At 56.1% G+C, this 113355-nt stretch overlaps 10 protein-coding genes, 2 long non-coding RNA genes and 1 other non-coding gene across 28 annotated transcripts; 6 read left to right on the top strand and 7 right to left on the bottom strand.

Annotated features, from left to right (window-relative positions):
* The first annotated feature begins 8028 nt into the window (after positions 1 to 8028).
* On the top strand, positions 8029 to 16629 carry RAB26 (RAB26, member RAS oncogene family). 2 transcript variants are annotated; one of them, XM_006174029.3, is made up of 10 exons: positions 8031 to 8157; positions 9488 to 10554; positions 11575 to 11685; positions 14134 to 14175; positions 14263 to 14329; positions 14530 to 14582; positions 14957 to 15022; positions 15123 to 15179; positions 15270 to 15346; positions 15458 to 16629. In XM_006174029.3, the coding sequence occupies exons 2-10, from the start codon at positions 10360 to 10362 to the stop codon at positions 15558 to 15560; spliced, it is 771 nt and encodes a 256-aa protein (XP_006174091.2). In that variant the 5' UTR covers positions 8031 to 8157; positions 9488 to 10359; the 3' UTR covers positions 15561 to 16629. The 2 variants fall into 2 exon arrangements, with proteins under 2 accessions (XP_032316078.1, XP_006174091.2); XM_032460187.1 differs by having other exon boundaries at positions 8029 to 8157; positions 15123 to 15346.
* On the bottom strand, positions 16627 to 24052 carry LOC116657534. The gene is made up of 3 exons (XR_004312655.1): positions 23815 to 24052; positions 21816 to 22153; positions 16627 to 18417 (listed from the first exon to the last, which is right to left on the bottom strand). It is a non-coding gene; the product is annotated as an uncharacterized LOC116657534 (long non-coding RNA).
* On the bottom strand, positions 23683 to 23765 carry LOC116657694. The gene has a single exon (XR_004312890.1). It is a non-coding gene; the product is annotated as a small nucleolar RNA SNORD60 (small nucleolar RNA).
* Positions 24053 to 24407: 355 nt separating the features above from the next.
* TRAF7 (TNF receptor associated factor 7) lies at positions 24408 to 42805 on the top strand. 5 transcript variants are annotated; one of them, XM_032460195.1, is made up of 22 exons: positions 24491 to 24561; positions 29728 to 29944; positions 32096 to 32232; positions 32471 to 32528; positions 34105 to 34196; positions 36685 to 36801; positions 37209 to 37301; positions 37488 to 37521; positions 38157 to 38340; positions 38444 to 38572; positions 39227 to 39444; positions 39520 to 39593; positions 39781 to 39829; positions 39913 to 40040; positions 40199 to 40281; positions 41013 to 41052; positions 41179 to 41295; positions 41390 to 41512; positions 41713 to 41832; positions 41923 to 42054; positions 42137 to 42256; positions 42427 to 42805. In XM_032460195.1, the coding sequence occupies exons 3-22, from the start codon at positions 32134 to 32136 to the stop codon at positions 42439 to 42441; spliced, it is 2025 nt and encodes a 674-aa protein (XP_032316086.1). In that variant the 5' UTR covers positions 24491 to 24561; positions 29728 to 29944; positions 32096 to 32133; the 3' UTR covers positions 42442 to 42805. The 5 variants fall into 5 exon arrangements, with proteins under 5 accessions (XP_032316084.1, XP_032316088.1, XP_032316086.1 ...); XM_032460192.1 differs by having other exon boundaries at positions 24494 to 24561; positions 38444 to 38578; XM_032460196.1 differs by having other exon boundaries at positions 24498 to 24561; positions 32096 to 32214; positions 38444 to 38578.
* A 441-nt stretch (positions 42806 to 43246) lies between these two features.
* CASKIN1 (CASK interacting protein 1) lies at positions 43247 to 61083 on the bottom strand. Of its 4 annotated transcripts, XM_032460189.1 has the most exons (20): positions 60476 to 60569; positions 54681 to 54732; positions 54476 to 54573; positions 54148 to 54293; positions 53970 to 54065; positions 53713 to 53843; positions 53119 to 53227; positions 52927 to 53035; positions 52742 to 52836; positions 52456 to 52573; positions 51365 to 51466; positions 51189 to 51277; positions 51028 to 51112; positions 50851 to 50942; positions 49946 to 50056; positions 49771 to 49872; positions 48282 to 48420; positions 46140 to 48203; positions 45088 to 45505; positions 43247 to 44722 (listed from the first exon to the last, which is right to left on the bottom strand). In XM_032460189.1, exons 1-20 carry the CDS (start codon positions 60567 to 60569, stop codon positions 44626 to 44628), a joined length of 4347 nt encoding a protein of 1448 aa, XP_032316080.1. In that variant the 3' UTR covers positions 43247 to 44625. The 4 variants fall into 4 exon arrangements, with proteins under 4 accessions (XP_032316080.1, XP_032316079.1, XP_032316082.1 ...); XM_032460188.1 differs by having other exon boundaries at positions 52742 to 53035; positions 60476 to 61083; XM_032460191.1 differs by lacking the exons at positions 49771 to 49872; positions 49946 to 50056.
* A 5969-nt stretch (positions 61084 to 67052) lies between these two features.
* On the top strand, positions 67053 to 71206 carry MLST8 (MTOR associated protein, LST8 homolog). Its single transcript, XM_014562999.2, has 9 exons — positions 67053 to 67161; positions 67649 to 67851; positions 68021 to 68072; positions 68157 to 68319; positions 68765 to 68840; positions 68923 to 69075; positions 70001 to 70125; positions 70295 to 70458; positions 70576 to 71206. The coding sequence occupies exons 2-9, from the start codon at positions 67723 to 67725 to the stop codon at positions 70692 to 70694; spliced, it is 981 nt and encodes a 326-aa protein (XP_014418485.1). The 5' UTR covers positions 67053 to 67161; positions 67649 to 67722; the 3' UTR covers positions 70695 to 71206.
* Positions 71126 to 72628, bottom strand: BRICD5 (BRICHOS domain containing 5). The gene is made up of 6 exons (XM_006174032.3): positions 72578 to 72628; positions 72274 to 72402; positions 71908 to 72063; positions 71718 to 71819; positions 71367 to 71520; positions 71126 to 71265 (listed from the first exon to the last, which is right to left on the bottom strand). Exons 1-6 carry the CDS (start codon positions 72626 to 72628, stop codon positions 71171 to 71173), a joined length of 687 nt encoding a protein of 228 aa, XP_006174094.1. The 3' UTR covers positions 71126 to 71170.
* Positions 72629 to 73667: 1039 nt separating this feature from the next.
* PGP (phosphoglycolate phosphatase) lies at positions 73668 to 76585 on the bottom strand. The gene is made up of 2 exons (XM_032460198.1): positions 75849 to 76585; positions 73668 to 75749 (listed from the first exon to the last, which is right to left on the bottom strand). The coding sequence occupies exons 1-2, from the start codon at positions 76486 to 76488 to the stop codon at positions 75424 to 75426; spliced, it is 966 nt and encodes a 321-aa protein (XP_032316089.1). The 5' UTR covers positions 76489 to 76585; the 3' UTR covers positions 73668 to 75423.
* Positions 76586 to 81370: 4785 nt separating this feature from the next.
* On the top strand, positions 81371 to 91483 carry E4F1 (E4F transcription factor 1). Of its 6 annotated transcripts, none has more exons than XM_032460199.1 (14): positions 81371 to 81562; positions 84025 to 84176; positions 85236 to 85341; positions 87674 to 87867; positions 87997 to 88117; positions 88272 to 88424; positions 88501 to 88694; positions 89060 to 89269; positions 89546 to 89654; positions 89814 to 90031; positions 90299 to 90497; positions 90586 to 90728; positions 90801 to 90863; positions 90945 to 91483. In XM_032460199.1, the coding sequence occupies exons 1-14, from the start codon at positions 81406 to 81408 to the stop codon at positions 91299 to 91301; spliced, it is 2376 nt and encodes a 791-aa protein (XP_032316090.1). In that variant the 5' UTR covers positions 81371 to 81405; the 3' UTR covers positions 91302 to 91483. The 6 variants fall into 6 exon arrangements, with proteins under 6 accessions (XP_032316090.1, XP_032316095.1, XP_032316091.1 ...); XM_032460204.1 differs by having other exon boundaries at positions 90299 to 90467; XM_032460200.1 differs by having other exon boundaries at positions 89549 to 89654.
* Positions 91484 to 91866: 383 nt separating this feature from the next.
* Positions 91867 to 94654, top strand: DNASE1L2 (deoxyribonuclease 1 like 2). Its single transcript, XM_032460206.1, is given in 8 exon segments — positions 91867 to 92366; positions 92686 to 92824; positions 92914 to 93002; positions 93097 to 93180; positions 93260 to 93416; positions 93419 to 93550; positions 93672 to 93923; positions 94334 to 94654. Coding segments are annotated over 8 exon segments (1125 nt in total). The 5' UTR covers positions 91867 to 92148; the 3' UTR covers positions 94388 to 94654.
* A 1747-nt stretch (positions 94655 to 96401) lies between these two features.
* On the bottom strand, positions 96402 to 102660 carry ECI1 (enoyl-CoA delta isomerase 1). The gene is given in 8 exon segments (XM_032460208.1): positions 96402 to 96556; positions 98529 to 98594; positions 98597 to 98706; positions 98806 to 98902; positions 98905 to 98926; positions 99774 to 99920; positions 100318 to 100445; positions 102394 to 102660. Coding segments are annotated over 8 exon segments (978 nt in total). The 5' UTR covers positions 102647 to 102660.
* LOC116657536 lies at positions 98457 to 102489 on the top strand. The gene is made up of 4 exons (XR_004312656.1): positions 98457 to 98588; positions 99693 to 99806; positions 100895 to 101740; positions 102207 to 102489. It is a non-coding gene; the product is annotated as an uncharacterized LOC116657536 (long non-coding RNA).
* Positions 102661 to 103948: 1288 nt separating the features above from the next.
* On the bottom strand, positions 103949 to 113014 carry RNPS1 (RNA binding protein with serine rich domain 1). 3 transcript variants are annotated; one of them, XM_014563005.2, is made up of 8 exons: positions 112860 to 113014; positions 109719 to 109906; positions 109325 to 109480; positions 108500 to 108691; positions 108092 to 108194; positions 107636 to 107789; positions 105404 to 105545; positions 103949 to 104869 (listed from the first exon to the last, which is right to left on the bottom strand). In XM_014563005.2, the coding sequence occupies exons 2-8, from the start codon at positions 109787 to 109789 to the stop codon at positions 104770 to 104772; spliced, it is 918 nt and encodes a 305-aa protein (XP_014418491.2). In that variant the 5' UTR covers positions 109790 to 109906; positions 112860 to 113014; the 3' UTR covers positions 103949 to 104769. The 3 variants fall into 3 exon arrangements, with proteins under 3 accessions (XP_014418491.2, XP_014418495.2, XP_006174095.2); XM_014563009.2 differs by having other exon boundaries at positions 112468 to 112889; XM_006174033.3 differs by lacking the exon at positions 109719 to 109906.
* Positions 113015 to 113355: the final 341 nt, after the last annotated feature.

Here is a 113355-nt window from a genome sequence, read left to right on the forward strand (position 1 = left end):
TGCCAAGGCCATTTAAGAAGGTGCCCAGAATACAGCTGGAGGCGAGGTGTAAAGCTGGAAGGGGGGATGAGCACACCTGGGGGAGGTGGAAGACTCCATAGGCAGGGGACCCCAACCTAGAGTTGGGGAGGAGAGAGATCTTGGGGGAGTCTAAGTGAGAGAGCCAGAGAAGTAGAAGGAAACAGGCACAGTGTGTGGAAGTTGAGGGAAGAGCTACAGGAGAGATGTCAGCAGGGGCTTGGACTACAGGAACAGAGCAAGGGCTGGGGATGATGCCCCTGTGAGTCCCTCCATGATGCCCCCACACACACTGCACAGGCCCACATGTACCTCCACTTGGGGCTTCCAGAACACTCTGCTGCCTCCCATTTCCTGGCCTTTCCCCATGTTATTCCCTTTGCTTCGAATGCTTTTCCATCCCACCCTCATGCAGACTCAGCTGTGGTGCCTCCTCCTCCAGGAAGCCTCCCCAGCCCCCATCTCATTCACATCACACAGACATTCAGGGGACGCGTATTTATGAGCTATCTACTGCAAGCCCCAGGCTTGTCCCCCAGGCTGTCAGTGCCCCTGCTGGACAGCAATCCTCAGGGTCATCCTGTGCCTCAGTCCTGCCATGTTGCTGCATGAAGCTGAAGACATAGTGTTCACCAGTGACCTTTACTGAGGACACCCTAAGTGGAGGAGTTGGTGGGAAGCCAGATGCCAGCGGATTGGTAGCAAATGAGGGGGTGTAAACATGACATGTTTCACTCTTTCTAGAAGCTTAGATATGAAAGGAAAGAGTCAAGAGACAAGAGAAGGGCACAGGGTGAAAGCAAAGGTTTTTTTCTTAATGTGGAAGAGACTTGAACCAGTTTCCAGGCTAAGGGAAGACTGACAACAGAGACAGAGAAGTGAACCACAGAGGATGAGAAAGAGAATGTGCACAGGGAGTGAAAAGATTAGTGGCGAGAGCTTCCTAAGAGACAGGAGGAAGGAAACCCACATCCTTCATTTGTCCACCCATTCATTCACTGTCTTATTCCATTGAGTCTCCCCGTGGAAGGTGGGTTCTATTATTATTTCCTTTGAGGTAATTAAGGCACAGAGAGGTTAAGAAATTTGACAGGTAAGAACAATAGGTAAGTGGCAGGACTGAGATTACCTTCCAAATCCAAGCTTTTGACTCCAGACAAGTGACAGACTGGTAAGATTCAAGGACTCAAGATGAAGGAAGACACACCCATAAGAAGCAGTGGTACAAAATGAGCAAAACAGATTAATCAAGTCTAAATGATGATTTGAAGGTGGTTGTGAAGTAAATGCAATTGTTTGGAAAGGATTTCTGGAATAGAAAAGACACATGGTTAAGGAAGAAAATTAATTATCTGGAAATGAAATTCTAGACTATTTCAACAAACTTCGTGGTGAGTCAGAGGAAATAAAATGTGCCAAAGATCTTGTTTGATTCAGGGAGGGGGACGTTGGAGAAATGTTTAGTTCTTGATAAGATGTAGATTTAAAGGTTTTTATCACTAGTTAATGATAACTATTAGTATAAAATAAAGGGGGAAACTAGAAATGGAGAGAAGAAAGAAGAAAACCTAATTGGCCCAGAAAAGAATTTAAAAAGGAAACAATAAATCAGTGTATTAATCAGAACACAAAATAAGACTAAGCACATGGGTCATCACAATAAATGTAAACAAGTTAAGTTCCCCTGTTAAAGAACAAGGACTCTCATAATCAGAAAACACATTAAATCTAGGTAAATGTTGTTTACAGGGACACAGCTAAGACAAATAGCCCAGAAGGCTGAGAGTAAAGAGACAGGAAAATGAAAACAAAAAGAGTGCTGGGTGGCAGTTTTTTTTTTTTTGTAACTAATCTCTTTTTCTATTAAAAATCTGGCATCACTCAAACACGAATCTGATTAATTCCAAGATGTTCCAGGGCACAAGGGAGCCAGTAGTGTCCAATCAGGAGGACGCCTAGTGGTGGCAGCAGACTGGATTCCCAAGGGCGGGCCCCTCCCCGCTCCTGGAGACCCGAGCTGTCTGCTGCTGTAATCCTGGACTTGCCAGGCTCAGGTATTAGCTTGGTTGACCGCTTTGGAGCAGAAGGTGTGGCATTATTAATACCGCAAAAATAGAACCTAAAACAAAAGATAGTAAATGGGAAGAGTCCCAATTTCTTTTTACACTAATTAAAGTTATATTCTGTGTAGAACATATAATGTACCATTGTGTTCTCAAAAGTAAAACATCTGCACACACTGCTAAAAAGAAACAAAATTCTTGTGGAAGACTTTATTACACCTTTCCTTGAATTTTACAAATCAAGTAGACAATTTTTTTTTTAATTCAGTAAAGATACAGAGAATTTGAACAGTTCACAAGCTCTACTTTATGTAACAGTATTTTGGCAAGATCCGGGAAATGATTAGGCAATAAAGTGGTTTTAGGAAACACTGCCCCCTAGAGGTGCTCTGGGTCCTTTCACCGGCTAACCCAAGGCATCTTGAGTCCAGCCGACAGCTGAGGTTTCCCCAAATCCTCCCTAACCCAGGGATGTTCACCTGAATAGAAGCCTGAAGAGCCATTCCCAGAGGATCTTCAGACAAGGCTGAACATCCTGACAATCCATAAAATTGAAAGATAAATGTGGAAGTGAGGGATATCTTCATTATCTTGATTGCAGTGATGGTTTCATGGGGGTATATATATGTTAAAAATTATCAAATTGTACACTTTATTTTTTTTAATTCTTTTTATGATGGAGGTACTGGGGATTGAGCCCAGGACCCCGTGCATGCTAAGCACGTGCTGTACCGATGAGCTATACCCACTCCTCCCAAATTGTACTCTTTGAGTATGTGCAGTCATTGGACGTCAGTTAGACTATAATAAACTTGTTTCTTTAATATCTAATCATGCACAGTGACAAAAAGCAGGTCAGTGGTAGCCAAGAGCTAGGGACAGGGGAAGGAATTACTGCAAAGAGGCATGGGGAAATCTGGGGAGTGATAAAAATGTTTTATATCATAAGTATGGTGATGGTTAAATAACTATATTTGTCAAAACTGACCAAATTGTTTAGTTAAAACTGGTGAATATTATTGTACATAAATTATGCCCCCCAAAAGCTGATTTTAAAAAATCTAACTATGTAGAAATTAAAACACTTTATTTTAAATAACTTTTAACTTTAATTAAATTTTAATAATTTCAAGTAAAAATTAAAATCACATTATGCAGACATGACTAGTAATGAGCATACATTTTACCAAATCTGTGGGATGCAAAGTTATACATGGAGAGAAACTGATAACATCACTTTTTTTATTGTTGAGCGTGAAAAATCCAATCTAGTATAAAAGCTAAGCATTCATGTCAACATTCTAGAAAAACAGCTCTAAAATAAACCAAGCAAAGTTGAAGGAAGGAAGTTAGAAAGCTAAGAGTATAAATTACTTATTCTGAAAAGAAGAGTAGAATTGATTAATAAAATCAAGAGCTATTTTTAATATGCAAGGTTAAGATTTTTTTAAAAACCTGTAGTTGAAAGATTGATAAAAATAAAATACATTGTATTAAGATTAAGAGTGAAAGTTTATTCACAGAAATAAAGAGTCAAAAATTACAAGAGAAGATTATGTGCAATTTTTTGCCTAAAATTTTTGTCTAAAAGTGTTAGAATAATACAAACTATAAAAACTGACTCCAGAAGAAATAAAAAACCCAAATAGACCAACAATAAAGGAAGAAATTGAAAATATATCAGAGCCAGGCCAGAAAGATACTTAGTCCAGATCTTTTTATGAAAATATCCTATCAGATGTGGAAAGATCAGATAGTCCTGATTTTATTTATATTCTTAGAGAAAAAGGATCACATCTCAATGTAATTTATGCATGCATAGGTATACAATGTGTTTAGTAGCATAATATGAATATGTAAACCAACTTGGACAAAGACAAGATAGACAAAGAAATCTACAGTCCAGTGATTCTTAGGTCTGTCTCAGCCACAGAACCCTTGTTTCAAACAAAGTCCCCAAATGGAAAACTTAAATGGAGCTCTATCAGCTGAACAATGGATCCCACAGATATCCAGGTTCTAATTCCCAGAACCTGCGAATGTTACCTTATATGGCAAAAGGGGCCATGTAGAAGTGATTAAATTAAAGATCTTGACAGGGGAGGGTATAGCTCAGTAGTAGCATGCTTGCTTAGCACACATGAGGTACTGGGTTCAATCCCCAGTACTGCCATTAAAATAAATAAATAAATAAATGAACCCAATTACCTCCCCCTAAAACATTAAAAAAATAAATTTAAAAAATTAGTTAAAGATCTTGAGATGGGGGATGACCCTGGACTATCCAGGTGGACCCCAAGTGTACTCCCAAACGTTCTTAGAAGACGGCAATTTGATAGCAGAAGATGATCCTTAGAAGATGGAGATTTGATAGCAGAAGATGAGAAGGTCAGGTGTCCATAGAAATGGAAATTGGAGTGATGTAGCCATGATCCAAGGAAAGCTGGAGGCCACTAGAAGCTGAAGAGGCAAGGATTCTGCCCTGGAGCCCCGAGAAGGAACCAGTCTTGCTGACACTTTGTCTTTAGCCCCCTTTATGTCTCATCTCACATTTCTGGTCTCCCGAGTATAAGATGATAAATTTGAATTGTTTTGTGCTACTGTACTTGTGGAAATTTGTCACAGTAGCAATAGGAAACTCATTCAGAAGCCACTGCCAACCTATTAGTAGTTACCCTGCAGGACAGGATCTAGGAGAATGAAGACTTTTATTCTTGCCTTGCTCTTTTGTGTTGTTGACATGCCCACAAAACTGATATTATTTTTATAATTAAGGAAAAAAGAGGGAGGAGGATATAGCTCAGTGGCAGGGTATATGCCTAGCATGCGTGAGGTCCCGGGTTGAATCTCCAGTACCTCCATTAAATAAATAAATAAACCTAATTACCTCCCCCCAATAACAACAGCAAGATAAGAAAGGAAGGAAGGAAGGAAGGAAGGAAGGAAGGAAGAGAGAGAAAGGAAGGAAGGAAGAAGAGAGACAGTGCAAAGGAAGAACTTGGCCCACTCCAGGGGCAGCCAGTGCTCAGACTTCAGTGGTTGTCATGGTTACTCGAATGCCTCCCCCGCTAGAGGCCACATGTTGCACTCAGGAGATTTGAGGCAGCTGGGAGAGCTCTGTGCCACCTGAGCTTGCCCACATGAGGCCTCAGTATAGGGTCTGGATCACAGTGAGGCCTCCCTCTGACCCTCTCCTCTGCAGTTGGAGCATTTTGCGTCCTGAGACTGCTAAGAGTACTCAGGTGTGAGTACCAGAGCAGCTGTGGGAGGCAAGGACAGAGAGCAAACCTTGCATCCACACCTGAAAGGAAACAGCCCTCTGCTCCAGCCCTCCTACCAAATGGTCCTTTTCCCCTCAAGCAGGGATGGACACCCACCCCTTACTGCCTACTGGGCCTCAGTGTGACAAGGCAGAATGTGGGGCAGGTGGGTATGTCCTCTTGGGAGCAGGACACTCAATGTGGCGCCTGTGCACCCAGGCATCTGGAGGTGGTGAGGGGTGTTACTTTGACATGAGCCGTTTCCTCAGGTGACTTGGTTCTCCTCTTTCGGGTGGAAGTCACATTCAGCGCTGCTGCAGTTCCTCTCTGACATCTCCATGGCAACGTTCACGCAGATTTCATAGAACATAAGGTGTTTGAGCTGGAAGGGACCTTGGAGATCAGCTCCTCCCGCCCCCTCATTTCACAGAGAGGGGAGCAGGCTCAGAGAAGATATGCCACATGCACGGGGTCACCCAGCAAGCCAGGGACCCAGCCAGGGCCTCTGCTTTCTGGCACATTCCCAGCCAGTGTCCCTTTCCCTAAGATTGCATATAGCTGAATTCCTTAGGAGACTGTCTTCTTAGGAGGCACTCTGGGGGCACAAGTTTGGGGGCGTTGCCACTCCTCCATTGCTAAAGGACCCTGAAGTGCAGTGTAGCTCTGTCCTGCTCACAGTTCTCCATTCAGTGTTTGGTGAGGGCAGGAGCTGGCAGACTGGTACAGAGGCAGCGCAGTCCCCCAGGAACCACTGGAGAGCAAATGTGAGTCCACATGAGTGTTCATGGAGGAAGAGTAGGGGGTGGAAGGAGCCAGGGGGAAGGGAAGTGGGGAGGGGACTCCAAGCAGAGACTGAAAGGTCATCAAGAAGGACTCTCATTCCTGCCCAAGTTCTCCTGGCTTGAGGGTCATACCCTGTGGGTAAGTGGAATGTAAGTATGAAACTGAAGGGCTTAAAAATTCGGAGTCCAGAGGGACTTTCCCAGGCCATAGGTCCCAGAGGGTGCTTGTGTCTGGGGACTCATGGCACACACCACTCCAGGATGGGAGGGTCAGACACACAGAAGGGCAAATCAGAAGGCACTGTTCAGGAGCTGAGAGCCCTAGATGTGAGGGGACCAGGAATCCGGGCCATCAGAGGGTGCTGATGGGGTGAAGGTCCAGAAGTGAGGCTTGGGGTTGTTCCATCCCTTTGCTGGGACATGGAGCCATGTAGACCCTCCCCTGACCAGCAGAGCCAGCCCTATGCCAGAAGGGTTGAGGGCTGTGGTACCCTCCCCAGGGGGATACAGTCCTCAAGCCTCACCTCTACCTCAGCCCCAGGGCTCGCTTCAACTCCAAACCCTGCCTCAGGGACCCACCCTGGCCCGTAAGGGGTCTTCTCTCTAGATCTGAAGACCCGAGAATCTGGACATCACCTGGTCCAGCCGGAGCCACCCTCCTGACCATTCCCATCAAATTGGCCCCTTTTCCCCCTTGTGTCTCTATTCTAGGTATCTCTTGCTGTATAAAAGACATCCCCAAATGCTTGAGTCTGCACTGTGGGCAAGGCTCAGTGGAGATGGCTTACCTCTGTTCTGCATGGAATCTGCCAAGTTGTCCTCTTTACTCACGTGGCTGACAAATGGGGTCCTTCCCACCTGGGCTTCTCCATGGGGTGACTTGGGCTTTCTTACAGTATGGCAGCTGGGTTCCAAGAATGAGTGCTCCCGGAGACAGGAAGGGAGAGCTGCCAAAGTGTAAGGTTTGGGTCCTGAAACAGGCATAGGTTCACTTCTGCCGTATCTATTGCTCAAAGCGATCACAGCCCCTACCCTGACCCCAGGGCAAGAGATACAGATTGTCCCCATCTTGGGAGAAGTAGCAAAGAATTTTCCCTTTTTAATTCATCTCAGCACCCCGCTGTCTCTGCCACATGGGCTCTAACTCTTCCTTGCCTCACCTCTAGGCCTGCAGATTCTGCCTCTCCTGGAGGTTCCCTCTGTCCCCATTATTTCCCCATGGATTACTGCAATCCTCCTCAAACTCATTTCCCCATCCCCAGGCTGCACCATCCACCGCCTCCTGGCCACTCCCTATATTCCTAAAGCAGTGCCCTCTCTCTGTTGCCCTGCTCAGAAACCACGCATGTCTCCCTACTTCTCACTGAACACTTTCCAAGCTCCTAGGCAAAACATTCAAATTCACCTTACGATCTAGTCCCGTCCTATGTTACCAAATGGAATACCTCCCATTTCCTCCAAGCACCTGGACCACACTTTGGCCTCTTCTGCTCAAAGTTCCTACCTACTGGCACTCCAAGCCTGCACATATTCACTCTCGCCACCTGGCAAGTTTCTGTATCTCCACTCCTGTTGGACTCCTGCTCAATCTTCAAAGCCCACTGCAAATGCCCCTGCTCCACAAAGCCTTACTCTCATTACTTATCACATTAGTCTTATTTTCATTGCATGTTGAGGCATGTTCTGCCTTAAATCCTCATTAGCAATGACGTGTTCCCTTGAAGTTGGGCCCGTGTTTCTAACTCATATTTCTTTCACCAATTTAATTGTTTATTGAGGCCTGGAGCCAGCTGCTAGGGATATGACAGTAACCAAGACAAGCTGCTTCCTGTGTCCAGAGAGCTTACATTCCAGAGGGTGAGACAGATGGCAAATAGAAGAACCAAGAGACATAATGATCAAAGATTAGGAGATCTGCTGGAAGGCAAGAAAGGCAGGCGGGGTGCTGTGACCCAGGGACCCAGAATTCCCTCTTTTCAAGAGCAACCAGAGACCTGGATTTCTACATACTCTCCTAATTTTAAAGGTTGCAAGGTAAATTTTTTCTCCTCTGCTGCTCTCAGCTTCCCTCCTTTCCTAGCTTCTCACTCTCTCTAGAATGCCTGCTTCTCTTCTTCCTAGTTACCCCACCAGCACTCCTCCCCCAACTTAGGGTGCCCTACCTGCAGCACCACCCCTAAGACACTCAAACTCCTCTGTGGCTCCAAGGCCCTGGGCATGCTCTGGCAGCAGCTGGCAGGAGGATATCCGCAGGGAACCCACTGCCTAGGATGCTGGGGTCAGTGAGTATTGGCTAGCTGAGATCCTGAGCCAGCCACCCTGAAGTTGGCCTCCTGGAGGTGAGACACCTGGAGTCCCCAGGGCCACAGCATTGGGAACCCAGCATCCCGAGGCCTCTGTAGACTAACTATACATCTAAACATCGGCCTGGAAGAAGTGGGGAGCCAGAGGAGTGAGACAGGAAAGGAGGTGGAGGGCCCTCAGAGGACTTCCTCAAATTGGCCCCCCTGCTCTGATATGGCCATGAGGGATAGGTCTCCACCTTTAGGGAACCCCTGGGCAAACCCTGCCAGGGGACATTTTATGCTCTCCGGAGCCAGTTCCCAGGTACAAATCCTGGCTCTGCCACTTCCTGGCTGGGACCTTGGACAGCTCCCTCCCCCTCTCCAGGCCTCAGTTTCCCATCTGAAGATGGGGAATCATAGCAGCACCCACCTCACAGAATAGTTTTAAAGATGACATGTACCTATCACACAATGGTGCTTGGTAAAGGGCAGCTTTCCACAGCCTCTCCTGTGCAGGGCCCTGCCAGGCCCTCTCGAGGAATTGCTTTGCTGAGCAACATCCTTCCATCTATGTTTTCCCAGACCTCTGAATCTGAGAGGTAGCTTCTGCCCATTGTAATTATTTTGGCTCTGGGCATTGCCAGCTGAGAGAGCTCAGGCCTCTGAAGGGCCCAGGATCCTGGTGACAGCTGTCATGTCTCAGGCCGGAGGAGTACAGAGCAGGGGTGCTGCCCTTCGTCTGCACCTGATACTCCCAAGCCCTAGGAGAGGGGCATCTTGGCTTACCACTCCCAGGATTGCAAGACCAACTCAGCCTCATTCTCAAAACCCAGAGCATCTTGGGTGGGAGTCCTGGTACAGAGCCCCAGGCAGCCCAGGTAGGGAGCTGGTGTCAGGCCCTGGAGAGGGGTTTGGATGATCAGCAATTGGAAGCACTAGAAAGTTAAGGGGCCAGCCACAGCCCAGCCCAGGGGCCTCCGATCTCCTTCACCTCCCAGACCCCCGAGGGCAGAGCCCCAGGGGAGGGGACCCTCAGAGGGCAGGCTGCTAGCTGTGACACTGACTTCCCTTTCCCCAAGGATCCTGAAGCTTCAGCCCCGCGAGCAGAATCTGCGGGGGAGAACGCCCTTCAGGCTCATCCCTGCCGCTCAGCCTGGCCGCTGTGTCCTGTCCGTGATAACCAGCTGTCAGCAGAGCCCTAAGTGGTGGGGCGCACCCGGGTTTGTTTGCCAGGCTCGAGTGTTGGAGCTTCGTGGACCCGCCTGCCCTGGAAGAGAGTGGGGCGGTGCCTCAGCAGGCCAGGTGGCATCTCTGGTTGAGAAGGGACAGAACGCCAGGGTGCCCACCCCATGCAGGCCCACTGCCTCACTGCCTCACTGCCCCCACCTCAGGGCACTTTCCTCGTCCCAGGCCAGGAGGGGATCCAGTGGAGGTCACTAGGCAAGGGGCAGCGCGGGGCAGAGTGGCGCACAAAAAGCAGAGAAGCTACAGAATGCCGGGTGCTCCGTCACCCAGGTCCACCGCCCCACACCCGCACCCAAGCATAGACTCAGCTATGGAGCTGCGTCGCGGCGCCTAGGGCGGGGCGGGAACTGCCCCCAACCCGGCAGAGGCGCTGAGATCCCGCGCACCCAGCGCAGAGCCTGAGCCTCCTGACCCCGCCCCAGGGGCGGCCAACTTATTAGCATGGCCCCGCCTCAGGCTGGCCATTGGTGGCGGCGGCGAGAGGCCTGTCCTGAGTGGCTGTGGGGTTGTGGGGCGGCGGGGGCGGGGCGGCGCTGAGCGGGGCGCCCGGGATGCCGCCGCCGCCGCCGCCGCCGCTGACCCCGCCGGACGGCTTCAGCTTCGGGACCAGGTCTGACTCTGAGGGCGCGGGGAGCAGGGCGGCCCGGGGGGCGGCGGCTGCAGCAGGAGCGCACTGAGCGCCCGCCAGCCCGCCAGCCCGCCAGCCATGTCCAGGAAAAAGACCCCCAAGAGCAAAGGAGGCAGCGCGCCGGCTACCTCCGCACTGCCCGCAGCCAACGGGCCCCGGCTGGTGCGCCCCGGGACTGCGTGCCCCGGCTCCAAGACGTCGCCCAACGGGCTCCTGCAGCAGGGCCAGTCTCCGCTTGGCAGCGGCGGCGACTTCTACGACGTCGCCTTCAAGGTGAGCCGAGTACCCCTAGCCCCATGCGAGAGCAGCAGGTGGCGTCCGGCCCGAGCCGAGCGGGGAGGGGGGTCGCGGGAAAGGGAGCGGGGCCCTGCGGACCTTCAGCGCGGAGCTGGCTCCAGCAGCACCCCGCAGCTGGCACGGCTGGTGCGGTGCATCGCACGCACACACATACACAGCTGTCAAACCTGGTCTTGGGATACCCAACATCTGGCAAGGCCTGCCCCCTACCCAGCTGGCTGGGCGGGACAAGAGGTCTTGCGGAAGTCAGAGCCTGGCAGGTGTCCTACTCCTTAATACTCCTGCCCCCACCCAGGCCCGTCTCATCATTTCCCATATGCTGTGTTCTGTTACCTCCCAGGGTCTTTGGGTCTCCTCTTTTTAGTGGGAGAGACTAAGAACAGCTTTGCCAGCTGGGTGGGGAGTGCTAGGGCCTCTTTCAGGCCAAGGCAGAAGCTATTATGAATTGTGGGGGACTGGGGTGGCAGGACCATCTTTGGGTTTTGGAGATTTTGGCAACAGGCCAGGGGATGGGGCGGGGGGGAGGCCTGACTGCTCCTCCTTGTCCACAGACATGGCCTCGGCCCCTCCTCACACCAAGATTTGACCCTCATTTGGCAAATTCCTCTAGAGTCTTACTGGGATTGGAAGAAGCCTCCTGGCACAGAGGCCTCTCAGGAGGTCCCCAAGTTCTGCTCCCCACTAAGCCCTAAATGCTCCCCTTCTAGATCACGCAAGGTGTCCAGGTAGCGCCCTGGATGTAGGCAGCTGCTCCCACACCCCACTGATTGAGATGGGCCATTTTTCAGTACAGAGGGGATAGAACCTTCTAGAGGTGGAAACTGGAGGCCCAGGCCCTGTGTCTCCCCCAGGCCCTGCTGAACCTGCCAACCTAGGATACCTCCCTCTACTCCTGCCCCTCACCCACAGCCCCTCTATGATCAGGCCAGCTTTGGGAAGACTAGATACCTTTTGGGCCAGTCCCCAAGTCCTGTCTGCCCCTCCTTCGTGCCCCAGGTGATGCTGGTTGGGGACTCGGGCGTGGGGAAGACCTGCCTACTGGTGCGCTTCAAGGATGGGGCTTTCCTGGCAGGAACCTTCATCTCCACCGTGGGCATCGACTTCCGGGTAAGAGTGGAGGCTGATGTCTCAAGCACTGACTGGGCCCATCCATGCCCTGGGCCCTAACACCAGCTCACTGGGTTTTCACAACACCCCTGGGCATTTGGTTCTCCATTATCCCTGTGGCACAGACAGGCTCAAGAGATGGAGCTGGCTCCCACGGTCAGTGTGGTTGAGGTGGGACACCTTAACCACCAAGCTGCCTGCCTCCTGACACCCCAAGTGTCTTGGAGACAGGTGGTGGCTGTATCTGACTGAAGCAGAGATGATACCCCTGTGCCCAGGACTGGCATGACCTTGGGGGCTGTATCTTGTGCCTTGTGGGGAATGGGTGCTGGTGCCCCTACGGTGGTGGCTATCAGTGGGAACTCAAGATCCATATCCACTCAGGAGGACAGCATCACTGTCACATTGTATAGGGGGCCCTCAGGTGCTGGGTGGCCTGCCCAGGACCTAGAAGACAGGTGGCTCTGGCACTCAAGCACACACCCTGTCCCAGAGCTGGGGAGAAGTCCCTGCTCTTGGTTGGGTGAGGAGACTCATGGGAAATGCTCCCACCTGGCTGCTCTCCCCTGCCAAAGCCAATCACCACCTTATCCCCTGCCAAAGAGCCATGTCCTGGGGTCCTTCTGAGGGGTGACCCTGGACTCTTCGCTCCCCAAGAGCCACTCCAGCACCCCAAGCAGCCTGTGGAGTCACGGGGGAACGATGGTGGCCACAGCCCTAGGCCTGTGGGGCTCTGGCATCAGTCTTAATTCCGCGTGCCAAGGTGCTGGTGTGTTCTCAGCAAATCCCAAATTTGCATTTTTCTCACCCTTTAATTAGACCCAGTCAGCAGAAGGCTGGGAGGGAGGCCCATTGGGGGACTGGGAAGGGGGGTTCCCTCCAGTCTGGGGAGCTGCTCTCTGCCCTGTGTGGGGAGGAAGAGCCCCTCAAGTCCTCTCAGGTGAAGTAAGGGTTGAAATACCAGAAGGGGGAGGTGTAGGCCTGGCCCTTTGCCTGTTCTGGCCTCACCTCCCCGCTTCTCACTTCCCTCTTGGCTCTGGGGGCAGGTGGTGAGGGAGGTGAGGCTGTGTGGTTCACACCCCTACTCAGGGTGCCGGGGAAGGCGGGGTGTCCTCCCCAGCCTTCCTGCAGCTGGGCAGATGGCTGCTCTTGGTTCCCAGGAGACCCAGAAGCACCCTGACAGCAGGAGCTCAGCAAAGAGGGAGGTGGTGAGGATCCTGCCACCTGGGGCCTCTGCTGGTGGTTAGCAGCCCCCTGCCCCCACCCTGGCAGATAGGAACTGGGGTTGGGCCCCTCCCTGTCTCTAGTCTTGAACTGGGAGAGCCCAGTTAGGGAGCATCGCCAGCCAGCAAGCACATATCAAACATCCACTGGGTACCAGGCCAAGTTCTGGACTCTGCTAACTGCCTTGGGCCCCGTCCTCAGGGAGCTGCCTGCTGTCTGAGCTGGGAGAGGGGCTATTAAATCACAACAAACCCTTCAGCCCTACTCTGGGCCAGACTCAGTTCTCAGTGCTTTGCATATAGTAGATCTGAAAGTAACTGGAGCAGTCATACAATGGGCACCCTGTTTCTCTCCATTTGTGGGTGGGGAAACTGAGGCAGAGTGTTAGTAATGGGCCTGGGGTCACACACTGGTCAAGCACGTGGCTCTAAGCAAAAGGAGCAGCGCGTGCAGGGCTGTGAGAGGTGCCTGTGGCCTGTGAGAGGGGCTGGGGCAGGGCCTTGAGGCCTATGAGCGCAGGGGTCTGCATTCTGCACTGAGCACAGGGGAGAGGAGAGGTGTGTAGGGTGCAGCTGAAATGGGAAGTAGGCACAGGGAAGCTGGGCACCAAGGAGAGGAGGGCAGCTGGGGTGAAGGAGAGCAGGGGGAGGGGGCTGGGCTTCAGAGGCGCTGTGGGAGGTGGCACAGAGCAGCAGGACTCAGTGACTGATGGATGGATGGCGACAAGGGGCCCACAAGGGCAGTGGAGCTGGTGGGGCTGTGTGCCAGGCCTCCAGGATGGGCAGAGGAAGAAACACTTGGCTCAGAATTGGACACAGCAGGCCAGGGAGGGTGGCAACCTTCAAGTCCATCAGGATGACCATCTGAGCTGGAGTGGCTTGGGCACCCTCCATGCACAGGTCACCAGCAGGAGGTGTAGCCGGTATAGGGGGAAATCTAGGTGGACTCTTGGACTTAGATCCAAGTGGAAGCATTATTTGCAGGTAGAGTGCAGCGAACCAGGAGGTGGGCATTGGAGGCAGAGCCCAGCCAACTGAGGGACCCACAGGATAATGAATTCAGGGGCACACCAGGGGCCCCCTGGCATTGCCTGCCTCCCCACCCTATCCTTGGCCCTCCCGTTGCTCCCCCCTCCTCTGATGGAGGGTGGCATGGGTCTAGCTGCTGCCTAGGATGGTGCATTTGGCCCTGGGCCCTCACTGAAGCTGGCTGGTTGTGTTTCAGAACAAAGTGCTGAATGTGGATGGCACGAAGGTGAAGCTGCAGGTGAGGGGTGACTGGGGGGAGTTGAGGGTAGGGGGCACCTGGAGGGACTGAGCAGCCCTGACCGCTGGACCATACCCCTTGCCGCAGATCTGGGACACAGCCGGCCAGGAACGGTTCCGCAGTGTCACGCACGCCTACTACCGTGACGCTCATGGTGAGCTCGTGGGCATGCAGCCCCAGGGAATTGGGGCCATGCTCTGTGGGTGTTCTGCTCCCTAGGCTTCTGCTTGGAGGAGGGTGCCCAGGGTGTGAAGGAGGCAGAAGCGCCAAGGGTGTGACATGTGAGGGTGTGGGTGATGGATGGGGAGCCGCCATGGGCTCCAGGGGGTATCCTCATTTGCCCTCTGCCCCCAGCACTGCTGTTGCTCTATGATGTCACCAACAAGGCCTCCTTTGACAGCATCCAGGTCAGTGGCTTCCTTCCTGGTTGGGGTGACAGGTCATAATGGAGCTTGACCATAGATGGCATCAGGGTTCCAGAGTTCTGAGGGCCCTACTGATAGTGGGGAGGAGGAAAGAACCCTTCTTCATGGCCCAAGTATGGTGGCTCAGGTTGACCGTGAGCTGCAGGGGGCCTGAGTGACTTTCCAGTTCAGCAGCCCAACACCTGAGATAAGGTACCTGTTGGATTCCCTCCGGAACAGCACACAAGGAGCACTGGTTCTGACCCTCTTAGCCAAACACTGAGAGGCACCCTGTGGCACCCTGTGAGGTGTCCTGGAGGGGCCAGGGGTTGCTGGGAGCACTAGCTTCCAGCCTGGCCTCAGCTCTTCCCGAACAGGCCTGGCTGGCAGAGATCCAAGAGTACGCCCAGCACGACGTGGTGCTCATGCTGCTGGGGAACAAGGTGGGCACCCCAGCCTGTCTTCTCTCCCCTGGCTCTGCAGGGGGGAAGGGTGGTAGGGAAGTGAACCCGGGGCCAGCTCTTACCCAGACTCTTGTACCAGGTGGACTCTGCTCAGGAGCGTGTGGTGAAGAGGGAGGATGGGGAGAAACTGGCTAAGGTGAGTTGGGGTTTGCAGCATGGCCAGGGGGTGCCCTTGAGGCTTCAGGGCTGGGGCTGTCCCCATCAGTCTGCAGCTGGCTGTTTGCAGGAGTACGGGCTACCATTCATGGAGACCAGCGCCAAGACGGGCCTTAACGTGGACTTGGCCTTCACGGCCATAGCAAAGTAAGTCCTGCCAGTCACCAGGAAGAATCGCCCCCCCCCGCAGACCTAGGGTCTGAATCCCTTTGTTGGAGGCATAGGCCACCCTGTTCCATGGTCATCCCTGCCCCACAGGGAGCTGAAGCAGCGCTCCACGAAGGCCCCCAGCGAGCATCGCTTTCTGCTGCACGACTATGTCAGGAGGGAGGGCCGGGGGGCCTTCTGCTGCAGACCCTGAACCTGGCTGGGCACAGCCACTGGGGTATCCTTCTGGAAGGCTGGACAGAGTCTACATGTCCCTGATGTCATCACCCAGCAGTCAACCCCAGGGTATCTGTTTCTAACAAGCCCACATCTGGGCAGCCATCTAGACCCTTGGTCCCAATAAATGGGCCTCAGGAAGCCAAAAGGTCCACAGGCCTCCTTCACCTTCTCCTGCCTGAAGGCCTTGCCATCAAGGCCCTCACAGAAAAGCAACCATCTTCTGCACCAGATGGGCCCCCACAGTGTATAGACTGCCGGGTGCCTCCCACCATGGCACTCTGCTGCCCCCTCCTGGGCACGCCCAGCTCTGAGGAGCATGCATCCAGTGCCTAATTGCCTAGAAAGCCATGTCTTCTGTTGCATATGCTGCCCAGGAAGGAAAAAGCCTAATTCCTGTCCATGCCTGGGGCAGCGGGCCTCACTGCAAATAACATCATGCATCTGTGCTCCAAGGACCAGAGCGGCCTGCTCATGGCCCACCCACTCGGAGGCCCCGGCTGCCAACAGGGTCTTTCACGTTACCTTGGAGGATGCCAAGGCTGTGGCTTTGTAATGCAGTGAATTGCATGTGGGAAGTCACAGAAATGTCAGGGAAACTAGGACTGCCAGCCTTCACCTGCTGCCCAGGGTACCGTACTGGGCCCGGCCCACAGCTGAGGCCAGTGCTTGCTGCGGTCAAGCCAGGGGTGGGCAAGGAGCTCCACCTTGTACTAAAATCTTCAAGTCAAGTCTTCTGAGAGCTTTTGTTTCTGGTCCTAGTGAATAAAGTTGTGTCCAGTGGAGTGCCTGCCTTGTCCATTGAAATAAAGCGACTGTTCAGGTCCTGTTACTTCATGGCCCACCCCCAGGGCAAAGGCACAAAAACTTATTTTTTGGCCTCAGGCAAAAATAAAGAAGGCACTCCAAATAGGTGGGAAGTCACTGGTATGAACTTCCATCTTCATGCCTCTACCCCTTACTGAGGACTGCCCAGAGATAAGCCAGTCATCCCAAGGAGCCCTCTGGGATGCAAACAGGTGTGAAAATAAAGACACATGTGCTCTGATCAACTCACTGCCTTTGCTTTATTAAGCTCTTCAGATATGGACTCCCACCTGACCCCCAGGCCCCTGGAAAGATGTAGACTTACCTCAAGGTCTTCAGCCAGGTCACTGATGGCTCTGACATTAGTGGGCCATGTAGAGACCTTACAGGGCCCAAAACTTAGATGGGATCTTGCCTACCACCCAAGAATTCTCAGTGGAGGCAGGAAAGGGAAAGTGCTCCAGAGGGAAAACGTCAGCTAAGGCCAGTCAAGACACCTCCAGCTCCCGGCTGGACCACAGGGGCTTTTACTGGAGGGTTCTGCCGTCATGTCTTCATTCCAGGTGTGCTGGAGACAAGTTTTCCTGAGCCCTTTTAACGCTTCTCCTTCCACTGAGTCCAGCCCTGTAACAAAAAACTTTGTGGGGAAAGAAGGAAGAAAAAATGCTGGGCTTTCTATCATGTTTAGAATCAAGGCGCCAGCTGCAGAACAGAAAATATTCTCAAGGGTCTAGGGAGGGGTGATCAGGCAGGCTTACTGACCCTGGCTGATTAGCAAATGCCAGGCTGTTTTCAAAAAAAGTTGTTTCTCTTACCCTGCAGCTGGCTCCTTGGTTTCAAGGACATAACCCCTCAACAGAATGTTTCTATCCAAGGACATAGCCATACAAGATATTTTATGTTCCACAATGGCTGCATCAATTCCAAGGATACTCCAGTATCTTTTTGTTCTCTTTCCCACCAAAGTTTTAGGGCTGAGCTCCACAGGAGGCAAGAGTCCACAATAGAGGCTGACTAGCACCACTGAATTAATGACAAGTCTTCCAGTAACAGTCTGACCAGGGGCTGGCGCTGTCTTGACCTGGAGAAGGGCTCCCTGCTTTATAGTGTTTTCCCTTGTCTGAATATAAGAGTTCCTTTTCACTGTCCCTCTGCCTCTAGTGAAGATTTAAACTGGCAGACAAGGACCCACACACTTGATGGGCTTTCCAATTTGGTCTCTGTCCGCTGACTAACTGGTACTTCTGTTAATAAGCCAAGGTGAGTCCGCCTAACCACTCACCTTCCCAAGACTCCATACTTGGGGAAGTGAGCTGAGATGTCTATTTTCTGTAGGTTTTTCCTGCTGTATGGGGGCACTGGCCAGTCTAGCCAGAGTAGAGGTCTCTATCTGTTCTGTTCAAAATCTAGATAATCTGACCCCAAGGTGGGCTTCCAACCACACAGCAACAGATTTTATTTTGAAGTTGTTGGAGATGATTTGAAATGAAGTATTTTAAGTAAGCATGGTCCAAAAAGTAGGGCTAAAAGGGTAGTCACAGTGGGGCCAAGAAAAGGCAAGAGCCAAGGCAGGCATGGGGTCATCACCAGCCAAGTTCCTCACCCGTTTGTTTGCTGCCTGTTCCAGCAGGCCTTTCATCTCTTCCGGCACCCGCTTGTAGTAAAATGTTCCCTCCTGGCTTGCAGTGAGATCTAAGGCACCATGGTTTTGTAAGACCATGGCCACCAGGGCACTGGGATTGGCTAAAGGTCTGGGCAGTATAGCTAGCTGAGAAAAGCATGCAATCCAAGTCCTCCTGTGGCCAGTCCTGCTAGACCAGGAGACCCAAGAACAGTGGAGTGAGGGGCTGGCTCTATTACCTGGCAAGTGTAGACTAGAAGAAAAGTACTGTTGTCCCAAATTGTCTGTGTAGTAACATATCCTTAATGAGGTCTTCATCTATCCTACTGGAAGAGGCCCCCAGCTGTGGGTCTAATTTAACTGTCACGTCGGGTGTGCCAGAGACCAGGTCCCCATCCATCTAGCACTGCGGACAGAGCAAGGGCAATGTTTAAGCTTTTAAAAGTGGTCCCTTGTGCAGCCAGGAGGAAATGGATGTAAGTGTTGCATGGCATTCAGGGCCTTATCCCGATAGAATACTGCGCTTGGACTCCCCCAACGGGGTGAACTTGGGAGGGGTCTGGACATTTGATAAGTTAACACTCACTGGAGCTTTTGTTTTTTGATTCAGGAACCAGGAAACCAGTATGTTAGGCCACAAAAGAAAAAACTGAGTAGTTAATGTGGCCCATGAGTTTTTTTTCCGGTCCCTGCCTCCTGAGTTTCAGCAACTTACAAGTCCCCAGGCCGTCATGTTTTCACATCCGTGAGACCTGGAAAGTGGCATGGCAGTTGGCGTTGGTCAGTTCCCCAACAAGCATTCCCCTTGCATGAGGGCTGTAGATATAGTGGGAAGACAGACTGGGGGGTGAGGACAAAGTCACCCTTACTAGCAGGGAGGTGGCCACTGTAGGACAAGCAGGCCATCCTCTAGCTACGTCTAGTTGTTTGGCGACAGGCTGGCCCAGTTTACAGGGCCTATCTAGTTTGGGTAGCCCCAAAGCTGGGGCCGTGATCACGGCTTTTCATTGTTCAAAAGCTCGGGTGCATGCATGCTAAGTCCCAGTCGAACCGTCCCTCTTAATTTCTCAGAGGTTTGGCTAGTTGGCCACAGGATGGGACCCAAATTCGGCAGAAGCCAGTCATACCAAGGAACCCTTGCAGCTGTTTTCAGGTTTGGCGGGATTCAACATTTTCTTTCCCTCACTGATGATGAACCCAAGTATTTTACTTGAGTACGGCTGATCTGGGCCTTTCCTGGAGACCCAGTATCCTCTTTTAATAGTGTCTTCCCTAGAGGCCTTGAGGGTGAGGCCGGCTATAAATAAATCATCCACATATTGTATCAAGGTGCTCTGGGTGTGAGCTCCTTCAGGTCCTGTCCCAAAGGGTTTCCAAAGATGTGAGGGCTGTCCTGAAACCCTACAGGGAGCCAGGCCCAGCAAAGTTAGGTGGATTATGGCAGTTAGAAATTCGGAAGAGGAATGTAGAGAAAGGCACCCCTTAGGTGCATTGAGAAATACAGCCCCCGCCGGGAACCTAGGCAAGGAAGGTCTACGGGTTTGGTACAACAGGGTGTTTTGGTATGACTGCCTCACTGAGCCCCCGGAGGTCCTGTACAAAAAGGTAGGAGCCACCTGGCTTTTTGACAGGTAGTATAGGGGTATTACAGGGGGACTTACAAGGTATGATTATTCCTAGTTGCTGGAACTTGGTAACTTAAGGGCCTAAGTCCCCAGAGGGCCTCAGGTTTTAGGTGGTTTCACTTCTTCCAGGCTTAAGATTAAGAATTTCTACAGGTGTGGTGTTTTGGGCAAACCTGGGCTACAAGTGTACCAGACTCGGGGGTCCCCTAGGAAGGAGGGTCAGAGTCTACCTGCAGGCAATCAGCCAGCCACTGGACAGAGGTCTCTTCCCAATAGGGGACCCGGACACTCCAGAATGTAGAGGAAGGAATGGGTTCCTTGCCAACTTCCCAACTTGCAGAGGGGTTTAGTGAGTTGGCAGGGTAGAGCTTCCCTTTCTACTTCTATTAACCGACCTGCTACCATCAAAAGGTCTCGAAGGGGAGTACAGAGAAGGCAGACCCCATACCCTAAAGGAAACTAACCTCCTTACCTTCTACACCCATGGGGGCTTCTCAAGCCAATAGGCGTCATTTCTGGTCAGCCATGACAGAGGGCCTGGGCTCAGGAATTGGCTGCCTTCCCTCAGGGTGACTGGGACATTCCCCTTCCCAGTCTCTGTCTCCCTTGCCACATGCACACTGAGTGTGCGGTAGCTACAGTGGTGTGTGGGGCTTAATGCCAGGTGGGAAGACCACAGCCCCAGTCTTGGCCTGCTAGTTTGCCAAGAGGCTTCTCTATCCTATCTTTCCGGGCTTCTCTTCCCTCCTTCCTTCTTCCTCTTGGTCGTGGTTCAGGAAGACCTTATTTGCTTCCTCCACCATCTCAGCAATGGGCGTCTCAGGTCCTTTATCGAGCTTTTGTAACTTTCTTCTAATGCCAGCTGTGGCCTGAGGAGAGAGCTAACAGGCCTTTACCCTCCAGGCTTTCTAGGTCAGTTAGGGTTTAAATTTTAAAAGCCTCCATGAATCTGCATATGGAGAGGGCTGGGTTTAGATGTGACCCTGGGTAATTTATCTTGTTATAGTTCATAGCCTTTGTGATCCCACGGGTCATGCCCTGGAGAGAGCAGGAAACAAAATAGCTAAGGGCCTTGTTGCCTGCCCCAGTGTTGAGGTTCCAATCAGGCTCAGATAAGGGTATGGTTTCTCCAGGGCCCAAATGAGCGTCGGCCTGTAGTCTCTCATCTGCCACCTTGAGCCTGGTCTAGGATTCTCCCCCTTTCCTCTTCATTGCAGACACAACTGAGTCAAAATGAACATAATGTCCCTCCAGGTAAGGAGGAAACTAAGTGTCAGGCACTCAAATTCATCATGGGACTTCTGGGGGTTTTCTAAATACGAGCCCGGCTCTTCTCTGCACTGGGCAAAGTCTTGCACTGACAAGGGCATGTTAACTCCCATGGTTCCCCTCACCCTCGGGCACTTCCCTTAGACAAATTTTTGCTTAGTTCAGCCGCTGTGGTGTTTTGGGACACAGCTGATTTTCCAATCTGAGCCCATGGGAGAGGGGGCACATGGCAGGGTGGCCTGTCCTGAAGTACTCTCCCCTGCCGTTTCTGACGGGGTGGAGGGCTCTGGGGAACTTTGGCATCGCCAAGGGGGGATTAGCCTCTGCTTTTGCCAGGACTCTAAAAGAACATTTATGAGGATCTGGGAGTGGACATTTCCACCTTGATCAGTCCTGATAGCCCCGAAATCATGGATATAGGGGACCTTGCCATCTTTGTTTTCATGTCTGCATTATAAACTGAACAGTATTGATGGCCAGGCTGCCAGAAGGGGGCCATCTTTCTCCTTCCTCTAGTGGGCAGGCAGGGCAGTCCTATGTGCAGCACTGAATTAATTTCTTTCTCTTTAGCCTGTCCAATTGACAGATTTCCCAGAGAGGTACGGTTTATGTCCCAATTATCGAGGGGCCTATGGCAGGAGGAATGCCTTGGTTCCAGGAACAGAAGGACCTTTCCTGATCCCAGGCCACCTGGTTGTAACTGTGCTGGAGGGTCTTTACTGGCAAGGACAGTTAAGGGAGCCAAGGAGGGGTTCTGATGGGGGAGTTAATCCCCATACAGCCCTCTAAGGTTAGAAGTCTTCAATTCTGGGCTCACCCCGAGAAGGTGTTATAAACCCAACTCTCCAGCACTTTAGACAGATACAGACTCCAGCCTAACCACCAGGCCCCTGGGCTGACGTTGACTTACCTAGAGGTCTCCAGCAGAGTCACTGACAGTCCTGATGTTAGCAGGCTGGGTAGAGACCTGTTATAGGGCCCAAAGCTTAGGAGGGATCTTGCCTACTACCTAGGAAAGAGTTCTCAGCGGAAGCCAGTGCAGGGGCAGTGCATACAGTTGCCTGATCCCTTAAGAGGGAAGGAAACTGACAGGAAGCCAAGATGGCTGATCAAGACAGCTCCAGCTCCCTGTGGGGCCACGGGGGCTGTTACTGGAGGATTCTGCCGTCATGTCCTCATTCTGGGTGTGCTGGAGCCAATCACCCTTCTTGAGTCCTTTTAATGCTTCTCCTTCTGTTGAGCCCAGCCCTGAAACAAAAATTCAGCAGGAAAATAGGAGAAAAAAATTAGAAAAAAATGCTAGGTTTTCTATCGTGCTTAGGTCGCTAGAATTGTAACCTAGAACGACCCTAAAAAGGTTCTCCTGGAACAGAACCAACCCCCTCCATGTTCTCTGCCTGCCTCTTGTCTGCAGGAAAACTTTAGTTTCCTAGGCTTCTCAGAGTTCTAAAGAGTACATTTAATCAGAGAAGTGAGAATAGAAAGGAAAACAGTCAAGCAAGACAATAGTAGTTTAGCCATTAAACAAAGTCAAGGAACTTTAGTTCCACCCCGATGTGCTATATATCCTTGGAGCTGTCTGGCAGACACTGAAACCCTCACCAGGCGAATTAACTACATGCTGCCCACAAACACGTAGACCCCAGACCGGTTGGTGATGTTAACTCCTGATTACCTCACCACCAGCCAATCAATAGAATGTCCATGGGCTGATCACATACCCCACAACACTCCTCTCTCACCTTATCTTTAAAACCTTTCCTTGAAAGACTCTGGGAGTTTGGGCCTTTTAAGCACTAGCTTCTTTGTACTACTTGCTCAGTGCCCTGCAATAAACACTGCACTTTCCTTAACCACAACCCGGTACCAGTAGATTGGCTTTACTGCATACCGGCAAGTTTGGTTCAGTAACAGAACTGAGGCAGGCAGGGAACTAGCAAACTGAAACTTGGACCCATCAACTAGAGACTTCTTGAAAAGTTTAAAAGTAAAGAGTCACCTAGAAGGAACAGAAAGTCTTTACTAGATCTAATCCTCATGACCACATTTTTTAAGGGTCTTGCTCAGTCTAGCCTGACCACATTGTTTTAGCTTGACTACAGTCTTTGAGGGTCCCTCGTTACCGGATTTTGTTTGTCCAGTGTTTGTTCCAGGGAGCAGAAGCAGCAGGAACAAGCAGTCAGTGGAAAGAGGGCAAGAAACACCAAAGACAGATAAAAGGACCGCATTTGTAATGGGAGAATTCAGCTGGCGGGGAGAAACAGACAGCACGCACTTGTAGGATCAGAAAAAACTGGCTTATTCCACACCGGTGCTGGCCCAGCAGAGTCACCTCCAAAGGCCGAGCCCCCAGCTCGGGCTTACATTAAGACCCCAAGAGGGGGAGTTCTTGCACTAGGTCACCCTGGCCTGCAGCTCCCCCACCCCGCCTTTCTCTTGGGTAATAAAGAGCAGCTTTTTCACTATATCCTATGTCTCCACTGTTAATCCTTTCACCGTACAAAGGCAAGAGCCTGCGCTTTGGGGTTTTTTTCCCCTCTTACGGGAGGCCCCTGTCCGCTAACAGAATCAAGGCACCAGCTGCAGAACATAACGTTTTTAAACGGCCTGGTCCTTCTCCATTGTTAATGATAAGCCACGGTCGGCAAAGCTGCCTCATCACCCCCGTCACTGAAAGTCAAGACAGCGTCCAAACGTAGACAGAAGCCCAACCCTGCCATTTCCGGCAAGACCTGTTTTCACCCCACAAGCCCTTCCAACAGGGGGAGGGAACCCCGAAGCCTCAGTCTTGCAAAATAATCAGACTGCATGTGCAGTTTTCATACGAGGTGTCAGAAATTAAAGGAATTCATCATAGGCTCGGAGAGGAATGGGGAAACCAGGCCTGGCCCAGTCCAGTTCGGCCTTACCTGTAGGAAGAAGTATATCTAGAAATTCAGGCTTCCCCGACGAAACTGGCAGGAGCGTGGGGAAGAAACGCACAGAACGTTGAGGACCAAAGAGGAGTTCAGGCGGAGGCTGGACCAGCGAGCTCGAGCTGACTGTGGGTTTGGGACACCTCCCTAGCCTCACTCGGCGAACACTTTCGCCCCAGATCGTGGGGCATGCAACCAGCAAAAACCCACATTCCCAGGTACCACCTGATCCCAAAAGACTAATGAAGCGTGAGGCTCGAGCTTTTATACAAACTGCCCACCTCTGCGATTGGGCGATCCCCGCGTAAGGATCTGCCTTCGCTTACTGCTGATATGCTCCGCTCTCTACTCCTCCTGCCTCCGCCAATCGCGCCTTGGCATTTCTTCTTGGGGCGGTCTCTCGAACCGGACACCCAAAGCTCCACCCTTTTGCAGAGGCCATTGAATCTAACTGTGAGCGACGGATACACATAGCCCATCAGGCTCCGATCTGCAACATAGAGTGATTCTGAAGCCACCAATCCCACCCCGCTACGTCGGAGCCGCCGGAAGTCGTAGTTTCTGAAGAGTCTCGCGTAAGGCGGCCGCCGGGGGCTGGGAGAGCCTGGCAACTACAAGTCCCGGCGGACACAGCGCCTGAGTGCTTCCGGCTCGAGCGTCCTGTCCCTTTCCCGGCCAGGGGCCGAGGGGGCACGATGAAACGGGGGGGTGGCGCTGCCGTTCCCGAGCGGCCACGGGCGGGTGAGTGTCCGCGCGGCGTGCAGGCCTGGGGCTTACGCCTCGGTGCCGCGTGGTGGGACGGGGGGGCGCGTGTTGGGATCTGGGGAGGGGGTCGGGCCTAGGGGGCGGGGCTGAGGCAATCCAGGGTCTGTCTTGTAGGTACGTCTGTTTATCAGCTGGTCCATCGCTCGCTCGCTTCCTTCATTCTCTCCTTTATTCAGTCCTTTTTCCTGCGTTTACTGATCGCCGCCAGGTGCCCAGCACGGTTGGAGGCTCTGGGAGACTGTGGTCCCAGTTCTCCTTGGCTTGTCTCGTGCAGGGTTTCTCAACCTCGCCACTCTTGACACTTCGTGCCCATCATTCCATGCTGTGCTTTTTAGGGTGTTGAGAAGCATCCCTGGTTTCCACCCACTAGATACCAGTAGCCTCCTCACCCTCAATATGACAACTAAAAATGTCTCCAGACATTTCCAAGCGTCCCCACTTTAAGAACCGGTGATTTAGATTTGGGGGAGGGATTGACAATACACAGACATGATCACGAGAAATTGTGATAGGTGCTATGAAAAAAGAAACAGGGCATTGAGAAAAAGAGTCCTCAGTAGGGGACTCCTGAATGGCTTGGGGAGGGAACACCTACAGCAAGCAGCCTGTCTTGAGAAGAGCAGTGTGTCTTGCTGGAAGAGCTTGTCGGGCAGAGGTAGAAAGATACGCAAAGGCCCAGAGTGAGAAAGCTTGGTGTACACCAGCGAGTACTGTTAAAGTGGTGAGAGGTGAATTGGATGAGGCCAGACTAGGGTGCAGGACGTGGATAGTCTTGTGCTTACAAAGGAGGCAGTTGGAGGACTCAAGCACAGGAGAGCGGCATCAGATCTGAGTCTAATAAAAACCTCTGGTTATATGTGGAGGATGGACTGCTGGCTTCAGTGGGGAAACAGGAGAGAGTGAGGCTAGCTTGTGTGCAGTGGAGATTGGGGTGGGGCCCTCATCTCCGAGTCCTCACTGGGTCTGGCTGTCTGGGCCTGGTTGTCTTGAGCCAGGTCAGGGCGGTGAGCTGGAGCTGAGTATGGTGTCCCGCTGGATCACACCCTGCGCTAGGGGGAAGGGTTCCACCCTGCTTTGCTGCATCCCTTGCTTAGAGCTCTGTGCTGCCCAGCCTGTCTGCCCACCCTTCTCCTATCCCGCAGACCCCTACCCCCCAACACAGGCCACCTCTCCTGGGGGCTGCCTGCCCCTTGGCCTTGGCCAAGCATGTGGCCTCCCTCTCATTCCTTCTCTTTGGGCCTCTTCCTTCCCACACCTCTTCTCTCTGTCATAAATCCCCACTTCCACTTCTCTGGGCATTCAAATTTCTCCATGGAAACCCCAGTCCCTGTGTCTCAGGGTGCCTGAATCCTATAGCAGCACTATCTCCAGAAAACCATAACCTCCTTCTGGGGGAAAGCAGAGAATGGACAGCCTGGCTGAAAGAGACGACTGACCAGGAAGGAGGGACTCGAACTTAGGGTCCCTATGGAGTTAATCCACTATGGTTGTGTGTCACAATCTTCCAGGAAATGAATGAAAAAGATCGGGGTCTTCAGAACTGACTTAGGAGGAACAGGCCCCCACAGAAAAGTGCCTTTGTCATGTTGAACAGAGCGTAGTAGTACTTCTGACCCTTGGCCTCCCCCACCAGGCTCCCAGCTTCTCTAGGGTCAGACTCATGATTAGTTGTCACCACGTCCCCTCTCTCTAGGATAGGGCCTGGCAGGCAGTGGGTATGACCCTTGGCCAGTTGGCAGGACAAAGGAATGGACAGTTTGGGAAATGGAAGAAGATGCAGTTGAAGAGCCGAGGTTGGGAGGCTTGGGCAGCCCAGACACTGTGATTCAGTTGCTGGCTAGCATGCTGAGTGAGGGGCTGGCTTAAGTGCACAGTGGGGCCTCGTGGTTTGCTGGCAGCAATGGAGTGACCTCTCACTGGCTGTATGTCCCTGGCATGGGCTCTCAGCCTCCATCTTCAGTTCTCCAAGAGAAGCTGCTGTCAGCGGAGCCTTCACTATTGACTCACGTGGCGTCTCTCACAGTTCCTTCCAGACCTGGTACATCCACTCCATTTTTATGGATGAGAACTCTGAGGACCACACAGGCAAGCAGCTGGCCCAAAGTCACATAGCCGTTAAGTGGCAGAGGTGGGATTTGAACTCAGGTCTGTCCATGGGTGCGCACCTAGGCCTTCAGGCCTCAGGCCAGCTTATGCAGGAGGCACCCTTGAAGACAGGCCCACCAGTCCCTATAGACAGATGCCCCCAGTGTCCCTCATGCACTGGCTCTGGAGCAGAAGAGATATGGTCACTCCCTGGAGGAGCACGGAGTCAGGTGGGGCAGATGAAGCAGAAAATGGGCCCTGGGGGCTGGGGCTAAAGTCATGGTGCACACCTGGCACTTGGCCACCCTGGGCAGGAGGAAGCAGGCTGTTTGGAAGCCTTTTAGGGGGTGAATAATCCCAAGAGCACCTTGGGAGGGCATCCAGGTGGCAGGAGCCGGAGGAATGTGCCAGCTGGAGTGGTGATGGGGCAGCAAGGGCTAGATGACGTGGGCTGGACAGAGGAGTGGGCAGGCCAGATTGTTGTCCTCTGAGCTCCTGGGGCACCTCCAGACCTGGATCTGGCCCAGGGACTGGGGCTGCATTCCCTGACTTCTCCAGAGAAGCAAGTAGGAAGACACACAAGCGACAAGCCACGCAGGAAGCAATGAGAAAATGGCCAGGGGGGCTTGTAGGTATAGACCAGGCCTAGCCACTGCCCGCTACTTGGCTCTTGGGCAAAGGCCCAGGACCTGTTTTTATGAGTTTAGACCCCTGATTTAGGACAGCCAGGGACATGCTTCCCAGTTCTGCCCCTGCAGTCAGGGCTAGGCTGGGCACTGAGTTGGAGGGAGAGTGTGGGCAGAAAAAGCAGCCCTGCAGCCAGGCACTGAGATAGGAGGATGAATGCCATCTCTTCCCAGAACATTCCCTGCTCTGGATCTGGCCAACCCCTTCCTCCAGGAAGCCTTCTGGATGTCCCCCAAGCTGGGCCAGGTCTCCACCCTGTACATGGGGAAAAAAGGACAGGGAGATGAGGCTGGCCCCAAGGGGCAGATGGGGAAGCGAAGGCATTCCAAGTAGGGATTAAGGCCAGGCCACAGAGCAGGAGAGACCCCCTCCGTCTAGCAGAGGTGGCCCTGGGTGCTGCAGAGGCTGGACCTGGACAGGAAAGGCCAGGAGGCTGGGGGAGGGTACAAGGGGGCAGAGCCCTGGGGAGGGGAGGCCATAGCAGTGTCTGGTCAGGCGCTTTGAAGCCTCCATGGAGTCTGGGCTGTGGGTCCCGAGGGAAGGATGCAGAGGTGAGGGCAAAGGCCTGTCCTGAGTGCTGGGAGGGAGGGGAGGCCCGGCAGGCCTCAGACCAGGGCCTGCTGAGGTTCTGGGGGATCCCTGACAGCACACTCTGCCTGTTTGGAATGGAAAAAGCATATTAAGGGGACGCCAAGGAACTGCTGAGGGAAATGTGTTTGGCTTCACTATGGCAACCAGGCCTGTCTCTGTAGGATTTGGCAGCCCGGCCTGGGCTTGGGCCAGGGGGTCCCAGGCAGGGGATGACCCTGGGGCTGTGCGGTCTGCAGGTGATGTCAGGGCTGCACTTGGAGCTCTGGCTGCAGTCCCGCCATTTGGCCACCCAGGGCCGTGGCAGGAAGGGCTGAGGGTTCCTGAGCCATCCAGGCTCCTTCCTGGGGTACTTATCCCAAAAGTGTGCCCTGACTATTTATAGGGCAGTCTACCCCTCGCTGGCTCAGCATGTGCTATTCAGGGGACCCCATCATGCCTGCTGTTGGGAGAGCTGCCTCAAGGTGCCTCTGGCCTGGCTTGGCTCTGCCTCTGGCCACCCCACTTCCCCCAGCTCCAGCATGGCCAGCCTGGGTCTCTGCTCCTCTGGTGACAGCCTTGAGGCCAAGTAGGCAGAGACCCTGGCAATGTCTGATCTATACCACCTCTGGGTACTTCCCGGGGGAAAGGAGGGCCATGTCCCACATTCCTGAGAGTGAGGCCCCAGCAGATCCCTTTGGGCTCCCTCCAGGGGGTGGGCTGAGGAGGGTTTCGAAGGAGCTGGGCTGCCCTCCTGTGCAGGCTACTCAGAGAAGGGAGCTGGTGGGGGGCTTTCCTGAAAAGGGGCTCAGGATGGCTGGGGCATTTCAGGCAGATCTCTGGCTCCTCACTGGGCAGTCAGGGCACTGCAGGCCCTAGAAGTCCCTTAGACATGGATGTGAGTGGACAGAGACTCCTGGGCCTTGACCCCTGGCTGAGGTGAGGTCTGCACAGACCCTGAGCATCCAAGGGTCCCATCCTCCCACTAGCCTTACCCAAGGCAGACAGCCTCATCTCCATCATGGCCTGGGGTCTTTTCTCTTTCATGGATAGAATCCTTGAGAGTCCCTCCCCTGGGTTCTGCTGAGGTACCTGAGAACCGACAGGGGTGGCCTTGGCAGGGAGGGTGGCAGGACTGTGGGGGTGGGGGCGGGGCCTTTTCTCACCCTGCCCCACACCAGGTCTTCCTAGTCTGCACAGCCCATGGCTTTTCCTAGTTTGGGAGAGGCCGGGCTCTGGGATGGGTAAGGAATCTGGCTCTAGTTGACAACTTCCTGTCTGACTGAGAACCTCAGGCTGACTGTGGGGAAGAGGCCTCTTCCCCTGGGGGGCCAGGGGACACCCCCAGGACAGCTGGGCCCAGCTAGGGGAGCGCTGAGCTGTGCTGTTGTGTTCCTGGGGTTTTGGTCTCCAGGGCCAATAGATACTGGGGAAGACTGTTATTGCAAAATGCAGCCCCTGGGGACCTCCCTGAGGGCAAGGGAGGGCTGAGGGCTTCTTGCTCAATTCTGAGATGCTCTGGATGAAATCGCTGTGTTCCGGGTGGGCGGGGTGCACAGTGTCCCGCCCACCCCTGGGTCCCTGGCTAGGGCGACACACTGAACCCGTGTGAACCGGGAAATGGTTCCCTCCCTCCTTCCCTCACTCAGCTTAACTCCTCAGCCAGTCTTGTACGTCCCCCATCGGGTCGGGTTGTGTGTCATCGCTGTGGGCCTGACCGCTATTGGTCGTCTGGGGACTTTCCGGCCCGATTTGCATGTTGCCCTGCGAGCCCTGCGTGCCTTTCTGTTTACTTCACTTCAGAGCGCAGGACAGCCAGACGCCTGCTCTCCCAGGCTGCAGCAACAGGCACTCGGGCACACGACACCCACGGGGGCCAGCAGGCTGGCTCCGGTCCTGTGGGGAGTGCCTGCTGGGGTCCTGGCCACCCGGACCATGGGTGTTGCTCACTGAAGCCAGCAGCTGGCCTCTTGGCCCTGGGAGCTTGCAGTGAAGGGAGCAGATGGATTGTAAAATCAAGGTCAGTGTCAGCCAGTGGCCTCCCTGTGATACCCACCCCTCCTGGCACCCCGTGGTGCTGAGGCTGAAGCCAACCTCGGGTTTCCCCAAAGGGCGGAGCTTTACGTGCTGATGGGGCGATTCCTGGAGCTCCCAGGTTTTCCGCTGTCTAGGCCTCACCCCACCCCGGGTGTCCTCACCCCAAGCAGGGCAGCCTCCGAGACTTCCTGTTTGGCATGGAGACCCACAGTAGCGCTGGGAGTGGAGCTGGAAGTGAGGCTTCTGGACAGACCAATTGCACACCTCTGCCTGAGGGCTCAGCCCTGCCCAGTCTCCAAAGCCCCTCTCTCTCCCCTGAGAGGATGGGCCACCAGGGAGCCTGGGCTGGGGCACACAGCCAAGCCCCTTGAGTCATAGCAGGGAGGGTGGTGGGCAGGAGAGGGAGGCTTTAGCCAAGCTCTCAGGACACCCTATCTAGGCAGACCCACAGGGCCCTCAGAGCCCTGAGGCGGGAGGCGCCTCATGACAGTGCCAACTGCGGGGGCCCAGAGCCGCCCTGTTGAAGCCTGAGTCTTAAAGTTTGGGAGGGTGGCATGCAAGCAGTGTTTGAAGGGGTGACCAGGGAGGGAAGGGTGAGGAGACAGCAGGGGATGAGCCCACCACCTCCCTGCAGACCCGTGGGCCAGGTTGGGGGACTGCTGGGTGGACCCCAGGTCACAGTGCATGGCAGTGGTGCACTTGGTGTGGGGAATGGACGCTGTTAGATGGACCAGGTCAGGAGGGCCTGGTGGGGAAGGTACCAGAACTAGCTGGACTGTGCAGTTGCTCTCTGCTGGACTCACACTGGGTTGGAGCAGAGAGCATCTCCTGCCTTCTCCTACAGTGCAGGGGGCTTGGCAGCCCTTTCCACCTGGAGTCTCTTGCAGTCCTGTGGGACCTCCAGACCACAGCAGGTGGACCTCTGCCTGCCATGCTGCTCCCGGGAGCAAAATGAGCCCAGCCTCCCCCAGGAGTTCCTGATGCTGGTTCTGATGGCTAGGCTGGGTGGCGGGTGATGAGCCCATAGTGTGGTGTCCAGGGGATGCTGCTAGGGGTCTCCTGAGGCAGGGACCCCAAGTTGGCCTGGTGGCAGTGTTCCTGAGCATGTGGCCTTCCTCCCTGTGGGGAGTTTGGCTTCAAGCTGGGGCCTCTTGGCACTAAACACAGCCGACTGCCATAGAGGGAGACGGTGCTCCTGGCTATAGACTGCTGTGGATCCTGCTATTTGGAAGACTGCTTGGAGCAGGTGCCTGCTGATAGGGCCACCGGAGGGCGGGCGCTGTCTCGGCAGTGGAGCAGCTCTCTGGGGTTCCGTCCTCAGTGTGAGCTGCTGCCTGTGTCTCCTCTTCTTTCTAATCTCTTCCCTAGTCTATGGGTACACCTGGGCTGGCCAGCTCTCCTGGGGCCCACCTTAGCTCCTTCCATCACGGGGGGTGGCAGTCACTGGAGGCCTGGGATGATTCCCCTTGTGCCTTCTCCCTGTCACCCTAGCCCATGAGACATTAGTCACACTGAGGGGGCAAAAGGGCATCCTTGGTTCCTGGGTGAGTGACCTGCACAAGGTTGAGAATCTGAGCTCATCTCTCCTCCCCTACCCAAAGGGGCTTTCTCTGTGTCCGGAGGCTGGTGAGAGATGGGGCTCTGGTCATGTTACCGGGCAGGTTCCTAGGGTGTGACCAGTATCTCCACCATCCTGCAGACTGGGACTAGCTGGGGCCTGACCACACCTGCCCTGGCATGTGGCTTGGTCTTGCTGTGTATACCCAGCCTTGGCCCCAGGGACATCCGGACCTTGGACCCAGAAGAACAGACAGAGCAGGAGTGAGGGGCTCTCTAGCTCTGAGGCAGAGCTGGTGGGCTTTTCCAAAGGGCTAAGCCTTAAAGGAAGGTAGAACTGAGTGGTAGCTGCCTTCCTGCATCCGGGGCCTCCTCCTTTCCTCTGGCCTGTGCACACCTGGGACAAGAGGGCGGGGAAGGGACTTCGACCACATGGACCCACCCTTGTTATTGGTGGTAGAGGGCGGCCAGAGCAGGCCTGCCCATGGGGAGCAGCCCTGCCCGTGGCGAGCAGCCCTGGCCAACTGACAGGCTTGGCTGCTGTCTCTAAAGCCCCTCATTTGTGCTCCACCCACAGGGGACGCTGCCCGAGGACCCTAGATGCCTCTCTAGAGCATGAGCTCGGGCAAGAGTGCCCGCTACAACCGCTTCTCCGGGGGGCCTACCAACCTTCCCACCCCAGACGTCACCACCGGGGTAAGGGGACACCCTCAGGTGAGGGTCTCCCTCTGTGCACACCCCCACATACCCAGAGCCCCCAGAAGAGCTTCCAGAGCAGTCCCCTCCCAACCTGGAGGTCCCTTGGATGGGCTGGTGCTGTGTGTGTGGTCAGTGTGTCCGAGTGTATGTGTGTGTGTAGGCGCGTTGGTGGGAAGGCCTGTCAGTGCACGTCCACGTGTCTGTCCATATTCTCTGTGGGGTCAAGGCCAAGTCTCATCCATTCTCTCTCCAGACCAGAATGGAAACCACCTTTGGGCCCGCCTTTTCGGCTGTCACCACCATCACAAAAGGTGAGCCTGTGAGCCCAGGCCAACCCGGGCTGGGCCGGAGCCCGCCATCCCGCTCCCTGCGGCCGCATCCTCCTCCCTCAACCCTGGCATCCCCTTGCACCTACCTTCTTCCCTGAGCCCTGCCTGCCACCCCTCCGGGTGGGCTGCCTGACTTCCCGGCATCGCATTGGACACCCATCCCTTATCAGGTGACCCCTGACTCGTCCACCCCAGGCTCCTGGCAGCCCCTGAAAGGTCAGGACTAGGGACCCTGCCAGGCATGGGTAGGTGGTAAGAAGTACTCACGGGCTCCTTTTTCGAGTCTGGTCCCATGACTGAGGCTCCAGCACCGTGTGTTTGAGGGGGCGGTGAGGAACTAGCACACACGGCCACGGCCTCTTTCCTGAAGACATGAGGGTGAGGGCCCTTGGGTCAGGGCTGCTGGTTCTGGGGAGCAGCGTGTGTTCTGTTGCCTTTTCAGAACTCTGCCCCCTCGTAGGAGGACACCAGCTGCTAATTAGTTTTTTAATTGCTTTTCCACTGGCTTCTTTTTACTGCTGTGACCCCCTCGGGGGCTGTGAAAGAGTCCTCTTTTTTTCTTAAATACTCCTTTCTGAAGAAAAAGCAAACAAACATCCCCCCCATTCGCATCACCCAAGTAATTGTTTCTTAATTTCTCATCTACCTTTAGAAACCGTGTAGCACCCTGTCATGGCAGTCATAAGCTCGGTGGAGAGTGACAGAGGCCTGTCTCGCCTTTGTCCCACCCAGCAACCTCCTCAGTGGCAGGGGTAGTCAGAGCTAGTGACCAGGCATGAACAATCGCCTCACCCGGGCCCTCTCATTCCAGACAGGGAAACTGAGGCCCAGCCACAGGGCAGCCAGTTGAAGCCTGGACCATGAACCCAGGCCTTCAGGGCTGGTTGTTGTGACATCTGGGCCTGGCTGCGGCCTAAGACGAGTGGTGGCCACTCTAGGCCTCTGGCTGTCGCCTGCAGGGCCTATGAGGGTCACTTCTGTTCCCACATGGACCGTGACCAGTGTTTTCTCTGGGCAGCTGGGGTGACATGCAGGAAGAAGAGGGTGCATGCCTCCAGCAGCCTTCCTTGGAGGAGGCCAAGAAGGCCTCTGGTGGGCTCCTGGTACTGGCCACACCAGGGGAGGAGTTGGTGGAAGAGGCTGCCATCCTGGCCCCACCACGTACCCACTGAAGGGCCTTGGACCTTTCAGCCTTACTCCTTTTCTCTGGACTGAGGCTGTCAGAGAACCCACCTGGCAGGGTTACCTTGAGGGTCAAAGAAGACAATGTCCCTTGTAGAGACTGAGAGAAGACCCCTCCACCCTACCCATGGCCTGCCTGGGAGTGGCAGGGCTGTGGCTGGGAGCTTCTGGGCTCAGCGCTGGGACTGTCCAGGGCAGGCCAAGCCCTGTGGTTGAGCTCTAGGTAATGGTTAGACCTGGGAAGACAACCCAAACTTTCCCTGACACCCAGTCCAGCCTCTGTCCCCACACTGGCCCATCTGTGAAGGAGGTCACGGTGGTCAGGCTTCCCCCGACAGCCCACGCTCACAGCATCTCGGCCGTCTTTTTCTTGCAGCCGATGGGACCAGCACATACAAACAACACCGCAGGACGCCCTCTTCCTCCAGCTCCCTTGCCTACTCCCCGCGGGATGAGGAGGACAGCATGGTAGGTCTGCGTCTGCTCACCCTCCCCACCCCACAGGCAGGCAAGGGATGGGTTGGAGGGGTCTTCTCTCTGCCAAGCCTTCCTTCCTGAGGCCCAGGTCTCAGGAGGGGCTGAAGGTGGAGGCTCAGCTATGAGGAGCACCCTGAGCTCAGGTCTGAGGGTGAGGTGAACTACTGAGGTGGGAGGGTCTAGCACGTGGGGACACCTTGAGGCCTAAGCACCCACAGCAGGGTTTTGAGTGGTGGCAGGAGGGGACGGCACCTGCATGCCAGAACAAGGCACGTTTGGCTCCATCTTGGGGAGTTAGGAGCCACAAAAGCTTCAGACAGGAGGGTAACAAGATCAGATCCCCAGTTTTAAAGTGTCCTCTGTGGCTGAGTAGAGGACAAGTGGGTGGGTTGCTGGGTAGAGGCAGGGGCTCCTAGTCTGGGGGCCCTGACAAGGGAGATGGGACTCAGCAGGTGGGGAAACATGGACAGGCCCAAGCTGGGGGATCAGCACAGGGGGCTTGTGACGCCTGTGCTGACCATTGAGGAGCCAGAGAGTTCCCTGTCGCCAGCTCTGTGGAATGAGGAAGGGGTTCAGGGCAGAGTTGGGGCTGGCTGTCAGTGCCCTGGCTGTGTGGCCAGTGTCACAGTGACCATTCCCTGTTTGTCCACTGGCCCTCCTCACTGGGCCCTGGGATGGCCCCGGGGAAGCAAAGGCCGGCCCAGCTGGCGGGGGTGGGGACATGGGCGCTGCCCCTGACCTCTCCTGGGGCAGCTTTCCGCTCTCCCTCGGAGCACCTGACAGACTTCGGCTGGCTCTCGAGCCCTCCTAGCCTCCCAGCACCGAAGCCTTCTCATGCAGGATGGCCAAGCCTTTGTTTCCTGTTTAATAGGAAGAAAAAAACTATTTTTAATGATTTGAACAAGTACACTCGTTTGCCTAGCGCTGCACTGGGCCCTCTCTAAACACCAGGCAAATGTATTATGCCACACTCCCTTGGGTTCTACCTGCCTCAGTCTCCGCGTCCTTTGAGCTGCCCACTGGAGTGTGGCTGAGAACACAAGGTTCGCCAGCCCACTCGGGCTTGGAGGGAAGTAGTTTCTGGAATCCTTGGGTTTGGGTGGCTTTAGGAGGTAGGTGTGCTGTGGCCACCTGGGCACCTTGTCTTTGGCTATTGGGCACCCACAGGCCACCCCCTCTGCTTGCCCCGAGGAGCTGGGCCTTCTCCTAGCCCCTATAGTTTGGGGCTAGCTCCCCTGCCCCCAGCCCAGGCCCGGCAGCATCTGCCCTGTCACTTAGGAAGAGCAGAGCCCCTCAAGGGGCAGGCGGGCAGGCGGGCAGGCGGGTGGGGAAAACATCTGGGCTGGGCCCCACGTGCTTGGCCCAGCTCCCATCTGGTCCTGCTCTCACCCTCTGGTTTCCATCGCTGCCCTAGGGATGATTTGACTCACTTCCTCTGACTTTCCCCTCTCATTCCTCACGTGGCATTTCCATGCAAACGTGCCACTCAGGATGCTATGATGGCGGGTGGGCACTGCCCTGGTTTGGGAGGTGCCTTTTGCAGGCATGCTGGGGCCCAAGATTTCTGCTGCCCCCACTCAGGGAAGCCAGGCCCTGAAACTAGCCAGGCTTCTGTGTGGAGCTGGCACTGCCCAGCCAGCCACCCTCTGCCCGCAGTGGGTCCCCTGGGCTGGCGGGGAGGGGATTTTTCCAATGGTCCCCACACCCACAGAGGCTCAGACAGGCAGCTGGGCCCCAGAGCGGCTGGGACCAAGAGGGGACAGATGGGTTGAGTTTCGAGGCAGGAGGTTTATGGCGTATGAATGAGGCTTTGGGGTGGGAGGGGAGGAGTGTGGGGAGCGATTGCTCTTGTCAGATCTCTTCTGGAGGGTTCTCGCCCCAGATGGGAGTAAGGGACAGTACCCCTTGCCCTGGGACTCCCCCAAATCCATGTCTTTGGTGGCTCAGGCAGAGACAGGCACTCGTGGCCCTCCCTCCTGCAGTCAGAAGCTTGGCTGGGGTTTGGTGATGGTGTCTCCACTTTCCCTGGGAGCCCCACTGGCCTGTGCTAGTGTCCCTGGCCAGGAAGGCCAGGTGGGCAGCAGAGACCAGCAGGCACGTAGAGCCCTGCAGCCTCTCCCAGCCAGCATTCCCCTCCTTTCCCTCCAGCAGTCTGGGGGCCGTGGCTGCCTGGGATTGGCTGGTGGAAGTGCCCCCTCTGCGGCCCACATTCCCTCACGGGAAGCAGGAAGCAGGCCTAGTGCGTCCTCGTAGAATTGAATAGCAGGAAGTCTCTCCATTTACACAAAGAAAATTGGCAGATGTGAGCAGGCGTCCCCACAACAGGGCCGGGACCGCCGGGCAGGCGGGGGCCTAGGCACGGCACCGGCTCCCCAGGCACAGGCGGGGCCCGGTGGGCAGAGTGAGCACCCACAGGGACGGGGTGGCCCTGGGGCCCCACCCTCCTGCTGGCTGACAGCCACCTGTATCTGCACCGCAGCCCCCCATCAGCACCCCACGCCGCTCTGACTCGGCCATCTCTGTCCGCTCCCTGCACTCGGAGTCCAGCATGTCCCTGCGGTCCACATTCTCGCTGCCTGAGGAGGAGGAGGAGCCGGTAGGTGTGGTGGCCCAGAGGGGACCCTCACTGTGCTGGGGCCCTGGTCCACATGAGAGACTCAAGGGACCAGGCCCAGTCCCCCAGGCATGTTCCTCTCACTCCCCACCCCAGAGGCTGCCCAGAGAGTAGCTTTGGGAAGGTAAGGTGGGGCCTCCATCCCAGGGACGGGTAGGTGCTAGCCGGCCGAGGGCATGGCTGGAGGGGTTCTTCCTGCTCAGGTCCCCTGGAACTCAGGCCCACCCCTGGGCCTCACTAGGCTCCTCTCAGGGCATAGCCCAGTAGAGGTGCTTCCGCCCCCAGGAGGGCAGTATGGGCCTACAGGGGGTGGGGCTGGGCGCTCCAGGTGCCCACACCCATGTCAGTTGCCCCGGGCCCCACCCTTACCCTGACCTGCTTGGTTCTAGGAGCCGCTGGTGTTTGCTGAGCAGCCGTCAGTGAAGCTGTGCTGTCAACTCTGCTGCAGTGTTTTCAAGGACCCTGTGATCACCACGTGTGGGGTGAGGCTGCCCTCCCCGCCCAGCCTGCCCTCTCCCCAGCCTGTGTACCACTGTGAGGCCAGTGGGCTGCCTTGGCCTCCGTCACAGGACAGGCCTGGTCTGGCCACCCAGGAGCTGCTCTTTGCAGTGGGCATGGGGTCGGGGCAACTCTGAGGTTGCATCCCAATCTGCCCATTGTCTCCACAGCATACCTTCTGTCGAAGATGCGCCCTGAAGTCAGGTAGGTCCCTCTTAGCCCAGACTCAGCCACTGTGTTCCCAGCTCGGGGGAAGGTCCCTCCGCAGAGGTCCCGGCCCAGGCCCAGCACTGATTGTGCCCCTGGCTGCAGTGTCTCCGCAGTCCTGCCCATGGTGGTGGTTTCTGGATGGCCGCTCAGGCCGGGCTTAAGATGAGCTCAAGACCTTGGCGAGCAGAGCAGTGAGACGCACAAGCAGGGCCTCCCAGGCTCAATGCCCTCCCCATGGCAGGTGTGGGCGGGCTTCCTAGGCTTAGCACCTGCTCTCTGGCAGTGCTGCCCTCACTGTCGAGGCTGTCTGCCTTGCCGCCTCAGGCTTTAGCAGCTGGGCCCAGAGCTGGCCGTCTCCATACTCTGTCTCGACCTGCTCACCCGCTGGTCAATCTCAGTGGCCCAGCTGTGCACCCCTTTCCTATTCTGCGTGCCCCAGATGGGAAGGCAGATGGGTGTGCTAGGCCCCTGACAGAGGCTCAGCCCACCCACTGGGTGAGCAGTTCCAAGCCTGCCAGTCACCAGGGAACAGTCTCTCCTAGCTCAGCCTGGCCACAGTGCCTGGGGCAGAGCTGCCAGGAGAGGGGGTGGCTGGGTGGGCTGTGGGGTCATCATGCCCTACTCCCCAGAGAAGTGTCCTGTGGACAACGCCAAACTGACGGTGGTGGTGAACAACATTGCGGTGGCCGAGCAGATCGGCGAGCTCTTCATCCACTGCAGGCACGGCTGTCGGGCGGCAGCGGGTGGGAAGCCCACTGTTTTCGAGGTGGACCCCCGAGGGTGCCCCTTCACCATCAAGCTCAGTGCCCGGAAGTAAGTGCCTCCCTGGTTCCCCAGCTCCCCACCCACCAGGGGTACCGAAAACCAGTACCTCTGGGGACTCAGCCCGTGCCCCACCATGTCCCACCTCCCCTAGGGACCACGAGGGCAGCTGTGACTACAGGCCTGTGCGGTGTCCCAACAACCCCAGCTGCCCACCCCTCCTCAAGATGAACCTGGAGGCCCACCTCAAGGAGTGCGAGCACATCAAGTGTCCCCACTCCAAGTACGGGTGAGTGGGCGGGGGTGGGTGCACGGGGCTGCCCCGGGGTTGCCCCCAGGGTGGGGGCAGATGGGCTGGAGGGGGCGGGCAGGCCAGGGCTGGCATTCACAGTCCCTCCTTCAGCAAACCTTGATTGAGATCTGCCTGTGTGCCGGGCGCTGGGGAGACGACCTTAGCGGGAGCCACACTACCGACTGTGTAATTACAACCCGAGGTACAGGTGCCGAGAAGGAGACCTGAGCCCCATGGGAACACAGAGGGGACAAAGCGGTCAGGGTGCTGGGGGTGGTCCGGGAAGGCTTGAGCTGAGAACTAATGCATGTGGGGGCAGGAGCCGGGCAAAGACCTGGGTGTGAGGGCTTCCAGCAGAAGGACCAGCACAGGTGGAGTTGAGAGCAGAGGGGAGGTAGGGGTGGAAGAAGAGGCAGCAGCTGGCTCTTTAAGGCAGAAGCCATGAGGTGGGGGAGGAACCCTTGAACAGGAATGAAGTGATTGGATGGCTGGGTGGAAGCAGGATGGATGGGCGGGCACGCAGGTGTGGAGAGTTTGGCACTGAAGTAGGATTCAAGAGATTCTTGGGGTTGGGGAGGCAGAGGGAAGGGTCCCACTGGGTGGGCAGGTGGGCAGGTGGACAGGGCAGCCGTTCTATGCCTCCAGGTGCACGTTCATTGGAAACCAGGATACGTATGAGACGCACTTGGAGACCTGCCGCTTTGAGGGCCTAAAGGAATTCCTGCAGCAGACAGACGACCGCTTCCATGAGATGCATGTGGCGCTGGCCCAGAAGGACCAGGAGATCGCCTTCCTGCGCTCCATGCTGGGCAAGCTCTCGGAGAAGATTGACCAGCTGGAGAAGAGCCTGGAGCTCAAGTTTGGTGAGAGCCTGGCCTGGAGGGGGCAGGGTGAAACCCTTCCTCCTGGTCCCTGACACCCTCTCCCCGGCTGCTCAGATGTCCTGGATGAAAACCAGAGCAAGCTCAGCGAGGACCTCATGGAGTTCCGGAGGGATGCGTCCATGTTGAACGTGAGCAGGCAGGGGTCTCAGGCGGGGCCAGATGCAGGGAAGTTGGGTGGGGTGGGGGACATGGGACTGTCTCAGCTTGGGTCCCAGCGGGAGGCTTGTTCCCTCTCAGGATTAAGTGTCTGTGCTGGGGAGGGCTACTGCTGCCCCTGCCGTGCCCCCACCCTCTGTTCTGCTCTTGGTCTTGCAGGACGAGCTGTCCCACATCAATGCACGGCTGAACACGGGCATCCTAGGATGTGAGTACAGGCCCACTGCTGCTCCTGCTGCCGTCCCCGAGGCCCCGACAGGTCCCTTACCAGCTCCCCCTATCTCTCTGCAGCCTATGACCCACAGCAGATCTTCAAGTGCAAAGGAACTTTCGTGGGCCACCAAGGCCCTGTTTGGTGTCTCTGTGTCTACTCAATGGGGGACCTCCTCTTCAGCGGCTCCTCTGACAAGACCATCAAGGTGGGCAGGGTCCTGCCTGGAGCTCGGCAGACTGGCAGGGCAGGGGTGGGCAAAGGCCTCCCCATGGGCAGGGCTCTCTCCCCTCCCCCATGCCTCATGTCATCCCTGCCATTGGGCTCACGCCTCTGGGACCTGGCCTGATGCCCCGGTCTCTGCAGGTGTGGGACACGTGTACCACCTACAAGTGCCAGAAGACGCTGGAGGGCCATGACGGCATTGTGCTCGCACTCTGCATCCAGGGGTGAGTGCAGGCACAGGTGCAGCCGCTGACTGCAGGGCCCTCGTGCTGCTGCCCCATGGACTGCAAGCTGAGTCTATGGCAGCACATTTCCTAGAGCGGCTGTGTCTGCCCCTCCTGTGAGAAACCCTTGACCCTGAGTGGGGCAGAGTCACTGGGTGGCGGCATGTGGGCTTCTCATCTCTGAAGTTGTACATTCACAGAGCACAGCTCCGGCCCTGGAGTGCCTCAGGCAGCCACAGACAGGTGGGACTACCAGAGAGTGGAGGCAGGAGCTTAGCTACTGCTGGCCTGTAGCCAAAGCCCAAAGGACACTGCACCACAGAGCAGCCAGTGCGGGCATCCTCTCTCCCCCAGAGTGTCCCTTCTAGACCTTCCCTCTTATCCCGTGTCAGGAGGCTTCATGTTGTGGGTGTGTGAGTGTGTATGTGTGAGAGAGAGAGATGCTGGCTCACAGGAAGTAACAGCTTGACTGCCAGCAGCGCTAACGGGTAATTACCCCCCAGCTCAGCTGTCAGACATGTGCCAGGCAGGCACCAAGTGCTGGGCCTCCACTTCCAAGGTCTCCTCCCTGAGACAGTAAAACCCAGGATGGGCTCAAGAAAGCAGCAGTGGCCCTGGTACTGGCCCAAGCTGCTGGTTCCTGGTGGCCAGCACCACCTTAGCCTGGCCAGGACAGCAACAGCAAGAACACTGGCTTCTCGCACCCCAATGCCTTGGCTTTGCTTCCCCAGGTGCAAGCTCTACAGTGGCTCTGCAGACTGCACCATCATTGTGAGTGGGGCCAGCGGGCAGGCGGGTTCCGGGCCCTGCCCATATCTCAGAGCCCCAGGCTCGCTGTGCCGCTGGGGGCTGGGCTCAGGGCCAGTCCCTAAGGCTTCCCGTCCTCCCTCCTGCTAGGTGTGGGACATCCAGAACCTGCAGAAGGTGAACACGATCCGGGCCCATGACAACCCAGTGTGTACGCTGGTGTCCTCACACAACATGCTCTTCAGCGGCTCCCTGAAGGCCATCAAGGTCAGGCAAGGAGGGGTACACGTGTGCGGGGCAGCGGGTGGGGATGCCTTCCCCCACCCCCTGACCCAGCCTGTACTCATGGCTGCTCCCATAGGTCTGGGACATCGTGGGTACTGAGCTGAAGCTGAAGAAGGAGCTCACCGGCCTCAACCACTGGGTGCGGGCCCTGGTGGCAGCCCAGAGCTACCTGTACAGTGGCTCCTACCAGACAATCAAGGTATGCCCCTCCCGACGCTGGCCTTTCCCAGGCCCACTTCCAGGGGCTCTGCCTGCCCTGCCCTGACCCAGCCAGCACTGGGAGACCCTCACACACACCCTGGGTGGTAGGTGGGTTGCCTACCTACGGTGTCCAAAGCCCCAGAGGCCCAGGGGATGAGACACCTGGCCTGGGACCAAGTGGCCTGAGCTTGCCCATAGATCTGGGACATCCGGACCCTCGACTGCATCCACGTCCTACAGACGTCTGGTGGCAGCGTCTACTCTATTGCTGTGACGAATCACCACATTGTCTGTGGCACCTACGAGAACCTCATCCATGTAAGAGTGGGTGCCGAGGGGCAGGGCCTGATTCTGGGCCCCTGTCCTCCCCTGTCTGTGTCTCCAACCTGCCTGTGCCACCCTCCTCAGGTGTGGGACATCGAGTCCAAGGAGCAGGTGCGGACCCTGACAGGTCACGTCGGCACCGTGTATGCCCTGGCAGTCATCTCAACGCCAGACCAGACCAAAGTCTTCAGCGCGTCCTACGACCGGTCTCTCAGGGTGCGAGATGGCCTAGTGACAGTGGGAGGCCTTGGGCAGGTGGCCAAGCCTGGGCAGGTCCTCATGTCCTGTGTACCCCTAGGTCTGGAGCATGGATAACATGATCTGCACACAGACCCTGCTGCGGCACCAAGGCAGCGTGACGGCACTGGCAGTGTCCCGGGGCCGGCTCTTCTCAGGAGCTGTGGACAGCACCGTGAAGGTCAGCGCCTTGGCTCAGACCATCCAAAGGGCCGCATGTGTGGAGCTGGGGAGGAGGGACAAGGAGCTAGCAGCCCTGGGCGGGTGGAAGTGGAGGGCAAGTATGAATTGCAGGTGGCTTTGGGGCTGGATGGCCAAAGGGGAACCTGAAACAGAGCCTTTCCTCTGCAGGTTTGGACTTGCTAACAGAATCCGGGCTGGGTCTTGTCTCCCCTGGGCCCAACTTAGGCCTGTCCAAGTCAGGCTGGCCACATGGCTGGTCTCGGGGTCCCTGCCTGCCCTGTGGGACAGGCAGGCAGACTCAGCCAGCCAGTCAGGCAGTGCCCTCCCTGCCCTGCGCCCAGGGACCCCCCCCTGCTTGGCCCTGTCGTTGTCACTGCCAGGACAGTGCCCAGCCCTGCTCTGGGTGCCAGGTACGACGCTCACCAGGCCCACTCTCCATCCCCACTCCAGATGGACTGCAGGCCTTTTTACTCACCTTTTCTACTGTTTTTAGACTGTATATAGATTTGATTACTTCTTGATTGAAATAAAAGCTGCACAGACTGTGGCTGTGAGTGGGGAAGGCTGTTAGGGGGAGGGGGAGGCTGCCTGAGAACACTGGGATACACAGGCCCCAGCAGCCTGTGGGGAAGAAGCTGGGGAGGGACCACAGGCAGCTCCTGTTGACAACCCCAGGAGCAGGCTTTTTGGTGAATTCTCCTTGCCAGGAACAGGCTAGCCCTCAACTTGCCCCCAACACCCCCGCCTCAAAAGTGATCCAGGCAGCAGTGATCCATTTTCTGCTGTTTATTGACAGCTGACAGTAGTTCCCTGCCCGGACCCCCCTCCCCACCTGCTGGCCCTGGCCTGGGCCACCCACTGAGGAGAGGCCAGGGAGATGGCCAGGCACTCCACCTGGGGAAGTGTCAGGATGTGACTGCTGGAAGGGGCCCCACATGCCCAGACACCACCTCGGCAGAGCCCTTCCACCTGCCCGAATCACAATCGCTGGTTTTCGGCGTTTTTTAATTCTTTTTTTTTTTTTTAAAGAAATGTCAAAGTTGTGCCCAACACACGTGAATCAGCAAAGACGATAGAGGAGGCCAGTCAGTATTTTTTGGAGGGGGTAGAGGGAGGAAGAGAAGGCGAGAACGACCACACAACACGGCCTTGGACCACGAGCAGAGCGTCCGTGGGAACTCAAATGGGGGTGGGCTGGCTGCAAGGAGCCAGCTTGGGGACCCCAGGGAGGGAGAGTCGGGTACACCCTCACATGAGCCACACACAGCCTGGCATGCACGCCTCGCACCCACTGTTGTCACCCAGCTGACACACCCACATTCACCACACTGTGTACACAGCTCCCCTGAAGCCCAGGGGCACCCTCATGCCAGCACCCCCAAGAGAGGAGGAGCCCTCTCCATTGTCTCCACCGCGTGGAGGACACAGCCCAGCAGCGAGCAAGGCACATCCTTCAAGTTCTTCAGATGCAGAGAAGTTAGGAGAGAGAGCAGAGGGGAGGCCCTGGTGGAACATGGAACCCTCCCCAGACCCCAGCCTCCTGTTTGTGCTACTGGGCCAGGGGTCTGGCCACTCCTGGATGGAGGGAGGGAAGGACACACAGACAGATGGCCTGGGCCTCTAACAGCTTTTGTCTTGAGCTAGATTCCAGTATCCTTGCAGTTGGTAAATGGTTTTCTATAGAATCAATAATATTTTTTCTTTCTTTAAATATATATTTGTTAAAGTTATAACTTTTTGTTTCTCTGGGGAAATCTGCCTCAGCTCATTCCCAATAAATTAATACTCTTCGATAGCTTATATTCTGGGGGGTGCAGTGGAGCAGGGGCCCCAACCCCAGCCCCTTGTGCTGCGCCAGAGCGGCTGGCAGAGGACCCCCAATGGGCAGTTCTGTGCTGGGCTTAGGCCTGTGCTCTGCCACAGATTGGGGAGGGGACTACAGCGGCTGCCCCACTCCCGCTGCCTCACCTGGCAGGGGTTTCAGGGGCTGCCCCTCCTCCACCCACAGCTGGCAGAGCTTGGTGGTGGGTGGGCAGATGGCCCAGCAGTTATTGCACAGGGAGCAGCAGATAGGGACGGGCACCCACGGGGCAACAGCATCTGCCCAGAGCCCTTGGGTCCCCCAGCCAGGCAGTCCTCCCGGCTAGGCTCAGGGGGCAAGAGTTGTGCTTGTGCAGGGGCTGGGCAGCACGGCCTACCCCCGCCTCGTGCCTGCAGCCACTTGGAGGGCTATCCCCTGCGCCCGGCTCCCCTTGGCCCGTCGCCCTGCTCGCTCGCGCCACGCCACGAGGTGCCCATCCTGAGGTAAAGGTCAGTGTGCGGGCCAGAGCCCATGCGGCGCGGGCGGGCCCGACGTGGGCGGCCGCGTCACTCCAGCATGGCGTCCAGCTGGTCGGCCAGGTCGTCAAACATGCTACCAATGTCATCCAGGATGCTGCCGGTGCTCTTCTCTGCTGCCGAGGGGCTGGGGGCGGGCGCGGCGTGAGTAGACGGGGTCGATGCAGAATGTCCCGCCCCAAGTCCCGTTCTTCCTCTCGTTGAGGCCACGCCCTCGCTTCGGGGCGGGGCCAGAGTAGTTCACGCCCCCACACCATCCACCCCGCCCCCGAATCCAGCCCACGCACTGCAGCCTGGTGCGAGGACTGGGGCAGCTCGCAGACCCCGCCCAACCAGGGCCCCGACCCGCGATGTATGGGCGGGGCCTGCTCCAGACCATGCCCCTTCAGTGCGACTCGGCTCCGCCCTCGCAGGGCACCCTTGAAGCGCTCTCAGGCAGCATTCTCATGTAGGCCCTACCTACGCCCACGCAGGACCCCGTCCCGCACCTACCGTGAGCCCTGCGCGTCCTCCTGTCGGATCTTCTCTTCTACGGCCTGCAGCGCCGCTGCCAGGCACGCGCTCGTTTCCTCCAGCTTCTGCCGGACGCTGTCCCCAGGCGAGGCACCGTCGGGCGCAGCTGGAGGCCCGGTGGCGGCGGAGGCGGCAGCGGCGCGCGGCGGCTTGGCGGGCACGTGCAGCGCGGGTGCACCTGGGGACGGGGGCCTGGCGGGGCTGGCGCTCAGTGAGGGCGGCGTGCTGGCCGGCTTGGCGAGGGCGGCGGGCGGCTGGCGTGCCGGCGAGGGCGCCGGCGACGGACTGGTGCTGCCCGACTGCAGCCCCGCCGCGGCCTTGGCCGGCTTGGGCGCAGTGGGCGGCGGCGGCGGCTTGGGAGACACAGGCGGCGGCGTGCCATGAGCACGCTTCACCTCTGCGGGGAGGAGGAGACTCGCACCGGGTGGGAGGTAACGAGGAGCGCGCGCTGCCCACCCCAGCAGAGGCCCTGCCGCAGCGCTAAGGTAACACCCTCTGCACTGCTAAGGCCTCATCCCTCCGCAACCCTCAAGCCCTGGGCCTCCCTGAGGCTGCCAGGGGTCGGGCTTCCCAGTGCACACCTGCTTAGGTGACTGCCTCCAAACCCGGGCCAGCCCACCCCCACCTCCATCCCTCTCCAGGTGTGGCCTACTGCAGCCACTGACCCTTCAGTTGCTTGAATGCTACAGGGCCTTTGCACCTCTGATCCTTATGCCTGAAAGCCACTCCCCTCCCTCCTGTGCTGGGGTTACTCTCCAGCCAGGTCAGAATCCTCCCTGACCCTTCCAACCTCTTTCTTCCACAGGTGCTGCTATTCATGGCTCACTGAGCAATGTGTGGATTCATCTACCCTTGTCCCAGCTCTGGGCTGGTGGAGCGGTCCAGTGGGTGGATGGATGGATGAGAGAGAACACTTTCCTACCCCACTTCACCTGGTCTTTATCAAATCCAAGAAATGGAAAACCCCTCAGACCATGGAGTGGGGAGCTGGCAGCGGGGTGAGGGTTCCCTAGCAGGCTCCCTGCACCTACCTGGGCTGCCCGGACCTGGCAGCGGCACCTTCTTGGAGGCAGGTGTGGGTGAGCCCTGGATCTTGGGCACAGGCTGAGCCAGAACGGGCTTGGGAGAGACAGGCGGCTTGGTCAGCTTCCGGGTGTCGCTGTCGGGCGGGGGCAGCGGGGGCAGGTGCATCAGGTCAGAGGGCGGGGGCTCAGCGGGCGGAGGTGGAGGGGGCAGCTCTGGGGGCCCAGCCTGCTCAGAGGCCGGTCGGCGGCGCACAGTGCCCATTCCATTCTGGTACACAGACAGCGGTGGGGGTAGCTCAGGACCTGCCTCCCGCTCCTTGGCTTTGGGCCGGCGCTTGACAGTGTCGGACTCAGTTAGGATGAACTTCACGTTCTCCTGCTGGCTCTGCTTGGCTCGGATGCGCCTCTTGAGTGTGGCACTGGCCTCCACCCTGGCCAGGGGCGGTCCCTCTGCACTCGCCTCGCCCTTGGCTGGACCTCGAGGCCTCTGCCGGGCAGTGCCATCTTCCACAAACTGGCCGTGATCTGCAGGGGGCCCCTGCTCTCCTGGACTACGGCGAGCAGTGGCCAGAAGTCCTGTGACGGGCCCACTCAGCGTGCGGCGCCGGTTCACCACCTCACCATCAGGCCCAATGGCCTCCTTGTGTTTCACCGAGGCCAACACTGTGGCCACCCGCCCTGGCTCCGGGCTGGCAGGGCGAGGTGTGGGGTGGCCCTCGGGGGGCCTGCGGGCTGCCCGGCCCCCACCCCCAATGGACGACAGCTCGAGCATGGCTGCAATGCTCTTCACGCTGCCAGCACTTCCTGTGTCCACACTGCCAGCCAGATCACTAGCCCGGCGGCGCTGTGCTCGGACCCCCAGCCGGCCGTCCTCAGTCCCAGCCCCCTCGGTCTCCACATCTGGCACCGACTCATCGGCCAGGTTGGCACTGGCCATGGCTGAGCTGGAGCGCTTGGGCGGGGGCGGTGGGGGCCCCTTCTTTCTCGGTCGCACAGCGAATGACTGGCTGCGGTTAACGTTCTTGTCGGCACCAGCAGGAGCCCGCACCGAGTGGCTGCGTCCCACACGCCGCTGGACCGTGGCATAGGGCCCTGCAGCCGCCGGCACCAGCAGCTCGTCCCGCTCCGGCTCACTGTCAGACGCTGCGTAGCGATTCAGGCTGTGGGCACGCTTCTTGGGCCGCTCTGGCTCCACATCAGCCTCGGGGGGCAGGCACAGCATGGGCACAGTCGTGGGAACAGCCGCAGGTGCAGGCCCCGGAGCAGCCGGCGCTGCCTCGCTCTCCACGGGTTGGGGCAGCACATAGGCAAAGCCACGGTGTGTGGGTGACTGAGGCAGCGAGCGAGGTGACATGGGTCGCTCTGCTGGTGGCAGCAGCTGGGGGGTGGGCTTCACCTTGGCTGTGGCTGGGGCTGGGCCATGAGGCCCCCCGACAGCCTGGGGGGAGCTTGGCCGGGCTTTTGTGGGTGTCTGCGGGGGCGTGAAGTGGCTGGCACCTGGTGGAAGGACCTGCCGTGGCTTGCCAGGCACTGGGGGCACGCTGGCCCGCTTGATGCTGTGGCCGTGGCGGCTGGGCCGCGCCTCCTTAGGGGGGGTCCCTGGGGCTGGCCCCTCATCCAGCAGGTACTCCTGGCTTCGTGACATGGGGCTGCCAGGCCCAGGGGGTCCATCGCCCAGCAGCTCCTGAGAACTGCTCATGTGCCGAGCCCGCCCACCCAGGCTGGGCTCTGGCCGCATAGAGGCCCTTGGGGTGGGCGGCAGGTGGTTGGAGGGCTTCTCGGCAGTGGCAGCGGCAGTGGCAGCGGCAGTGGCAGCGGCAGCAGCCCCTTCGGCCGGGCCAGTCATGGCAGCCTGCAGCTCACCGCTGAGCTCACTGTCCTGGAAGGTGGTCATCTTAGGAGACTGGCAGTCAGCTGGGGCAGGCTCAGGTGGGGGTGGCGACTCTATGGCCATCACTTCAAGCGACTGTGGTACCTTCCGGCGCAGGGGTCCCCCCTCATACTTGGCATACTCTGCCTTCTGTAGCTCCGCCAGTTTCCTCACTGCCAGCATTAGCTTCTTCTGGTGTCCTGAGTAGGGCACAGGGAAGGTAAGGCCAGGGAGGGTGGCAAGGACCAGGAGGCAGCAGGGGCCGGGTGAGGCCTCACCCAACTTGGTGATGCCGATCTCCTGCAGATCCTCCCAGGTGATGTCGGTGATGAAGTCAATATTCTCATAGCCGTTGTCCACCAGCACCTTGTAGTACTGGGCCAGGCCGATCATGGACAGCCACACAGCCAGGTTAGCCTACGGAGCAGGGGACACAGAGGGCAGCCCGAGCTGGCTGCCCACACCCTGCCCACCACTTGGAGCTGTCAGAGGAAGGGGCACCGGGCCAGCCCCGCACAGACAGACAGAAGGACAAACAGACAGGCCAGAGGTGTCAGCTTTGGAGACAGGGCCGCCTTGACAGGAGCCCAAGGCCAGCTCACACACGCGTGCCAACACATGCAAACACACACAGGGGTGACCCTTTCCTCAGGACACCCTTTGGGGGAGAGCAAAGAACGTGCTTCCTCACTTGCCCAGGCAGCCACAGGGACAGCACTCAAGAGGACACACCCCACACATCGTGGACGCAGACACACAGCACCAACCAGATACGGGTATACACACGCCTTGCATCTCAGCCACACACGGGCACTGACACCCTGCTGAGTCACGCTCACCAGTTCCCCACCAGCGCAGGCACACCTCATATACCATGTCACACGCATGTGCAAGCGTCTGTGTTGGTCTTTACCCAGAACCAACTGGTGGCTCCCTGAATGGCATCCACCTGTCCACACACTCCCAGCTCAATGTCACTCACACACCATCACGCAGCACACTTGATCACCCCCTGGGTGCAAGCACAGTGAGGCCCATGGGACCCAGATGTGCTGGCTGGGAGGGGCCCTGAGCCGCTGACTGAGTGGGGTGAAGCAGGGTGGACAAACATGAACCTGCTTGTCACCAACCCACAGCATCTCCCTCATGGATGTGTGGGAGCCTGAAGCACAGCATGAGGCCCAGAGAGGCAGCAAGGATGCGACAGGCCCTGGGCCCACCTTCTCCCAGTCCAGAACCTGTCCCACCACAGGGGTGCCTGTCTGTGACAGCACGGCCCACTGCCTATGTGGCTGTCAGCCATCAGGGCAGCCAGCATGTGCAGTCATTGATTGGCGCCCAGAGTGTACTTAGTGCACGTGTGTTGCCTGTGTACACGAAGCACACACGCACACATCTCCCCCATGTGTGTGCCTGGGTGTGTGCGAGCATGCCCTGTCAACACAGCCCCTCTGCAGTGTCTGGGTGAGTGTGCAATGGGCAGCAGTACAGGAGTGCCCGGTGGCGCCGGTGTCCTCGTGTGGCAGCCTGAGTGTTGAGCACGTAGTAGAGATGGGGACTCTCCAGGCTTCCAGCTCCTTTTGCCCTGACGGCCCTCAGAGGCTGTCCCCTCTTGCCCCTGCCCCAGTGCCCCTGACGGAGGGACAGGGGCCATCCTCTGCTCTCCTCTCCCTGGATTCCCCAGAGGGCAGGGGAGGGCTGTAGCCAGGGAGGCAGTCTGTCTGTCTGCCCATCCTGGCCTGGCCACCGGGGTGCAGGGGGCCTTACGGGTTTGTGCTCAGGCAGCCAGTCAGGGATGCTTAGGCCACTGATCTCTGCAGTAATCTTCTTCCGGTGGCCCGGCTTGGTGACCCCAATGGCCGTGAGGTCCTAAGTAGAGGAGAGGCCTGTTAGTTGGAGGCTGGAGGCCCATCTCTGGGTGGCCAGGCTTCAGGTAGCTCACCTCAGGGGTCATGCGGCTGATGGTGGGCAGGTCGTAGCCAGCACTGATGAAGTTGGGGGCGTAGAGCTGTAGCTGGAACGTGGCAAGCCACTGGCTGACAGCCTCGGTGCTCTGGAAGACACAAGGCACCCGCTGCAGGCTCGCCCGCCCGCTCACCTGCCAGGCATGCATCCCAGCCACCGCAGTGCCTCGTTCTCTGCTCAGCCGAAGACCGTGCAGTTCAATCTGCCGTCCACTGGGCCATCTGCAGCCAGGGCCCGGTCAGCCTGGCACCGCTGCTCCTCCTCACGCTGTGGTCTTGGATGCTGCCGTCTTGAGCATCGTCCAGCACTTCAGCCTCCTTCTATGATCTCCACCGGGAGGGTCCAGCTGCTGTCCACATCATAGGCTTCCCTGACAGTCCCCCCCATTCCTGTCCCAGGGACACCCTGGAGTGTGGTCCCATGGGAGGGGCACTAGGAATGGGGCCTCAGGTAGGGGCACCTAGTGCTGCCCCTCCCCACCCTAGTAGGTGGGCTCTGCCCAGAGTTCTGCAGAGGACTCAGCCAGCAGCTCGCCTCCCCTAGCACACAGGTGCAGCACACCGGACCTATCTCACCCATGCACACCCACTGTCTAGTCTCACACCCCTGCCCATCCACACGCACACATATGCATACACGTGCCCGGCTTGCAATCAAACCAGCCACACAAGCACACCCCCCAGTTCACTGCACACCTGTGTCACACCTCCTAGACACACAAGCTTACATGCATAGCCCATACAACAGACAACACCTATACACACAGACAGATGGACAGAAGGACGGGCCTGGCCTGGCCTGTCAAGGGCCCTGGCTGAACTGTGGCCAAGCCAGGCAGGCTGCCCCAGGCGCCCCTCCCTGCGGCCGGCCCAGCCCCTGTACCTTGCCCTCTGATGCTGCCTCTGGCTTCTTGGGTGGCTGTTCCCCAAAGACCTGCCCAGCATGGGCCACTGGAGGCTGGGACCGGGTGGCACCTGGGGACAAGAGGGTGTGGTGGGGCAAGGGCTGCCTGGGGGCTACCTCCCTGCCAGGCCAGCAGTACCACGTCCTTGCTCTTACCTGCGGAGCCCTCCGGAGGCTTGACAGGGCTGTCCCCGGGGCTGGAGTCGGAGACAGGCTTCTGGGAGAGCACTGTTGCCAGGAGCTGCAACCCAGACAGGCCAGCTGGCCAGGGCTGCTCCAGCCAGAGGCCACCCCAGTCCTGCCACTACCCCACCTACCTTGACCCCTTCAGAGCCTGCGTGTAGGGTGTGGCCCCCACTGCTCCGGCCACCAGCCACACTGCTCAAGCTGCCACTGCGGTCCCCACCTGCCAGCAGGAGGGAGCATCGTCTGCCGGTGCTGGCCCGGCCTAGTTCGGTGCTGCCTTACAGAAGTGTGGCTGCCTGCCACCTACCTGCAAAGGGCTTTCTCAGCACCCAGATCTCCTCAGGGGGTGCAGGGGTGCCTGATGAGCTGCCTCCCTGGGGTGGGCTTGGTTCGGCACCTGCACGGGAACCTGTGAACCAAGCACAGCCTTCCTGAGTCCTGGACCAGCTCTGGCCTGGGGCATTCCGTGGCCTGGCCCCTGAGCCTGCGCAGAGCAGAGGCCGAACACACACGCCTTAGGGAGTCGGCACCACAGCCTCCTCCTGCCCTGGCCGTCTCCAAGGAGCTGAGAGACCCTCAGAAGACCCCTCCCAACCCGGAATTTTTGAGAGCATGGCAGAGAGGGGCACAGGCCAGGCTATCCTGCCAGTGGCTCTGTGGTCCTGTAGGTGGGGGAATTGCAGGAGGGTGCAAATCCCTCTGTGACAGGGTAGCAGGGAGAGGGAAGAGGCCCCCAGGAGCCTGGGACCAGGGTCCTCAAACCAGGGACCTAGAGGTCTGTGGGCGGGCTGGCTTCACCTCATAACTGGCCCTCCTCTGCCCTCTCACCCCACCTGTCAATCTCCATGTCCTTGGTATGGGGTAAACCGATCTCCCCATGGCCCTATGGCCTTGTCCTGTGCCCCTCTTCTCACCAAGTCAGCCACACCAGCCTCCTTTGGACTCACTAATCACACTCTTTCTTGCCTCCCAGCCTTCACACACGTGGTTCCCACTGCTGTTTGCTGCCCGCGGCCAGCCCCTCCTGTTTCTCAGGGCCTTCTCTGACCGCCCTGTCTACAGCGGTCTCCATCCACATTCTCTGTCAGTGGCTGGTACCTTCTATGTTTATTCCACTGTCTTCTGCTTCCCTCCCTCCCCAAGGGCAAGCTCCTGGAGAGCAGGAATGACGTCCATCTGGGTCACCGTCTATTCTGAGTGGCTAGCCTGCAAGGTCAGCTGAATAAAAGAAGTGGGTGTGGGGACACAGATGAGGGGACAGCTGGCAAGACACACTGCTCGACCCCACTCCAGATCCTACACCTAGCAGTGGCTAGAGCTTGGTCCTTGCCCTTTCAGCTGACACATCCGTGCATGTGCTTCCTTCTGGCCCGAGCTCAGGCCTGGAGGGGGACTTGCCTGCTCGCTTGACAATGGCCTCGCCCAAGGAGGACGGGAAGTAGCCCACACGGTCGTTGCCTGTCCTGTTGTCATGGATACAGCCCTTCCACCGGCCATCTGGATGCTGCTCAAGGACCTGGCCAGATGAGGTGGGGGAAGTATGCTCAGGGAGACGCCCCTCCAGGTCAAGCAGCTGGATGGCTTGGGCCTCCTGCTCAGACTCCCATGCCCCCCAAGTTCTGCTGGGTGTTGTGGGGTAAGCATCCCGCCCCTCCTGGCTCCAGCAGCCCCTGGCCATCCTTACTGTGATAATGTCCCCTGCTTTCACATTGAGGCTGGTCAGGTCATAGTTGTTGCAATAATCCTTGGTCGCCCGGACCTGCAGGGCCGCCGAAGCCTCTGGGGACACAGGAGGCAGCAGACCCCCCAGTCCTGTGAGCCGGCCCGGCCCAGGCTCTGCCCCTGCCCACCTGCCCTGCCCGGGCCCACCTCGCAGCAGCTGCTTGATCTCCTTGCTGGCCTGGGAGGTGGTGAACTGGTGCACGATGTCCAGGGCCGTCTGGCTGTAGGTATTTCTCACATGGGCATTGATCCCGCTCTGTATGCCAGAGGGCGAGGCCCATCAGAAGCGCCCCCCCGACACCCACATGTGACCCCAGATCCCCCAGCCCACTGACTCACATCCAACAGCAGCCGAACCACTTCTGTTTTCCCGCAGAGTGCGGCCTCGTGCAGGGCTGTGCCAGACTTGGTCTGGCGGTTGATGTCAATGCCGGCTTGGAGGAGGAGTCTGGTGAGGAGGTAGGAGTAGCCAGCAGGGTCTTACACAGGAGCCCTCCACCCCAGCACCCCCAAGCCGGGCTCCAAGTCCTGGGGGCCTGAGAATAAACCAACCCTGCCCCACCTCCCTGACAAGACAGTGATGGAGCACTTGTAGAAGTGCCCCTCCCTGGACGAACCCTTCACGCTGTTATCTCTTCTCATTATAATAGGAGTGCTGCTGTGATGCCCACTTTAAGGATGGGGAAACTGAGGCTCAGAGAAGTTCAGGGCTGCCACAAGATGACCCAGCAAGCAGCATAGGCCGTGGGGCTGTAGAGGCCAACCTCGCAGCCCCTTCTGGTACATTCTTCATGTGGGTGGCTGGAGGCATCCTTCGCACCCGGAGGCCTGACCACATCCCCATGGCTCCCTGGCTCCTCCTGTCTCATGGCCCAGCCAAGAGCAGGAACCTGGAGGCTGAGTGCTCCTTACCCCGCCCCAACACGGCCATACCTGATGATGTCGATGTGGCCATTCTTGGCTGCCAGGTGCAGGGGGCTGGTGCCATTGGGGTCGGTGGTGTCCCCAGGCCGGGGCTCCAGCAAGGCCGCACACATGTTGCTGCTCAGAAGCAGCTGGACCACCTTGAAGGAGGAGTCAGAGTAGGGGGGCCCAGAAATGGGGTTGGGGGTTGCAGGTGTGTCCCACGATTCCCACCTCAGAAGAAGGTGGAGCAGGTGCAGTCCCATTCAGCTCTCTGGGAGACTTACCCCAACACGGCCAAACTCACAGGCAAGGTCCAGGGGTGTCTTCCCCGAGTTGTCCACCATGCACGGGTTGGATTGGTGCTGGAGCAGCATCTCAGACTGCAGGGACCATCAGGCCTGAGGGTTTCTGTGGGGCTCATGCTGCCCCAGGTGCCCTGTCAGCCCCCAGGGTGGTCCTTACCACGTCATAGTGACCATGCTGGGCTGCCAAGTGCAGGGGGATGTGGCCCTCATCGGATGGGATGTTCACCGCTGAGCCTGCCTTCAGCACCAGCTTCATGGGCTCCTTCCGGCCCTGCCAGGCTGCATAGTGCAGCGGCCGCATGCCTGGGGGCAGGTGGGAGCCGCTGGGAGCTAGCTCCTGACCCTGACCCCAACCCTGACCTCCAGGATGCCGATCCCACGAGAACCTGCCTCTACCCAGACCACGACCCTGGGCTGATCCTCCAGGGACCCCACTCCTGACCTTGACCCCCTGCCCCAGCTCTGAGGTCCCTAACAGGCCTTGCCTTTGTTGTCCTTGATGTCCACAGCAGCCTGGGCCTCCAGCAGCAGGGTGATTAATTCCGTGTTGCCATTCAGGGCCGCGTGGTGCAAGGCAGAGAAGCTGGGGTAGGTGACAGATACGTATGGGCAAGGACCAGGGCACCCTAGATGTCCCCAGAAGTCCCTAACCCCCATTCCAGACTGGCATCTTCCTGGCTGAGAACTCACCCATCTGGGTCTTGGAAATTGACATTGATCTTCTTGGTGGAGCCCAGGAGCTCTGGGGGTGGAAAGGAGACACAGTGAGGGAGGCTCTGCCCCTCTACTGAGGCCTACCTACCTGCCCTCTCTGGGAAGCCTCAGAACAGACAGATAGTGACTGGCTGGCTCCCTGGTAGGCTCAGGGCCAAAGCTCCCTGGGTCATTAGTCTAGAAACATTCATTCATTCATTCAACTCTATTCCCTGCACTCAGGTCCAGGTACCAGCTTTCAGATCTTGGCTTCCCACTGAGCTAAGATGTTGGAAGGTTCACAGGGCCTGTCCTTGCCTGGGGACAGAAGCCAGGGCTGTGCACCCCCACAGGCACACACATGTGCACATGAACCCCCTCCATTGGGACGCTGGCTGAGCACCTGCCAATGGTGGGAGGGAGAAAGCCAGCCCAATCTGTCTCTCAGAAGGGCCCAGATGGGGCCGGGGGTGGCCCAGGAAGGCTGGAACACCCGGAAATGGGGGTATCTCTGGGAAAGATCTCAATTTCCAGGGTGCAGCCTCCCCCCACTCCCAGCCTTGGGCCTGGCCAGTGTAGTTGAGCCCGTATTCGGCAGTGTGGGAAAAAGGCAGGCAAGTGGGTCGGTGCCTCTGAGTGACCACATGAGAATGGCCACCTTGTCTACAGGGGGAGGCTCAGGATCAGTCCACCTGAAGCCCCAGGGGCTCAAACCCTCCCTTTGGGGCCCCAGTCTCCACCAGCTGCCTACCAGAGGAAGGGAGCCCACTGATGCCCTTCCCATGGGCTCAGGTCCAGCCGGACTAGGGCCAATCCCCTGCCTGACTGGGCCATGGTTATATAACCCATTTGTGGGTCAGTCACTCTGGGAGGGAGGGGCTGGCGGGACAGAAGCCCCTTTGTCCCGGCCCAGGACGAGGGTGGGGGTGGGGGGCTGAGGGAGTCAAGTCACAGGGTGGGCTGCTGCAGGGCCTGCTTCGTGACCCACAGCAGCCCCGGGCCCTCCTGCCTTGGTTCTCAGCTGCTGGATGCAGGGTCTGGGTCCCTCAGTGGCCCACGAAGCCCACAAAGTCAGACAGGCCTGAATTCAAATATTCCCTCCGCCCCTTAGTGGCCCTGTGGCCTTGGCCCTGAGCTCAAAGGTTCTAACAAGGCTGGCCTCACAGGCCTAAGGGCATTTCCAGACAACACAGGAAGGGTCTGGCACACAGTCGGCTCAGTTCGTGACAATCACTAATGTTAGCTCTATAGGAGTCCCACCCCCACCCTCTCCAGTGCAGGGCTTCTCTGGCACAGAACGGAGGCTCCAGAAAGAGAAGCATCTCCACTCCCCTGCCCCTCCCCCTCCGCTCAGACACTTCACTGTGCTGATGTCCGCCTAAGTTGGCAGCAATGCCACCCTTCCCCTTGGTGGTCTAGGCCAAAACCTTGGAATCAGCCCCAGGTTCTTTCTTAAGTCTATCTTCTCCATCAGCAAATCCTCTTGGCTCTACCTTCAAGACACTTCCAAAGCACACTCAGAATCCTACCATCTCTCGCCAGTGCCAGCATCACCACCCTGGGCCAGGCCAGCATCTCTCGAAGAATGATTGCCATCACCTCCTCACTGGCATCCCCACTTCTACCCTGCCCCCTCCAGTCTATGCCTGTGAGGTCAGGGGGATCCCGTTAGAACATGAGTCTGTTCCAATTGCTTCTCTCCTGAAGACTCTTCTGTTGAGCCCCTGTCTCACTGAGGTTGGAGGCCAAAGCTGGACAATGGCACTGCATGAGGTAGCTCCTTTCACTTTGAGTTCCTCATTGCCCCTGTTCCAGCCACATGAGGCTCCTTGATGGCACTCCAACACACCAGCCTCCTCTGCCACAGGGCCTTTAACATGCTGGGGGGGGGGCGCTATTCTTCCCTCTGTTATCCCCGGGACTTCCGCTTCACGTCCTTCAGCTCTTTATTCAAGACCTGCTTGGCAAAGCCTCCCCCACTCCCACCTAAAACGCTTATCCCCTTTCCACCCTGTATCTGTTGTATTTTTCTCTTTAGCCCCCATTACCACCATTTATTTTGTTTATTGTTCATCTGCATCACTAAACTACAAGCTCCAAGAAGACAAGTGACCTGGTGACTAAAATGGTACTGGGCGCATACGAGGTGCTCAGTGAACTGGTGACTGAATTGATACCCTCATCTCATGCACTCCATCCACCTGCCACAGCCAGCTTCAAGTATGTGACCTGTGCAGCCACTCTGGAGAGTCCCAAGCATGGTTGGATGCTCTGGTGTTGCTATCTTGAAATTCTGATTTTTTGGACAAGGCAGCCCACATTTTCATTTTGCACTGGGCTCTGTGAATGATGCAGCTGGGCCTGCCATAGTCCCCTGTCATTAGGCTGAAGGGAGCACAGACATCACTGTCCCATGGCATCCCCCCAACCCTGCTCAGGGCCACACTCAGCACGTTCTCCCACTGGAACACTCAGCCCCAACTCTAATGGTCGCTGTCCCCCCTAACTCTTCTTAGTTCCAGTGTAGCCAGTTCTCAGCTTCTCCCTCAAGACTTCCCAGGCCACATTCCTCTCCTCATTCCCACAGCTGGGCGCCCAGGCAGCTGCCAAGCCATGTGTCCTGAGTGGAGCCTGTGGCCAGGCTCACCTGCCTGCATCTACTGGAGCTGAAATTTCAGAGGGGTTGGTGTTCAAGGCCCAGGAACTGACACAGACACCAGTGAAGAGGTGGAGTCTCCATCCAGAAGGGGACCACTCCCCACATGAAGAGGGGCATCATGTTAAGGTCATCCCATCCCTCCCCACTGTTGGTCTCTTCCAAGGCAAAAAGAGCTGGGGGAAGGGTAACAGCTCATTGGTAGAGTGCGTGCTTAGCATGCACCAGGTCTTGGGTACAATCCCCAGTACCGCCTTTAAAAAAAAAAAAAAGAAAAGAGGAAAAGAGCTGGAATTGGATGGAGGGGAGCTTGAGGTCTTGGAGCACCCCCAGTTCCTATGGGGGACACTGGACACCTGGGAAGATCCCAGAATGGAAGCCTGCCTGGGGCTGGGGAGGCTGCATCTCAAGGAGACAGGAGCTCTGAATAAAGAAGCAGAGCATGGCTGGAGGGCCCTGGGTAGGTGGGGAGAAGGGGGCAAGTGGGAACTAAACTGAAGGCCCCAGGAGCCCTTTTCCCTTTTCCGCAAGGGCACTAAGTCCTATGGATTCCCATCAGTAATAGTGAGTAAACCCGTGACTTAGGCTCTCTGGTCTCTTGTGCCCCCCAGCTCTCTAACTGCTTTCCTGTGACCATCCTTACCTTTGAGGTCAGCTCCAACTCCAGCTGCAGAAGCCCTAGGGGAGCCAACCCCAGACCCTGTCCCACCCTATCCTCATGGCCTGCCTTCACGCCTCTGCCCAGGTGCTCCTCCAACCACGGAAGCCACTCACAGGCTACTTTCACAGAGCCATATCTGTCCCCTACAGGGGTGTGTGGTTCTGACCCATCTCAGATTGGCTGAGCCTTGTAGCCTCCAGCCGGGCAAGGCACATTCTCAGCTCCCCCAGGGCAGGCAGCTCTGAGCCAGATGCTGGAAGGGAAATCTTAGTGGGCCAAGGTGAGAGAGCACAGGAGCGATGGCCTGCCTCCAGTGAACTTGGGGAAAGGGGAGGCTGAGCCAGGAAGAAGGGCAGGGTGTCCCCCCACACCCCAGAAGATCAGCCCCTATCCCTGAATTTTCCCTTCCAAGCCGTCTTGTCTCCCTTCAAGGACAACAACTGCTAGGGTGCTGGTGCTGGTGCATGTGAGGAGAGGCTCCCTTCAGGCAGGAGTGGGGCTGACAGAGCCTGGGGCGACACTGGGAGGTTGAGGAGACAGGAAGGTGTCAGTGTAGGGAGGAAAGTGTGCATCAAGAATCATGGAGACACCTCTGGAGTGGGGGAGCTCCCTAGGGAGCACTGCTGGACACCACCCACCCCATGGCCCAAACTCCAGCTGTACTTTGCTGAATCAAAATATATCTTACTCCAAAGCAGGCCAGTGTTGCCATGACAACCGAGCTAATTCATGGAGGGATTTCTCTGTCTGATTTATTATGCCTGCCCCTGTGAGTCAGAGAGCCCAGATTCGGGGGCCAGGGCAGGTGTCTCTCCTGCCCAGAGACCAGGCCATGCAGGGGTGAATGTAGAGACCCGGGTGGAGACACAGGTAGAGGTAAAAGTCCCCACACCATTCCCAGGTGGCCAGAGGAGAAGTGAGGAGGAACCCCCAAATCTGATGCCCCTACTTCCTCCGCGCACCCGCCCTGCGCAGTCTAAGGAAATGGCCATAGTGAGCACTTCCTGACCACTTACCAAGCGCCTGGGCTTCATGCCCGCACTCACTGCTCTTAGACAATGCTACAAGGCAGGGACCACAAACGCCCCCATCCTACAGATGAGGAGACTGAAGCCCAGAGACTGTCTATGCCCAAGGTCGGATTGGCCACTAGGTGGAAGCCTTTGCCTTGCCTTCCACCTCTCAATTCCTGCTCCTGCTTTTGAGGCTCAGTTGAGGCCGCCTCTGCCTGAAAGCCCTCCCTTTCTGAGCCCTGAGGCCCTGAAACCAGCCCCAACTGGCAGACTGTCCCTGCACCTCGGGTTTGGAAGGCAGGGCCAGCCTGTGTGTGTGAGCTTGTGAGGCACGGATGTGCACCTCTCTAATTGCACAGAGCAGATTGGAGCAGCCAAGCAGGGGCTGTAGTGGGAGGGGTCCTCTTGGGGCTCAAGCACCTACCCCCTACCTGCCCCAGAAGCAGTCTCAGCTCTCAGCATCTCCCTGGAGAGAGGGGAGGGAGGCCTCCCTGGCTTACATACAGTTCTGGGGCTGGGTGGGGCACCCAGACTCCATCTGCCACCCATCAGAGCCCTGCTCGCACCCTCACAGGTGCCCTGACACACTGACACAGCCATACGTGCGCAGCCGCACACGCGGCTGGTCCACACGCCCATCCATCCATCTCCTGTGTCCCCGGGGGAGGCTCCAGGCTGAGCTGGGATGAGTGCTGGGATCAGGGCTCCAAGCTTCCAACCATCCCCCCGGGCCCTCAGAGCGCAAGCTCAGGATGGCTCCTGGGAGACCCCCTCCTGCCCCCCAGCCCCCCAGCCCCCATTCCCAGCAAGGAAGCCAGAGAGGACCAGGGTCTCTACTGCAGGGTCTGCACCTGCCTCAAGCTCAGCCAGCTCTGGGCGACCTTGGGCCTCTGTTCCCCCATCCGTAAATGGCCCCCAGCCGGCCATGCCTGGGCAGCCACACCCCCAGCATGGTCCTGCCTCCCACTCCCCTGCCAAGCCTGTTATTAAACACGGTGCGGTGACGGGGTCTGACAGAGACTGTCAGCTCAGTAGTCGCCCCTCACTGCAAAGGGCCCCTCCCTCTCTCCGTGGTGTCGGGGAAGAGGGGGAATCCGCCTCGCCCTTTAAAGGCCCAGCAGAGACCTCCAGCTGTCAGTCCGCAGCCCAGGAAAGGAGGGGGACGGAGGCAGGGAGAGAGGGATGCGAACGCCTGCGGTCAGGGAGGTGGGTGCCGCCAGTTACCCGCTGGGGGCTCGAGTGACGGCAGGGCGCTTAGTGCTGCCCCTCCTTCAGGGCTGGCAACGGTGGGGTGCGGACCGAGGGTCTGGGCGCTGCTGGCCCCGCCCCGCCCCCGGGGACCCGACAACATCCCCCTCCCTGCCCTGCGCTGGGCGGGGTAGGGGGTTCAACGCTGGAGACAGCCCCCGGGCGCGCCGCAGCTCCCGCCCGTCCCCCGCGCGCCCCGCGACCCCGCACTCACTGGCCTTCCCGGGCCGCGGCCTCTGCAGCAGCCTCTGCGCGGTCCCCACGTCCTCCGCCTTCACCGCCTGCACCAGCTCCTGTTCCTTCCCCATGGCGCGACCGGGGCCGCAGCGACGCGGCTGCGCTCCGTGCGCTCGGCGCGACTCAGAGGCGGCAACGGCGGCCCCGCTGCACCGGCCGCATCCTCCTCCCTCCCCCGCTGCCTCCTCCTCCGCCCGCGCCCCTCGCCGTCCTCCGGCTCCAGCTCCCGGCGCGGAGGGGGCGGGGAGCGCGTCAAGGGCGGGGGGCGGCCCGGGGGCGGGGGCCGGCGGCGGCGGGCGCGGGGCGGGGGCGCGGCACCTGGCACCGCCTCCCGGACGCCAGGGTCCCGCTCCTGCGGCCGCTGACCTCCGGCCGCCCGCGCCGGTCGCGCGCCCGGCTCCTTGGCTCCGCCCCTACATCAGGCCGCGTCCTCCCGAGACGCCCCCTCCCCACGTGCTGGCTGTGCGGCTCACGCGGGGCCTCTGCGGACACCCCTCGGCACCGGGCGACTGCCAGGGGCTGGGGACAGCAGCCGCCAGGGGCTGGACACTGAGCCCCGACACGGCGGCGGCGCCAGGCAGAGCCTGAGAGAGGCTTGCAGAGGCTGCGGGACCCACGGAGGGAGGGACTCGAGGCAGTGGGCGGGCGGGGACCCAGGCATAGAGAGACCCGGGCACTGGCGGCACGGGAGCCCGCCCGCCGGAGGCTGTCAGACATTTCTGGCCCGTGGTTCCCGTGGGAGGTGTCGAGGGATTGTGAAGAGGAATCTCCCAATAATGAATTCAGTGTCAGGGAACCTGCCCCCCGCCCACCCTACCCCCGCCGCCGCCGCCCCCTCTCTTCCACCAACTGCACCTTCTTGCCTTACAGCCTCTGGCCCTCTCCACAAACAATGCAATAGACCCCGCCTCAATCTGAACCCCAACCTCAGTGCACCCGCCCAGTACCAACGGGGGTGTTACCTACCCCCACATCTACCACCAAGAAGGTCTCAGCTCCTCCATCCCCAGCACCAACTGGGGTGTAACTCTTCAGATCCACCACCAAGGGGGCCTCAATCCCCCGCACCCAGCACCTATGGGGTCACAGCCCTGCCCAGCACCAATCTGAACCTCCATACAAGCCTACTCACCCTCTAGCCTCCAGCCACAGTCTCTGGGAGCCCTACACAGGACAGACCTTCCCCTACAGGGGTCTCACCCTTCTGACCTCTTGGGTCTCAGTCTTGAGTCCTTGCCTTGTTATGGCTGCAACATTCTAGAGATAGACCAGTTGGGGTCTGTGTCCTGGCTTAGGTTCAGTTTCCTCATTTGCAGGGAGGGACAGATCATTACCCCAACCCATCAAGGTTGTTAGAACATTTGGTGAGGTTCACACAAATGATGGCCTGACTCCCCTCTTCCTGTGGCCCAGACCATCAAGCTGGTCCAGGAAGGAGGTGGCCAGAGTGTGGAGGAGGGGAAGCCACAGGCACTGGGATTTCCTGATCTGGGCAGCTGATCAGTACCCTCTATGGGGTCTCTTGTGAAGTTTAGGGAGCAAGTATAGGTGTCCCAGGGTGCGGGGCTCCCTGAGGGGGTCCTAAACCCAAGGGCCCTTCCCCTCACCCTTTATGGTGACTAATTCCTGGGCATCTGACCATGCTGGTCACTTCGCAGATGAGCTTGGACATACTGTGCCCTTTTTTACAATTGAAGAAAGTGAGGCTCAGAAAAGCCAAGTGACTCACCTGAGGTCCGCGAGTCTCCAGGTCATGAGTCTGAGATTTGAACCCACATCGGCCTCTGCATTTGTCTTAACTGGTTTGTCACTTTGTTTTTCTGAGTCTCGGTTACCCCTTCAAAAAATGGGGGAGTGATACCTCCCCTTAGATTATTTGAGGATTAATTGTGATGCTATTCAAAAAGTACTTCACAATGGAACTTAGTAAAATCTCAGCAAATAGCTTCTGTAGAAATTGTGATATTCCAGGGTCTCCTTACCTGGGCCATCTGGGTAGCAATTGTATTTTATTTATCTTTGTATCTGCAGAGCGTAGCAGTGTGTCTGGAACACAGGAAACACTACCAAAAAAAAAAAAAAAAAAGCAATTATCCTTGCCATTATTTTTGGCTGGCTAAGGTAAACCACTCTGGCTTGAGCCTAACATTTGCAGGGCCTGGAGTAAAAGTACAGAGGCCCACACATGTTTAAGTATTTAAGTGTTATAAAGTGTTATAAATCATACTAATAACCTGTTAAATAAAATGTGTTCTGTCATCCTACCTTGACAAATATACTTTCCTCATGACCTGAAAGGCCAAGTTCCAATTTATTTTTTTTTTTGTTTTTAAATTTCAGCTTTTTCCCCCTGTTTTTTTTGGGGGGGAGAGGTAATTAGGTTTATTTATTTATTTTTACTACGCATATAGGATTTATTATACAAATTAAGAGGGTAATTAAATTTAGATTATCAAAAGGTATTCAAAGCCTAAATTTAAAGAAAAAATGGTTTTCACCTACCTGATTAACAGGAGTATATTATTATTTATTTTTAACAAAGGGTACTGGGGATTGAATCCAGGACCTTGTGCATGCTAAGCAGGCACTCTACCACTGAACTATACCCTCCCCCACCTCCAAGTCCCAATTTAGAATTATCAGGTGGGAAATGAGCTGGTCCCTGCCTATAGCTGCCTCACCTCCATTCTCTGCCCAGCTCCAGCTCCAACTATACCCAACAGTTACCTCTTTATCACTCCTCAGTCCTCTGGTGGGCATCTTGCTCTGTGGTCCACTTGCTGGAGGACAGACCTGGGAAAAGAGTTGTACAGATTTTCCCAGATTCATCCTGGTAGGTGAGGCTAATGCCCTAGGAGTCAGGAAGTCTTAAATCTGCTACTGACCAGCCTGGCAACCCTGGACCAGCTCCCTGCGCTCAGCTGCTTCATCTGTAAAATGGGCCAGCAGCTCTGCCTGCAACCCAAGGCTGATGAGGGGGCACATATGGAAGCAGAGATGTGTGTCTTCCTGGGGTCCTCTCAGCCTCGGGATGGGGACAACACTGCAGGCCAACTGCTCCTGCTGGGGGTATGAGGATGCAGAGGCATGGGACTTGGGCAGCCCTCCAGGAAGTCAGGCCTCCGAGGATGATCCCAGAAGGAGGGGCTGCTGAGCCAGCAGAATTGCTGAGGCTCAGCCTGGAGTAGAGCTAGTGGTTGCTTCGCTGCAGCCTGGGCTGGCCCCCTTCCCAGCTGCACAGCAACCTCCCCCTGGCAGCAGCACAAGCCCTGCTCCTGCCCACAGGCTGTGCGCCTGTTCAGGCACCCTCTGGTGCCCCTCCCAGCCTCCCCTCAGAGCCCTGGTGCCCAGCCCCTTATGTAGAAAATGAAGATGATGAGTGTACCCTGCTGGGAGCATGGAGTGCACTAGGTGCTGTGGTTTCTGTCATTCGCAGAGAGGCCACCTTTGTAAAGTGCTCAGCTGGTGTTTGGTATACAAGCAGGGATCAACAACCATGGGTCTTGTCTCCCCTTCCTGCCAAGCAGAGATGCTGGAGCTGCTCAGCCTGGGTGGGGAGACTGGCCTGGCCTCTCAGTTGGTCCTACCATGGGACATGTGAAGCCGTCCACCCAGAGTCCCCACAGAAAGGCAGACAGCTCATGGTCTGTCCCCTGGGCCACAGGTGGGACCCCACAGACATCCGGCTGAGTCTTCCCGCCATCCTGTGGCCCCATCCCTCTTTCCTGCTCTCAGGCTCTCTGGGTTTATATTGCTCTGGACATACTTCAGGTGCTGGGGTTCAAAGGGCTCTTCCTCTCCCAGCCTTTCCAGACCACATATTCATCTACCACATCCCAGAGCTGCCTGTGAGCCTGGTGGAGCTGCCCTGGGGGAGCGCCTGTACTTAGGAAGATGGAGAGGACGTATGAGGTGTGGGGGTAGCCTGGGAAGTAGTCACCTCAGCCAGAAGGGGCGAGGTCAGGGGAAAGCTGAGCCCAGCAGAATGGGTTCTGCCATCCTCCAGTGCCCTTGGATACGTGACTTTACATCCAGCCTCAGTTTTCTCATCTCTGAAATGGGGGTGGTTCCTCCTCAGCAGAGTCATTGTAAGGACCCAGTGCAGACTGTGGGTAAAATGCTCAGCACAATTTGGCAGTTCCTCAAAAAGTTAAACATGGAATTACCACATGGCACAGCAATTCTACTCCTAGTATATATCCAAGAAAAATTGAAATGAGTACTCAGAAAGGTACTTGTACAGAAAATTTCATTATAGCAGTATTTGTAATAGCCAAAAGGGGAAACAACTCAAGTGTCAATCAACAAATGGATGAATGGATAAATAAAATGTGGTCCATCCACACAATGGAATATTATTCAGCCCATAAAAAGTAATGAAGCATTGACACAAGCTACCTGGATAAACCTCAAAAACATTATGCCCAATGAAGGACGCCAGATACAATGAAATATCCAGAATAGGTAAATCCAGAGACAGAAAGATTACTGATTTCCAGGAGCTTAGGGTAGGAGGGATGGGGAAATGGGGAGTGAGTACTTAAGGGGCAGTGGTGGGGGTTTCTCTTGGGATAACTGAAATGTTCTGGAACTAGACAGAAGCAGTGGTTACACAACATCTTGAAAGTACTAAGTGCCACCGAATTGTTTACTTAAAAATAGTTACTTTCATGTTATGTGAATTTCACCTCAATTACAACAAAACACCCAGTATAACACCCTGTACAGAATAACTCTTCAAAATGCTATGCAGGGTGCTTAAAACACTAGGAGTTCAGCAGGTGAGGAGGTAGAAGTGGAGCATCCTAACCATGGACAAGGGTTCAAAGACAAGGGTGTGAGGAATTCACTCTGGCTTCATGGAGCACATGGCTTGTGGAACAGAGAGGAGGGAGCTGCGGGGCCTGGGAGTCCAGAGGGGGACGGGGACCCCTTCAGGCTGCTAACAGGGCTCAGACTTAGGTTTTCAGAAGACCTCTGTAATGAGGACAGCTTGGAGTGGGCAGGAGTGGGTGTGGGGGACTGTTCTGGGAGAGGGGACAGTGACCCACTGGATCCTGCCTAGCTGTCACACACCGGTGGGCACTAAACACAGAAGGGGAGGCCTTTTGGAGTGGGTCCATGATGAATGGTCTTGGCCATGGAAAGTGGAAGTGTCCACAGACAAAGTCAAACATGGAGCTGGATGTGAGCTGGAGACAGAGTGGAAAGGCCCCAGGGTAGAGATGGTACTGAAAGCCCCAGAGGGTGGGCAAGAACCCTCAGAGAGAGTGTGGAGACAGGAACTCTGGAGGCTACCAGCCTTTAGGGGCAGAGAAAGAGACTGCAAGAAGGTGGGTGATGGTGACAGCTTTTCAGGAACAGTGCTGTCAACCACTGTGCAGACAGACGTGATAAGATGCAGAAGAAAAAGTATCTACTGTGTTTGGTGGTGTGAGATGACTAGTGACCTTGTGAAGTTTTCATTGGAGAGCTGGGGGTCAAAGACATGACAGTGGGTCAGGCAGTAAGTGAGAAGTGAGAATGGCTCTTTGAGAGTGTGGGGTGGAAGAAATTAATTTGGGGTTGTTTCGTGGTGCTTAAAGGTTGAGGGGAAGGAAAGAGGGGAGCTGGGGAAGGTACAGGAAGGAAGATTCCCAGGACCCAGGGCCTGGGTGGATGGGCAGGGGACATGGCCTTGGTCAAAGGGCCAGAAGAAGGAAGGAGGGTGCAGCTGCATTTGTAAGCCTGCTGGGAGGAAACCGTGGGAGAGCCAGTCTCAAGGACTCTCTTTTCCTGTGAAAGAGGGTGAGGCCACGTACATAGAGTGTGGGAGAGCTAGAATGAAAAAGAAGGCATGAGGGACCCCAGTTTTGGAGGGGTCACTGTGATTAGTGAGGGTACTGGAGGGTCAGCCTGGGGCTGGACAGGCCTGAAAGGGACGGGACTAGGGTTGCTTGATCTAGCAAATAAAATTTCATGGCACTTACCCACATTTCAATTTCACATAGCCAATGAAGAACTTTTCAGTACAAGTATATCCCATGCAATATTTGAGATATACTTAAGGAAAAAAACTTGTTGCTTATCTAGATAAACAAGATTATACTGTATAGCACAGGGAAATATATACAAAATCTTATGGTAGCTCAGAGAAAAAAATGTGACAATGAATATATATATGTTCATGTATAACTGAAAAATTGTGCTTTACACTGGAATTTGACACATTGTAAAATGATTATAAGTCAATAAAAAATGTTTAAAAATATTTGTTGCTTATCTGAATTCAAATATAACTGGGTGTCCTGTAATTTACCTGGGGATCCTAGCGCGGAGTGGGGATCAGGGGATGGATGGGAAGAAGGGGATGGCACCACCCCGCCTTGATATGCAAGCCTGGAAAATGGGTAGCTGTCTCAGAAGGGTGGGGTGCCCGAGTGGGGAGAAGGCTGTGGTCGCTGCTTTCGTCCATCTCGCGCCAACAGGTAGCCCAGAGGACTGTACTGGTTTTTCCTGGGAGACTACCAGAATTGTAGTCTCGTCCCGTCCCCCCTCTTATACGTCCCGTGGTGTCGCCCTAATGGCCCATCGATAACTCTACGCTCGGCCGCGGCCTCTATCGACTCGTTCCGGCTTCGCTTGCCGTCCTGGGCCGCGGGGAAGCGCAGAGCCGCGTGTAAGGTACGGAGGGCGTGGGACGAGGGCTGGGAAGCAGCTTCCAGTGGCCAGGAGAGCGCGCCCGGGGGAAGCTGGTCCAGTGGGACGGAGTCAGGGCGATCGGCCGAGCACCGGGGAGCTAGAGGGCCCAGCCAGAGAGCGCCCCCTCCCATCAGGTCCCGCCACCGGCCTGTTACGCATGCGTTCAGGCTTTCCTCTCCGGCCCGTCTGCCGACCTGCGTACGCACGGCCCGCCCCTGCGGCAGAGCAGCGCCTTGGACGTGACTGCCCCCTACCGGTCGCGAGTAGGATGGCGTTCCGGGCTGGCTTCGTGGGGCGGGGAACGGAGCGCGCATAGATGCTCAGAGCTGTCACGCGTGTCCCGTCTCTTAGCCTCAGTTTCCCTATATCTGAAATGAGAATGATTATGTTTTTCCGCACCGAGTAATCTGTTGTAGTCTATTTAGGACATACAGGGTATTCCCTAAATACTCTTTTCTCTCTCCTCCAGATGCTCTAATCTTTGACTCCTGCCGGTCGGACCTCGGGCTCTGTGTAGGCCCGAGTCTTTCAAGCACCTACACCATGAACACGTCTCCAGGCACGGTGGGCAGTGACCCGGTCATCTTGGCCACTGCCGGCTATGACCACACGGTGCGGTTCTGGCAGGCCCATAGCGGGATCTGTACCCGAACGGTGCAGCATCAGGACTCTGTATCCTCCGCTGGGGAGATGGGGATGGTGGTGCTGGGCAGGATGTCTGGTGGGAATAACAGCTTGGGCAAAGGCCTGGGGTGGGAAGGATGCAGCATCTGAGCCAGACGGTGGAGACTTCAAGGGTCCCTGGCCCCAGGGCTTTGTTCATCCTCCTTAACAGACTCAGCAAGTGAATGCTCTGGAAATCACACCAGACCGCAGCATGATCGCTGCTGCAGGTACCTATACCTTCGACTCTAACCCCTTATTTCTGATAGGTTGATCTAGGCACACCTAAACTCCAGTTCGGCCTGTGCCCCTAGGTTACCAGCACATTCGTATGTATGATCTCAACTCCAACAACCCCAACCCTATCATCAGCTACGACGGGGTCAACAAGAACATCGCATCTGTGGGCTTCCACGAGGATGGCCGCTGGATGTACACGGGTGGGGAGGACTGCACAGCCCGGATCTGGGACCTCAGGTGTGGGGTGCTGGGCAGAAGGGGCCTGCTGCCAGGTGTGTGAGGGTGAGGGCCAGGCCGAGAGACTGTGTTAGGTCAGGTTCCCATCAAGCAGAGGCTGAGACGGGGTTTTCTGTGCAGGTGATTTATTGAGGGTAGCAGAGGAAAGCAGGATTGGGCAGGGATGAAGACACACAAAGATGACTATAGCCTCAGCCTGATCCCACAGGGAGCTCTGAGATGAACTACATCAAAGAGCAAGTCTTGCCTTAAGGCAAGGGGCCACCCTTTATGCCCCTTCTGAGTCAGTCATTGTCTTCAGGCTGCCCCTGGGGAAGGCTGAACCTCCCATGAGATAAGACAGCTCCCATCATAGAGGGACAAGGCTTAATGGCCAGGGAAAGGGCACCTGGGGGGGGGCACCAACAGCATCCACTACACATGGAGTATGTCCTGCACCTCGAAGGTCCCGGAACCTGCAGTGTCAGCGGATCTTCCAGGTGAACGCACCCATTAACTGCGTATGTCTGCACCCCAACCAGGTGAGGGGTACACACTGGGGTGGGCACGCTGGAGCTCTGGAGGGCAAGGATCCTGCTCTTCCTCACCCCCCCTGCACCTCAGGCAGAACTCATCGTGGGTGACCAGAGCGGTGCCATCCACATCTGGGACTTGAAAACTGACCACAACGAGCAGCTGATCCCGGAGCCTGAGGTCTCTATCACATCTGCCCACATCGACCCCGATGCCAGCTACATGGCAGCGGTCAATAGCACAGTGAGTCCTAGATGGGGGAGGAGGGGTAGTGGGGGCAGCTCAGCACCCAGCTCCTTATCTGTCTCGTTTCCTGAAGGTGGGCTCATTCCCCTGAAGTCCCTCTGGCCCCTCCCCTTCCCCCACAGTCCTACTTCCCTGTCCTGGGCTCTACCTCTGACCCAGCCACCAAAGCCAGAAACTTGAGTGTCACTCCTGATGCCACCACTTACTACTTGCCATAGCCCATCCAGCAGTCTAGTCACTTCCATCTCCAGAATCTCACAAGTCTGTCCGTCTCCCTTTCTCCTCCCTGTCTCCTCCTGATCCAAGTTTCCTTTGTCTCTCCTGACAGCAGTTGCAGCCTCTCTGGCTTCCTTCCCTCCTTTATGACCTTCCCCTGCTCCTAATCCATTCTCCCTCTGCTACCAGAGCATCGTTCAGTAGTACTAGTCTGAGGATTGTATCCTCCCCCTGCGTTAACTCCCAGATGCCCCAGGCTCCTTACCAGGGCCTCTGGACACTGTGGTTTGACCCCAGGACTCCTGTCCAGCCTCATTTCCTCCCTTTCACGTCCATTAAATCTCAGTGATCACTTGTCCCACAGCCTCCCCAGACTGGCCACTTCCAAGCCCTTTTCCTGCTGTTCCCTCTTATCTGGTGCCCTCCACCCATCTTGTTCTTCACATCCTGTTGACCAGCAGTATCCTTCAGGAAGGTCAGGCATGGCCTTCTGCTCTCAGCCCACCAGGAATGGCCTGTGGTTGGGGCCAGGTCTCCCAGGTGCTCCCTGCAGGCGGGACCAGATGTGCCTATCATAGGTCCTCTGCCCCTAGATCCACAGTGTTGGATGGCAGCCCCTGGATCTGGGTCTTACCGCTGGGGTGTCCTTCCCCAAGTGTCATACTGGAGGTTCCAGGCCTCCCGTGATTTCCCTCCGACCCCGCAGGGGAACTGCTATGTCTGGAATTTGACCGGGGGCATTGGCGACGAGGTTACACAGCTCATCCCCAAGACCAAGATCCCAGCGCACACCCGCTATGCCCTGCAGTGCCGCTTCAGCCCGGACTCCACGTGCGTGCAGGGCCTGGGGGGCTGGGAGCCCTCGGATGACTGCAGGGAGGAAGGGACATGCCTAGGGCTAGGGGCCTGATGTGTTGGGGCCTGCGTGGTGGATGTCAAGGGGGTGCATGATGGGAGTGGCTGTTGAGGACACCCCTGTCATGCTCACACCCACGCCCAGGCTCCTTGCCACCTGCTCGGCTGACCAGACGTGCAAGATTTGGAGGACGTCCAACTTCTCCCTGATGACGGAACTGAGCATCAAGAGCAGCAACCCTGGAGAGTCGTCCCGAGGCTGGATGTGGGGCTGTGCCTTCTCAGGGGACTCCCAGTATATAGTCACCGGTAAGCCCCGCCCACCCTGCCTCCCCACCCCTGCTGGCCCAGACACTGCTGCTTGGCTGCTTGGGAGCTGGCCTGGCCTGGGGCTGCACCCTGAGCCTCCACTCTCCCTCCCTGCAGCTTCCTCCGACAATCTGGCCCGACTCTGGTGCGTGGAGACGGGAGAGATCAAGAGAGAGTACGGAGGCCACCAGAAAGCTGTCGTCTGCTTGGCCTTCAACGACAGCGTGCTGGGCTAGCCTGTGTCACCTTGGGATTGTAGGCAGCCATCCAGGTGGCACCAGCTGGTTGTCTGTGTTCAGCTGCCCAGGTCAGAGTGAAACCCTATGGGCTGGCCTCTACCATCCCCAGCTGACTGACCTACCCTGGCTCCCTTGGCCAGACTAGACTGGCCATGCCAGTCCACTATGGGACTCTCTCAGCCCCAGTTGCTTAATCTGGATGTGACAGAGCTCAGGATCCTACCCTACCCAGCCTGCATTCCCTTTGGAAATTCTGGACCCACAGAGCCTAGAGCCACTGAGAGGGGTCCACCCACCCCCAGGCCAGCGCCTCCCCCTTTCCCTCCCTGTTCCTGTTCCGTGTCCTGAGGCCACAGAGTATACCATCATGGCCAGGTGGAGTGGTTTATTAGCTCCGCCAGCAGTCGCCCTCCACAAGACTGGTGACAGGGCCGGCCAGCTGGCTGGCCTGTGGGGCCGGTCCAGGCCGGGGCTTAGTCCGGGAGGTAATAAAAGCAGACTGACACGCAGATGTTGCTCGGGAAGCAGATGTCGATGCACAGGTAGATCAGCCGCTGCCTCTGGGGACCTGGGGGGAGGAGCCTCCGTGAACCCCAAAGGGCTCTTCCCCTTCACCCCAGACTGTCCTGTGGGAGCCCAGGCCTCTCCACACGGCCTGCCCCAACTCACCCTCTGCTCGTCGGGCCCAGTAAATGGGGGTCTTCCCACAAAGGTGCTGCACGGAAGCCCCAACCCGGGCGGGGTCCACCTTACGGCTCCCGAGCACCGCCAGCAGCTCCTGGGCATAGTGGGTGTCCTGGCTGGGGCTGTGAGTCCCTTGGGGCTGCAGGGAAGGACACTTGCACTACCCCTGGCTGGGTAGGGCCCAGGCTTCCCTGGACGTGCTGGCACTGTGCTGGCCCTGCCCAGCTCTTGTCAGCAGCCTCAACCAAGTGAAGATAGAGCTTCTGCTCCCCTGAAACTGGAGACCCTGGTTGTACACAGTTCCCTTTGTCTGGCCCCTGGCCGGAAGCTCCTTACCCGTGAGGTATTCACCAGCAGCTGCAGGGTCTCGCGATCTTGGGGTTCCATCAGGCGAAGGAAGCAGGCCGGGTGCTCGGCGGGGCGGTAACAGACGTAACCCTAGGGAGGCAGGTAGGTGAGGCAGGGCCACCTGAACGTCCCTGGGCAGTGACCCCCCCCCCAACCCCTCCCTGCCAAGCCCACTCACACTCTGCCCGTCGAACAGCACCGCCCAGCTGTGGTTGCTCTGAGCTGGGGTCACCCTGATGGTTGCCACGTTCTGGGCTACATCCACCTGTTCAGTTTGGTTGGACCGGGGCACCCTGGGGCTTGGGAGGGTCAGACGGAGCATGTGCAGTGGTGGCTGAGAGGGGGAAGCTGGAGCTCAACTAGGCAGGCTGGGGCAGCCCCCCGACACCCCCTCAGCCCAGCTGCGAGGCCTGACCCCTCCACCCCTCTGGTCCTCCTGCTGTCTGCTTTCAGCTCTGGCCCCACTGTAGGACTAGGATGTGCTGGCCTTTCCTCCCTCTTCCCACTCTCTGTGTCCCTGCCCGGGTCCTGAGGAGGGGCTCACCTTGGAAGGGCTGTGAGCGAACCCAAGAATCCCTCCAGCCACAGCCCCGGCGGTGGCCAGTGCCAGCAGCAGCAGCAGCAGCAGCAGGCCTGGAGCTTTCCAGCCCCCATGGCAGGGCTTTGTCTTCACCTGGAGGCACACTGTAGTCAGTGGGGCCTGCGGCAGAGACCAGGGAACAGGCTGGCTCAGGGAAGGTAGGGGCTGAGGAGGTATGGGAGGTGGATGCCGTACTCCTGTCCCTTAACCAGGGCACGTCCTGGGTCTTTGTCCTAGGAGAGGGCACTGGATGGTGGGAGGCACTCACCCCGACAGGCCCAGGCCTGGGGCTCTCCGCACGGCAGCTCCCCTGCTCCATGCTGCAGCCCTGGTGACAATGCGCTGATTGTCTGATGCCCCTTGGAGTCAGCCTGGGGAAACCTCAGGATGCCTCTGATGAGCCAAACAATTGTCCTGGCCCCCTCCCCTCCTGACCCCACTGCCTCCTCCCCAGCCCAGCTACCTGATACTCAGGTCAGAGACAGGGCACCTGGGGAGGGCTGCTTGTCTCTGTGCCTGGCTCTCCCAACACCTGGCCTGTGCACAGGGATCTGGTAGGGCAATGAGTGCATGGCCATGTGGCAGTCAAGTCCGTGGCTGGCATGGAGGGTAGTCCAGGCCTGGCCAAGATGACATTAGAAAGCCTTGTTGAGGACAGATTTACTTTTTCTTCAAGAAGCCTTTTTCTAGTCTCTTGGGTGACCACTGCATTTCCAGGACTGGGCACGGGGCCTGGCATATAGTGAACCATCCACAAGTGCCTGTTTAGTGAATGACTGATCTGGGACTCTGCTGCATCCCTTTCCCCTCTGGGCACCCTGGCTGTTTCCCAGCTCCCAACATAGGATGGGCTGACAGGCATTGCACAGGTGCACGCTAGAGACCAGGATGGCTTCCAGGAGGCCCCACTGGTAAGGGCAGCCTACTGGAACCTCCTGCATAGCCCAGCATGGTTAGGTCAGCCTCCAGTCCATCAGCCCCTGCCCTCCTGAGTGTGGCTTTTTGTAACTGAACGGTGCCAGGCATTTACAGCTGCTTGATGCTGTGGATTCCAACACTTGGTCCCCGCCCTGGAACTGGCTGCTTTTAGGACCTGCATGTCCTCCACCAGCTTCCCCGTGACCCTCTCCTACTCTGGTTTTCTTTTGTGCCTTCTTCCTGATTCTTCAGAGTCTGCCTCTCTGCAGTGGGCCTGAGATGGGGTGGAGTTGCTGTGGTCAGCACCCCAACTCTGGAATTGGAATCCCAGAATGGCCTTCTACTGAGTGTAACCCTCCCACCCCTACCCCCGCCTGCGGCAAGACAGCTGCACCATTTGTGCAGAGCTGCCGTCCAGGTGAAAGAAAGGAACACCAGAGTCAGCGCGCGTCTGAGAGTTTAATACACCTTTGGGTTCACACAGTGCAACAGGGGTGGAGACAGGGTGCACAGGGCCCCCCAGGCTGCTGCCCAGCAGAAGAGGTGTCGCTGGCTGCTGCATCTGCCGCGTGCTCCTGGTGTGGGTGACAACGCCCTGACAGGCCTGCTCAATATCCAGACCCACCTTGAGCCGACCTCGCAGAGCCAACGTCAGCACCACCAGCCTCACAGGCGCCAGCTGCCCTCGCGCTGCCCGCAGTGGAGTCAGAACACCAGATACTGACACTTGGGAGGAGCTGAAGGCTCAGGACACCCTTTATTGCTCTGAGAACTCTGAAGGAACACTGTGACTATGGGGCTGGAAGAGAAGCCACAGGCTGTGGGCAGATGCCACTGGGTGCAGGGTGAGGCGCCAGGAAGAAGTCGGCCAAAAGGAACAGCTTCCCAGGCCCTACCCTACAAGTGCTGCCGGAGAATCTGCATGTCAGGCCTATTCTCAAAGGTCAGCAACTCAGGGAACAGGCAGAAAAGGCCACAGATCTGTGCCAAGAACCCTTGGCTAGCTGGTGGAGCCTGCCATTCCTCCAGCTGGCCACTGACAAGGGACTTTAGGGTCAAGACACGTGACCTCACAGACCACTGGCATATAATACCCACCCCAACCAAGAGAATAGGAAGACAGGAAGAGAGGTTGGATGCTTTGTAAAAGGACTTCCTGTTTTGAGGGACACTTCTTTCCTCCCTCCACCCAGAGGGAGCCTTGGGTGACAGGCATTTCCTTGGCCAGCACATGCCTTTAGCTGTACTGCTGGCTGCGGGGCATGGAGACTTCAGTGGGATTTTCCCTATGAGACAGAGCACAGCTATTAATCAACACACTTATGATTTAATCTCGCCACTTGACAAAGTTGTTCAGAAGTTTAAAAAAAAATTTTTTTTCTTGTACCAACACTGCTCTGAGCTACCTGCAGCAGCCCAGAGTTCAACGAAGGCATTCATGCCCTCTTGGCTGCTCAGCCAATATGCTCAGTCCACATCCCCTGGGTGTCTGTGCACATTTGAGAAAGCCAAGGTTTAGTTGGACTTGAGTTTACAGAACTGCACAACCGTATGAGGAGTGCCAGCCTTGGGTATCTGAAACGGAACAGATACTCAATTGTGACATCAGAGTGGTTTTTAAGGAAGTGTGGTATGGTGGTGGTAAGAGCAGCACCCCATACCCCACGGACAGGGAGACACCACCTGGGAGCAGCCCTCTCCCCCATTCCCACCCTGCAGGTGAGCTGATAGGCAGCAGGCTCCCCTGCTGATGACCACACCGATGGGGCCCTGGGTTGGGCTGTACAAGTTTCTCACAAGAGTCAAAATAATCAGCCCCTCCTTCCCTTTAATCCCTGAAATTTTCAATAAAATACATGATACTCCTAGACCCACCTCAGTCCCATCAGCAGGCCCTGAGGTTATAAGAATCCTGGACATAGGCTAAACCCAAGGTCAAGGCCAACTGGCACCTAAGGCCCAGGACCCCCACAATGCCCTCCAAGCTTAAAAGTGCATCTTAAAATATAAGCATTTGTAAACAAAATCGCCCCCCAAACACTTACTTACAAGGTTAACAACTAGTGCCTTTGCTTAACTCCAAGTATACTCTTTGAAGCCACCTAGCTGAGTGATGCTTATGTCCCACCTATTAATTTGGGTAAGTGATTTTCAAATTTTTTTTTTTTTATTCTGGAGATTAAAGACACTATATCTTTAACCTTGAAGGGCAGGCAAAAGGTCGGCTATGCTGTCAACATAGAAGTCAGGGACCATTTTCTTCTTAGACATGCAGTCGCTTTCCTGATTACTCTTCACATCCCCTAGAGTGGAGACCCCAGTGAGGGTCAGGATGGTCTTCAGACCACAGGTGACGCCCAGGAGGATGTCTGTGTCCAAGCGATCACCCACCATGACGGTGCGCTCCGGGTTGATGCCATATTCCTGGGACACGCAGTCGAAGATGAAGCGGCTGGGCTTCCCTATGATGTCGGCTTGGCGCTGGGCGGCCATCTCCACGGCTCGGACCAGACAGCCCGTACCTGCGAGGCGGAGAGGGAGGGGAGGAGAGTGCCCGGGGTCAGAGGACGGGAGAGGCTGGCCGCCCGCCCTCCAGCCTTCCGCCCCCAGGGCGCACGGACCCGCGATGAAGCGGCCGTTCTCCAGTGGGAGCCGGTTGTCCATGTTGGTGCCCACGAGCAGGCAGCTGGGCTGCTGCAGGTAGCGCACGGCCTTGGTGAGCTTCATGTAGCTGAAGTGCGGGTCGAATCCCACCACCACGGCGCGCACATCGGGCTCGAGCGGTGCGTCCAGCCAGGCGCTGGGGGAGTCGCCCTGCAGAGGCTCGGGCCCCACGCCCACGCAGGCGACGCCCACGGCCTCCAGCTCCGCGGCCAGGGCCGCGCTGCCCAGCACGTAGGCCTTGGGGGCCGGCGGGCCGGCTAGGCGCTGGCGCAGGTAGAGCGCGGTGCAGTAGGCCGTGCCGAAGATTTCGCTGCTGGCGCCAGGCCCCGCCGGGCCGCCGAAGCCCAGGCGCCGCAGTTTCTCGGCGTAGGCCTCGCGGGTCTTGCTGCTATTGTTGGTGATGAAGCCGAGGCGCTTGCCGCGGGCCCGCAGCGCCGTCAGGGCCTCGGGAGCGCCGGGCACTGCTGTCTCACCGCGCCACAGCACGCCGTCACAGTCAAACAGCACCGTGTCCACGTCGGCCAGCAGCACCTGGGCCCGCTCGGCGCTCAGCCGCACGCAGCGGGCGTCGTCGCCGCCGGCCTCCGCTTCCGCCATAGCCGCCTGCCGCTGCCGCCACCGGCTGCAGCCACCGCCCGCCGCCGCCGCCACCGGCCACCCGCTCCTCGTAGCAGCCGCCCGCCGCTGCGCCCGCCCCGCCCCCGGCGCGCTCATTGGCCCCGCGCCTAGCGCGTGCCGCCCATTGGACATCGCCTGCGCCAATCCGCCCCCGCCTCCCCCGGGCTGCGGAAGTTCAGCGCCAACCGTCGCGGGCCGACGCGGAGGGGCGGGTGGCCATTGGCTGTCGGGCTCTGGGCGCCCTGGTGATTGGCTGGCAGGGAGCCAACCGGCATTCTGCGTGGAGCGCTCACTGCGGAAATTCGGCGGAGGAGCCCGAGAGTTGGCGCAGGACGTCGGGCAGCTGCTCATTAGCGGAAGCGGCGCAGCTCACCCATTGGAGGCTCGTGGTCAGCCTAGGTGACGGAAGCCCTTAATCGAGTGACCCCGGGCTGGGCTAGCTGCTGACTGGCTGGCTTGTCTCCGATCTTGCGGGCGGGGCTCTCCGTAGGGGCACGGCGGGAGGCGGGGGTCGCTGCCCCTGTTTGGGCCGTAGTCACGTCCACACTTATGCCGGGGCGGCGCTGGGCGGTGCCCTCTGCCCGGGACACGCTCCGGACGAAGTGTCTGCGCGTGGGCGGGTTACGGCCATTACTGAGATTCAGCCCAGGGCTCCTTCCCAGCAAGCTTAGCGGTCTCATTTCCAGTCCTTTTCAAATACTCTTTCCGTGTTCCTTAGTGGTCATGTGAACGAGTAATTGCAAGGCAGTGGGATTTGGGTCTCAGAGAAGGACACTAGTGTCTAGAACACAGCACTCAATTGGCCGCTATCACTATCATCATTAGGTATTATTAACTTTTATTGAGGCAAAACATAAAGTGCATAAATCTTAAGTGTGCAGCTTGGTGGAATTTTTACATACCTATATGCCTGTGTAAACACAATCCAGATCAAGATATAAATCTTACCATCATTCCAGGAAGTTCCTTCAAGTCAGTATCCAGTCAATAGCAGATACCTCTCCCCCAACCACTTTTCTGACTCCTGTCACAGAGTGAGTCACAGCCTCCTTTGCCTGTTCCAGACCATCTTAACATCAGGATCTCACCCTGGGTACCCCTCTGGGTTTTGCTTCTTTGGATCAACATAATGTCTGTGAAATCCATTCTCAGTTTTTATTTGTTTGTTTGTTTAAATTACCTCGTGGGCCATTGTAAGAATATACTCCTGTTTGTCTGTTCTCCAGGTGATGGACATTTGGGTTGTTTACAGTTTGGGGCTATTGTAAATGATGTCCCTATGAAGCTTCTGGTTCTACACACTCATTTGTGTTTGTAGCCCTCATTTCTCTTGGGGGTAAATACTTAGGAGTGGAATTTCCAGTTCATAGAGTAGGTGTGTGTTTATTATTAGTTTCACAGGTGGCAGAACAAGAGATTCCTGAGACCCTATCCTGTGCCAGGTGATCCAGACCCCCAACTCCTAGTGCGTCAAACCCCTGCTCCTCTCTTGGGCCTCAGGTCTCCAGGAAGTCTACTCTGGACCCCTCTCACCCCTAAACCCATAAGATAAAGCCAGTAACCTTAGTTCCTTTAGGGATCTGCTTATTCTTTTGGTCTCAGCTGGGAACTCCTGGAGGGCAGGGGCCATGGCCCAAAAGGGCAGGGTTTGCAGTGTTCCTGCCTGCTGCAGCCACCTCCAAGGAGGGGAGCACCTTCCCTGCTGTATCTTCCCACTCAGTTTTGTTGGTGGAACTGATCCTGGGAAGAACTGAATTTGACAGAAGATCACAAATCCTGCTTTACCCACCCAGAAACATTCAGTGTGTGTGGTACACTGGCTAGAATGGGAAACACTGCTCTGTCCAGACATAGGCTGGCTGGCGCAATACTTGCATGGTTGCCTTGGTTTACTGGGTACTCAGCAAGCATCTAGGCACTGAGCTCTGCTCCTTACCTGCATTACCTTGTCAGAATCACAGGACAACCCTGAGAGACAGGGACTATTAGTATCCTCATGTATAGATGAGGAAATTGAGCCACCAACTGGACAATGCAGAGTTGCAGTTAAATTCAGTTGTGACCCCAAAGCTGAGCTCCGTTTGTTTTAACATCCCCTGTAGGCACAGTGGGAGAGGTAGAACGGCCAGTATCAAGAGAGGGGATGGCTATGGCCAAGGTCCTGAAGAAGGCTGGAAGGTATGGTGTCCTTTATTGGGAAAAACTGCCCTTGGATGAGGTGCCCTGCATCTGGATGAGAGAGGAGCATATTAACGATCACAGTGCGTCCCTGACACACAGTAGGTGCTCAGTACAACCTGTGAATGAAGAGTGCCAGGGTCTTCCCAAGTGAGGAAGCTATACCACAAGGGGAATGGGGCTTGGACTTAGGTGGTACAAGGACAGACCCTAATTTTAATAGCATTGCATGGATTTAAACTGCAGTAGAAAATACAAGTAGCCATTCAATCTGTGTTTTCACAGATGTTATCATTTCTAATGAACTAAGCAAAAAAGGGAGTCATTGAAAAAGGACTGAAGTGGCAAAAAAAATTTGAATGCAACCTAAATAATCTTCAACATGGGATTGGTTAAATAAATTAAAATACATCCAAGGAATGGAGATTGGGCAGCCATCACAAAGGGCAATGGAGTTCCTGGCAGGCTCTGGTCACAGGAAGTTCAGTATTGACTGTAAAACACACAGTGTGCAGGTGAAGCCCATGATGAGGGCAGGGTGGGGAAGAAGGCCACTTGGGGGAAGGGAGGCTTTGGGGAAGGGAGAAAGCCTTCCCCGGCCACTCTGCCTTCAGTGACTTCAGAACCATCCACTCCCATGCCTGCTTGTCTTCCTGGGCTCCAGCTGAGGCATGGCCCAGAGCTCATTAGGTCAGGATTCCCTTTTCTGACCCCCAGGGAGTATTCAGGCAGGAGCCCTGGCCTGTCAGGGGACAACTCTGTCCCACAGGCTCTGGAGCACAGAGCAGGGCAGGTGGCCTGTCTCCCCTGGACCAGCTCCTCCTCATGTCCTCATGTCCACCCACACCCAGGCTGTCCTCTTTTTTTGAAATCCTTCCCCACTCCATCCCTCTGGGGGTCTTCTTCTAGCTCTCTGATCCTGGCTTCCCCATTACCCCTCAGCATATCTTCAAGTGAAGTGTCCTCCCGGTCCTCTTCCCAGATGCCCCCCACATCCTTCATGCTCCACAAGCATACAGTTGCTTCCTCCTCCCATTTGTCTCTCTCAGAGACCATCCATCTTGGATCTTCCTTTTCTGCCCAGCAGTCAGAGGGATCCTTCTGAAATGCTGACAATCACTCTCTCGGCTTAAACCCCTGCAACGGTGAGCAAGCCCCTTGCAGAAAGCAGCCCCATTGTTACCCTGGCCTGACCTCTGGTGATCTAACCTGTACCCCACACATCCCAGCCCATGCTAGGCCAAGGGTCCTCAGTTCCTCAGCTGGGCAGCTCCAGCATGGAGACAATCTCTTCTTGGTGCCTTTCCCAGGGCAGAGCTGCCTATTTTCTGCCTGGGGCCCTTGAGTCTGTGCTTGGTCTTCCCTGGAGATTGGCCTTTTGGAGGGAACTGGGTCTGATTCACCTGGGTTTCTGGAATCCAGCACTGGGCTGAGCCACAGAGAATAACTGTACTGGGAGAGCACGCACTGTGAGTCTAGGTTTCTAGGACTCTGGACAGCCGTGGGTTAGAGTCTTTGGTCTGCCCGTGGGCAAGTATCCTATCAAATCTGTGCCTCAGTTTCTGTAACTTCAAAATGGGCATAATTGGTATCTTAAATGAGATCCTGTAAAGCCCTTAGCTTCAAAGAGCTAAATACAACCTTTAAAAGAATAAAAGGAACTTGTACATAACAGCACTATTCACAACAGTAGAAAGGGTGGAAACAACTCAAATGTGCTAGATGAATAAATAAATCGATCTATCCATATAATGGAGTATTACTTAGCCATAAAAATGAATGAAGTTCTGCTGCATGCTACAACCTGGATGAACCTCAAAAACATTATTTCAAGTGAAGGCAACCAGATGCAAAAGACCACAGGTGTAATTCCATTTATATGAAATGCCCAGAAAAGACAAGTCTATAGAGAAAAAAAATGGTTGCCAAGGGCTGGGGGCAGGGGAGAATGGGGAGTGACTGCTAATAGGTACAGGTTTCCTTTTGGAATGATGACAATGTTCTGGAACTACGTGTCCATGCTGGTTGCACAACATTATGAATGTATTGTCACTAACGGTAAATTTCATGTGCTTATCACAATTCGAAAACTACAAAAGAATACAGGCTTAGTGAAGCTACCCGTGAGCCATCCCCAGCTCGGGTTTTCTCCTATGACTGGGGTCAACGATTAAAGGTTCTGCCCCCTACAGAGGAGGGTGGTGCGGCGCGGCGAGCATCACACTAGAGGTCCGAGCTGAAGCTGTACCCCGGCAGCAGCCCTCTCGAGCTGGGTTCCTGGCGGGGTACACGCGGCCGCAGCACCCGCCCAGGGGCAGTCCAGTGGAGCAGCCAGTCCACCTCGCCCCTCTCCTCCAGCTAGCAAGCCTTGAAGCGGCTTCCAGGTCCCAGCCCTAGGTCTTCAGGCGTGGCCACACCCCTACTGTGGCAAGGCGTGCCCCGCAGGTGATTCCCCCCGACTCCTCCCCTCCGCCTGTCAGTCGGCTCCGCCGTAACCACATCCTTCCCAGGAGTCCCGCCCTGTCTTCTTGAGCCTGGCCCCGCCTCTGCAGTCCCGGGCCACACCCCTAAGGCTCCGCCCCGCCGCCTGCCCGTCAAACCCACCCTGGCCCCGCCCCGTCGTCATCCTCTCTGGGTTCTCTCTCGCTCGCCTTGGCGCGGCCCGTTGTTATGACGACACGGTCGTAAATCCGCCATCTTCCTGCGGCGCGTTGCGACATGGAGGGCGCGATGGCAGTGCGGGTGACGGCCGCGCATACGGCAGAAGCCCGGGCCGAAGCCGGGCGGGAAGCGGGCGAGGGCGGGGTCGCGGCGGCGTCGGCGGCCTTGGCCCCCGGTGGCTTTCTCGGTCTCCCGGCGCCCTTTAGCGAGGAAGGTAACAGGGCCGGACCAGGCCGGGCGCGGCTGGGGTGGGGGCAGCTCAGCCCGGGCTGGCGGAGGCCCGGATGGCCTGAGCTACGGATGCGGCAGACCCTCCCAGACCCGGTTCCTTGCGGACCTCACGGGTCTCCTCATAGCTTTCCACGAGCCTCCCGGTTTCCTCAGACTCTCGGGCCTCTCCTGCCTGGCGCCCATCAACCCCGTGGACGCCAGTGCCCATACACGGATACTTACGGCTCTCCAAGCCACCGGGGCTGTCCGTGTAGACCTCCGCGGACGCCTCCACCGCCAGCCCTGCCCTCAGACTCACGACCCGGCCCCTCTCGGCCTCCCTGTCAGGGCAGGGCCCTGCCCTCCACCGGGCCCCCTCCCACTGCACCTGTCTGGCCACTAGGGCCCTGGCTGGGGTGTGGCTGGAGGCTCTGGGAGGGCGGGGCCTCGGGTCTTTTCAGGACCCTTGGGGAGGAAGCAGAGCCTAGTGCTGGAAAGCTGCAGCCAGCTCTGTCCCAGACCAGACACTTTCTAGCTAGTCAATCCTGAGCAGGTGATCACACACCTCCCTGAGCCTCCATGTTCCCTTACAGAATGGGGATGCTGCTGTTGACGATACAGTATGGAGCATTTCCCATGCATCAGCTTTTTTCATTCTCCAGTCAACCCTGGGTGCCATTATTATTATTGTTATTATTATTCCCATTTATTATTATTTTTTACTATTGTTCCCATGAGGAAAACTGAGGTTCAAAGATGTGAAAGTGACCAGGTCATCCAGCTAGTAAGTGTCAAGGACTGGTTGGGTGCCAGAATTGTGTGACTACTCAACTCACTCCCTTAACTTCTGGGTTCTGCTGCCTCATAGGATGGTGGTGAGAATCAAAAGAGAGTATGTATGTAAATCTCTGAGAACAGTGCTGGTGACATATCAAGGGCTCATTCACAGGGGCACTGATAGCTTTTGAAGACAGAACTCTTGTCTCTGCCCTCAGAACTTGTCCCATGAGGTTGTAGACTGGACCAGGCAGGGGGAGTTGGCTGGTGATATCAGGGAGGTGGTCTTTGTCCTTACAGAATTTGTGTTCTCAGTGCATTTTTTCTTGCTCCTTATTCCAACTTGGGGAGGGGCAGTACCACAGAGGGCAGTGCCAACCTGGAGAGGGGTCCTTTTTGAGGTTGCTGTGCCCAGATAAGGTTTGCCATGGCTTTATCTCAGGGTTACATAGGCTGGGCCTGTCCCCTTCTGTGGTGGGGATTCCTTCAATGGCAACGTGTTGGTGCTGAGTCAGACTCGGTGAGTGGGATGGGAGGAGGGTAGCAGGCACCTGAGTGCTTGGCTTGTGACTGTCAGCCATGTGGAGGGGACTGCCCTTTGTCAGGTGGCCTCCTGTGCATGAGTCATGGATGCCATTTGGCCTTTTTATCATTAATTCAATAGCCATTGACTGAGCTCTTTCTAGACTCTAAGCCTGGGTTTGACCTTGATGTGGGACTGCATGTGAGGTGGTGGGAGCTGACAGACTTCTAAGAAAGCAGAAGGAACATCCCCCATCTCTTGGTGCGAATGGTAGGGTGTCTGGAGTAGACCCTCAGGTTTAGGTTCTGGCCTCAACACTTACCATCTGGGTGGCCTTGAATCTCAAGTTGTTTTCTAGAGTAGGAATAGTCATTTCCATTTCCTCAGGGTGCTGGCAGATTTGGTGATGTCCCCAGTGAGGTGGCTGGCACACAGTAGGGGACTCAGTGAGCAGGAAGTCTCTCCTGCAGGACCTGGGGCAAGCAATGGCTAGTTGGCCCAGATGGTTGAGGGGCTCAGCTGTGGTGGCCCTGAGGTGTGGAGCCCCTCTGGCAAGTTCCACCTTGGGCAACTTCACCAGAGTAGGGAGATGCTGCCTGTTTGAAACTAGTGAAGCACCAAGTCAGAGTGAAAACAGAGTGGTCATGGGTCAGGGTGCCCCACCTCCCCAACGTTTGCCGAGGGCTGGCCTTCCAGCTAGAGCCCTGTGAGAAGCAGCCCACTAACCCCCTTGTGCCCTGCACACACATATACTGAGTCAGCCCATTTTACAGATGAGAAAACGGATCCAGACATGGTCACTGAGGTGCCCAGGATCACATGCAAGCCCCAATAGTCTTAAACCCTAATCCTCCACTGTCCCCGGACGGGCTTGGGTGAATCTCTCTGCCTCCCAGCTACTCCCTGGGCCTCCCTCTCCCCTCGTTTCTGAAGTAGGGGCTTTAGATCCCTGCAGTCTTAAGTGTCTGGTCAGGACCACACCCCGCTGGATGGTGCTTTCCCCGAGATGGGCACTGCTTCTGCAGACCTCCAGGGGATTTTCTCAGAGTGTTCTCAGCCCCTTTGGGAGGGCTGGGCAAGGTGCCTCTGGTTCTCATTCCACCCTTGGGTGGATTTGGCTGGATCTGGAGTCTCCCTCAGGCCCCACTGATGCAGGCTCATTGCAGATGAGGATGATGTGCACAGATGCGGCCGCTGCCAGGCAGAGTTCACCACCTTGGAGGACTTTGTTCAGCACAAGCTGCAAAAGGTCTGCCAACGGGTCCCTCAGGAAGCCCTGCCTGCCACCCCTGCTGCTGCTGCACTGCTGGGCCAGGAGGTGAGGCCCCCCCTACCCCGCCATTGCACATGTGCATGCGCACACCCCTGGGTGCCCTGCTCCCTGGGCTCACCAGACAGCAGGAGGAGGAGTAGGAGGTGACGTGCTGGGCTAGACCTGTGCAGCTGGGTCCCTCTGACACGGGGCGGGCAGAGGGCAGGCATCCATTTATGGGTTGGGGAACTCCTGGCGGTACTCTGGGGTTTCCTGGATGGCCTGGGATGGCTGGTCTTCTTAGCAGCCTCTGGCTGAAGCCTAGGGGCCTGGGGTCGCTCCTTTCTTGGAGCCCAAGGACCTGTCTTGGTTCAGCAGTACTGTGGTGGCTTTTGTCCTTTTGTCTTGTCTCCTGTCCTGTATATACAGTTCCTGGGGAGTCCACAAACAAAGTGTGGCTCTGTGGGTCCCCGCACCCTGTCACACAAATGGCCAACTTGGTTGTGCCCCATGGGCCCGGGGCTGTGCACACACAGTCTTATTGAGTCCATAGCATCCCCAAGGTCTGGATACACTCGTCATCCTCATCATATGAAAGTGGGAAAGGAGACTCTGAGAGAAGTCGGTTGCCTCAGGTCACCCCAGGGAGTGGTCCAGAGGACAGTGGGCCCAGAGTTGTCTCACTCTGACCCTGTGCTCTTTTCCTGCCCCTCCCAGAGGTGTCCTCTCCTCCAGGAAGGCCCCAGGCCCCACATCCCTTGGGCCCTTTCCCCTGATCCCCTGGCTGGGGCTGGTGGGTGTAGGTACTCACCTTCCTCTCTGCAGAGCCAGCAGAGCTTCATACTGGAGCTTCTGGTCACTTCGTCCTGGAGTCCTCCTTGAGGGTGATCAGGGCTCCACATGGGGTTCTCGGTGGCCAGAGGCATTAGAGTGATGGGGCTGACCCTCAGGCCTGGGTGGAAGGGTGCAGGCTGGGAGTCAGGCTCAGAGTGGTGTTCCATTGTGGGAGATGAGAGCCCCCAACCAGCTGTCCACCTGGACATAAACCGAAGCCTGCGTCCTCCAAGCCAAAGGAGCTTTGGAGCCCTGCAAACGAGTCTTCTCTGTCCTGTCCCCCATTGGTAGGTGGTGCCGGCAGCAGCAGGCCCAGAGGAACCCATCACCGTGGCCCACATTGTGGTGGAGGCGGCTGCTCTAACGGCCGACATCAGCCACACACCTGACATTGTCGGTAAGCTGGCTTGGCCTCACTGTGGCTGTTCATGTTGAGGCATCTCTGACCTGGTAGCTGTCCCTGGTCAAGGTTAGAGGTTGGGGACCTCTGCTGCCCATATCCCTCTTCTCCCAAGAGCAAGGCCTGGCCAGGGAGGGGCTGAGGCCTTTTGTACACCTTCCCCAGGGCAGGGCCTGCGGGAAGAGCAAGCATAGGGCACCAGGTCCTGCCCTGCTAGGAAAGGGAGAGCCCAGAGCCTGGGCCTCTGGGAGTCTTCACTTTGTATGTGATCAGGAGCTGGCTGCTCTCTCCTGCAGCTTCGCCAGACTGTTTCTGCCCTGGTCCTTCGAGAATCTTCCCCTTTTTTCTGCCTCCTCCCCTCCTCCTTCCATAGTCAGCTCTGGAGGGTTGGTTGAGGTATGCGTGGGCTGTACCTGCTGCTCCAACTCACCCCTGACCTTGGCCTTCACCTCCCTAGTGCTCACTCCCTCTGGCGTAGGGGTGATGATTCCTCACCTGATTCTCACATGGCTTTTAAGAGCGTACAACGCCAAGTCAGGCTCTTTGATGGCTCTTTTAAAGTGCTCCACTCATGTGCTGTAGGGGAGGGGGTGTTGAGAGGTCTGGGTTGGGTCAATATTCGTTAATAGGGGACTGGTGAGCGTGCAGCTGGGACATTCAAAGGGTAGCTCGAGGGAGCAGGGTCTGGGTGTGAGCATGGCAGTGGAGGGATGATGCTGTGGGAGGCTGGGAAAGGAATGGGCAAGGGCCTGGACAGGGATGAGAGTAAGCAGCTGGACAGGAAGCAGGTTTGGGCAACAGGTAGAACTTGACCTTGGGAAACACTTGGGACCAGCTGGGCAGGAAGAAAGGGTGGAGGAGACCTCGGGGGAGGGAAACCTCAGAGCAGGTTGTTCTGCCGAAGTCCCACCTCAAGGAGGCAGCAGGACAGCTGTCTCTCTCGCCCACTGTCTTTCCCCTGACATTCCTGCGGACAAGGACAGTTGACTGTTGCCACTCTGGTATAGGAATATTGTCTTGTGGGAGGTGGGGCCATGCTCCAGCCCTGGTGTTGTAGTTTCTGGTGTGGGTGGTGTCATATGGGAAAACACATTCCCTGGGTTCAGACAGCATCTCCAGGCTCTGGCCTCCTGGGTAGCCGGGCCCTTCCAGCCATCCGGCCTCCAGCTGACCCACGCCCAAGCCTGGGCTGCTCCTTGTGCTCTAGGGGCTCCTCTCTGGGCACCCCCTGCTTCTCTTGCACCTTGGGAGTTTCCCCTTTGCAGGCATCCTAGGTGCCCCACATGTCCCCTTGGTGTCAGCTGCTCAGTGATCTGGAGCCTAGGGTTGGCCAGAGTCCTAAACCACCAGCCGCCAGCATCCCATGGCTTGGGGGTCCTCACTCCTCACTGGACTGGGGGCACAGTTTGCAGTGGCTACATAGGGGCTGGATACCTATTCCAGGCCCTCCTGCCTCTTCCCATCCCTGGAAATAAACTTGCACTTCATCTCTGGACTCAGGGCAGCCATGTTCCCCCCTTTCCTGACCCCTCACACTCAAACTCAAGTCCAAGCCTGGCAGAAATCCCTGTTTTTTTGGAAGTTCGCTTTCTGGGCGGAGGGAAAATAAAGCTTCAGGCGCATCAGCCAGGGCATGACAGGGATGCCCTTAATTCTTAGTCACCGTGCTTCCATTCAGTTTGGAGAGAATGGCTTGTCAAAACACAACGCCAGCCTGACTGAGATGGTTTCTAAGAAGCAGCTTCACAACCGTTTCCCACACGTCATTTTTTTTGAACAGAAAATGCAAAGTGTGTTTACAGCTTGGCTTCGCACATTGTCAGATTTCTTTAACACCCATGAGAACTGCAAAAGCCCAGCTTCCTTCCTCAGGGTGTCCCAGGCATGTGGAGAGTGTTCCCTCTTGCAGGCCGGGGCCCTGGCCCGCCTGCCTTGGAACTGAAGCCTTTTCCCTCTTTTGTCAGCAGGAGCCGGGGCAGCAAGCAGGGCAGACGGCCGTGAGCTGGCCTGTCCACTGCCTCCACGCCAGCATTCTGCTGCCCTTGGAGATGGCAGGACCCCTGTGTGCTCCTCTTGACTTAGGGGAGGGGGCATCTGTGTCCATGGTGCATCTCCCTACCAGACACATTCTGGAGGCCTGGAGCTCCTCTGGGCAGCTCCACGGAGTTGGAGGGGAGTGCCTCCCACCTGTTCAGGCTGAGTGGGTGCCATGACCTGGGCCTTGGTCAGTATAGCTCTGCCGCGTCTCGGCAGTGTCCTTGGACTGGGATCCCAGGAGGTGGCAGGGCCCATGGCGACCCGAGGCTCAGGCTGATCCGCCTCTCCTCAGGTGGCGGACACATCAAAGAGGTCATTGTGGCCGCTGAGGCAGAGCCAGGGGACAGCGAGATGGCAGAGGCCCCGGGCAGCCCTAGCCATCAGGGTCCCGGGCCCGCTGGGGAGGGCGAGCAGGCCCAGGTCAAGCTGCTGGTGAACAAGGATGGCCGCTACGTGTGCACACTGTGCCACAAGACCTTCAAGACGGTGAGCCCCCGGGCCTTGGGCCGACCAGTCCACAACCTGGTGTGCTTGGAGCTATGCCTGCTTGGGGGCCAGGCCTCTTTGCCAGTTCTGCCCAGGGAGGTACCTGAACCTCACTGCCCCTCCTCACAGGGCAGCATCCTCAAGGCCCACATGGTCACTCACAGCAGCCGCAAGGACCATGAGTGCAAACTGTGTGGGGCCTCCTTCCGGACCAAGGGCTCGCTCATCCGGCACCACCGGCGGCACACAGGTGAGTGGCCTTGGGGCCAGGAGTGCATGGCACACTGCTGCTGGTCCTGTGGGGCCCTGGCTCCTGGTGCTGGTGGGGCTGTGGCTCAAGGCCTGACTTCCCCTTGGTGCCAGGCCATTGTCCCCACCCGAGACTGACTCTGTTCTCTCTGCAGATGAGCGCCCCTATAAGTGCGCCAAGTGTGGGAAGAGCTTCCGGGAGTCGGGTGCGCTGACCCGGCACCTCAAGTCTCTCACCCCGTGCACGGAAAAAATCCGCTTCAGCATGAGCAAAGATGTGGTTGTCAGCAAAGAGGACGCTCCTGCAGGTCAGCATGGTAGAAGTCTCCCTGCCCTGGCCCTGGCTGCTCTCCGGGTGCCACCTTGGTTGGGTGTTTCTTCAAGGACTCTCTCGGTTCTGCCTTAAAGGGTCTGGCACCTCCACCATGGGGACTGTTACATCATCATCAGTGACAGGCGAGCCCATGGAGACGTCGCCTGTGATTCACCTGGTGACAGATGCCAAGGGCACTGTTATCCACGAAGTCCATGTCCAGATGCAAGAGCTTCCCCTGGGCATGAAAGCTCTCGCCCCAGAGGTGGGGGCAGGTCAGGGGGCGGCCTTTGTCTGCTCAGCACTGGGCATGGTTCTGGGCACTGGCTCCAGTGGGACTAGGACTGACCTGGGCCTGCCTTCCTGGCACCCAGTCTGGTTGCAGGGGAGATGGGAGACCCTTGGTATGCTAGAGGGCAGGGAGGGGCGAGGTAGACTGAGCTGGGGATGAGGTGGGGAGGCGAGGGCAGGTGGAGTGGGCTGTGGGGCTCCCAGGGGTATTCCTGAGTGAAGATCCTGGGTGTGGACAGTGGCCCCCAGGGCCACTTGGGGCTGCCCTGTGCAGTGGTGGCAGGTGGGTGCTGTGTGTTGGGCTGCCTGGCCAGCCCCTTCCATCTGCCTCCCCTGCAGCCCCCTGGCCCCGAGGAGCTTCCTTGTTCCAGTGAGGGCAGCCGTGAGAACCTGCTGCACCAGGCCATGCAGAACTCTGGCATCGTCCTTGAGCGGGTTGCTGGGGAGGAGGGAGCCCTGGAGCCAGCCCCTCCCACTGCGGCCAGCCCCCAGCCCCTGGGAGACAGTCCCCCAGAACTGCCGCTGCTGGAGGTGGAGCAAGTGGAGACAGTAGGTGCCTGCCCTGCCAGTGTGCTCCTTCTGGGCGGCTGGACCTTGGGTATGGAGTCACCATGCTGGCCTGGCTGCCACCTGCCTCCTTGTGCTCCCTGCTCCCTGTGGTAGAAAGTTGCATCACTTTCTGCATTGATTTTGTTCCCTGATCTGTTTACTGCCTTCCTGGGGCCCATGATGGAGCCTACCAGGGTGGGGGTGCCTCAGGTCTGTCCTCGTTACTGCTGGGGCCCAGCCTGCAGCAGGCACTGGAGGCATGCTTTGCTCTCCCAGCAGGTGGCCAATGAGACCTCAGCTGTGCCCAGGACCCACCCATGCCCTCAGTGCAGTGAGACCTTCCCAACGGCGGCTACCCTGGAGGCCCACAAGAGGGGCCATGCAGGTGGGAGGCAGGATGGTGGGGCACCAGGCAGTGGATGGCCTGTGGGTAGCCAGGAGGTGCCCTTGGGTGTGCAGTCAGGGTGGTCTGTGGGCAGGTGGCGGGCGGCTGGGGTCAGGCCCTTGGGTGGTGGACCTGGCCTGATATCAAGTGTGGCCCCAGGCCCGAGGCCGTTCACGTGCATGCAGTGTGGCAAGGCCTTCCCCAAGGCCTACCTGCTCAAGAAGCACCAGGAGGTGCACGTGCACGAGCGCCGCTTCCGCTGTGGGGACTGTGGGAAGCTCTATAAGACCATCGCCCACGTCCGTGGCCACCGGCGCGTCCACTCGGATGAGAGGCCCTATCCTTGTCCCGAGTGTGGCAAGCGTTACAAGACCAAGGTGGGCCTCTTGACCCTGGCACCTGACTCCTGCCACCACCCACCCCCCATCCCAAATCTGTGGGCTCTTCACTCCCTGAGCCATACTTGTCTTGTTTCCTGCCCCAGACCTCCCTCATCTCCCTCTCACCCCCAGCCTTCTCAGTCTTGGCCTGGGCCCTCACCCCTTGCCCATGGACCCCCTCCCTCGGTTCCAGAGGTGGGCTGGGAAAGCCGAGTTCTGAGCTATGGCCGAGGCCAGGTTGGCATTGACAGTGGGTCTCCACAGAATGCCCAGCAGGTGCACTTCCGGACCCACCTGGAGGAGAAGCCGCATGTGTGCCCATTCTGCAGCCGAGGCTTCCGGGAGAAAGGCTCACTGGTGCGGCACGTGCGGCACCACACGGGCGAGAAGCCCTTCAAGTGCTACAAGTGTGGCCGTGGCTTTGCGGAACACGGTACCCTTAACCGGCACCTGCGCACCAAAGGTTGGGGCCAGAGCGGGGCAGCGAGAAGGGCGAGGGGCTGCAGTCGGCCAGTCCTGACTGAGGGGCGCTGTGGCTGTCCCCACTGCAGGGGGCTGCCTGCTGGAGGTAGAGGAGTTGCTGGTGTCTGAGGAGAGCCCCGCGGCAGCCGCCACCGTCCTTGCAGAAGACCCACACACTGTGTTGGTTGAGTTCTCATCTGTGGTGGCCGACACCCAGGAGTACATCATTGAGGTGGGTGTGGGGCCGCTGGGGCTGGGTTGGGGCCCAGGGGCGGGCAAGGCTGAACTCTGATGCTCCATCCAGGCCACCGCGGATGATGCGGAGACCAGTGAAGCCACAGAGATCATCGAGGGCACCCAGACAGAGGTGAGGGGCTCGGGGAAGGGTGGGGAGGGGCGGCCTGCACCCTCACCCAGACTCATTGGCTGAGCCATGAGCCCCCCGCAGGTAGACAGCCACATCATGAAGGTGGTGCAGCAGATCGTGCACCAGGCCAGCGCCGGGCACCAGATTATTGTGCAGAACGTGACCATGGACCAGGAGGCGGAGCTGGGACCGGAGGCGGCTGCTGCGGACACCATCACCATTGCCACCCCTGAAAGCCTGACAGAGCAGGTGGCCATGACACTGGCCTCGGCCATCAGTGAAGGCACTGTGCTCACAGCCCGCTCGGGCACAAATGGTGCCGAGCAGGCCACTGTGACCATGGTTTCATCGGAGGACATTGAGATCCTGGAGCATGCAGGCGAGCTGGTCATCGCCTCGCCGGAGGGCCAGCTCGAGGTGCAGACGGTCATCGTCTAGCATGGGTGCCTGCAGGGTCCCAGTGGGCTGGGCTGAGGCAGGGCGCGGGGACCCTGAGTGCCCTGCCCACACCTGCCTGGCTGAGTACAGAGAAGATGGGGCACAGACTTAAGGTGTTCAGGGGAGATGTGAGAGTGTAAATACAGAGTTTTTGGTTGCTTTACAATAAAACGTAGAAACCCGCCGCTTGTGATGTTGCGGCAGTGGCAGCCTCGGGGGCTGGTGCCACTGCCCTGGCAGGTTCCCCTCTGGCAGCCACTGCATGCCCAGGCCACTCTATACTCTAGTGTCTGGTCACCCCACCCAGGGCTGCCCACGGGGCTGGCGGCACCTTGGTGGTGCGTAGGTGTTATTGGCATGTGGACAGGCAGCCTCCTGCCACTGCCCTGCCCAGCTGGAGCTGTGACCCCAACCTCCTTGAGTCCTGCCGAGGTAGGGGGAAGGGGGTGCTGCTTCCCAGCCTCCAACCCTGGGGCTGCGCTGGGGCTGAGGAATGAGGCTGGACAACCAGGAGCCTTGGCTTTTTACCCTGAGGGGACGGGTAGGAGATATGGGGCAGGAGGAATGGGGCTGGTCTTTCCTGCCTGTGCTGCCTTGTTTCCCTGAGGGGGTGCAGCTTGAGGAGGGAGATTCTGGGTGACCTAGTTTCTCCAGGGCGGGGATGAGAGCAAGGCCTGGACCATGGGCATGGCTGGTTGGTCCTCTTCCCCAGTCCTGATGCAGCTTGTGGGCAGACAGGGCCTTCTGAGTCTGTTCTGACAGGCGTGGGGGCAGCAGAGCAGTCTCAGGGTGGATGTCCTGCTGCCTTGTCCTGGGGTGAGGGTAGAGGTGGGGGGGTCTCCTGGGAATGGGAGCTGGGACTTACAGTGTCCAAATTAGTGGAGGGGGCGGGACCCAGCACAGTCTGGCCCCTCCCTGGACCAGGGCTTCAAATTACCACCAAGTTGGGGTGCCAGCGCTGCTGCTGGACCGAGCCCTTGAAGTCTGTTCACTCTCAGCCTGGACCTCAGATCTTCACTGGGACCCAGATCCTGAGCCTCTGACAGGCCTATCCACATCCCTCAGGTGAGTCTGGGGGTGGGGCTGAGCTGGGTTGGGGGGCTAGATGGGAATGGGGTCTTAATATTTGGGCCTCAGTTTTCCCATGGAGTAGGATGGTCATGGGCGGAGAGCCAAGCCTACCACCCTGGGGAGACTGGAGAGCAGCATGGGAAAGATGTGCCCTCGTGCCAGCCAGCAATGGGTGGCAGAACCTGTCCAGTCCCCCGTTCCCCTGAGCCCCTGCAGCCGGGTCAGAGAGGAGTGGGCCGATGTGTCCAACTCTAAATCTGCGCTCAAGCGGGCTGTGTCTGTCCTAAGCTGGCCCGCTCTGTACCATGGACAGCGGGCCCCTGGCCTTACTGACAGCGCTCTGGGCGCTGGGGGCCTCTGGAGTCGCGGCGCTGCGCATCGGAGCTTTCAATATCCAGAGCTTTGGCGACAGCAAAGTGTCAGACCCAGCCTGCGGCAGCGTCATCGCACAAGTGAGGCCGGGGACCCTGGGCGGGGTCGCAGCTGGGCTCTGGGGCGAATCTTCCTTTAGTGACCCCGCACCTGCCGGCCCCTCCCCTAGATCCTGGCTGGCTATGACGTTATGCTCGTGCAGGAGGTGCGAGACCCCGACCTGAGCGCCGTGTACGCGCTCATGGAGCAGATCAACAGGTGTGGTGGGTAGGGCCCTGCGTTGGGAGCCGGGGCCAGGATCCCAGGTCTCGGCGCGATGCCCTGACTCCGGGTCTGGACGGTATCTCTGCAGCGTGTCCAAACATGAGTACAACTTCGTGAGCAGCGAGCCTTTGGGTCGGGACCAGTACAAGGAAATGTACCTGTTCGTCTACAGGTGAGGGGCGGGGCCGCGGGGGCGGGGCGCGCGGGGCACCGGGGGCCGCTCAGCGACCTCACCCACCCTCTACCCCCAGGAAGGACGCGGTGTCGGTCGTGGAGACGTACCAGTACCCGGACCCTGAGGATGCCTTCAGTCGTGAACCTTTCGTGGTCAAGTTCTCAGCACCTGGCTCTGGTGAGGCCCCGCCCCATGCTGGCCCCGCCCCTCCTGCGGGCCCCGCCCCAACCCCTGATGCCCACATACTCCCGCAGCTGCCAAGAAGTTGGTGCTGATTCCGCTGCATGCCGCACCGCACCAGGCCGTGGCCGAGATTGACGCGCTCTACGACGTGTACCTGGACGTGATCGACAAGTGGGGCACCGACGTAAGCCCCCGCGTCCGCATGGCCCCGCCCTCCCTCCAGGGTCCCGGGTTCCCGAAGGCGCGCGCTGGCGATTGGCCCGCCCCTCCAGCAGGCTCAGGCCCTGCTCTGTGGTCCCCCGCAGGACATGCTGTTTCTGGGCGATTTTAACGCTGACTGCAAATACGTGCGGGCTCAGGACTGGGCGGTCATCCGCCTGCGCAGCAGCGAAGTCTTCAAGTGGCTCATCCCCGACAGCGCCGACACCACGGTGGGCAACTCAGACTGTGCCTACGATCGCATCGTGCTCTGTGGCGCCCGCCTGCGCAGTAGCCTGAAGCCCATGTCGGCCGCTGTCCACGACTTTCAGGAAGAACTTGGCCTGGACCAGGCTCAGGTGAGTGCTGGCTGGGTCCGGCAGGGGTGAGGGGAGCACAGGGTCCTGGGGTCCCAAGGCCGCGGCTGGGCCCAACCTCAGTGCACCCTGCGCACCCCTCCCTGCACTAGCGTTTCTAGAAAAGACCTTCAGTGGTTCAGTTCTGGCTGAATGGAACAAATCTGGGATGGCGCTATAGGAAGCTCCTTGTCTCTCCAAAGTAGGGTCCCCAGTTGTACTCCCAACCCACCTACAGGTAATAGCTAGGGTGGACAGTCCAGTCCTCACCAGCTTGCTCCCCCACCCCCATGCAGTGGTTTGTGGATACCCACTGGGCTCCATCCCGAGTTGGGGCAGTTTTCTAGGGTGGAGCGTGAGAGGGGACAGGCTGCTCAGCACAGCCTCTGAGGCTTGGCCCCTCCTCCCTCCAGGCCCTTGCTATCAGTGACCATTTTCCTGTGGAGGTGACCTTCAAGTCCCACTGACAGCTCTGAGGCCTGGCCAGAGCACAACGCCTGCAGACTCTGGCCACAAGCAACTGTCTTACAAGAGTTCTTCAGGGTGGCTAGCTAACCCCAGCAAGGCTGAAGGGCAGGGTCAGCAGGGCTTGGAAAAGTGATGTGACCACTTGGAACCTGTTTCCCCAACTATGAACTGGGCTGCCACCACCTACCTCATAGGGTTGTGAGAAGCACCTTGTAGAGTGCTGGGGACACAGCTGAGCTCAATAAATACTCAGCCAAGACCACACACCTGTCAGCTCCGATGCCTCATGTCATTTCTTAGGACTCAGCCCTTCTGGGGCACAAACCTTGGTCCTGCAGTTCAGTGGGTCTCTGGTCCCAGCCCCCTTAGAGGACAGGGACAGCCAGCCCTGCCCATTCCACATCCTGCTGGGTACCAGCCAACTCCAGACCAGGCTGGCTCCAGAAGGCAGCTCGTGTGCTCACTGGTTGTTCTTTGTTTCTGCAAACTGCTTTCAAGAACTTGTACTAAACCAGCAGTTTAGATGAAGCCTTAAGCAAATTTTGTATTATCATCCTCACTTAATAATGAAGTAGATGTTACATAATTGCCAGCAAGAAGTAAGTGTCCAGACAGTATATGTTTAGATGGTGGGGGTGTGTGTGTGTTAGGAAATTACTGCCCACAGATGAAATGCAGCCCACCACCTGCTTTTGTATGGCCTGTGAACCAAGAGTGATCTTTACACTGTTAAACAGTTAAAAAAAAATCCAAAGGAGAATCCTATTTCGTGACATATGAAAATTATATGAAGTTCAAATTTTAGTGTCCGTCAATAAAGTTGATTGGGTCTCAGCCAGGCTCATTCGCTTAAAAAAAAAATTGTACTGAGGGCAGCAGGGGATAAGTGCTCACACACACTCACACACATGTAGGGTTGATGTACAAAGCCAACCTCCAGGCCCTGCTGTTCCCCCTACAGCCCCAATTCCCAGGCCTGCAGGACCCTTCAGGCGCTTGTTTATGTCAGGGTCCTGCCACACCCAGCGCTGCAGTCCTTGGGGAGGTCAGGAAGGCTGGCCCCTGCCCTCAGCTGGTCAGCAGCCCAGGGACATTTGGAGAGCCCCCTTAGTGGTGAGCAGGTGGATTGGGTTAAGGTCCTGCCCATAGAACCCAAACAGCGCACAGTGGTTCAGCCCCTTCAAAGGTGCCTCCCTGGTAGGTTCCTCCTCAGGAGCCCTGGGCAAGGCAAGGACTTATCAGGGAGAACAGTGGCCTCTTTCTCAGGTAAGCCCAACACCTGAGGATTGGGAATAAGCAGAGCTGGGGTACACAGTGTAACTGACAGGAGCCCCATGAGGTTTCTGGTTTTCAAAGCATCTCGACTTTGGCAGGATTTGAGAGCTGATCTGAATTGTACGGGAGAGGAAAACTTTTGTTTCAAGAGTTTGGACAAGCTTCTCTTGCTAGCTCTTTCTAAAATAAGATTTAGGATGCTTGTAATGTAAAATGCTTCACAAGGAATGTCTCCCTCACCTCAGTTCCTCTGAAATTTGTACATGCCTTCCATCCAAACACACCAAACATGGCTGCCCAAGGGCTTTTCCCTGTGTCAGGGGTGTGGGTGGGGGTCATGTGTGGCTTGTTAGGGCCCACGACTGCCTGGCCTTATGCCTCTAGCAATCAGGCATCCCACCAGCCAAGGACTTTATTCTGCTTTGGCAAAGGAGACAGTCAGGGGTGACATTGTTGAAGTCGAGAATGGCCCCACTTGTCAGGTTATGATTCCCAGATCAAGACACTGCTTGCCAGTTGTGCCCCTCTGCCCACCTGCCAGGCACAAAAGGCACTCATGGGTGGTGGCGTGTTTTGGGACTATGGCTAAGAGGCACTGGGCCTTCTAGGAAGATCAGCAAAACAAAGAGCTGAAAGTACTTTTAAATGGAAAACACCTTATTTAAAATCCCTTGGAACCACAGGAGAGGGCATACGGCTAAGAGCCCTGCGTGGGCAGCCCAGCCCTTAGCCTTTTATTCACTTGAGTTTTTCTAAGTAGGTCTTTAGGGACTTCTGGATGGAGTCCCTGGAGATGACGCTGACGATGTACTGGATGTCAGTGTCACGCTGCTTCAGCAGGTGGTCTGCAGTGGGCTTTTGCATCATGTTCTTGGTCAGCTGTCGAGTGTGATCTAAGGAAAATGGGGTCCCCGGGTAAAGACCCACAATCTGGGACAGTGGCATCATTCCCAGCCCTGCCAAGAGAATTCCTGTTGGAACTCTGGTAGAAAGCTTAGAAAATACAGAGTAAGGAAGAAGAAAATGAAAATCATCTGTTTCCTACTGAGACACATGGCATAACCATTAAAAGAACGACACAGCAATTAGCACCAAGATGGAGGAAGAGTCAACTCCCAGTAGACCTTGAGCATCATTATATGCTTAGTGTAATATATTAACATGCTAAATGATACTTCCATAGGCGCCATGAAAATTTCAAGGTTTATCATAAAAGGTCAAAAAGTGGGTTATGGCCCAATTCTTGGGAATCCCAGCTCCTTCTCCAAAGTAGTTGGAATAACCCTCCCACTTATTAACATATGAAGTTACTGAGCCCATTAAAAACTTACAACCCTGCACCTCGTGGCCTTTCTTTTGCCTTTTGAGAAGGCCCCCATTCTGTCTGTGGAATGTGTATCTCTTGCCTTCAGAGACAGCATGCCCTCTGTCTATGGAGTGTGTATCTACTTATACTTTAAACTAAACTCCACCCCCCACCTCATGGATTTTCTGGCTTTCTGACATGGCCTGCACTTGGTCTATGGAGTATGCATCTCTCTGAATAAACCTACTTTTACTCAACTATGGCTCACTCTTTAATTCCTTCCTTCACAAAGCCAAGCACTTGAGGGGAGTCCATCCCAGGGACTTGCCTGGAACATGTCCATCCTCCCCCTCCCCATTTTTCCTGTATCACTACAATCCATGGGTTTGTTTTAAAAACATACAGGATGATACTGTAAAAACTGCCTTCTTAACCTATTATTTTCACTCATCTGTATTGTTGAGAATATTTTCCATGTTGCTAAATATTCTTTTACAACATAATTAATGGCTGCACGGTATTCAATCACTTGTGTAAGGCATTGGCAAACATGGCCCCCTGTGGCTCAAGAAGGAAGAATGGTCTTTACATTTTCATATAGATGAAAAAAATCTTAGGGTGACATTTTGTGACATGTGACAATTACATGAAATTCAGAATTTAGTGGCCTGGCTTTATTGGAATACCGACACATTTGTTAGTTCCCGTACACTGAGGCTTCCCTCACGCTCCAGCGCCACAGCTGTGGTGGAGACGGTGTGACCCATAGAGCTGCAAATCTCCCTGGCTCTTTATAAACAGTCTTCTCACCCCTGGTCTCCATGATGGTTGATACAAGCAGCCCTATTTCTAGACACAGACACCCAGGCTGTTCCCAATTGTCTGTTTGTAGACTGAATAGTGGACCCCAAAATGGTATGTCCAAGTGGCCTTATTAGGAAAAGGGTCTTTGCAATGGGTCTAGGGCCAGTGATAGGTGTCCTTAAAAGGAGAGGAAGATTTGAGACATAGAGACACTCAGAGGGCATGTGAAACGTGAAGACGGAGACAGGGTTTGGAGCAATACAGCCACAAGCCAAGGAAAGCCAGGAGGCCCCAGAAGCTGGAAGAGGCAGGGAGAAGCCTCCCCTGGAGCCTCTGCAGTGAGCAAGGCCCTGCCTGCACTCTGACTTTAGCCTTCTGGCCTAGAGACTGTGAGAGAATGCATTTCTGTAGTTTGTTTTTTAAGGTGTGGGAGGGAGGTAATTAGGTTGATTTATTTACTTTTTTGTTTTTTAAGAGGAGGTACTGGGGAATTGAACCCAGGACCTCGTAGGGCATGCACTCTACCACTTTGAGCTATTCCCTTCCCCCTGCATTTCTGTAGTTTTAAGCACCCCCATCCTAACTCTCTGTCTTGTGATAATCTGTTATCTTGGCCTCAGAACTCTACAGTCTGCTACTGTGAAAGGCTCATTTGTGAATTACCTGAGAACTTTCTGTCTCAGCAGGAGCTTCCAGCTGGGAACGGGAGGGGCTCTGCTTGACCCACAGCTGTCGGCCCTCCCTGGGCTCCTCACCTGGAATGGCCATCCACTGGGCCATCACCGAGAGCACTGTGCTCAGCACTTGGTCCTCAGGTACACCTGGTCCACCATGCCCATGTGGAGGGCCTCTGCCAGTGGGAGGAGCAACCCCAGCTGCAGGGCACACTCGGTGGCACGGTGCCTGATGGTGTTTATGAGGGTGTCTTTTAACCTGGAACGGAGACACCTACTTACCACAGGCTCGGGGTTCCCTGAGAAGTGGGCACAGCCCCAGGGACAAGTGGAATGTGGGTGCAGCCCCCGGCCATACCAGAAGGGGATGATGATGCCCAGCAGGGTCGCATTCAGCCCCATGAGGTACTTGGGGTTGTCAGCCAGCACCCGGTAATTGCAGGTGAGAGATAGAGGCAGCCTCCGGCTGGGCAGGCTCCCTCAGGGGAAGCAAGATCAACGGGTCCAGGTGCTGCTGCGGCTGGTCCCAGTCATGTTCCAGAAAGCCTAGGGCCCGAGGAATGCCCTTCAAGTGCATGTGAGCTCTTGGGATGCCTCCAGACCCTAGGGTTCTGCACCCTAGTCTTTGGTGGGGTGTGCACACAATGGGGACCCAGGCTTGCCCATCAGCCTGAGGGCTGAGGGCACCGGCAGGGTGGCCAGCTATCACGGCGGAACATCCCTCTTTTCTTAGCCTCACATCTGGGCAGCAAGCGGCCTTTCCACTCAAAACTCTTGTCTGTACCCTCAAATGCCAAGCAGGCATTTAGCCAGAGCTGTTACCTCCTGTCGTGCCCCACTGAGGGCCTGCTGCCATCTCCAGCAGGAGGTCTTCAGAAGCCCAACCTCACTCTGCCCTGTCTCATGCACACTGCTGCCCCAAAGAGAAGTGGCAGGTTGCTGTCAGCTGCCACTGCACCTCAGGGAGTCTTCCTGCCTCTGGCCATCCCTCCTCTCCACCCAGAGCAGGCCCTCCTCGCACCTCTGTGAGCCTGAGCCCTGCCCCTGCGTTGCCCAGGTTAGGCCAAAGTCACGTTCCCAAAATGTGGATCTGATCCCCCACACGCCCCTCCCCCCCAGATCCCTCTTGCTGGGCCCTGTCGACCATGGGCCCTGGTCCCTCTGCACCTCCCACCCCCCAGTAACCTGGTCTGTAATGACCTGTCCACCTCTGAGAGTCTCCCCGATTGCCCCTTTCCTCTCCAGAGGCTTCTTGAAGACAGGGTCATGCCCATCCCTCAGCCTAAGGAGCGAGTCATCCAGGCCCCTCGGGAAGGAGACACTCACATTGATGGCGGCAATCAGCACCAAGTTAGACAGGTAGAGTCGCAGCCACATCTCCTGCATAGCCTTCCAAAACTCCGCGTAGTGGGCTGGGTTCTTTCCACACAACTCCGTCAGGTCCAGGCCAGCTGAGAAGACCCCAGGGCAGTCCTAGGGAAGTAAGGGCGCCCCAGGAAGCTGCTGCCAAGTTTGCATAGGGTCCATCTTTCCTGAAGCAGTGTGGGCTCAAGGTTATCCCTGCAAAAGTGTCACCTGACCTCACCTAAGTTCTGGCCCCGGGTATGGAATCTGAACCTTGCCCCAGGGCCTGACCCCACAACCCCATGGGCCTGGGAAGCAGCCTGGGACAGAGTCACCAGTCTCCTGCTGGAGAACCATCTGCCCAGGTCCCCCTGGAGCCACAAGGCGACCCCTGGAGGCCTCTTGTGGTGGCACCTGTGTCTGGAGCTGCCCAAGTATTCAACACCACACGAAGTGTGTAGGATGGTTTCTGAGTCGGGACTTGGATCAGAGGACTCGGGCCCCGCGGGAGCTCCAGAGCACCCACCGAAGTCAGGAGGATGCCTTGGAAGGTCTTGTCATGCTCCAGTTTCTCCAGACTGATGACTAACTCTGTCAGCAGCTCGAGGCTGAGGCTGTTCACTGGGGGGCTCTTGAGCTTCAGTACAGTGACCCCTGGTTTGAAAATGAAGAGGACAAAGCTCATGCCTAGCACTGGAAAGGTGCTCCCAGTCATCCTGCATCCTCAGCCTGGCCATGGGAAGCTACACAGTTTGGGTTTTTTTAAAAGGGAGGTGAGATTCACCTAGCAAATTAGCGATTTAAAAATGAACAGTTCAGGTCCACTAAGTACATTCACAATGTTGCACAACCACCCCTATCTACTTGTAGAACATGTCCATCAGCACAAAGGAAACCCCGTACCCATCAACAGTTGCCCTTCCTCCTGCCCCAGCCCCTGGCCATCACTAGTCTCCTTTCTGTTCCTATGGATTTGTCTGTTGTGGACACTTCACATACATGGACTCACCTATGGGAACTTTTGTGTTTGCCTTCTTTCACTTCACATGTTTTCAAGTTTCATCCTTGCAGCAGCATGAGTCAGTGCTTCCTTCCTTCTTAAGGTCAAAGGACATTCCACTGTACGCGTGGAGCACATTCTGTTTATCCATTCGTGTGCTCATGGACACTTGGGTTGGTTCCACCTTTTGGCTATTGTGAATAATGCTGCTGTGAACATTCAGGTACAAATTTCTGTTGATCTTTTTCTCTCAAATGCAAGTCCTATATCCTCATGGGAATAGGAAATGGCCTTAGTTTTCTTGAGGAGGACGTGAACAAATTCTTAGAACCAGATGTGCAGGGGAGCTCTAGTGGGGCGCTCTGGTTCAGGCCTGTTTAAGAAAGGACTGAGGGTAAAGGGGTCAGATGTTTTTCACATTCTCCACCGTCCAAACATCCATTTTGCCAGCAGCAGGGAAAACAGGAGCGACAGGGCCTGCCCTTGTGGACAGTGCAGCTGCTAGCCTGGGCTGGCCAGGGCCATCTGTTCTCACTGCCTGGCCTAAGGACCGACCTCAAGTGATTCAGAGACGCCACTGTTCATTTAGGGTGCACTTCCCTGGTCGGGGTCTTGCAAATCTCTGGATGGTCAACACAACCCATTCTCTAGGAATGAGAATTAAGTCCTGCAGGCAAAATGGCTCTTCTGAGACTTTTGATTTATGAAGAAGAGGTAGTTATTAACTGGCTACAGGTATGTACATATAAGCAATCAAAACTTTCAGAAGTGAGCTCCCCAAACTTGGTTCTGAGGGGTTTCTGAAGCTGACTCGATTTTTGCAGAGCTTGGTGAGGCTGACTCCAGGACACTGGGTGTAAGGTAAAGAGGCTGAAGGTGAACAGAAGTTAATCAAGAATTTGGATGGACTTGTACATCACGAGGTAGACAACTGCATCCCTGGCTCAGGGTAGGTACAAAATAAGTGTTTCTCGAATGGAATGTTGAACGTCATCTTACATCAGCTGCAGTAACAGGACTTTAGCCCTAAATGAAAACATTTTTAAAAAGCACTTTTAGTCCATTAATTCATCCAAGCCTCAAGATGCCTGAAGGCAACCTGGGTCTGGCAGTGAGGACACAACCAGGCAGATTTGGCTTTCTGAGCTCAAACTTAACCTCCCACCACGGTAAGCCAGCAAAGCTAGTGAATTCTTCCCTGGTGGGGGGGAAAGCACTTTGGTAAATTATCTAGCCGGTAATTTTTTTTTCTTGCTTACATAACAAAGTTTACTCTTTCAACCGTTTTGAAGTGTACAACTCAGTGGTATTTAGTCATAACGTCGTGCAACCATCATCACCATCCAACACTTTTAAAATCTGTTTTTGCATTTTTTCATGTCTATCGAAATCTATCATAGAAATGATCCTTTCAGAAACTCAGGTTTTCATGGGACTCGTCGATGGGACCAACGTGGGCCCCTCATCACCTGCCTTCGGCGGCCATGAGAGAAGCTAAACAGGAGAACTGAATCAGGTGCCCTGATATCGGTCCAGGCAGGAAACCGGCTCCGGCGCTCGGCGAGCCCGACGTGCAGAAGGCCGGGGTTCCGGGTCGCTTACCTGCAGACGGGTCCGGCTCCACCAGCACCCGCTGGCTCGCGAAGCGCCGCGCGCCGTCCCCGCCACCGGCCACCGGCTGAGTCCCTCAGAGTGCCGCACCTCGGAGCAGAGGCCCTGAGAAGGGCCGCGCAAAGCTCGTTAGCCCGCCGCCCCTGCCCGGTCCCAGCCCCCGGCCCAGATCCCGCCTCCGGGCCACGCACACGGGCAGAGGAGGATGCGCGTCAGGACGCCGCATTGCTACCGCCAGGGCCATCTTGACTGGTCCGGCCCGGTCGCGGCGCCGGGGTGTGGCCTCGCCGCTGGGGGAGGGCGGGGCTGGAGTCAGCGCCTGAGTCCGCCCACCGGTCCACCTGGATGCAAATCGTCCCCGCCCCCAGGAGGCCAAAGTGCCCGGCTTCACTGAGCAGGGCCCTGGGGATGCAGATGAATGGTTGCCAGGCAGGGATCCCGGGCAGAACAGACGCCGTGTTCTCCCTCATCCAGCGGCGCAACTTCCCATGTTGTCCACCGCCCAGGCAAGGATCAAGTCACCTAGGCAGGAGACTGCTGAGACTGGGGGTGACTGCTCGTAAGTCACGGGGTGTTTGAGTCCCAGAGTCGTGAGCTGAGTTGGCATGGGGACTTTAAGGACCTGACCAGCTGCTTACCTGCACTCAGCTTTCATAGCTGAGGCAACCAGATCAAAATAGGCCCATTCTCAAACTCTGCCACCCCGCAGAGGCATGGGCATTGCAAAGGATGCTAGAGGGGGTCCAGATGGGAGCCCAGACATCACCCCCAAGTGTGACCTCCGCCTCCTGACTGTGAGAAGAGGAACCACAGCTGGTAGTTTAGCCATAGGCTTGGGGGGGCAGCACAGCCTGGTGACTAAGAACAGACCATGCCATGCACCTTCCGCGTAAGAATAGCAAGTGAACAAAAGCCGGGCAGCACCCTCTTCAGCAAGGCTGAGGGCAGGAAGCACCTTCACACCACCAGTAGGAAGGCACTGCAGTGTTCCTCCACAAGGAAGGGAAAAGTGACACCAGTGTTTGTATTTGCTGGAAAGTGCATGAAGAAACACTACCTGCAGGCAGTGGGATGGATGGCAAGCCCGAGATGCCCAGTAGTCCACAGCGTATTTCTGACCATTGGGTTTGAACACTGGACACAGGAAGGGCCAAGTACCACTGGTGGGTGATGGAGACTTGTTCTGTGACACCTTAAGCGTTTTTAATTCTTCCTTGGGGAACAAACTACTTTTTGAAGTGGAAAATAGTTTTTCCATGGCCACCTAAGATAACGGAAGCAAATAAGATCCACATTTCTGGCAGGCATTATCGGAAGTTCCTGGAAATTCAAAGGCGATAAAATACCTTTTTCTAAAGTGTGTCCACATAAGGAGCAACCCAACACTGAGGTACACTTCTGTTTCCCTGGTTGAAAGTTTCCGGAGGTGTGAGTTTGGAAATGAAACCAAAATATTTTTTAGGTAGCTGTGCTTTTAATTCTCACACACCTGAAGCTATCTTTGGGGCCAAGAGACAGGAAGGTGGCAGTGAACCCAACACTCATCTGCACTGTAATCCTAGGTTTATTCAACACAATCCTTTTACTCTACACAACAAAGTACAAACACAACAGTATCTAAAATGCTACAAAGTTACAAAACTCAAAACAGAAAATTTATAGTACTGACTGTACAATAAAAGTCAAGAAAAGCAATGTACACATTGCCAAGGTAACCTGCAGGACCACCGTGAATACCAGCACAACAGGGGGTTCCGTGATGACAATGCAGAGCTGGCTCTCAAGTTGCTCACCAATTTCAGAGAGAAAGGGAGACGTGGGATGTGTATGTGTATTTGTGCACACGCATATGAGCACATGTAAAAAGAACCATTTTAGACAAATAATAGGGTATTTGATCCTCACGGTCAGAAAAGACTCAAGCAGGGGAGCAGGGCCAGGCTAACAGGAACAGCAGCTGCAAAAGGTAGAGCCTTTCCTGGGGGAGCCTGCAGGCCAACAAGTGAGGGCATCACCAGGCCACCAGGTTGTCCCCAGGACATGTGTGGAATGAAAAACATGATCCCAGGCTGGGGGTGTACCACCTGGAGCCCCCTGCTCATCCCTGCTGGCTCTGCCACCAAACTGACAACATGGGAGCTTTCTAGCCAGAAAACTGGAGGGCATCCTTATAGGCACAATTCCAAGCCAACAACAATCCTGCAGCTGGAACTCCGCTGCCAGAGGAAACAACTCAACTGCTGTCTTTGCCTTCAAAGCCTGCCCGAGTGAGGGATTCCTTTCCTACTGATCACCTTTCAGCTAGAAAAGTGACAAAACTGAGTCAGATGGGTATAAGTCACAGGGGCAGAGCTTCAGTGGCCCTGCTTATCGGGAGGAGTTGGAGCTGGAGCGGCTCCTGTGGCGGCGGCGGCCGGGGGAGCGGGATCGCCGGCGTACGGGGGACCTGCGCCGAGGGGAACGTGACCTGTAGGAAGAGGAGAGATCACATCAGACACGAAGCAAACGCCCCGGAAGCAGCTCTGTATCTCGGACTACAAGGGTAAAGCTGCTTTCCCTCAGGAACGACTGTACACAGCTTCACACTTCAACACTTGAGCTAGGACAGCTCCCTTTGGATGGCACTGATATGGAACACTTGGGAAAGAAACATGTTCTGGAGACCAAAGGCACAACCCCAGGCTGTCTCCTGTTCTCCGAGGGCTGTGCAAAGTGCAGCTCAACACCACTAGTGCAGGACAGCCAAACACAGCATGAGCTGAACCTCCTGCGGGTCCCCCAATCAGGCAGCTATCTTTCCCTCCCTTTTCCCAGCTGAAAAGGATGGGATGAGCTCCAAAGGCCACATGTACTGCTTCCCCATACACAGCATGAGGTATAGGGGGCGGGTGGGGCTAAAAAAAGGTCCCAAACTCATGGTTCTCACATTACGTTTCTAAATAAAATAAACAAAAACTGGTCCCAATTAGTCAGTCCCCTATGAGACCCCAAAATGACTCACCTTCTCCTCATCCGTGGGGGTGACCGGCGCCACATGGGAGGTGGTGGTAGCATTCTCCTGGGAGGGCTGAATCGCCTGGGGGGTGGCCTAGGCCAGGGGGTCAGCACAGCAGTGGCAGTGATCTCCTGGCCATCGATTTGTCCTGTCAAAAAAAGGATAGTCACAAAATACCTAACAAACACTTACCCTGGGCTAGGCCCAACGTCAGACATGGTGAGCAAGACAGATGGGAGACTAGGGGGAACAAGGACAAATTACAATTGTCACAGGAAGAACCTCACAATTACTATTATTGGAGGTTTCATCAAAAAACTACGAGGGGGTATGGAACCTAATGGGGGACTCTATCTTGATGCACTGGGATGGCCTCCCAGAGGAAGTGTCATCCTAAAGAACATGCTAGAGTTTGCTATGTGAGGGAAAGGGTTGTGCCGCCCTGCCTTGAGCTGAAAGGTAGTGTCACACTTGAATTTTCTTAAGAACAGTGGGAAAGGGGCACGCAAGAGGAGAGGGAGGACCTGTCAGGGGGCTTTGGCAGGACTGATGGGGGTGAAACTAAGAACTCAAGGAGTAACTGGAATGTACATTCACCAGAGCTAGGTGATGGATCAGGTGAGCGAGCCCAGGGCTTAGCTGAAGGATGATCAGCACCAAGTTTCTGGATAAATTATGATTTCCTGAGGTGGGGCCTGAGAGGAGGAAGAGACTTCTAGCATGGGGGAACAAAATGAAACAAGATGTCAAAGCTGTCTTGGGAGTTTGAAACGAGTGCCTCAGGGAGGTGAGTCTGTGTGCAGCCAGTACTAAAATCACATGCATGAATGAAACTGCAGAACAGCGAGGGGAGGCAGCTCAGCACGGAGGCCCGAGGAGCCTGCAGGGTCTCAGGGAGAGAAAGAGCAAAGGAAACTGAGGCAGGGACCCAAGAATCCTAGGGGAGTGTGCACTTTGACCTCAGTCCAGGGAATGCTCAGGGGACCAAGCACAACCCTTGTGTGCTCCCAAAGGGTGGAGAGATCCTTTATCTTCTCAGCTCCTACTTTCAAGGAAACTTCAAAGGTACTGAAGAGGTAACTCAGGAATCTGGGTCTATTTTCAGAACATACTCAAAAAGGCTTAACTGAAGTAAATACAGTCCAAGGTGGCCCCCGGCCCATGGCCAAAAGTCAGTCCAAATTAGGAATTTCATGGGCACCGACAATGTAACAATGAAGACAAAGCCATCCTCTGGCCAGCTGCCAGCAAAGGCCAGGTCCTTCTACTTTCTTTCTGGAGACAGCATGGAACTGTCCTATTCAGTGGTGCACAGCACAATACGGGGACACACGAAACAAAAAAAGTCCTACCAGAATCTTAAGACAACATGGAGTATTTATAATCCCACAAATCCTGAATATGCCCAAGTCTCCTGAATCTTTAGCAAGTGCTCAGATTGTCAAATACACAATGACCAACGGTCTCTAAATCAAAGGTGTGACTCACAAGGCCAAGACCTGATATGTGCAGAGATGAATCACAGTTTATGCTGAACTCCTGAAACACTCCAGAGGGATTTAAGTAGACTGAAGTAGGGTTAGCAGCTATGAATCAAGGAAAATTTCCTAGCATATAAATTCTACCAGGGCTCAAGGGCAATTATCCAAAAAACAAACAAACAAACTCCCCCCCCCCCCCCACAAAACTGTTAAGCTATTTACTGAGTGTATAACAAGGCCTTAAATCTATTCACAAGTGTTCAAATGTTGTTAAAACCATTTTTCCCAATACAAAGTAGCTATAAATGTCATACAGTTAAGATACAAGAATTTGGGAAATGGGTAAAATCTGTGAATTCAGCAAAATTCTCCTAAAAATTCTGCAATGTTAGCAAAACGGAAAATGACTGAGAGAATTAAAGAAAACATTCCCATATAAAAGCCATGCTTCACCATAATCTATTCTTTATATTAAAAAAACCCATTCATTTGATCCTTAAGCTTTTAACAGATTGAAATATTCTTAAAGTGCTAATATATTCATATTTGATGATTTTTTTTAAAGAATAGTACTCCATAAAACATGTTTTTGGTAAACACACACCCACTGAGCAAGAACTAGAATCCTGAAAGAGCTCCAGGGAGATTCCTGCTTGCAGCCAGGTTGGAAATTGGTTCTAATCTCACGATGTGTGGTGGGCAGCTAGTCTTGGACAGTGGACAAGGGAGGTCAGCAGTGCTGGCAGGGTTTACTCACCTCCGTCCATATGCTTCAGCGCCTTCTCAGCCTCATCTGGATTCTCAAACTCTACATATGCATAGCCTTTAGATAGATGGGGGTGCATCCTTTCTACAGGCATGTCAATCATTTTAATTTTCCCATAGGTGGAGAATATCTCCATGATGTGATCCTAGGGAGAAAGAAGGGTCACTCTTAATGCTCACTCATCAACGACTTATGTAGAATTCACCACATAATGTCTACCACCCTGGCATTTGGCAGTAAATCTCCTAAATACACATATATAACACTTTCCATTGAAAGGAAGTAACCCATGCTCTGCTAGAAACACACACCATCAACTCAGCCCTTCGAAATGCTACTTTCTAAGTTCACCTTCTGGCAGAGGCCTGTTTCTCCAGTTTTCCACTGCAAAAATTTGCAAAAAGAGACACACCCCACTGTCCACCAGACAGAAACAAGATTCCTCACCTTGGTCACATTCCTGGTGAGCCTCCCAATGTGCACTTTGGTGGGTTTAGGGGAAGGACTCCGCCTTTTCCTTTCCTTTTCATCTCTTTTGGGTGGTTTGGATCTGATTTAAAAAAAAAAAACACCAGAAACAATCTGTCAAGTCAAAAAGTTTTAGGTGGGGGATATTAACCACTAGTACGACAGGTTTTCATAAGGAAGCTTTTCCTACCAGTTCACATATATTATTCATCTCAGAAATCCTATTAAGATAAAAAGACTCCTTTTTGGGTCTTTTATAACAACTAAGGTAACTTTAAAGCCCCCAGTTTGTTAAGTTTAGGTCCCTAGATAATTCTCAAGTCTTGGGAGGAGATCCCCCCAAACCAACCACTCCTGGGCAAGAAGCCGTGCTGGGAAGGAGCTCACTTGGAGCGGGACCGCCGCCTATTGTCGTGTCTGCGCCGAGAAGGACTCGGAGAGCCAGAGGAGCTGCTGGAGCTGGAGCTGCGGGATGTACTGGAACTTCCTGAGCGGCTTGATGCCGAAGATGAGCTAGAGCCACTGCTTGAGCCTGTGCTGGTGCTGGAGCCCGAGCTGGAGGTAGAGCTGGACCGAGACCTGAGGGGAGAGATGCAGGAGGTCATGGACAACAGTCGTGGGAGCAGCACTGCTTCACAGCACAGACAGGCCAGCAGGTGCTCCCAAGAGGAAACCGCTGCCCTTGTATTTTCAAGCCTCACTGCCTTCCCCAGCGGGGAGAACATTTACATCCCCCAATCCCCGCCCTAAGCCAAAGCCCTAGGTAAGGACACAAAATAGCATTTGTATTGTGCAGTGACAGGAAAGGAAGAATGAGCTGCTTCCTTCTTACACAGAAGCCTTGCCTACTGAGAGGTAAAGAAGGAGCCTGACAAATCAGAACCGCCAACTCTGCTTGGAGGGCAGCTACTGACTGAACCAGGCTCAAATGAAGGAAAAGGGAGCTCGAGCCTAGGGCAATCCAATGACAAGTCCAAATAAAAAAAGCACTTGAGAGAAAAACATCCCAGGAAGTCCCATTCCTCAACATCTCTAGAAAAGAAAAAAATCCCAACACCATCTTCAATATAAAATCAGAGCAAACCCCAAACCAGTTTGCCATAAATTAGGGTCTCTCTTAATAATCTGAGTAAGTTTTCTTTGTAAATACTTAAGAAGACATAGCAGGTGTGGAAGTGAGGCCCCTGCAGTGTTCTAACCCATCAGCCCCACCTGGTGCTGCTGCTACCACTGGAAGCACTGCGCCTCTTTCGAGTTTTGTCCCTGCCACGATCCTTCTCGCTTGACTCCTTGGTGGCTCCTTTATCTTTAGAGCGATCCTTGGACTTCTCATCAGAGCGGTCTTTGCGCTTGGTAGGAGAAGGAGCCCTGGATAGTGAGGAAGAGTGTGAGATAGATGCCTCTTTGACTGGACCCTGAAACAATAGCAAACCTAAAGGGGGATCCAAAGGGCTACAGAAATCCCAGGCAATCACAGAGCAAAATGATCTGTGGCTTAGGACACTTTCACTGTAAAATTCAAGGCAATTCCAATCATCCCCTTTCTGAGGGTCCTAGTAATGAACACCCCCAAAGTAGCACTAGAAAAATCTGACAGAAGGATTACCTAGTGCTGGACTTTTTATTATTTTCTTTGACTCCTAGCAAGCTCTTCTTTTTCACTCCTGATAAATCCATTCTCCCCTTCTGAGGTGTTCAAAGCAGCAATGGCGGCCTCACTTATCTGAACTCTCACTTCTAACTTGAGTCTGAGAAACGATCCCTAATCGATTGCAATTTACGCCAAAGTGCAGCCTAATAACAAGATAAAAGGATTTACAGAGTAAATTGGCAAGGCAACAAATCCACTTTGCAGTCAAAAGCTCAGCACAAAAGGCAGCAAGGAACACAGTAAGCAGCAAACACCCACAAAGCTGGGAACACGCAGGGGACCATCACCATTTCCTCAGGGAGGATCCCACCCCCACAGAAGGCACAGGTAGAACTGTCATCTCGGCTAGTCTTTTTCTTAAGGAAACAGTGGTGATGCCCATCACTGTTAATTTACAGGTGGTTCAATACCTGTTTTTTCACTCATCAGTTGAATGATGAGCCCTCTACAGCCCTTTAGAAATACTACAGCACCACATTTACATGCAGAACAGAGAAAAACCTAACTGATAGGATTACCAATAGCATTAGATCTCTTGTTTCATTGCTGTAATTTCTTTGTAGGATACATTGGATATATGATATGACTGGAAGCAAAAACCATTTCAAAAGTGACTGGTACCAGCATCAAAACATTTAATATCCAAATACAAATAAAATGTCCTCTATGAACATTAAAATAGTAATAAAAGTAACACATTAATAACTAGCCATTGTAAACACTGAACTTTAATGATATGCACATGGAAGTACTATGGGGCAGTATACCAAAGCCTGCAATTTACTTTGAAATGCAGTAAGATTGATGGGTGGCTAGATATAAAGTAAATATGAGATGTAACTTGTAGAATCTAGGTGGTGGTTACGTGGATATTCAACGCACAATTTTTTCCCAACTTTTCTGTACGTTCAGATTTTTTCAAAAATAATTTTTTTTAGGAAGAAGTAAACAATAAAATTGGATGAGTTATGGCACGTTAAGGGTTTAGCTAAGTGCCTGAACTGCAATATGTGCTCAGTAAATGGTCATTAGTAAATACTACTCAAGAACAAATTATTAATTCATTATGTGCCTGTTCCCTGGGGACCGTTGCCTTTAATATCTCCAGTAAGGTTTTGTACAATTTGCTTGAGCGAAGAGCTCAGGATGTTAGCCTCGAGTACTACTATTCCACCTTCCTCAACAGCCTATAAATAACCTGAACACAGCACATCAATTGGGATCTTGTTTATACATGTGTAGCAGTGCCAAAATACTGAATAAACATTCTGACTCAAGAAAGAGCATCCAGCTGTGGACAATCAAATGAGAGTGCAGAACAGAGTATCACCTTTGTGGCTCTTTTCCAGGGCCATAAAATCTTTTAAGACGTTTTATTTTAAAGCAGTAAGGTATAAATAATGAACAGGCAACAATAAATAAGGTTGGTGTCCCTGGACAATCAGTGAGTATGATTCAGTGGTTAAGAGTCTGGAGTCAGCCTGCCTGGGTTTGACTCAAAGCTCTGTTGTGTGATCTTGGAAAAATCACTTAACCTTTCTGAGCCTCTATTTGTCATTAGCATTATGGTGACACATACAGTTCTTACAATTCATAGTTATCAACAACACTAATCAAATTAACCATAAAAGAGATTTAACACCTAGTTAAGGCTCAATAAACGCTAGCTAATATTAGAAGAAAGGAGTTGGAGGTTCTTTTCCCACATAATCTCTCGACTGTAAGGTTACACACCATCTCTGAATGCTCAACAAGGGTCCCTGGACCCCCCCCCCATTAGGATCACCAAGAGCAGTACTGTCCAATAGAGAGCAAGCTACAAGTGTACCCCCAAATTTTCAAAGAGCCACATTACAAAAGCTATACGTTAAAGACTGAAGATAACTTTCAGTAAAGTATTTGACACGGTATAGCCCAAATATTACCTTTTCACCAATTAGTATACACATTTATTCATAAAATTCACACAAACCCCCACCACTAAATCTTTTAAACACCTCAGTTGGGGCTAGGTATATTTCAAGTGTTCAACAGCCATGTGTGGCAAATGGCTACCTTACTGACTCACTGAACAGTTGAACTACAGTGTAGATTCCTGGGCCCCATTCAGGTCCTAAAGATCCGCTCGGATGCAGATCTTTGTGAAACTTTGTAAAAACAAGCACCACCGGTGATTCTTAAAATCCTAAAAATTAAGACGCTTTGCTGGGTGGGGCCTGAGTGGTAGAAAGCAAAGGTTGAAGTTCTCTGTTTACATAAGTTCAGGTAACAGCACAGGACCTTGGTTACCTCCCCCATCCTCCGGAAAGGTGCGCGTCCAACAGCCAGAGAGAGAGAACAATTAGTTAAATTTCGAGTAGATGGCGTTTCAGGTCACATCTTCAGAGCACCTTCCCCATTTAAAAGGACATTTTAGGTACAATGTGAAATAACAAAATAGAAAAGCCCTGTCTCTCCTCCAATTATTTTAACCTTCCCGTATCCTCCCTTCTGGGTTAAACCGTCGAACTGAGCTCCAAGACATTAGCGGCTGTATCCCCAAGGATATGAGAACAGCCCTCAGGAGCCCGGCAAACATTCCTGGGGGCGATGTTTGAGTTAATGAATTCGAAGGGAGGATCCAGGGCATCCCATAAAGCAACTCCACACCCACCGGCACCGGCCCTGCACGCGACCTCGCCGCCCCCCGTCCGCGTTCACTCACAACTCCCCAGTCCAGGCGCCAGGCCACGAGCACTTCCAGGGCAGGGCCCGGCGATGCGGGCCTGGGTCTCCAGCCCGACGAGAGAGCCCTGAGGACAGAGGCCAGGGTCCCGGGTGCTCCAGATCCCGCGGGCCTCACTGGGCCCGCCGCAGAGCGGACGAAGCGAGGGCACCCTTCCGCCCGCCGCAGCCTCGACCACTTCCGGGCCGCGGCCTCGGCGCCTCCCACTCAGCCCGCCCCGGGCCACACTCTTTCTTCTCAGCCACTGCGCTGCGCCGCCAGGCTGCCGTTGCAACCGCGGGACCGGGAGACGGGTGGGCTCCACGATGCGCCCAGCCGAGCCTAGTGGGTGGCTCCCGAAGCTCGGATGGGGTCGGATTCCCACAACTTACATCTTCCCGCCGCCGCGGCCGCGACCTCGTCCCGCTCTCCTCAGCCGCTGAGGCTGGCGCCGCTCTGTCGTCAGGATTAGGGAGCGGGAAGGCGCCGTCGTCCGGCGCGCAGCGATGACGTAGAGCGCCTTAGCCAATGGGCGCGAGCGAAGGGAGTGTTAAAGGGCCAGGGCCGTTTGTGGCGAACAGCGTCGGGGTGCTTACTCTGTCTCCCTCTCTGGAGGGATGTCTGGGGCTGCCTCGGGCTGGCTGCGCCCCTCGTGGGGCCGGAAAATTGGCAGCTTGCTGGGGCTGGGAGGGCTGCGCCACGTGGGAAGCTTGAGGGCTAGCTCGGAGAATGTTAACGCGGTCGCGGCCCCGCCCCTTGCTTTGCGCACGCGCAGTGGGCTAGCGGCGCTCCTGGCGGCATCCCAGGGCACTGTGGTCGAGACCCAGTAGCTTCGCGCCCAGCGTGGCTGGGCCGCGGGGCAGTGGGGATGCTGGAGCGTTTGCGGGC

This window comes from Camelus ferus, chromosome 18, assembly GCF_009834535.1.
Source record: "Camelus ferus isolate YT-003-E chromosome 18, BCGSAC_Cfer_1.0, whole genome shotgun sequence".
NCBI lineage: Eukaryota > Metazoa > Chordata > Mammalia > Artiodactyla > Camelidae > Camelus > Camelus ferus.

Excerpts from the sequence above, each read along its gene's own strand:
- PGP (XM_032460198.1), bottom strand. The coding sequence starts at position 76,488 with ATGGCGGAAGCGGAGGCCGGCGGCGACGACGCCCGCTGCGTGCGGCTG. Across the intron at positions 75,750-75,848 it reads GAACGGCCGCTTCATCGCGG|GTACGGGCTGTCTGGTCCGA; the intron begins GTCCGTGCGCCC and ends TCCGCCTCGCAG.
- CASKIN1 (XM_032460188.1), bottom strand. The coding sequence starts at position 60,569 with ATGGGGAAGGAACAGGAGCTGGTGCAGGCGGTGAAGGCGGAGGACGTG. Across the intron at positions 53,228-53,712 it reads GGCCACATCGACATCATCAG|ACTCCTCCTCCAAGCCGGCA; the intron begins GTATGGCCGTGT and ends CCTCCTCACCAG. Across the intron at positions 52,574-52,741 it reads AAGCAGGGGACATTATCACA|GTCCTTGAGCAGCATCCAGA; the intron begins GTAAGGATGGCC and ends TCATCTGGCCAG.
- RAB26 (XM_032460187.1), top strand. The coding sequence starts at position 10,360 with ATGTCCAGGAAAAAGACCCCCAAGAGCAAAGGAGGCAGCGCGCCGGCT. Across the intron at positions 10,555-11,574 it reads TCTACGACGTCGCCTTCAAG|GTGATGCTGGTTGGGGACTC; the intron begins GTGAGCCGAGTA and ends TTCGTGCCCCAG. Across the intron at positions 15,023-15,122 it reads TCATGCTGCTGGGGAACAAG|GTGGACTCTGCTCAGGAGCG; the intron begins GTGGGCACCCCA and ends CTCTTGTACCAG.
- RNPS1 (XM_014563005.2), bottom strand. The coding sequence starts at position 109,789 with ATGGATTTATCAGGAGTGAAAAAGAAGAGCTTGCTAGGAGTCAAAGAA. Across the intron at positions 108,692-109,324 it reads AGTGGTAGCAGCAGCACCAG|GTCTCGGTCCAGCTCTACCT; the intron begins GTGGGGCTGATG and ends CTCTCCCCTCAG. Across the intron at positions 107,790-108,091 it reads TCACCAGGAATGTGACCAAG|GATCACATCATGGAGATATT; the intron begins GTGAGGAATCTT and ends CTTTCTCCCTAG.
- E4F1 (XM_032460199.1), top strand. The coding sequence starts at position 81,406 with ATGGAGGGCGCGATGGCAGTGCGGGTGACGGCCGCGCATACGGCAGAA. Across the intron at positions 85,342-87,673 it reads CCACACACCTGACATTGTCG|GTGGCGGACACATCAAAGAG; the intron begins GTAAGCTGGCTT and ends GCCTCTCCTCAG. Across the intron at positions 90,498-90,585 it reads CCGGCACCTGCGCACCAAAG|GGGGCTGCCTGCTGGAGGTA; the intron begins GTTGGGGCCAGA and ends TCCCCACTGCAG.
- MLST8 (XM_014562999.2), top strand. The coding sequence starts at position 67,723 with ATGAACACGTCTCCAGGCACGGTGGGCAGTGACCCGGTCATCTTGGCC. Across the intron at positions 69,076-70,000 it reads TGGCAGCGGTCAATAGCACA|GGGAACTGCTATGTCTGGAA; the intron begins GTGAGTCCTAGA and ends CCGACCCCGCAG. Across the intron at positions 70,459-70,575 it reads CTCCCAGTATATAGTCACCG|CTTCCTCCGACAATCTGGCC; the intron begins GTAAGCCCCGCC and ends CCCTCCCTGCAG.
- TRAF7 (XM_032460193.1), top strand. The coding sequence starts at position 32,134 with ATGAGCTCGGGCAAGAGTGCCCGCTACAACCGCTTCTCCGGGGGGCCT. Across the intron at positions 38,579-39,226 it reads TGTCCCCACTCCAAGTACGG|GTGCACGTTCATTGGAAACC; the intron begins GTGAGTGGGCGG and ends CTATGCCTCCAG. Across the intron at positions 39,830-39,912 it reads GAACACGGGCATCCTAGGAT|CCTATGACCCACAGCAGATC; the intron begins GTGAGTACAGGC and ends ATCTCTCTGCAG.
- BRICD5 (XM_006174032.3), bottom strand. The coding sequence starts at position 72,628 with ATGGAGCAGGGGAGCTGCCGTGCGGAGAGCCCCAGGCCTGGGCCTGTC. Across the intron at positions 71,521-71,717 it reads TGCTGGTGAATACCTCACGG|CCCCAAGGGACTCACAGCCC; the intron begins GTAAGGAGCTTC and ends CCTTCCCTGCAG. Across the intron at positions 71,266-71,366 it reads CTGGGCCCGACGAGCAGAGG|GTCCCCAGAGGCAGCGGCTG; the intron begins GTGAGTTGGGGC and ends TCCTCCCCCCAG.